The sequence below is a fragment of the Castanea sativa genome, chromosome 8 (genome assembly GCF_040712315.1).
Source record: "Castanea sativa cultivar Marrone di Chiusa Pesio chromosome 8, ASM4071231v1".
Lineage (NCBI taxonomy): Eukaryota > Viridiplantae > Streptophyta > Magnoliopsida > Fagales > Fagaceae > Castanea > Castanea sativa.
In genome coordinates this window covers 45,802,123-45,945,252 of record NC_134020.1, presented here as the reverse complement: position 1 = coordinate 45,945,252, position 143,130 = coordinate 45,802,123, and the positions used below count along the sequence as shown (strand labels likewise).

Genomic DNA, 143,130 nt, shown 5'->3' with positions numbered 1-143,130 from the left:
CACATATTGTTATCCAATAAAGTACGTAGAGAAGTGAAAGAATTTGTGTCTTTGATCATACAAAAAAGAAAGGGTAAACTACGTATTTGGTCCCTATCTTATATACCATATTTCAATTTGATCCCTAACCTTTTAATTGTGTCAATTTGGTCCATAACCTTTCAATACTGTGTCAATTTAATCCCTACAGTTATCTTTTGGATGAAAATTAATAACGTGTCTAATGGCCAAACTAAAAAATTAGCTTCTATTGATGTGACAATAAACTAAAATTTTATTTTGACTATTTGCTATGTAAACAATTTTCACCTAATATATAATGACAAAGACTAAATTGACACGACATTAAAAGGTTAATGACCAAATTGACACAATTGAAAGGTTAAGGACTAAATTGAAATATGGTATAAAGGCTAGGGACTAAATATGTAGTTTACCCAAAAATAAACGGTATTTAATGCCGACAAACTTTGATTTATACTCCTCCAAACAAGAAGAATAATTATTAAAAAAAAAAAAATCATAAAACACAAAGAAGAAGGAGATATCATAAATTAGTTGTTATTCGTAATAATGAACGCTATCCTCAGGGCTTGGGAGCAAGACCAGCCTTAAGAGCTTGAATGGTGGCAACATCTGTCTTGAAGGATTTAGCCAAGACATAGTTGTCAATGCCAGTAGTGAACAAAGTATCGGGTATTAAAACGGTTCCAGCATTTGCACTCCCAAAAGCTGAAATAGCTAGAGCAGGTTCTTGCGGATCAGCATTATACTGGAAGTGCACGAGTCCCTTAGGAAACACAAAGATATCACCTGTTTGTAGTGTCTGAGTAAAGAGCTTGTTGGTTGTATCAACAAACCCGACTAGAAGGGTACCTCGAATCAGGAAAAGGAGCTCAGAAGCACGAGGATGAATGTGGGGTGGGTTAGGGGTGTCAGTTGGGAATTGAAGTACAGCATAAGAAACACTCTGTCCGTTGAGAGCCGGGAACTCGGCCAAACTTATTTTTGAGACTTTGAAGGTAGTGGTAGGGGCAAGGAAACGCATGCTAGTAAACGTAAAGAAACTTGCATCAACTGTGGTGACATTAGCGGGGACTATGAAGTCAGAGAGGATGTCTGGGTCTCCAGCTCTTGCCATTTGGATGATGGCAAATGAAGAAATTAGAAGTGAGAAGAATTTCATGGTGAAAGTTTTAGAGGCCATGGAATTGGAGAACTTGAGGTATAGAGAATGGAAAAGTTAATATTGTACTTTGATGATGGTTATTGTGCTGGAGTGAGGTGCTTATTCATAGTAGAGAAACCAGTATTTATCAGGTGTTTTCGGTATAGAAGCTTAAGGAGAGGGCATTGTGTTTGTAACTACTTCTGCTGGCCTTTTGGATGACAAAAATTCGATGAAAGCTACAAAGTCATTCTTGTTGTGCCTGTAGTCTTTTATGTTTTATTTTTGGCCATGTGATTTGGCTGTCAAAAGAAATCAAGAAAATATTTTTCGATGAATAATAGATCAAATGTATATGATCTGCCATTCGTTAAAGCTAGTTTCTTAATTTAGCATAGATTTTGCTGAAGTTCATGGTGAGGATTAATTGGGCCTGCATTTGAAATTTAAGGAATATTTTCAGTTATAGAACAAGGTCAAGTAGAAATTGGACTCATCGTAGCTTTTTATTTATTTATTTTTATATAAGTACTTAGCATCATAGCAGCTAAAAGATAAACGCATACGATCAATCTAGCTGTTTATTTTTGACGCTCTCCAACATTTCCATGTAATGGAGTTGCTTAAATTTCACCGAATCAACTTCTTAAGTAATGTGTTAAGCCATTTGGTAATGGTAAATTAAGTTAAGTAATGTGTTTGAACTTGGTGAGAAAGTGTAATTAAAGTGTGTGTGTTTAGCAGTTAGTTTGTTTCTCAAAAAAATGAGTCACAACCATATGATAGTGGTATAAAAATTAAAGGGTTAAATACAGTTTTGGTTCCAAAATTCCATTAGCGGTTTTAGTCCTCGAAATTTAAAGTTATAAAATTCCAATTTTGCAACCTAACATATCAAGGTTATGATTGTCATTTGAATCGTTAGATGAACAAGAACTTAATTTTTAGTACCATCAAAGCTCCTAATAATAATAAAATAAAATAAAAACACCTTAGGTGAGAAGATCATCAACCACGCACTGAATCAAGAGATCAAGTCACACCATATTTTTACCTATAATAAGCATTCTTGAAACTAAGATTAATCATAGGTGATTATGACTGATTAATTATAATTGGTTCTAAAAAAAGTAATTACATGTCAAAATCTCATTGGTTAAGCTTAAAGATAGAGTGTACAAAAACGCACAGGATAATTCTAGTGTATAATTATGGTTTTTGGATACTTAGTTTATTACAATCTCATAAAAAGGGATGGTTAATAAATTTTTAAGCCCTACAGGATCCCCTAGCAAAATATAATCATTAAGTGGATAAATATCTTCTTTAAACTCATAATTTTCCCAAAACTAATCAAAAAATCAAGTGGCCTAGAGGTCAAAGTATCGATCATCACTTTGACCCCCAAATAGTATGCCAAGGGCCTTGTAGTTTAATTGACACCCCTCATGCACAAAGTACTTAGGACTCTAAAGGGGGAGGGGGGGAATATTTGAACTGCGGAGTGAGAAGCATATTGTAACTATTTTTTTTTAAACCTTGAATTTTCAAGTAAGAAACTTGCTTTCTTTGATATCTACTTTTATCCTACCATGGAAGAAATATGAGTTGTGATAACTACGAAATTGAGGAGTTGTTATGGAACTCTAAAACTTTGACCTCCTCTCCATAAATAGAGCAGGATACACAACCAACAAGCATCAAGTAGCATCCGAGAAGCACTTAGAGAGAGTTAAGGGTGCAACCTCTCATACTTATAGCTATGATTTGATTTTTGATTTAGTTAATAATTAGTGTTTTTGGAAGTGAAAATTGAGTTTATATCAAAACACAATATGAGTGTGCCTATCATTTGAGTATTAAGTGCAATTTTGTTGTGATTTTTTTTTTATTATCATGTTTAATTTTTAAGGAGAACAAATTTTCTTTAAAAAATTTTAAAAAATAAATTATATGTTATTCTACAATTACAAAATAATTATCTAGTTCCATGCATTGCATGGATATGCGACTAGTTAATATAATTTTATTTGATGACATGGTTAAAGCATAATAAATAATACATGTTGCTAAGACTAGAGTTTTAACTAGTTGATATCACTTTCATGATGAAAATTTTGATTTTAATGAATAGCATGACATGAAATGATCAAACTGATGCATAGGATTTCGCATGATAACATGAATTTATTAGATGGTCAAAATCTGATTTTCGGTGCTTTGAATTATTATATGTTCATAAGAAGAAATCAATTTTTTATTATTATTTGGAATAGGGGAACAGGAAACGACTCAATACTTAGCGGAATGGAATAAGAACTTAAACTCACACCAAATTGATTGCATGATCACATGACTGATTTTTCTTTTTATTTATTTTATATTAGCACAATATGGTTAGATGAATTTGATTATGTATGTCATGAAAAAAGCCATTATTTCCTAGAAGACTCATTTAAGTCGAATGAGATGAATTCTTAAGTGTCCAAATCTTCTATCCTACTCTTCCTGCTCCACTATATACTCCACAAATAAAAACATGCCACATGTCCATCTAATTTATTAAATGCTAAATTTATGCTTTCTATTATTTCTATTACCGAAATATGATGGGTTATTTATTTATTTATTTTAGAAAATTGAAATAATAGAATACCTTCTCATCTCGTAATTTAGCATAGAATACCTTCCTATCTCGTATTTTAGGAAATTGAAATTTAGCATTTAATACCTTCCCATCTCGTAATTTTGATTTTAGATTAGTTGTTTAAGATTATGCTTTTACATAGAATTTTACATATTTAGAATGTGACTAGGAACCAATGCTATCTAATTTTACTTAGGTTGTAACTAGGAGAAAAAGTCTTGTAATTTTTTATTATTTATTATCATGTAAAAGGGATTTATAATGAAATAAATATGTATTTAATTTATTTTTGGTTTTCTTATTTTTATTCCTTAAATAAACAAGCGACTACTCCAAATTGTAAAACTCTCGATCCATACAAGCAATTTTTTTTTTTAATGAATAACTAAAAAGCATGAAGGGAAAATTTTTACTTTCAAAGGAATGCATTGAATAATTTCCCAAAGCTAGCTTGTTCCAAGTTCTTGACTCAGAATGGCCAAAATGTCTCCCTGGCTGTTCTATAATATCTTGCAAGTGGTATTAACCCAGCTCATGCCTATTCCAAAGTCGAAACCCAACTTTTCTTCAGGCGGATCAACCCCATATGGTAATGCACAAGTTTTCCTTATGAGAAAATGATAGATTGTGTGTGGGGTATAAGTGCATGAGAAATGACATTGCCAGTTGCCACCCATCATTAGGATTTTAAGGTGTAATTGGTCACCTAATTCCAAATAGTACATTTCACCATATTAGTCATTAGGATCCTAAAGTCCTCTAATCTAATTTAGGTAGAAGTCCGTCTTAATTCAGAAATATAAGTTGAGAGATTCGATTATGCATAAAAAAGGTATTAAACGTCACACAACGTCCTTTCACATATGGGAAGAGGGGGGTATTAACTATTATGCCATATTGCCATTTAAAGATGTTTTGCAACAATGGTATGAAGTGGGGGAGATCAATTGCCTGTTGTGTAGACATGAAAGGAAACTTTGTTGTACATTTTTTTTGCCAATTCCAAACTGTCGCCTAATGAAATATAACGATTTTCATCCCAAGTCAGCACCCGAGTGTAGACATTTAAGAAAAATCTAACACTACATTGTTTGCAGTTAAATATACTATGATTTTCATCCCAAAATCTTTGCAGGAATTAAATCACGAATGAACTGAATTCAAATTTTAGTTGCATACTAAAAAGAATTTGTGTCTGTGATCATACTAAAAAGAAACGACATTTAATGCCGACAAACTTGATGATTTATACCCCTCCAAACAAGAAGAATAATTATTAAAAAAAAGAATCATAAAACGCAAAGATTGAGGAGGTATCATAAATTAGTTGTTATTCGTAATGAACACTATCCTCAAGGCTTGGGAGCAAGACCAGCTTTAAGAGCTTGAATGGTGGCAACATCCGTCTTGAAGGATTTAGCCAAGACATTGTCATCAATGCCAGTAGTGAACAAAGAGTTGGGAAGCAAAACTTTTCCAGCATTTGCACTCCCAAAAGCTGAAATCGCTAGAGCAATTTCTTGCGTATAAGCATTATACTGGAAGTGCACGAGTCCCTTAGGAAACACAAAGACATCACCCTTTTGAAGTGTTTGAGTAAAGAGCTTGTTGGTTGTGTCAACAAACCCAACTTGAAGGGTACCTCGACTCAGGAAAAGGAGCTCAGAAGCGCGGGGATGAATGTGGGGTGGGTTAGGGGTGCCAGCTGGGAATTGAAGGACAGCATAAGAAACACTGTCCATTGAGAGCTGGGAACTCGGCCAAACTTATTTTGAGACTTTGAAGGTAGTGGTAGGGACAAGGAAACGCATGCCAATAAACGTGAAGAAACTTGCATCAACTGTGGTGACATTAGCGGGGACTATGAAGTCAGAGAGGATGTCTGGGTCTCCAGCTATTGCCATTTGGGTGATGGCAAGTGAAGAAACTAGTAGTGTGAAGAATTTCATGGTGAAAGTTTTAGAGGCCATGGAAGAGAATTTGAGGTATAGAGAATGGAAAAGCTAATATGGTACTTTGATGATGGCTATTGTGCTGGAGTGAGGTGCGTATTCATAGTAGAATGAATGGCCAGTATTTATAAGGTGTTTTCGGTATAGTAGAGGCCGTTCGTTTGTACTCCTTCTGCAGGCCTTTTGGATGACAAAAAATAGGTGAAAGCTACCAAGTCATTCTTGTTGTACCAGTAGTTTTTTATTTTTTATTTTTGGCCCTGTGATTTGGCTGCATGTCAAAAGAAATCAAGAAAAGAAAGCACAGGTATAACCGTTTAAATTTTGCTGTGTAATCTTTTTTTTTTTTTACAGCAATATAATTTTATTTGATGAGATGGGTTAAAGCAGAATAAATATTATATGCTGCCAAGATTAGAGTTTTAACTAGTTGATATGACTTTCATGATGAAAAATCTGATTTTGATGAATTTCATGACATGAAATGATCGAACTGATGCATAGGATTTCACATGATAACATGAATTGATTAGATGGTCAAAATTTGATTTTCAGTGCTTTTAATGATTATATGTTCATAAGTAGAAATCAAAATGGCCATAATACGATTGATTGCATGATCACATGAATGATTTATCTTCTTATTTTATTTTATTTTATATTAGTATGATATGGTTAGATGAATTTGATGATGTATGTCATGAAAAAAGGCCATTATTTCCTAGAAGACTAATTTAGGTTGAGTGAGATGGGTTACTAACACATTTCCATCTTGTAATCTTGATTTTAGATTAATTACTAGTATAAAACTATGCCTTTTCATATAATTTTACGTGTTTAGAATGTAACTAGGAATCAATGCCAAATAATTTTTCTTAGGTTGCAAATAGGAGAAAAATCTTGTAGTTTTAATTTATTTCTCATTTTATTATCAATTTATCATGTAATATGAATTTTTAATGAAAGAAATATATATTTCATTTATTTTTGTAAGTAAAATATTATTGGCCGTGTCATCACCTTGGGACTCAATTGACCCACCCCGGGTTGTAGTTCTCACAGAGAAACAGTAATAACTAAACAAACATGAAGGGGGAAGTTTTTACTACTTTATAGTTTCCCTAATCTAGCTTGTTCCAAGTTCTTGACTCAGAATGGCCAAAATGTCTCCTTGGCTGTTCTAGCTATAATATCCCGTGACTGGTATTAATCCAACTCACACTACTACAATATCGGTCGAAAGTGTGGAATGATTTATCTTTATCTTTTTTTTTTTGTATGGTACTTTATTTTCAGGAAATCAAGTACTAAGTAATTTAAAAAAAAAAAAAATTTTTGTAAATTTTATATTGTTAAGTGGATTATAAATATTTAAGATAACAATTAGTATTTAGAGTATGGACTGTGGAGTGATTTATTTTTATCATTTTTTTTCTTTTTGTATGGTACTTTACCTTCCAGAAATCAAGTACTGGGTATTTTTTTTTTACTTTTTTTTTTTGTAAATTTTTATATTATTAAGTGGATTATAAATATTTAAGATAGTAATTAGTTTTTAGAGTATGGACTGTGAAGTGATTTATTTTTATCTTTTTGTTTTCTTTTTATTTTTGTATGGTACTTTATTTTCAAGAAATCAGGCACTGGGTAAATTTCTTTTCACTTTTTTTAAAAATTTTATATTATTTAGTGGATTATAAATATTTAAGATAGTAATTAATTTTTAGAGTATGGATTGTGTAGTGATTTATCTTTTTTTTTTTGTATGATACTTTACTTTCAAGAAATCAAGTACTGGATAAACTTTTTTTTTTTTCACTTTTTTTCATCTTTTGTAAATTTTATATTATTAAGTGGATTATAAATATTTAAGATAGTAATTAGGTTTTAGAGTGTGGACGGTGGAGTGATTTATCTTTATCTTTTTTTTTTCTTCTTCTTTTTGTATGGTACTTTACTTTCAAAAAATCAAGTATAGGGTAAATTATTATTTTTTTCACTTTTTTTTTATTTTGTAAATTTTATATTATTAAGTGAACTATAAATATTTAAGATAGTAATTAGTATTTAGAGTGTAGACTGTGGAGTGATTTATCTTTATCTTTATCTTTATCTTTTTATTTTTATTTTTGTATGGTACTTTACTTTCAAAAAATAAAGTATTGGGTAATTTTTTTTTCTCTTGTAAATTTTATATAACTAAGTGGATGATAAATACTTAAGATAGTTATTAGTATTTAGAGTTTGGACTGTGGAGTGATTTATCTTTATCTTTTTTTTTTTTATCATTTTCTTTTTGTATGGTACTTTACTTCCATGAAATCAACTACCGGGTAAATTTTTTTTCACTCTTTTTTCTTTTGTAAATTTTATAATGTTAAGTAGATTATAAATATTTTAGATAGAAATTAGTATTTAGAGTGTGGACTATGGAGTGATATATCTTTATCTTTTTTTTTTTTTCTTTTTGTATGTTACTTTATTTTCAAGAAACAAGTATTGGGTAATTTTTTTTCTTTTGTATATTTTATATTATTAAGTGGATTATAAATATTTAAGATAACAATTATTCTTTAGAGTGTGGATCAAACTGTGGAGTAATTTATCTTTATATTTTATCTTTTTCCTTTTGTATGGTACTTTACTTTCAAGAATTTAAGTTTTGGGTAAATCCTATAAAAAAAAGTACTTGGTAAATTTTTTTTGTTCACAATAAAGGGGTATTAGCATCAAGTCATGACAAATATGTTACTGTCAAGAAGCTAGACAATATGGTGAGGGAAGTTGAGAGGGGATTTAAAACCAAAGTGATTGTGATTGGCCAAAAACTGGCCAATCTCAAAAATAACAAAAAAGGGTAAGAAATAACAAAAACTGGCTTTGGAAAAAAAAAATTAAGGTGTTGAAAAAAAAAAAAAAAACCTCTTTAGTGTCTGAGCGAAAGCAGCAACACCAATACCACAAAGGCAAGGACATCATTTTTTGTATCTTCCTCGAGTGTTTTGAGCAAGGACTGAAGAGAGGCATGGCCAGGAAGGATAGGCCATGGAACACAGAGAATAATGCTTTGGCTGAGGACCTCACTAGAGGAGAAGGTGAGGGTTGGGGAAGGGAACAAGAAAGGAGAGAAGAAAAAAAAAAAAAAAGAAGAAGAGAAAAGATGAAGTTGAGGAAGAAGGGTGAGTACTAGTGCATTTCCAAAGTGACAATGTGATCTATTTATAGAAGAGAACGGGCAAGTAAAATAAATGAAAATTTTGGACTGAACCTCACAAATGTTTTTTATAAGTTATTGTTGTGACCAAAATTTTTATTGGTTTTTATGGCCAACCACTAGCATTTTTCTAAATAAGCTAAATGATTAGCATATATTAAGGATGAGTAATGCTATAAACAAAAAAATTTTAATAATATTTTTACACAAAGTTGATGTAACAAATTTTTATTGATTCTCATTTGAGCTCAATACTTATATCATTTTTTTTTACTTACTAATAATCACTTATAATATCAACTATTTGTATAAAAAAAAATTGTTTGTAGCTCTAGCATTTTTTATTAAACATTGATGCCAAGTGCCTCAACAAATCTATTAAATTCATCAAAGCCTTGAGAAGTGAGGATGAATCTTTAGCCTTCTAAACATTTGCTCACTTTTGGGAAGTCCTTTACAAATACCTTTAGCGATTTTATTTTCTCACATATCATCAATTAGAAAATTCTGTAACTTATAATCTAACTAAACATGTGAGACATATTCATGATTTGTTGGTGTGGATAGAAGATCTTCCTCCACATGTTTATCGTGTTAAGCCTAACTAAACTTGCGTTACTTTTTTACTTACCAATATTTTTATACACTATTAGTATGACAACTTCTTATTTTTAAAAAAAACTTTTTTTAAATTACAAATATACTTTAATCCACTTTCAACAAAATTTCAAATAAGCTGCTCACAATCAAAATCTGCCGCTCATTGAGGTATCTTCTTCACAGTATTGTCAGTGTAGTAGCTTTGTTTTGTACAAAGATTGTCTATATATTTCGAGTATTATTTCATTGAAACTTGTTGCATCTCTACTTCATCCCTTTCACGTTTCTGAAAGCATCTTGAATTCTAAATTACTTTCTATTCAATCTCAGCTCTTCTCAGTCTGCACAACTTGCAAAGTCTTCTTTGTTATAATTCCTTGGTTGTAACACAACTGCTCTCATTTTACCTACAAAAAATTTATGTACTCAACTAATCTCTCAAGCCAAAGTTAGTGTTTTCCGGTTGATATTTATGAATACAACTTTTTGACTTTTGTTCCCTTCACTTTGAGTACAAATAGTAATTATAGTTTCTATTGCCACTGCCATGTTATTGAATACCACTATGGCAGCAGCAACATATTGAGATGGTGAGTGTGGTAGTAAAGATGGAGGTAAAAACGTGAAAACAAAAGCGCCGCTCAACAGAATTATTCTTTTTTTTCTTTATTGTTACTAGGCGCACACTCACGCGATATGTGAGAATATAAATATTATGTAATGATGTGTAATATATAAAAAGTAACCATTACTTTAAGTATTGTCTATTTAAAATAATAAAAAAAAAGATTTCTACAAGTATTTTCTTTATCTTTTTATCTCTACAATATATAATTTTATTATTATCATTTTTTTTAAGGTGAACCATATTCTTCTAACTTCTATTGTAGTGTATATTTGCTTTATATACAACTAAACTTTATCAGTTTCAAATTTATTATTCAAATTTCTCATCTCTTAACGAATAAGGAAATTATCATAATAATCAAAACTAATTACAAAATTACAATTTTATCTAAATCAAAATTAAAATGACACTAAAGGAATAAATGATAGGATTTACTCAAAAAATTAGTAGGGATATTCATATTCATGTTTCCAAAAAAAAAAAAAAAAAGTGGGTTCCAGTTAGCTCAACTGGTAAAGTCTCTGATGATTGTATAAGAGATCTGGGGTTCAATCCCCGTAATTGGTATCTTGGTCTGATAATAAAGAGCTATCATCAAGAGCAGACGCTATAGGTTGAAACTCTCTAAAAAAATGTTTCCAAAAAAAACTAAGTATTAACCCAAACTAAAATTCAACCAAAGCTATAAAAATTGAAAGAGAAGATTTTCTGATGGGATATAAAAAAAAAATAAAAAACACAATACCAAAACACATTAAAAAAAAACCGTCAACCTTAATTAGAGTTATAAGAAAGAATAAAAATTCACTAAAAAAAGTAGAGAGAGAGAGAGAGAGAGAGAGTAATCACAGTTTTGTGTGGAAAAAATATGGATTGAATGGAAAAATGAAATCAAATTTATACAAAATAAAATGGGTAGAAGAAAAGTCAAAATATAAAAAAGGGGAAAGAAGTATAATGGTAAAGTAGTGGAGAGATAAAGAGGCAAAAAGGAAAGGGAAAGTTTGGGAGAAAAGTAACAGTAGGTGTGTGAACTAATAGGAAGAAGAAGAAGTTTTTTTTTTTTTTTTTTTTTTTTGAAAAATAGGGGGGAAGAAAAGTTCAAATAGAGAAGAAAATATAAAAAATAAATGAATGACGTGACTGCTGATGTAGCTCAATGGAAGCGTAAGAACAATAAGTGTTACGTTTCAGCTTTTAGTAATATATAGATTTGTTTTGTTAGTATAGACGTAGCATTAAATCTAAAAATATGCAGAATCTTACAATTTACGATCCGATCCTATGATCTATGATTCCACTTACCTCATACAATCCCACTTACCTCCCATGATCCTACGTAGGATCCCGATTTTGACAACCTTAATCGAAACCCAACTTTTCTTCCCGCAAATCAACCCCATATGGCAATGCACTAGTTTTCATTAGGAGAATATGATAGTGTGTGGGGCTATAACTGTTACAAACCCAATTGAGTTTGTTGGTTACTTTGAGGGAACCAAGACCTCCTAACTGATAGATAAACTACTTCGAGAGAGTCTAGACCTCCAAAGTAAATACTCACTTAATAAGAAGATTTTTCAGCTTCCTTTATTAGTCAACATCAAGTCACATAAATAGATGGCTTTACTAGATAAAGTTCACATTTAAATTCAAAAGAAACCTAATCTTTATCAACAACAAGTAGATAAGATTTATTCAAATACTAAGCTAAGAATCTATCCTATTCATGATCTAATCAACTCCTAATAACAAAAATAAAACCTTAAATAATAAAATTAAATAAAAACTAAGCACGTAACAGTAAGTGTATGAAAAATGACATTGCCATCAATCATTAGGATCCTAAGGTGTGATTGGTCATCTCATTCCAAATAGTATGTTAAATTCTATTAGTCATTAGGATCCTGGAGTCCTCTAACCTGATATAGGTTGAGAGATTTTTGCAACAATAATATGAAGTGGGAGAGATCAATTGCCTTTTTTTTTTCTTTTTTTTTTAAATTATAGATATATTCAACCTTTTGGCGTTTGTTCCTGATGATTGTTCTTGTCATCGGATCAAGATACCAATTGATTTTTGGTATAAGAAGGGATTGAATCATAGATCTCTTATTCAATGACAAAAAATTTAACCAATTAATCCAACTGAAACCTACTCAATTGGCTGTTTTGTAGACACCAAAAGGAAATTTTGTTATACATTCATTACAGTATTGATGTGGGCAAATTCTCAACACCCAACTGAAAATTATTGGGTACTCCCTCCTCTCACATGAATGGTGGGTCCCACTAATTAAATTCATGGTAGAACTTACCATTTATGTGAGAGGAAGGAGCACATATTTATGGTTCTTCGGAAGTACCTAATAATTTTCCCCATCTAATAAACTTAAACAGACTCAACCTCCAAACTGTGGCCCAGTTAAATTTAATGATTTTCATCCCAAGTCAGCACTATATTCTCAGGGCTTGGGAGCAAGACCAGCCTTAAGAGCTTGAATGGTGGCGACATCCGTCTTGAAGGATTTAGCCAAGACATTGTTGCCAATGCCAGTAGTGAACAAAGTGTTGGATATTGAAACAGTTCCAGCATTTGCACTCCCAAAAGCAGAAATCGCTAGAGCAGGTACTTGAGGATCAGCATTATACTGGAAGTGCACAAGTCCCTTGGGAAACACAAAGACATCACCCGTTTGTAGTGTCTGAGAAAAGAGCTTGTTGGTTGTATCAACAAACCCAACTTGAAGGGTACCTTGGACCAGGAAAAGGAGCTCAGAAGCGCGAGGATGAGTGTGAGGTGGGTTAGGGGAGCCAGCCGGGAATTGAAGGACAGCATAAGAAACACTGATGGCAAGTGAAGAAATTAGTAGTGTGAAAGATTTCATAGTGAAAGTTTTTGAGGCCATGGAAGAGAGCTTGAGGTATAGAGAAAGAAAAAGTTAATATGATACCTTGATGATGGTTATTGTTGTGGAATGAGGTGCTTCTTCATAATAGAAGGGCCAGTATTTATAGTGTGTTTTACCTATAGATGCTTGGAGAGGCCATTGTGTTTGTACTCCTTCTGCAGGCCTTTTGGATGACAAAAAATAGATGAAAACTACATAGTCATTCTTGTTGTAGGCTTGTAGCTATAGTTTTTTTTTTCCCTGTGATTGGCTGTTAAACACAACTACATAAGCAAGAACGTAAAAAATTCTGCTTATCTTCATAGTTGATATATAACAGCTCAAAAGTATATGCTCTGCCATTCTTTAATGCTAGGTTCTTAATTTAGCATTGATTTTGCTAAGGTTAAATGTGATACGGTTGGGCCTGCATTTGAAATTTGAGGAATATTTTCATCAATAAAACTAGGTCAAGTAGAAATTGTACTTAGCATCAAACCTTTATTTTATATAAGTACTTTGCATCATAGCCGGTGATCATAGGTAAATGTGTGCGTTGAATCTTGTCGTTTATAGTTGGAGTTGCCCAACATTTCCATATAATGAAATTTATTTGATATCATCAAGTTAATTTCTTTAGCTAGATGAGGCACGACCATATGATAGTGGTATAAAATTTAGAGGCGATTCTTAAATTTTATCCCATTAACGATTTTTGCCATTTAAGTTAACTTTGAAGTTTTAAACACCACATTTCGTGATTATCATCTAACAAAGTATAGGTTAAAATGTCATTTGGACCATCTTATGAACAAGAACTTAATTATTAAATATCATCAAAACTCGTATCGATCACAACTTGGGTGCAAAGATCAGAACACTGAATTAATTTTAATTAATTAGGTGGTAAAATTTCATTGATTTGAGCTTAAATATAGAGTGCACAAAAATCCAGAGGATAATTCTAGAGGATAATTATGGTTTTTGGATAATTAGTTAATTATGACATAAAATGGGATGATTAATCAAGAACACGATTGAGGGATCTTGTGCCTGGATCAAATATCCAAGCTCCTGATCTGTCTGTGGGTTCCCAAGCCCACAACAGTTCTAACAAAGGAGACTCATTGTTTCTGGCGGGGCTGAGATACAACCTCTGCCAATACATAGAAGTTTTCTTGATTTTCATGAAAAAGTTGCCTCCGTTTATTAGATTGCTCATGTTCATCAGTTTTAGGACCTGATCGTTTTTGGGGGGTAAAGGGCAACACCTCCTGATTTTCAAGGTTTTGTTTTCGCGGCAATCTCTTCCACTTTGGTGCCGTGTAAGCTTCAGGCTCACTGAATACCTCCTGTGGCTTGTGGTTTTTTCCTTTGTCCACGTGACTGGCATGCTCCTCAGCCTTTCCTTGTGGAATTAATTGGTCGGGTGGACTTTGGAAGACCACTTCAATTGTTTCCGTTTCAAGGTTGGATACGTTTTCCTTATCTGTTTCTGACCCATGATTTCCTCCCTCACATGATTCAAACTGCAATAACTCCTTATCAATTTCCATGATTTTCGCATTAAAATACTCCCCCTGATATTTCGTGTCCTTACTTATTGGGATTGCATTGTCATTATCACCAATAATTGTAGTTGTCACTACCCCCTTCATAACGTTTCCCACTGGTTGCATGGCATTCAATTCTTGTGGCTACGTTTCAGAGATGCTAGCACCGTAAGCTCCGCCTTTTTTCGGTGGTGTTAATTTCCCTCGATGCATGTTACCAAACTAACTCACTATTTTCTTTTAGATTCTTAGTACCCAAGAACCACCATTATAGCGTTATCTTGCTAAGCATTGGTGTAGCCCAAATCTAGGGACTATACTGCTGATCCACTTGAGTCAATGTGTCATTACTCTCTATCCACAGATCGCAATCCTTGTCGAAGTGATTCAAACTACCACACCAGTAACAGATATTAGGGAGGCGTTCATACTTGAAGGAAACCCACCCCTTTGATCCATTATCCAATGAGAAAACTTTGCCTCTACAAAGGGGAAGAGATACGTCCACCCTTACTCGGACTCTCATGACACGCCCCTTATCAACCTCTACATCACTCGAGTTTTTGTTCACCACCCCCACTGCTACACACAGATCTTCAGCCACCTTAAGACTTAGGTAGCAGAAGGGAATGTCATGTACTTGCACCCACAGAGATACTTGGTCAAAGACTAAAACATGTGCAGGGATGCTATAGTCATATCTTTGAATCAGCACCAAGTGTTTATCAAAACTCCATGCTTCACCTTCAAAGATTTTTTCCACTTCCTCCTTGTTGTCAAAAGTAAACAATATGATGTGATTTCTAGCATTACGTACCTTAAAACCGTTAACAGATCTCCAAATGGCATTGAAAGTTCTGATAACTAACTTAGTGTTTAAAGCCCTTTTTGTGAGAAACTTTGCTGTAATGGTATACTCTACCACACCTTTGTCTTCACTTAGTCAAAAATCTCCACCTTCCCTATCATTCAATGATAATTCGCCCCAACGTTTCATAAGGTTCTCCATGACGTAAAGTATAATAACAAAAAAAAAACCTATTTGTGTTTCCCAAACCCCACGAAAGAATCCCAACTAGCCTCCAAGTAACAAGTGTTACTTGAGGAACTATAGCGCCTTACTGGAAGGAACAACAATTCTACTGCCTAAGGGAAGGAGGAGCACCACCTTTTCTTAGCCGCAAAGAAACTATTCAAGATTGAGAATTTGAGTTGAAATAGAATTTTCTCTCCCAAACTTAAAAGAATGAAATGAAGTCATATTTTGGTCTCTTTCTCATATTGGTTATGTTTTCCTCCTTTTTTATGTTAGTCAAAACGGAGGCAAAAAAGCCCACAAGGGTTGCCACTATTGTTGTATGTATCACTAGGTCATGTTGGTCATCGAGTAAATGGGTTAAGAAATTAGAACTAAGTCTCAAGGCAAAAGAGCCCATAGGGCTGCATTATTGTTGTATATCATGTTTGTCATTGGGTAAGTGTATTAAGAAATTAGAACTAATATTTAGCATCAATTTCAACTTTTAGCTTCTAGGTTTTATTTTTTATGTACAACTTTTAAAAATCTCACTTTTTCTCACTTTTTTCAATGTACAAGTATAATTTAACACATTTTCAGTAAAAAATTATCAACAAAAAGTTAGATAAGTTATTCCTAAACTGACACTTAGTCCAGATAAAAGCATTATTAAGAGACCATTTCACTTCCTATTTCGCGCTAGTTTTATGCCTAATGCTTACTTACGTAATCCCCTAAATGCCTATCAACTTGGATTTATTTATTTTTGTTAATTTTAATGAATGTAACAAACTTTGCTTTAACATAAGCATAAACATAAAAATATGTATTTTAAACGTATTAAAGAAATTGGATCATTTGACACATTAATTCCTATGGCAGGCATGAAACGAATGATAATCTAAAGTCAATTCAAAAAATGTATCGACCTATGATTACTATTTATAGATGTGTTACAATCTAAAGTCAATTCTAAATATCTCGATCTATGATAATCTAAAGTCAATTCAAAGACTTTTCTTCTACGATGCATTTGATAATTGTTTTTTACCCCAATGTGGGGTTGGCAAAAACTTTTTGCCCAACTTAGCTTGTCCTTTCATTTTTCCCCCGCAAATTTTTCCCACTATATATATAGGTGAAGGGACAAAGATGGGTTTTGCTCACCCTACTTCAGAAGTGCAATGAAAAGATATCTCCATGCTCTGCTCTAATTGTCTTGATGACTAAAAAGTTATTAATTGTAATTTCCAAATTTGTCTAACCACCGAGCAACATAAATGCATGCACTAGCTTAAATGAAATACTATAGCTTATTGTGCATAAATTAAGACCTTTCCTATTATTTTAGTTCAATTAAAGTACAGCCAACTACCAAGTACTAACATAAATAAATGCCAAAACCCATTTTAGGAGAAATTGCGATTGAATTTTCTAAATTTCAATAATTATGTAGACTCCTTGAAATACAACTGATAAGAAATAACTTATTTTTATTGATTGGGACTCGGGAGAATCTTTTGAATATCCTCATCATACAAAAAATTACAGGGAAACAAAGAGAAAAGAAAAAAACAAATGAAATGAAATAAAACAGAGACAGTTACTTAACACAATTTAAGACAAAACAAACCAAGGCATAAAATCAATATTAGAACTTATATATGACTTTGCATTACGACTAATTTGTGTTAATGGCTCGGCATGATTGCCTTATTTCCCCTTGTGTGCCAGTAAGGACTTCAACTGCTCCCAACTTAACCATGGCCTGACCAAATTTGGATCGAAAATCGGAATAAGAAGCAACTATCCCTTGAACCGTGCTACTAGTTAGTGGGTCCAAAGCTAGCTCTTGATCAATTTGGAGAATCCCTCTATTCATTAAGATTTGCCTGTAGTATGACTTGAAGATGAACGAACTTTGAAAACTCTGGTCAAGATTAACAGTGTTGCTGCCTGCTGAGTTTTGGGGACAGATACGTCTTAGCTGACTGGCTAACCATGGATTCATGGTAGGGTCAGGTTGCCCAGTGTTTTGGAAATTGTAAAGGCGATCTTGGAAGAGGGGACAATGTGCAACTCCAACAGTGTGACCACCTATACATCATGAAACATGGCATATATATTAACAAAAAGCTTGAGTGCTTTTACAGTGCATAAATAAGAACATGTATAATAAGATAAGGAGTAGTAAGATATATATTGTTCTAGTACCAAGAAGATAAACCATGTCTGTAGCACTAAGTCCTTTTCTAGCGAATGCCGCAATGGAGTCATTCACTGATATCCTAGGACTTGGAAGATCAACGTTTTGGGCAAGGGATACCAAGCCATCTCTTCTCCCCGTTTGTACATCGTATCGGTATCCTCTGTTAATCTGCATCATCAAATATTATCAAACTCTATTATATATATATATATATATATATATATATATATATATATATATATATATATATATATATATAATGTTATCCATCTAATTACCACATGTTATTGTCAACACAGTTGCATATCATCACCAGGAACCATTTGATCTACAGGATACAGGCCTTTGTATGTTGAGATTTATGCTTGACATATATCATCTTACTATGATAATGGAGCTAGCTGACAATGATAAAATTATGTTCCTATTAAGTCAATATATTGATGAGAGTATATCTATTCATTACCAAAGCAAAAACGTCCCTGGTAGCCATAGAAATAATATCAGCGCAAGAGACAACTTCTGGGCAGACAGCCTCCACGGCAGCCTTTGCTGCGTCGATAACTTCAAAGCCCCTCACACTTAGATTTGGAGGTGCAGTTTTCTCGGTGTTGTTCCCATCTAGTAGAATCGATGCATCACATCCCTTTTCATGTTAAATACAGTGTTAGCCCATGTTGTGCAAACAAAAAACAAAAACAAATACCCTTAAAAGCTAATAATACTTGTAAACAAAAGAGGAATTTGCAGTGGGAGAATTATTAATTTATATAAGATTTACCTTGTAAACTATATAAATATATACGATATACATTTGCATGAAAGTGTTCAATACTGTACACATTTGTTTAGTTTACAATGTAAATCTTACATAAATAAAATATGCAATGTAAACTAATAATTTTCCTTTGCAATGTTATGATGAAGAGAGCCACAGTAACAAAAATTCTGGCAACATTTTATTTAGGGTTTGTGGTATTTCCTAAGATCTAGAATGCATCAAGCAGCATGAATTCTCACCATTTTTATTTTTTTTTGCTAAATCTAAATTGAGAAGATCTTCTATGACATAGCATAGAATGTAAAGTCATTTAAAATTTTAAATAACACGACACTTTTGACATCTTACAAAATAAACATTATGTACATATCGATCCTAATTGCACAAAAAGAGAGGTAGAATGCCACTAAGGGTGCATTTGTTTCGACAGTAAAGCAATTTCGGAAAATGTTTTCAGCATTTGCGGGTGTTTGGCAACACCGGAAATTTTGGTCAAACGGAAAAGAGGAACCATTGACTGTAAAATACACCCTCCCCACCCGGAAAATATTTTCCATGTCTATTTTACCTTCAAATTGAGTTTTCCGTTGGAAAACAGAGAAAGAGAAGGAGAGGGAGAGAGCAACAACCCACACCAGAAAAGAGAGAGAGAGAGAGAGAGCTAGAGGGAGATCGCCGGTGAAGCCAAGATCACGCCGTCCTCAACCCAAAGGCCCGCCGTCGAGCTCGCGCCGGGCGAGATCGAGGCTCGATCTCGCGCCGTCGAGCTCGCGCAGGGCGAGATCGAGACGCGATCTCGCGCCGTCGAGCTCGCGCAGGGCGAGATCGAGGCGCGATCTCGCGCCGTCGAGCTCGCGCAGGGCGAGATCGAGGCGCGATCTCGCGCCGTCGAGCTCGCGCCGGGCGAGATCGAGGCGCGATCTCGGGCCGTCGAGCTCGCACCGGGCGAGATCAACGTGCGATCTCGCGCCGTCGAGCTCGCGCAGGGCGAGATCGAGGCTCGATCTCGCGCCGTCGAGCTCACGCCGGGCGAGATCGACGCATGTGATCGCGCCGGCGAGATCGGTGACCCACCAATCTCACTCTTCCTCCTTCCTGTCTCACCTCCCTCTCTCAGTTTAATTTGATTTGGCCATGGTGATTTGATTTTTGTTTGTTTAGAAGTTGATGGATTGTAATGTTCTATTATAAAATTTGTTTGGAATGTGAGAAAATGGTTGAGAAAATGTGAGAAATCAGTAAAAAATTTGCATTTTCAGAATATTACCAAACACTTGAAAATATTTTTCAAAGTATTTTTTAAAATGCCACCAAACATCTAAAAATATTTTCCTTTCCTGAAAACATTTTCCGGAATTGCTTTACTGTCAAAACAAATGCACCCTAAGCCACGTAGCTATAGCTGAAAATAATATATTTAATTGGTTTATATGTTAAACAAAATGGAGTACATGCATGTTAACCATTTTGTGGTACCTAGATATAAAAAGTAAAGAAATTAAAAGAGCTCACTTTAACAAAGCAATCGTGGAATTGCATGCGAATGAGAGCTGGCGCAATAGTCGGGTCCTCATTGAATTTTGCCGCGACAACTTGGGTTACAATTGCCTCAACATCTACCAAACATTTTTCCCTGTAAAATCCTACCTGAAGTTGACCATAACAATGGCCTGTGAAGCTCATCAAGATGAACCCAAGGCAAAGTGCAGTAGCAGATGTGCTAGACATTTTCATGATCTTCATTCACTTTGAAGTAGAACTACAAAAAATGTGCATGAAATAAAGGACATCTTTCTTTCCTATTTGTAGGGAAGAAGATATGGACTATGGAGTATGGAGTCCTAACCTACTACAAAAACTTGATGGTTTGCACGACTTGCATTTAGGTGGGGTTTCTTTTTTCAATTACAAGGTGTTCTAGGTTGTGACAAGACATGCACATATAAGGAAATATTCAATTATTGGGTTATTTTATAAAATAGGTGCCGACTTGGTTAATATTTCTATATTGGAATGAGAATCAATAAAATCAAAGAAAATCATGGATGAGTTTAAAGTTCAGATCATCTGACTCCTTAGTAATTTTAGTTTTAGCACGCGTTTTCAGCAGGCACCAAAAATTAATTATTATTAGATCAGGATCAATACAAATTAAGTCCCAAGCTGCAAAATCTGATCAACCACACCAGTAACAAACAATTTCACCTAACATCAACTATGCTAAAAGAAAATTCAGCGACTTAGCAAATCTTCTATTCAACGTGAAGAATCCATGGACATTCTCAAAATGAAGCTACTTATCTCTGATATCAACAATTAATACTTATTTATGTACAGCATTTTCATATTATGCAATCTTCTTTTTATTTCAATCCAAAGATGATATGGATGTGCAGGCCAAGCCAGTTTAACAAAACTAAAAGAGAAAATTTCCCCTTTAAAGTACTTAAAAATTGTAGAAACTCCCTATCCCAACATGCTGGCTTGCAAATAATAGAACAAATTCTCAAAATCCTTCACCATAATACCATATATATGCTTAGACAAACCACAATTGTTACATAAACGGTCTCTATTTTTCATACAACTTGTGATAATTTGACTTCATCTGCCCTGAACTTCTTTAGCGTTTCACTTAGAAATTTAGAAACCGTATCTTTTACTCTTTTCAATGCTGTTCTTTTGGCAGCAGCCGCCCATAGGGGTGTATGTGTATCGAGGTTGATGCTTTTGCCCCATTTGATGATTTCTCAATTGGCTTCATGGGAAAATGACTTAGTTAGAGCTATTAAATTGTTAAAATTATATAGTTAAATGATTAAATTTATCATTTTTTAATAGGTTAAACTTTTAAGCGAATCAGTAATTTAACATAATCTCATACATTGAGAGGGCGTTTGGATAGGCGTTTTCTGCGTTTCTGCGTCTGAGTTTTGCTTCCTTTTTTCTTTTTTTTTTCTTTTTTTTAAACCCAGCCGCAAGATTTGACTATTCAGCTATGAACAGTGCACAAATGCATTGTTCATGGGTCCTACAAATTTCACTTTTTCACAATTTTTTCATTAAAAATGGGTCCCACAGTACTATTCACACATTTAAAAATTATTTTGCTACAGTGTTTTCAGTTTTCAGTTTTCAGTTTCAGCAAAATAAGTTCTATCCAAACGGACTCTGAGTCTCACCTATCAAAAGGGAATTTGAGCTCACACGTGAAAAAAAGTGTTAGAATTATGTGGTTAAATAATTATTTAATATCAATATAAGTTGTGGCCATCAAAAAGTGAGTCTTTAAAAAGTTATACAAAGCAAAATAAATGAAATAAATCAAAAAATAAGCTTAGCCAATAGTACTTGTAGGAATTGGATTTAGAAGCCCAAGCTCAATGAGAATAGTGGTGCTCTGTACCCAACCCAAGCCCTAACAATAGAGTTGTTATGTGAAGAGGTGGGAAGACAATTACAGTTTAGTCGCAAGCTAAGCCTAAGGAAGTATTTCTCAAATACAAAGGAACAAATTAGGTAGTTGATGGAAAGAAAAGTTCTCATCGGTCATTTCCGAGGAGGAGTTCTTATATTGATCTTGCTTAGGGTTTTATCAAGTTATACACTGTTCACATTTCTATTATTTTTTCTCTTTTCTAAAAAACCTCGTTCACTATAGGGCTTCTTTCCTCTTATATATTATCCTTCTTAGAATTCTGGCCTTCCACTTGTACGCCTCAAAGCTCTTTCCTGGATACTTGTCCCATCAAGGCTCTACTGAAGATGGTAGAAAGAACTGCTAGCTGTGAAATCATTGTTTAGAGGTCACTTCTTCATTAAAGCAGCTAATAAGGTTGTTACAGAGTATTCAATGCGGAGGTAGAAGGTATTCCCTCTCAGGAAGTTTCCTCCCACCATACGGATCCTCTCCTACAGCTCCATTCTTCCCAGTCGGACGCTCAGAAAATGTTAAGTCTCTTCTCCATCCTCTTCTCGAGTAGACCAACTCCTTGGGTCAGATATACTTTTATAAATGATTTGATGCGTGACACCCAGCCTTCCCACGGTGCTAATAGGTCAATTCGGAAGATGGAAAAGAAGGATAGCATATATAATAGAGAAGTTTACAACTTTCCTAGGCCAATATTTTAATCTTTCTTTCGGTGATATAATGCCTGTTGTGGCTCTCTTTCATCCACCCGCGAAGGTTGACCACTTTAGAAACTTTCTCAATAAAAATATCTATCTATGGTCATTTGTCGGCCTTGTTTCATAGTCAGCTAGAAAACATTTAAATAATTATTGGGCATAAAATAATGGGCCCAAAAAAGGATTAATAGCCCATTTATTTTTCAACAGTTTCCATAAACACTTATTTGATTTAAATTTCCGTCAATGTCACAATTACTGTTGCAGTTTATGTTACCGTTAGTTGTTTACGTTGCAGTGTTTAATCTCACCTTTTTTTTTTTCTTTTTTTTTTTGTTGCTAACCGTTTAATCTCACTTATTTGACACTGACAGAAATTTCCTATTGAATTATGATGAATATTTTATTTTGTCATCTTTGAACATCTAGAGTTAGCTTTTGCTAATCTCTTTATATTATTTTGCTAAATCTATTCTATAGTAAAGATGGATTTTTTTCTATTACTTGTTGAACATACCTAGGGTTCATTTGAATATCGTTTATTTTGCTGAAAACTGAAAATACTATAACAAAATAATTTTTAAATGTATGAATAGTGTCGTGTGACCTATTTTTAATGAAAGTTTCGATGAAAAAAGAAGTTTGTAGATCCTATGAACAGTACACGAGACTCACTGAGCGTGACTTTCAGCGCTGAAACACGCTTCAAAAAAAAAATAAAGGAAGGAAACGTAAGACGCAAACGCGCAGATAAATCAGCCCAATCCAAACAGTCACTTACTCGGATTTCATTAACCAAATTTGACCATAATTACTAGATGCCTTTGCTTTAATTTTAATTAAAGTTTTCATTGACTTCACTAACATTTTCTCATAGCTTTGCTAGATGAATTGCACTTACGTGATTAAATGTCATTTTAAATTGTTAAAGCATATTACTTTTAATCTCAATCTTACTAAACACGCTGATCCTATTTTTCTATCATTATTAGAACTTAGAAGTGAATCCATGTTTTTCCACACATCCTTTGATATGATCTAACTGTAAATGACATAAATCTCTACATAATACTGCTGGTGAATACTTTATGTCATAACTACACCACCTTTTATCTTATTTCACTTATTAATTATATTATTTTATTGTTCAAGAGAAAGCACAATAATAACAGTTCATAAGGGGCTGTTTGGATTTTGGTGTTTCCATCACTCATTACCCTGTTTCCATCACTCATTACCCTGTTTCCATCACTCATCACTCAAAAATGGTGGGACCCACGAAGAGAAAGCTTGTTTGGATTTGTTTTCAAGTTTTGTTTCCATCACTCAATTCTCTGATTTTTGAGTAATGAGTTAGCAAAACTAAAAAGAACTTTTGGGTGTTTTTGAGTTATAGAAACTGAGTTATGATAGCATTTTTGTAAATACACACATACGAGGGACCCACGGTTAGAGTATTGTCACTTCCAGGCGCTACTTTTCACAATCCCACCAATGGCTCCTTTAAGCACCACAACTCCTTCACAGTTCACACCACAAACTCCAAACCACACAAACAGAAAACACATCCAACCTCATACCTCCTCACGCACACCCTCAGCCTAGCCACACCCACCGAGCCCCACCTCAACCAACCCACCCCGCCCCGAGCTCAAACCGTTCTTCACAACGCCGCCCCTAGCTCAAGCCATTTTTTAATGTTTCAGGTCCCAGAAAACCCAGATTGAACACCAAACAGAAACTAACAAAACCCAATAAAATTAAACTTAGAAATCTAAACATATCAAGTCATACCCATTAGAAATCTAAACATTGGAAGAGATTGGCTCCGCTGAGTCACGATGGATGAGATCAGCGATGCTGTTGCACGTCGGAGAGGATCTTGCGGCACTGGGTGACAATGGCCACAAGGTGGGCGGCGTTGGGTGACGGTGGGTTTCCTTTACAATATTCATCGAGGGGTTTGGGAGAATAACAGGACTGAAGGGGAAAATTAAATGAAATGGCTTTGGTGCTAGTGTGTTACACAGGTATGCTAACTGTGAGCCTGACATGATGCTTAGGTAGTGGATCCCACAAAAAGTAAAAAAAAAAATTAGTTATCAGAAGTTGGAAACAAGTGCCAAATATGTCACCTTAGGAAGTTGGGGTATTTTCAATGATAAGTGATGAGTTATTAAGTGATGAATGATGATATTTTAATGATGAGTGATGAGTAATGAGTAAGCATTTTTTTTTTCATCCAAACGGCCCCTAAATGACCCATTGGCATGAGTTCTGTACTCAGCTTCCTCTCTCAAGATCTTTCTAAGTCAACAAATCAAAGCACGACACATGTTCAAACAACAAAAAACACCGTAGACAAAGACACAGACTCACTGTGGTAGCATAGAAAAAACCCTACCTTGACCCTAAGTACAATCCAAACTCCAATTACCAACCAAAAAGTCAAAAACCATATATTTTTACATTTTAAACAACTTTACACACATTTCCACACACTTTTTCACCCATACAAATTTCAAAAAACTACAAAAATCTCATCTCAAACTAATCTACCAAACACCTCATTAACACTTTTGTTTTTTATAGAAGAACTTTAACACAACTTAAACACATAACAAATGATGATTTAATTACTTTCTTTTTTTTTCTAAGATCCAGTGGTAAACTTGTGTGTGACTAATATTATTCAATCACACTTAATAGATATGCAAATCATGTTCATATCAAAATGTGTGTTCATAGAAGAACCGAGCTTAAGACCCCGTTTGATAACGGTGTTTAAACAACAAAAACTATCGTTTAAACACCACAACACGTATTTTTACACATTTTTTCACTCACATGTATTTTTACAAAACTTATATAACGTTACTAAAAAAAATCTTTTACCAATTTAGCCCAAGTTCAGACAACTAACTATACTGGGACTACTGCCGACACCTTGTCCACATTGCTTTGATGTTTCATTTCATCCTAGTCAAATGACCAACACTAACCTCTAATGTAGCTAACCTACAAAAATACACCGAGGGCATTATTGTCACTTAAACCATCCACCCCTTCTCTGCTCACAGCTCTCTCTGTCCTCATTTCTGAACTCCAAGAAACGAGCAGCAGCAGCAGCAGCACCGCTTCTGCCTAAAAAGAAGGAGAGTAATTTGGTGTAAAAATGATGGGCAAAAAGGTAAAATGGAGCTGGAGCTCAGCCATAATCGGAGCAGCGTCGGCGGCGGCAGCGACGGCGCTGATTTCGGCAAAGCCGAAGGACCCGACTTTCCACGTGATATCAATCAGCCTCACCTCATTCAAGCTCAACCTCCCAGTCCTCGACGTCGAGCTCACCCTCACCGTCCACGTCACCAACCCAAACATCGTGCCCATCCACTACTCCTCCACCACCATGTCCATCTTCTACGACGGCTCCCTGCTCGGCTCCGCCGAGGTCCAAGCCGGCTCCCAGGGTCCGCGGTCTTGCCAGCTGCTCCACCTCCCGGCTCGGCTCGACGGCGTGCAGCTCGCTCACCACGCCGTCAAGTTCGTGGCTGACGTGGCGAGGCGCGTGATGGTGCTGGACGCTGCTGTGGATATCGGTGGTACCGCGAAGGTGTTGTGGTGGCACCACAAGTTCATGATCCGCGTGGACAGTCGGATCACCGTTGATCCTGTTTTTCTTGATGTGATTGATCAGCAAAATACGGCTGAGATGGAAATCTCTCTCACTTGAAAAGGCTGAAACGCACGTTTTGTATTATATAAGAAAAGAATGGAACATGAATGAACAATAATATTTTTTAATGTTTTTGGTGAACTTCATTTTTTTTTTTTTAAATATTTTTTAGAGTACTCGCTTTGTCATTTTAGACTATGATATCAGGGGTTTTGATATTAAATTCTCACACTTTTAAAAGTTTCAAATTAATCTTACACTTTTTAAAATGTTTTAATTCAATCCATACATTTATTTATATTTTCCGAGGCATATGGTAGTCGTTTTCCAACAACCTTGCGCTAATTGGGCCTAGACCCCCAATTAATTTATATTCTAAATTAGGTCTAGCCTACAATTGGCGATCCAAGAAGTAGTTCAAGTGGTGTTTTGATAATAACCTGCTTGGAAACCAAGCTAGCCAAAGATACTATCAGGTAGCCAAGTTACAATTTTTGAAATCTGAGTTGGACTTTCTCATCCCCTAGATTGCGTTCTACCTTCACTCTTTTCTCACATGTTTCCCTCCCCTGGATTAGGTTCTACCCCCTTTTTCTTGACCCTCCCTTCCTTTTTTTATACCCTTGCCTTAGTAGATCTGTCATAATGAGAGAATATCATACATGTACATGGGTCCCTCCACTCATGGAGTTTGGATAGTTTCTTGAATCTTGGTTATTGTTCTTACGTGTAATCGTGTACTAAAGCCTTGCTGTTGAAATATTTTCAAGTAACTTATGCTTGACACCAAATCCTGTGTTCGGCTAGCGAATTCCCCCAAAGGCATTAATTTATGTCCTAAGCTACAGTGGACATTTATTGGAGTGCTCTGCTAAGGTGGGGTCCTTCGCTTAAAACATCTCAATATTCACCTAGTTAGTGTGGGTCTGTCTTGGGCCAACCTAATCCTAGATGGGCCTGAATTGGTCTAGGAATAGGCCAGCCTTTTTGCCCACCTACAAGGTGTTAATGAAAAAAAAAAAAAAAAAGTTCAAACAAAACGATAGTGTGTGATTTCAACAATGTGTCATGCATATTCACTCTCAAGTACTACGTTATCATTTTATTTACATATTTGCTATTTTATTATTCACAATCAGTCTATGAATTAAATTGATACATTTTATAGAGTAAAAAGTTTGGTTTGGAGTTTGGAACCATCCTTTAATTTTAGGTTTTAAAATGTAATTTATCCATCATTCTATATTGTGTTTTGATTTTGCTTATCCTCTTGTTAAATAAATTTTTTTCTTGGACCTATTAAGTTAGTGTCTATATGTATCATGTCATCTATACTACTATTTAAGAGATTTCTTTTGTTTGGGATCCTCATTTTTTTTTGTTCAAAAATGCCCTCACACCTCTATGTTTAAGTAGAGACAAAACTAAATGACAATCTAATAAAAATACAACTCTAACTTTCATTACCTAAAAAAAAGGGTCACTTTTCTATTAATTTTCAAATTATTTTATCCACTTATAAATTATATTCTCAAAATAAAAATTACATATAAAAATTTTATTTATTTATTTATGTTGGTGTTTGAATTGTTTTCTCTCACACTTGTTTGTACTGCCTTTTTTTCATTTTAATGAATGTATTTTCTATGTCCAAAATAAAAATCTCTATGCATGTGGTTTAATTAGATAGAAAAGAAAAACATCTCAAATTGAGATGAATAGAAAATTTATGACACTAAAACCAAAAAAAGCATCATCGCACGCGCTCTAGTCACCTTTTACTGTATTGGCAAAGGAAGCAACTCAAACCTTTATGCATATAATTTGGAGTTAATGTCCTTTTACTGTATTACCAAAACAAAATGTCTTATAAGGAGAGGCAAAATGCTTTAAGGGGGCTTGAACTCTAAAGTGAGGTGGAATCTTGTGTAACAGTTGCATACGACATTCCTTTTACATGAGAATGGATTCCATGCTTAAAATAAGTAAATCATTTGAAGAATGTGGTATTTTATATAATAAAAGTTGCATATAATATCTTTCTCACATGGAGTGCATTCCACACTTATGAGTAGTGTAAACTTAGCCTTCATTACCATAAGGAAGTCCAAATATATACAAGATGACATGGACTAAGAGGATGCATGGGAACTATTTATAGATCAAGATTCTTATACTTCGTTGATTAAAGGCATTATCAGTGATGAAGGGATAGGGGGGAGGGGGAGTGTGAGGAGATGATAGGGGAGATGTCTAATAACAGGTAATTGATAAAGGAAGCAAAGTATTTATGTAGAGCCCCCCTGGCTTAGCCCTTGACCTGCAAACTACATGCAGTTTGGTGTAGGACGAACATTTTGGATGTGAAAATCCGAAAATGTAGCATAGTTGGGACCTAATTTAAGCTAATTAAAGGGGTGAGTTCTTAAATGTATTAAATTCTCCAATTTAATTAAATCTAGGGTCATAAAGGAGTCAAGTTAAAACGAGTATTGAAAGCTTAAGATAGTTCATTTAAATATATATTGTACACTCAACAAATTAGATTACACTTATCAAAAAAAAAAAACAAATTAGATTACATGTACAAGCTTAATTCATTTTCTTGTCAAACAAGTTCAAGTTTATTCACAAGTTACTTATTTATTCAATTACCATTTATAGTAATCATAACTAAAAAAATTTATTTGTTAGAGTTTGGCAAAACCTGATAATCGAATTGCTCATTCATAGGCGTAACTCAGATAGCCAAACTAGCCTATTTATGAATTAATTCCCCATGTAATATAAATACGCGTTACTTGGAAAGGAGTTACAAAAAGAGTTGTAAACCCCCCATTTGGGTCAACCCCATTTAAGTTACAACTTCATATTTATTCACAAGCTACTTTTTTTACTTATTCTTATGCCATACATAGTTAATATCATAACTAAAAAAAATTTACTTGTTAGAGTTTGGCAAAGCCTGACAATTGAATTGCCCAATAATAGGCATAATCCAGCCAGCCAAGCTAACCTATTTAATTGAATTGATTCCCCATGTTACATAAATACGCGTTATTTGAAAATAAGTTACAAAAGGAGGTGTAAACCCGCCTTTGGGTAACTAATGAAACAAACAAAACAAAAAAACAATTCCCTAGCCAGTCGCCACCATTCTCATGCTCTTAGTTATCTTTATCATGTTTTTTCAAACTATAAATGTCATGTGTCTTGGTTAAGCAAGCCAAGCACCACCATGAACACCTATTATTTTGGGTCATGATTCATGAAGGTGTTTAACCCCAAAAAAAAAAAATAATAATAATAATAATAATAAGAAGGTTCCGTATTTTTGTAAATTGTATATATATTTTTTTGGAATAGACAAAAGGCGGCGAGTTGTTGGGCTCCTTGTGTAACAAACACTCCTACTTTTATACCCAGAAAGGATCAAGTTATATGTGCTGAAAAAATGGTGGGATGGCCCCCCACTGCGAGTTTGGTATAGTACAGTAGGAATGTAGCTTTGTAGCCACCTACCATAAGATCCAAATCCTTTACCATCAAATAATAAATTGCAAAACCAAAGAATTTAAAAAATAAAGTTTTCTTTTTTTAAATCTCTTCGAGAGATATAGGGTCCGTCTGAGAACAAACATTTAGTTGAAATTGAAAATTTTTTACTAACAATACTGTAAATAAAGCTAAAAGATAACGACTCATGAATAATATCAAAAAGTAAAATGAGACCTATAAATAGTACCAAATATAAACTGCATAGTAAAAAAAAACTAGTTTTTTAAGCCAATGTCAAACACAACTGTAGAGTTCAATCTCCATCTACAATAAAAACTAATTAATGTTTTGGTCTAATAATAAAGAATAATCATTCGAAACAAACCCCATATATAAGTTGAAATTATCTTTTAAAAAATTATAAAAAATGCATAAAGAAAGGAATTGAAAAGAAAAAAAAAAGGTGTAGGTACTTTATTATTTACAACCTAAGAAACAAAAAGAAGAAAACAAACTATAAAGATAATTCTAAAGTCTTTTTCTTTTCCTTTTTCAGTTCTAAGTATCTCATTTTCCAAGTTTCCTCCAAGTGCACAATTTTAAAGCAACTGTTGGATATGTATAAAGAATTTGTTGACGTTGAAATATAAATACTCTATTGGTTTTATCATTGCTGTGACTAATAATTAATCAGGCGGCAATTTCATTTGATTGGGATCCACCTGTACACTATAATGTCAAAAACATAAGGATTAATTTTTTGTCATTTAAGCAAAGAAAGAGTCACTCCCAAGGGAAAAAAATTGCAATGCAAAATATATAATTATATCAAATTTTGATTCGAATCATTAGCACCAAATAAGTGCAAAAAAATTTTTGTATCACGCGTTAAGAAAACAATGATTTTAGTTACCAAGGAGTGCTGCTCAGGTTCATGATTCAGCTCAAGATTTACATATGTTCTTATTTGTTTGTTTTTTTACAAATTATTTCTCTTGGACTTTGACAAATGAATGCTAATTTGGTGTTTATGGTTTTGATTCTAACAATTAATTATTAGACTTTAGGCTTTGTGAGTTTTGACAACCTATCTAAACACTTAACATCCACTTTGTTGAATATTTTCAGTAGCTGAGAAGCTAATTGAAATAGGTTTGACAATAGCATTTAATCACTACTTTTTCAGCTTCAAAATAAAATAGCTAGAGTCCTCCTAAAGCATATCGACCCAATTATTCTAAATATAAATGAAGATGAAACCTAATTAGGTTTAGATACTTTTTTAAGGCGATAATTTGCTTTAGTTGATTTCAAAATAAAAATTAATTCTAATACAACCCTGGTTATATAGTGGAGAATAGTAAATAATATCCTATTTTGTATAAAATCTGACATACATGTTAAGAATATAGAGAAAATGTAACCCAACAATAAAAATTTTAAAATATTAATTCAACAAAAAAAAAAAAGATATTCCACCAAGAATAACTTGATTTAACCCTTGAATCCATAACATTTTTTTTTAGTATATATAATATATTGTAATCACATATGTCAAGTTTGATGGAGTAAAGTATGTATACAAATCACTATAAAAACATGGAGAAGGAAAGACTTCAGTCTTAGGGAAGGCAGATGTAAAGTGTCTACAATAATGTCAATGTAAAACAATAGATCATGTTCAAATATCATAATTTATAAATAATTTTCCTATAAACATCTTTATTAACATATTTTTAGTTAAACTATTTCCTTCTGATTATTTTACAAAATTAGTTAAATTGAATTTTAAAAAAAAAACAGGTTTACAACAGATATAGAAATAATTATTAAAAAAATATGAAAAAAAATATATAGGAACGGAATTTCATAATCATGATATTGAGTACAAATTTAGAAGAAAAAAAAAACAAAAAAAGTAATAATAAAACCTTTAAGACGGTAGCTCTTCAGTCAACTCCAACGATTTTCTTAAAACTCAATTTCAAACAAATTTTATAACACTTTTTTTTTTTTAATGGTAGATAGATATAGAAATGTTTTAAATTTTTTAGGAGAGTCAATTGCCCCTTAAGGTTCGCCTATATTGAAAATAATATCAATATTTTTTAATTCACCTTATTATTTTAGAGGAAAAAAATACAATTAGAATTATTAAAATAATATTTGTCTTGAAAATATACTAATAGTTTCCAATTTCCAATATTTATATCACTTAGGAAGAAATTACAGACGGAATTCAGGTGCATAAAAAATTTTAAATTTTTTATTTATAAATGTCTTGTTTGAAATATGTTATGAAAAAATTCTGCCTATTTAGAGTGATTAAAACTTCATTTACCAATTCTGTCTTAAATTACATTGTTTTTTAAAAGTCTCCCAAAGAGACAATTAGGGTACTAATCCCTATACCAATCTCCTCACATAAGTCACACTCACACCCAATAAAATAAGAGTCATACTCATACCAACACCACACTTTTATTGTATGGTTTTGAATGTGAGGCTGGTGCCAGTGGTGGGATTGATATTTTCCTTGTTATGTATTTTATATCCAAATAATAAAATAAATAATTAGTGGGATTTAAGATTTTCTAATCCATTATTTTAGATATTCTACATAATAAATATCAATTTTCTCATCCAAGCACAGGGTTGTGGTAAGAATAATTAATTTGGCTATGCCTGCAACTAAAGTCAGACCCATGTTGGGACCAATTGCCCCCTCACCCAACACCCCCATTCTCCCCAATTATTTTTTTCTAATAATAAATAATTTAATTTTGTCTTCCTAAAAAGTCAATTGGGCCAAAGAGGCTAAGGACAAATTAAAAGAAATAAAGAAAAAAAAAATGATTAGCTAGTCTATAACTTATGGCCCTACTTAAATAACAAAATAATAATAATAATAATAATAATAATAACAACTTTTTTACTCAAAAAATTCTTTAAAAATTCATTATCTATGTTTTTTTTTAATGTTTTATGCTGAAAAAATCCTCTAGTAATCAAAATAAGTATTTTCTTAATCAATAGAAAATTAAAAGCAAAACAAGAAATAAGAGATTAAGGATTTTCAAGTAAAATTATTCTTTTATTTCTATAATAATGTAGTTTATACTGTTTATTGCTCTTACATGTATGTTCATGCACGCGTGCATTTTTTTTTTTATCAATATATTATTATTAGTATTTTAAAAAAGTTGATAGAATGGTAATAAATCAAGGTGAAAAACACATATAGTTTTTTTTTTTTTTTTTATCATAGTATCTTTCTTAATTGTGTCAAGGTGGTTCATAAAGATTAAAATATCAATAACCTACCAATTTGTTTATAGAATTATTGTAGTTGTACACTTGTCTTGTTTCAACTATAACTATAAGACAACACAATTTTATTTTACTTTTAATAATTTAATAGGGGGAAGAGGGAATTTGAATACTAGACGTTTTTGTTAGAAACAACAATAAGTGTCAATTAAGCTACAAAGTTTTTGGTCAAGACTTGCATTTTAATTCAAAAATTTTGTCAAAACTACAACAATTAAAAAAAAAAGTAAAACGATTTTCAAAAGGTACTATTTGATTTTGTATATTGAAAGTAAAATTATTGTGAAATTTAGTACATAATCAATTTATAGAATATTTTTGCGAATTTAAAAGAATACAAAATTTCATTTTGATAAATGATTGATTTTGACATATATTGAGAACTATTATTCTGTCTTTTCTTTTGTTTATATTATGGTAGCTTTGAAAGAATATTAGTTTTATTTTTATATTTAGTCTTGAATTAGTATATGTTTCATTCTTGAATTCTAATTTTTATTTATTTATTTATGCTTTGCCCCAATCAAAAATTTCGGTTTCATCTTGCCTGCAACCCTTCATCCTTAGTTTAAGTTTAGGCATTGGTTTTTCAATGTGCAAGTGTTGTCACGGTCACATTTGGGTTCTTTTACAAACTGGTCATCCCCACACCTTTTTTTTTCTTTAGCAAAAATTTAATTTGATGACTAATATGCCACCTAACCAGGGTCATAAATAGCAAGAGACCATGCTATCATCTAATATTGTACACTTGTCAATCAATTTTTTTTTAGAATACTAAGTATAACACACACATACGGTGAGTTAAAAGAGGTTTAAAGTCTGTGCTCTGTATTCAAGAGTTAGGCCATTTTGGATATACAACATTGTAAGTTTCTTTAAGAAACCTTCTCCCTCTCCCCATGTGTGTTATACTTAGTATTCTCAAAAGAAAAACAGTGGGCTAATTTCACATTGAAAAATAAGTGTGAGTTAAAGAAATTTAAAGTCTGTGCTGTATATCTAGGAGTTAAGCCCTTTTGGATGTACATCACTGTAAGTTTATTTAAAAAACCTTCTCCCAACTTGTCAATCAATTGAAACAATGTCAAGTATGTTGAATTATTAGGTATTAAAGTACAGAAAATGTTACTACCAAGTTCAGGGAGTTTAAACTTGGTTTTCAATTCTTTTTCTTTTTATGTTGTGCTATTTGTTTGGACTACTCTTTAATAGTTATGAAAAGGTTTCTATCAGAAATTTACTCCCTTCCCTTTGTTCAAACATGACCTCAAATTCACTATCAAAGGCCAATTATAATTCCTCTTCATAATCCATATTAGCACACCAATTATATATAGAGAGAGAGAGAAGAAAGGGGAGGAATGAGATTATAAAAATAATTATAACTTATCTGCTCAATAATTATAAAATTTATTGCGGAAACTATTATGTATGTCTTCAACTACAATAGAACTTTGACCATCGATCATTTTTAGAACGATAGTCAATTTACAACTATAAATGTTTGTAGATTAAGGAGCAAAAACAGATGTTTAATTCTCCATAAGAAAGTTCCACAAATATACATTTAGATTATACTAAAATAAAATTTAATCTCATTAAAAAAAACCCAAAAAAAAACAAACTACAATTAAACCTTCTAATTTTGAGAGTCAAAATTAATAGAACTTACCAGTAACCAAAGCTGTAAATAACAGTTCCAAGAGAGAAAACCCCTCCTCCTGAAAACGCTCCAAAAAGATAAAGAGAGGTCCTTGTGCATTGTGCATTGTGATGTGAGCTGTATTTAAAACCTACCAAAGCCAATACTCAATGAATAATAGCACCAATCTTCTTTTTTGGTGAAATAGTACTAACCTTCTAACTGAAGCTGACAACTCAAATCCATAAACACACACACACACACACATATATATATATATATATATAGTTGTAAATACTCCATTAACACTGTATTAGTTACTCAATTAATTTCCCACCAAATACATCTCTTTCTCTCTCTCTCTTTCTTTCTCTTTCTCAATTTCACAGAGACTCTCTGTCTTTCTTGTTCAACTCCCCAAAAGCCAAAAACAAAGAAAAAATTGAAAAAAATATATATAGAGATAATGATACTCACGTCCCACATTGTTCGAACCCGTTTGCTTTAGTCCAACTCCAACCCAAATCTCCTTCTGAAAAATCTTCTTTCTTTTCAATCTTTCTGTCTCTCTCAAACCTCTCAGAATCTTTGTATATATATATATTTTTTAGTATATTAAAATTTTTTTTTTCTTGTTTCTCAAAGCAAGAAAGTGTTTTTTTTTTTTTTTTTTTTTTGTAATTAGTGGGTGTTTTTTTATAATTCAAGAAAAAGGTTGTTTTCATTGCCAGCCATGACTGAGGTCCTCAATCCCAACCCTTCGCCAACCCATTTCTCTTCTTCTTCTTCTCCTACAAGAGTTTCTTCTTCGTCTTCTTCCTCTTCTTTTCCTCCTTTATCATTTGCAAAGCAACCTCAGAATGAGGACAACAACAACAACAACAACAACAACGACATTAACATTAACAACAACAACAACTACAACCTTTGTGAATGTGAGTCATTCTCTTCGCATGTAGCAGAGGACGGAGATTCTATAGCGTCGGTGTTTGAGGAAGAAGAAGAAGAAGAAGAGGAAGAGGAAGAAGAGTGTGAGAGTCAGGCAAGAGATCAGCTTTCTTTGTTGGCATTGCTGGTGGCCCTTTTCAGGAAATCGTTGATTGCTTGCAAGAGTGATAGAAGGGAGCTTTGTGCTATGGAGATCGGGTGGCCCACTAATGTGCGCCATGTGGCGCATGTTACCTTTGATAGGTTCAATGGCTTCTTGGGTTTGCCTGTGGAGTTTGAACCTGAGGTCCCCAGAAGGCCTCCCAGTGCAAGGTTCTTTTTTTTATTTTTTTTTGTGAGAATGTGAATGTGGGATTTAATTTTTCATGATTTTGGTGCTATTTTGGTTATTAAATTTGTGAACTTGTTGATTTTTATTCATTTTGTGTCTGTGTGTGTTTTTTTTTTTTTAAGTTTTAATGGTTTATTCAAATTCTTGGTTTTTGAATTTGCTCATGTGCTGTGTACTTTTCTATTCTTTTGTTTTTGGTGGCAATGCAATCTTGAAATTGCGAATTTGGTCTGTCAAACTGGTGGGGTTTTCCATTTTGGGTGTTGTACTTGTTTGTGCTATGCAATTCTTGAGATTTTAAGTTTGTTATTTGTATTGGTTGCTTAGCTGGTTTCTATTCTTGGATGTCCTATTGGTTGTGGCCTATTTTTAGTTACTGGTCTATCCAATTTGTCAAACTGCAGCTTGATTTAATCCAACTTGTAGTTAGAACAAAAAAAAAAAAGAAGAAGTTTTTTTTGGTTTCTTATTGGTTATTGCAATTGCAAAATTGTTGTGTTTGTTTTACATTTAACATTACTTTTGGTGATTTTCGTGGATGATTTATGTAGAAACAATTTTAATTGGATGGATTAAAAAAAGTAAAAACCTAAAAATCATCGTATCAGGAGATTATCAACAGCACCCTCTCGATTATAAAGCAAATGGCGAGACTCCTGATCTCGCATATGATGTGCTATCCCTTCCTAAGGGCGGCTGAGATTAGCTTTAATTGTAACTCAGGTAGATATAAAATTATGTTGGTATAATATCTTTTATTTGAAGTCCTATAATGGAATATTCATCAATTTTGGGATGATTAATTGTTTCTTCCTTTCCTCATTTTAATGAGCTTAGACAATCAGGCCTTTGTTCCTGGCTTATTCATGTACTTATGAATACATACATACAGACATATTCAATCATGTAAAAAAGGTTCTTCCTACTACATACCAGTATCCATATTTCCTGGACCTGCATTTTTGTATCCATTTTACAAGCATCCTACTTGATCAGTATTTTCCATGTATAAACATGTATTTCAGTTTGTTGAAATGTTGGATTCTGAATGATCATTAAGAATGGGATTTAATGGTTATTTGGTTAGATAACATAAATGGAAATAAATTTGGCATCATCTGAGAAGGATTTATTGAAATTCTCTTAAGGTTTAGAACCTACACACCAGCAACATCTGCATCACTTTATATAGTTTAACTTTGTTCCTGGAAGGCTTTAAAGCTTGTTAATTTTTGCACATCTTCTTGTCAGTTTCTACCTAATTGTTTAACTAGAATGATCTTGCCTCTGCTATTCATTTGATTTTTCCTTTATTTTCCCCCTTAAATGTAGTACTACCGTCTTTGGAGTTTCCACGGAATCCATGCAGTTGTCGTATGACTCTCGAGGGAATAGCGTGCCAACAATTCTCTTGCTAATGCAAAAACACTTGTATGCTCTTGGAGGCCTGCAGGTATTTCACCTTGTTCATTCTCTTCTCCTCTGCCTCTTGAACATCATTACTCTAAAAATTCTGAACCAAGAGTAATAGTTTGGAATTGACAGAAAGTTTTGTAGAGTTGAGTGGTTTGACTTGTCTGAGCAGCTTTTTTCTATCTATATATCTTTGCATGTCAAATTATGTTGAGTTAATTGGTATTGGTTTTGGTCTGAAAGTTCTTTGGAGACTATAAATCTTCAAACTGTTGATTTTACACATGTAGGCAGAAGGGGTTTTCAGAATTGCTGCGGATAATGGTCAAGAGGAGTATGTCAGGGACCAATTGAACACAGGAGTGGTACCAGAAGGCATTGATGTACATTGTTTGGCAGGGCTTATCAAGGTATGCTGTTGTTTTATCAAAGCTGATCAAATAAAACATTGCTATCAAGGTACATCATTTTTAGGAATCATGTTTGCTGTATATTTGTTTGTGAAGAGTATGTGAAAGTGAGTTGATCTTAATAAGCATAATCATAAACAAGACTTACACTATTTACAAAATTTTGGAATAACACTATGTCAATGTTCTGCTCCAATACTGCTATCCTTAATCAGTTTCAAGTATACTGTCAAATGTCAAGAAAAATAAAGGATCATATGAGTCAAAAAAATATTGTATTGTGGTTACATGTCTACACAGTGACGCTTGATCTGCTATGGCTGTTTTTGTATGCCACAAGTTGTGTCCTTCCACTTTATGTGTTTGGTTGGTAAAGGCACTCCAATAGAATATGGCAAGAAAACCAGAAGAAGTAAGTGTTAAGATTTCTTCTTCTTCTTTGACCAAAAAAATGTTATATAAAGGGTAAGTTTTTGGACCTTCTAATAATGATTTCTTCTTCTTTGGCATATTACCTAAACAGTTCAAGAGATTGAGGGACCTCTAAATCTGTACATGGTGGAAGAATGGGAGAAAATTTTGATTTTTTCCTCTCTTATTCTTCTGTTTAATAAATTTGCAATTATTGTAAATCTAAGGGATGTTAAAATCAAAGCAAAAATTAGTCAAGTTGCAATTACCGATCACTGTGGAAAAAGTTTGGCCTATTCTAGATTGATTTTATTGGAGAAATAGTCAAGTTGCTACGTGTTCCTATAATTAACGAGTAAGAATGAAGCCCTATAACTAATGATATCAATACATTGACTTGATGAATATTTGATCATTTAGGCTTGGTTTAGGGAACTCCCAACTGGGGTGTTGGATCCTTTATCACCTGAGCAGGTAATGCAATGCCAGACAGAAGAGGATTATGTTGATCTTGTGAGGCGCCTACCCCCAACTGAAGGCGCTCTATTGGATTGGGCCATCAATCTGATGACTGATGTTGTCCAACAGGAACATCTGAACAAGATGGATGCACGCAACATTGCTATGGTTTTTGCACCAAACATGACTCAGGTTAGTTAGAATAGTTTCAACTTCTTGAAGTTCAGAAATTCATGGCATGTTTAGGTTAATTGCAGTCTATATATTTCTTTCTTGCTAAATGATATCATTCGGGCGTCCCTTTATATCAGTCAGTTGTGTTATATAGGACCTAATCTTGAAGCATATTTTGAATTGCATTTAAATGAGCACCTTCATTTTAGAGTTGGTGATGTCTGTATGCTACATGCTGACTAGTAAAATCATGTGCCAAAATGACAACCCCACCCTTTTTTTCTTTTTCATTTTTCAACTCATTATCACCTTTGATTTTCATATTCTTTTTTCTTTTTTTTTTTGTGTGTGTGGGGGGGGGGGGGGGCTAAGTTATAATCTTCCATTTAAACTGAAAATTTTTGATGGCACTACAGATCGCAGATTTATCTATTGATATGCTGGAATGATTTGACTTGTTTTGTTGCAGATGGCAGATCCTTTGACTGCCTTGATGTATGCAGTCCAAGTGATGAACTTCCTCAAGACCCTAATCTTAAAAACACTCCGAGAAAGAAAAGATTCTGCAGTGAAGTTTTACTCTGCTTCCTGTTTAGAGCCTTCTGATGAGAATGGACACCAGAGCCCTTCCCAAGCCTGCTTGGAAGACACTGCCCTAGAAAATGAAGAGCCAGAGCAAGCATTTGTTGCGGAAGAACCTGTTCCAGAAATTTTCTTTGACACTAATGAAAACAATGATCTTGCTAGTGGAGAAGCTGGCAGTCCATTGACATCTTCTGAGAAACTAAATTCTGATGAGGGTGGTTCTTGTGGGACTCTGATTGGAGTTGACACTTACATTAGCAAAATAGAGGCCGGTGAAGTTGATGGTGAAATAGCTGGAATTCAAGGTACTACTGAAAAGAGCAGGACTGGTCAATCAAGTAATTCAAATTTCAAATGGGGGCCAAGTAAAAAATGTGTTCAGCAACCTCTAGTTCCAGAAACAGGGCCAGTTGACAAGACTAAGGGAATCAGCAATCTGAGTCGCATAGATTCAAGGATAGAGCGGATCGAAGCCTGGAGGTGAAGGAAAGCTCAAGAGCAGTTGAGCCCAATTCATTGTATGATACTGTATTTTAAGTGTAAGTTTGTTTGATTTGGAAGTTGAAAAGTTTGTGAATTGTTCGTGTATGTTGTCTCTGCTGCTTGGTGATTTGCTTAACCTGATCTGATTTCATGGATGACCCTTCTGTAGAATCTTGCTAACATTGTTACTGGAGTTCCATTGATGTGATTTCCTGTGTTTGCTTTTCAATCTGTGACCAAACTTTTATTCCTTGTGTGTTTAGGTGCTTACCCCTGGTCTCTTTTTTGGCTTACGTACATGTACGAGTGGGGGGATTTGAACCCAAAATCTCATTGGAAGACAGTCAATGCCATTGATTTGCAAGGCTCTTAATATCGCTTTTTTTTCTTTTTTTTCTTTTTTTAAAATTGGATGCTTGTCAAAACTTGTATATTTTAGAATCACTATATATACCATCAACTTATTTATAATGCGTGTCAAAACTTGTATATGCTAAAATGACTATACCATCAACTTATTTATGGAAGTGCGCCTTTGTGGAGACCAAGAAAGTACCTCAAACATGTAATAAAGATCTTGGCTTTTGTTAAATTTTGTGGGAAAAAGGCATTGTCTAAAAATGTGATATCCAATGAGTTGGGACCACGAAATAGAAACAAAGAAATGAATGCAATCATCAAAAAGCCCATAAAGATAACGAGGAAAGAGAATCACACAACTAAGGAGCTATGTGGTAAACTAAAAATAATAAGAGGTTGTGCTACTCTGCATCGATGGATTGTTTAGATAGGACATTGAAATAGACGGATAGTCGGATACCACTCATCAATTTTCTCACAAGAGGAGGGAAACATGTATAGAGTATCAGCTCGAATATTTCTTGTGCCTCTGGAAGTGAAAATGAGGGCATCACTGATCACTCGTGCAGAAATAATTGGCTGCAGCTCGCTTGAGTTAACTCAATTATAGTTTATCAAAAAAAAAAAAAAAAAAGAATTATAAAATTCTTTTTTTTTTTTTTTTTGGTTATGAGATAAAGTTGTTTTCTAGAAAATTTTAGTGGAAAACAACTCCATCTTCTTCTAAGTTCGACATAGAAAGTTAAGAGATAGTTTTCTTTCAACTTTTTTTTTATACTTACAAATTCAGAAAAATACATAATATTATCTTTACATCAAGTTTTCTATTGAAATAAATGGTGTATAAATTAAGCACCATACATCACGTTTATTACATTATAATTGTTATTTATCATCTTTTCAAGACATTAAACCAAGTCATCTGAAGCAAGTCAAGATATACAAACAAAACCTTGGGATGCCAAGCTCACTCTCAAGCCTGCGGGTCAAATCTAAACTCACGCCTTTGGAGGGGAGTTGGAGGCACCACTGCTTTTGACAAGATTGCAGGCTGCAGATTTAATTACAATGATTTGATCCCTAGTTGATGTCAATGAATGCGACTAGGTAAGTTTTTGCAGCCAAGATTCTTATGAATTGTCTTAGGTACAGAAATTTTCCCACAACTTGATATGATTGGATAACACCAATCACAGTAAATCACATCAACAGCCAAGAAAATTTTGTTTCATTGTTCTAATATAATCGCTATGGATTTTATTAACGTGTGTCGGAAAGACACACAATAGTATATTATTTTTGAAAAAAAAATTTATTGAAAATTGAAAAATTTTTATATATTTTTTAATTTTTAATAAAATATTTTTAAAAATAAATAGTTTAGAACATATATTTACTGAACCCTTTATATAAAGTTGCTTTCAGAGGCGGAAAATGTAGAGATGATGAAAAGGTAACGTGCGATGTGGGTTCAAATTGTATAACCAATCACATCAGTACACCCTGGACTGCATCACAATAAATTTACATGCTATGCTTTGATTACAAGTTCAATAACTCTGCAACTCCAAAATATTTCACAAATGTTAACTGGTCAAATTATTAATGATAAACGATAAAATGATACGTATAAAAACTTATTAACTCAATTGTTATGAAAATTATTGCATTAACATAACTCTTAAAGTTGTGGTCTCCTTGCCCAGTTGCCCATCCCTTGGTCTTGGTGGAGACTAGAGAGCAATATAGCCTTCAGTAACAAGTATACTCCCTTGCTCTCGTGCTTTGTGGATGATTTTGTGGGTCCCATTGTGGGAAACTTTGTTTCCACTATAGAAATTTATATGTTGAATTAAGAGATTATTTAACAAAAAAAGACAAAAATCAAAACATAAAAGATTGCAATCCTTGATGTAGTTTGTGCCACCAACGAAAGGGATTTTTATTTATTTATGGGAAGGCTGCATAATTAATATTGCTCATGAAAGGTTATAGATACATCATATAGAAGAGCTTGTTCAATGGAATAAGGGTTCTCCTCTATCCAAGCAGAAAAATCAACAATGCCTAAAGTAAGCTTTGCTAAAAAGTGGGCTGGCCTATTGCCATGCCTACGAACATGAGACAACTCTATACTCCGAAGATCATGAAGGGAAGACAGAACACTATACACGATAGTAGCAATAGATACAGGGGGAGGGGTTGTTTCCTGTAAAGCATTGATCAAATTCAATGAGTCACTCTCAAGAATAAAGTCATGGATAAGTAAGGGCCTATTTGGTTTAGACATGACTCAATTTTTATAACTCATAACTCTAACTCAAATCTCATCACTCATAACCCAAACTCCACTATCACTCAAAAATTCCAAAATTGTTGTTTGGTTACAAAAACTCAATCACATAACTCAACTTTTAAATCCACTTTTTGCCAAAATGGTGGAACCCACTACACTGACACTACACAGGAGTTATGGTTGCTACCCGCGTCAATTTTCTTTTCCCCTCTTTCATATTCTCCTAAGTCCATCACCACCATCAATGGCAAACTCAGAACCCACCAATGTCAACACCACCAACGGCCACAAAATGGGGAAAAAAAAAATCCAACCATCAGCTACAACCACAAAAAAGAAAAAAAATTCCAATCATCAATACAACTACCAACCACACAAACCCACCTCCATCACAGCCCAAGCTTCAAACCACAACTACAAACACAGAAAACCCAAACACACCAACACAAAATCTTCAGATCGATGATCCAAAATTGCCAACTCAAACCCACAAATACTGAAAACCCAAATCCAAACCTAGGAATCCTTAGATTGAAATCCAAAATCATGAAAATGAGGAGTGGGTTTCTGTTTCTGGGTATATATTTATACGTGGATGAACATGGTGAGTGGGTTTAAAGAAGAAAGAAAGAAAGAAAGACAAAACCAGGAAAAAAAAAAACCTGTTGGTGGTGGAGTAGGTCTTGTGGGGACTAAAAGGACCTAAGTCGGCCCATGAGTCGAGAGTCCAAAGATTCGTCCGAGGACGAATCTCTCCTCGGACAGACCCGCGATGACCCTAGGATTCGCCAAAAAGATTAAGGCAGTGTTCTGGACGAACTGTTGGTTAAAAGGGGGATCTAAATACCCTCTAGACACCACGGGGTGAAAGAAATATCTTAGAAAAAGGCTGTTACTTCCACATTAAAGACCCTGCACCTACCTCCCTGGCCGCATTAATGGGGAAATGACCCCTGAATAGTAAAAGTCAGCCTTCTTGCTATCGTTTGAAGACTTCCAGAGGGTGGTGAATGGGACAGGTGTCTAATAGGGTGATTTGCGTTACACGTGGATAAAGAGGGAAGAAGAAGAAGTATTTAAGGAGGGAAGAGAGTAAAGAAAAAGGGGGTGTGGCTAGACAAATATTAAGAACGGTAACCATTGAAAGAAGAAAGGGAAATAATATATAAATTGTCCTCGGCTTACGTCCGAGGAGGTTCATTTTGTCCTATTTGTCTATTGTTTGTAAATACTGTAACATTCCAGCCTGTTCATCAAGCTTCGAACATCACTAAACTAGATTGTGAACCCACACTCTACAAATTTAATTGTTTAAGGCTCATTGGGCCTGAGCCCACGTGTGTTTTTGGGTCCAGGTGCAATTGTGCACTTACAGGTCTGATGAAGAAGAAGAAAAAAAAATGTTGTTGGTTGTGGAGTGGGTATGAAGAAGAAAGAAAGAAGAAGTAGAGAAAAAGCAAAAAAAAAAAAAAAAAAAAAAGGAAGCCGATGGAACTTAGTAGAAGAAGAAAGAAAGAAAGAAAAAGAATGAATGAATGAAGAAGAAGAAGAAGACAAAAATGTTGGTGGTGGTGGAGTGGGTATAAAGCAGAAAGAAAGAAGTAAAAAAATAAAAATAAAAAAAAAAATAAAAAATAAAAAGGAAGCCGGTGGAACTCAGTAGAAGAAGAAAGAAAGAAAGAAAAGGAAAAAATGAAGAGGACAAAAATGTTGTTGGTGGTAGAGTAGGTATGAAGAAGAAAGAAAGAAGTAGATAAAAGCAACAACAAAAAAAAGAAGAAGAAGAAGAAAAAAACAAAAAAGAAGAAGAAAAGAAGCAGCCGGTGGATTTGACAACACACAAGCCATGGGTCCCATAGAGTCTGAAAATTTACATCCATGCCACTGATTTTCTTATCTCAGTTTTTGAAAATGCCGATTTCTTGTTTTCTATTTCCATCACTCTAACCCAAAATTTATGAGTTTGGAGTGATGGAAACACAATGTGAAAATCAAGCCAAACAAAAAAATTTGTGTGGGTCCCACGTGTTTTGATAACTCAGTTATGAGTTTTGAGTGATATAATCCAAAACTGCTCTAAACCAAACAGGCTCTAAGTCTTTTGCAAACTGAATACTCATCTCCAAAGCTTTGGCTTCCACCTCCACCGCTCCTAGAAGGGCTTTAATTTTTTTACTACAAACTCCAACCACTCTGCCCTCAACATCACGGACCAGTACTCCAATTCAAGCAACTTTTTGTGCTCCAAAAACCGTTCCATCAATGTTTAGTTTGTAATGCTGAGGGGGTGGAAGGGTCCAGTTCACAGCCAAACTTGGTCTATGCACCTCCTCCTTAGTACAGTAGGCTTGGTACTCCTACAGGTAATCAATTGAGCCATGAACCATTGCACTGCCATTCTTAACCTTGCCCCCATTCCTTTGTTCAATTATGTTCTACCATATGGTCAAGGCCACCATAACTACCTTCTTTACCTGGCCCTAATTCCATTGCTCTATCATAATAATAACCCACAGCAAGTCCAAAAAGGATGAGAAAGGCCAAGCACAGTTTCTAGGGAAGAGCTTCGAGATAGCCCAAATTTCTTGGGCACGGCAGCAGCTCTAGAACAGGTGACCCGAGGAATCCTCATGAGCTTGGCAGCTATCACACCCACTGTCCTCTATTACTTTCCTTCTCTTCAAGTTTTCCTTGGTGGGCAGAATTTCCTTGCATGCACGCTAGACAAAATGTTTCACTTTGTAAGGAATGTTGATACTCCAAAGGTATTTCTAAAACTTTCTCATATTGTTGTTATCCAAGGCTGATGCAACCCCACTTCCTGAAGACAATTCCATAGCCAGCTTATATGCACTCCTGACATTAAATCTACCATTTGCCGTGACAGCCCAAATTTGCTTATCATCAGGTAGTTGAGAGCTTAAAGCAATACCACCGATAAGATTTGCTTCTTGAAGGAGGAAAATTCTATGGATTAACTCCATTTTCCATTCCCTAGTTTCAGGATCAATAAGCTCCTCAACTCGAGCATCAAATTGTAGGAGGGAGGGTAGGGAGATCACCTTGTACCGAGAAGGGAAGGGAATCTAGCTATCTTGCCAGATGTGTATACTCTTTCCATTACCCACCTGCCACCTCAAACCCCTCCTAACAATGTCTTAAGCTGCCATTATACTCTGCCAAACATAGGATGATTTGCACCCCACAGAAGCATGGACAAATTCATAGTTGGGGAAATATTTTGCCTTAAAGACCTTAAATAGTAAAGAGTTTTTGCCCATTTGTAACCACCATCCTTGTTTGGCCAATAAGGCTAGATTAAATGGCTTGAGCTGTTTAAAACCCTTCCCCCTGTTAGGAATACTATAAGCATATAGATAATAATTGTTGTATTGAGATTTAGTTAGTTAGTTAGTTAGTTACAATTCCAAGCATGTTAATCACATTTAGTACATGTTGGAATTATTAATACACATGGGGAATAATAGAACCAATGTTAATCACATTTAGCACATGTTGGAATTATTAATGCACATGGGGAATAATAGTTACAATAGGATAAGGTCATGTGGGCCAATGAGATTAGAGCTAGTCTCCTATAAATACATGATTGTAATCCAATATGAGATATCAATTGAAGAATAAACCAATTTCTTAATGCATTAATGCATCTCTCTCTCTCTCTCTCTCTCTCTCTCTCTTAATCTCTAATTCTCTATAGAGGGTGACTACCTCGAATTAAGTCAATTTCCCTACAATGCCCATCAATACCCCTATAATTCATACCCATCCCCATTAGGTTCCTAACCCTTCCCCCCTTGGGCTTTTGGAGTGCATAATTTTTCCCAACTGGTCTAAGCCATCTTCCTCTCATTTTTACATTGACCCCACCAGAAATTCCTAATCAATCTTGTCATCTAGTCACAAAGCGTGTCAGGAATCTTGAAACAGCTCATGGAATATGTTAGGATCGCCTGGGCTACTGCTTTTATCAAAATTTCCTTCTTTGCTTTGACAATAGCTTTTCCTTCCATCCCATTAATTTCTTGGCCAACTTCTTGATTTCTTTGAATGTATTCCTTATTCTTGCCCACCAAAGAAGGCAGCCCGAGGTACTTTTCATGCTCCTTGATCACCTGTGCACCGAATCTGGCTTGAATTTCATTTTTGATTTCTGCTTTTGTGTTGGGGCTAAAGAACAAGGAGGTTTTGGCCTTATTCAATTGCTACCCTGAAGCCAGCTCATTCACCTTTAGTATACGCTGTAGTGCACTACATTCCTCCATCGATGCTTTGCAAAAAATGATCCTATCGTCCGCAAAGAAAAGATGAGAAATACTAGGGCCCCTTCTACGCACAAAGATACCCTTCACAACACCCTCAGACACAGCGTTTTTAATCAAAGCCGAAAGGCCCTCAGCACACAACAAGAAGAGATAGGGGGAGAGTGGATCACCTTGGCGTAACCCCCTTGTAGGAACTATCTACCCCCTTGGCTTACTGTTAATCTGCACTAAATAGGTGACCAAGGAAACACACTGCATCATCAAATTCCTCCACCTCTGATGGAAACCCAGTTTCTCCATCATCCTATCAAGGCAAGCCCACTCCACCATGTCGTAAGCCTTGCTCATATCGAGCTTGACCGCCATCTCACCGATGGATTCTGTTTTTCTCTAGTTAATGTGATACATACATTCAAATGCTACTAAGACATTGTCAGTAATCAATCTACCATTAACAAATGCGCTTTGTGAGTCACTAATGATAGAGGGTAAGATTTTCTTCAATCTATTAGCCAGCGTTTTTTAAGCCAGTTTGTAGATTACGTTACAAAGACTTATCGGTCTATATTCTGAGACTCTCTTAGGATTACTATTTTTTGGGACTAAGACAATGTAAGTAGCATTGAAGTTTGGGGGTATAATGCCAGAATTAAGGAAATATAACACAAATTTAGTAACCACATTGCCCACAATTAGCCAGAAATATTGGAAAAAGAGGCGAGGCATACCATCGGGTCTTGGAGCTTTCAGAGGGTACATTTGCTTCAAGGATTGGAACACTTCTCCAGGTAGAAATTCTCTGAGCAAGCGAGAGTTCATATCTTGGGAAACTTTCAATTGAACAACCTCAATGATTTCCGAGAAGTCCTCAGGGTTTGATGATGTGAAAAGCTCGGTGTAGTAATCCACAAAACATTTCTCAATTTCGCTATCTTCCTCTTGCCAAACATCATTTGGGTCAAAAACACCTTCAATGGAGTTCTTCAGGAATCGGGCAGAAGCCTTAGAGTGAAAGAATCTTGTATTTTAGTCACCCTCACGAAACCAATTAAGCCTTGCTCTCTGTCTCCACATCGCATCCTCCCTTTCTAACTAGCAATTCAGCTTTATTCTGGTATCCCTCAAGTCTTTAATGATGCTCGTTGAAGTAGGTTGCAGCTCTAACCACTCCAACCTTTTCTAGAAGTGCGAAATTTGCTTACCCACATGTCCATACTCCGATGCGTTCCATACCTCCAATTGGTCTCTGCACAAATCCATGCAGGCAATGATTAGGAACGCCGACCCACCATTCTGACCTTCGTTCCAAGCATCAACAACCACTTTCTCACATCTATGATCTTGCAACCACATAGACTCAAACCTGAAAACCCTTTTATGTTTCTTTCTCTTGTTCGTTGTAGAGAACTTTAGCAAAAGGGGGGTGTGGTCTAATGTGAAAGAGGATTTGTGAAATAGCTTGACTGAAGGGAATAAGAGGGCCCAGTCGCTAAGGCCCTATCAAGCCTTTCCCTTATTTGAAATCCATCCTTCCTTGGGTAAATCCAAGTATACTTCGACCCAATCAAATTAATTTCTCTAAGCCCATAAGAGTCCACAGTATTCTTAAATCTCAACATTTGTGTGTTGGACCTCCTTGCTTCTCCCTCCTTTTCCAAAGCACACATTATTTTGTTGAAGACGCCTATGACCAGCCACGGCAAGTCAGATCCATTGCTTAGGGACGACAAAAGGCGCCAAGAATCACCCCTTAAGGAGGTGTCCAAGTTGCCATAAAAGCCGGTGAGATGCCACTACCCTATATTATCACCCCCCCCCCTCCACAATTGCTTCAATATGGGACAAGGAAGGGCTCTGAACTAAAACCTTTATGTCAGCCCTCCAAAAAAGTGTCAAAGCCCCGCTAAGGCCATTACTTGGAACCACAAAACTATCTTTAAATTCACACCGATTTCGCACCACCGCCATTTACTCCTCATCTGATTTTGTTTCCATTAAGAAATCAAAATTGGGTTTCTCTATCTTATTCATCTTCTTCAAGGCGTTTATTGTCTGGGGGTTCCCAAGCCCCCGACAATTCTAGCTTAATAGACTCATTGGACCCAGTGGGGTTGCTTAGCAACCTCCGCCAATCCTAAATGTGTGGCAAAGAGAACACTTAACTTCTTGGTCTCTTTTGCAACTTTCAACCTTTTTCCCCCCTTAATCCCATGTTCTTCCAACTTGTTGGGCTCCTCCAATTTTCATTTAGACCCCACATCCTCCTGTATAAAAACCCAATGACTTTCCTGCATGGGTCTAGTGCTTTGTCTGGTCCAATTGTATTTATTTTTTGCGTGATGGGCTAGTATTGGGCCCAATTGTATTTATTTTTTTCCCAACTCCCCTTTGGCCTTTTTACCTCTCCCCTGCTTCCCTTCTTTAATTTTTCCACTTGGGTCAGCCCGGCCCATTACAAACTCTCCCTCCATATCTCTATAAAGACCTAACGTGTTCTCCTTGGGCTTCCCCTCCATCCCCGAGATCAACGCCTCCTCCTTCCTTATTTCCACGCACAAACCCTAAGCCTCCCTAGCCTCCTCCTTGCTTTTTTCCACAAATAAACCTTGAGCCTCCCTAGTTTCATTTATCTCTCCTGTAGAGTCTGAGATAGGATGCTCCACATTTATTGCGTTGTCAATCTCCTCGATAATAGCCTCAAAATCTGGGATAGGGTGTGCTGATTTTTGCATCCTTATGACCATGGAATCTTCCGGATTTGTGGTTGGTAATAGCTAGCCACACACCATTCCAGCCTCCACCTCTACTTCATTCTTTTCTGACCGCCCTCTGTCCATTTTCCCCTCCACCAACTTCATGGCCGACGAGCCTCAGTCTGACCCTGGTGCTTTTACAGAGAGGGGTTTGGTCCTCTCATCATATCCCTTAACTTTAATCGTTTGCTTTTTTAGTGGACTGAACTGTGATGCTCTCAACCACTCCCTGAACTGTTGGTTATCCACCGACAAAGTACCCTTGCTTTTCAGCCACATCTCGCACTCTTTATCACTGTGGGTTAGCAGTCCACACCAATAGCACATATTAGGTAGTCTTTCATACTAAAAGGTAATCCAACCTATAGAATCCTCGTCAAACACGATCCTTATACCCCGACACAGAGGCTGGGTTACATTAATGGTTGTTTGGGCCCTCATGAAGCAACCTACCTTCATCTCTGATAGGTCTTGTGGTTTAATCACTGGTCCAATCGTCCTATCTGCAATGCCGTTTCCGGGTTCATAAACTTGAACGAAAGGTCATGAATTTGCACCCAAAAGGTGCAGAATTTAAACTCTAGTTCTGAGTTAGGTTTATTACCGTCAAACCGTTGTAGAATGACTAGGTGTTGATCATATAACCATGGTTCACCAAGCAACACTTTCTCAGCATCCACCTCCAGTCCAAATGTAAATAGCATTACGTTTAGGGGTGTCTACGGGTCAGGTTGGGTCGAGTTTGTGCCCAACCCGGACTCGACCCGAAAGTATCGGGTGGGGAAGATTTCAACCTGCAATCAACCCAAATAAAGTTTCAGATCAACCGGGTTGGGTTGTATCGGTTTTTGGGTGTGAATCGGTCGATTTCGGGTTTGCCGATTCGCCGATTTTTGGCCGGATCTTGTCAGATCTAGTTGGATCTAATGAGAGTCAGGCAAGATTTCTTCGGATCTATGAAAATTTGGCCAAGTTGGAGTCAGGCTTACCAGAGTTTTGGCCGAGTTTGAGTAGATCTGGGTTGGATTCACCGGATTTTAGTAAGGAAGAGACAAGATCTTGACTAGATTTGAGCTAATCTGAGTGAAGAAAGCCCAAACGTTGCCGAATCGAAAGTTGAGAAGAGCCAGATCGTCACTGGATCTAGGTGATTTTCGTTGTTCTTTGAGTTTTTGTCGGGCGGGTCGGGTGGCTCGGGTGGCTCGGGTTTTTGAGGATGAAACCCACCACTCGACCCGCCGGAGTCGAGTTCTAACGGTTGAGACTCGTCACCGACCCGTCGGAGATGGTAGCCTAGCCATGACAGGTCGGTTCCGGCGGGTCTTCAGTTTGTATGGACACCCCTAATTACGTTATTCCCTATGTTCATCACTTCAAAGCTCTCTTTAGTGTGCCACAGAGGGCGAAAGTACGTACTATTGCCTCCATATTCAACGTCCTCTTCATAAAAAAATTTGCTACCAACACATGGCTTGTTGACGCGTGAGACTTGGTTAATATAACCCTCTTGCCTTCTTTTGCAGACAAGGATAACAGATCACATCTACGGGTTAACTCCTCCATACTCAAACCTCTGAACTACCACACACAGGAAAGGAGCAAGAAACTAAACCCTACTAGTAACCAAGTTACACGAGGGACGACGATATTCTCCAAGAGAAAGGAACCACACTACTACCATCTAGCGCTCAGGACTCCACAGACCCCTGTGCCCTAGGCAGAGAACTTTGTTAACGAAAGGGGTATTATTGTTGTCATTATTATATTTTGAGATCACCAATTTAAGCTAGAGTCAATATCATAATATTTTTATTACAAATTGAGGTGCCAACCCACCATAATTTAAAATAAATAATGTTACACCTAAATCCATCATAACTCAAAAACTCAAAAAAGGACTGTCAAAAAAAAAATCAAAAAAGGTTGTTGAGAAAATATTTTGAGATTTTTTTTTTCATAAGCTTTCTCTAAGTGAAAATATTTAGGTACTCTTTTAAATGCTCAAACAAATCTAAAGCACAATTTTAACATAAAGTAGTCGATGTCCCATACGACGAGAACAATATAAATTAATTTTAAAATATTTTATAAAAAAACTATACTTTTTCTATATGAAATTTATCTTTATGGTTGTGTGTAATACTTATTATTAATATTGATGCCTCTACCAGAGCTCACAGCCATTAATTATCTTCCATCTTGGATTAAAACTTGTCAATAACATATGCTAAATATCCCTCTAAGATGATATCTCTTATACGTATTTCAATTGCAAAATTAATAGCCTGGATTTGCTATTTTTGTTTCCTCCGAATCTAAATTGCTCTCCCTTTGCAGCTCAATGTTGCAATAAGTGACCCGTTATCATCTCGAATCAAAATTCTTGCTCCAACTTTGCTCTTTAAAAATCACTCCATCAACGTTTATCTTGAAGGACAATTCTTAAGAAGGTTGATATTTATGCTTGATTGGACAAATGTGTAGAGACAAATAATCATATTACCCAATCCATTAAATCTGACTATTGCAATTGTAAATTGAACTTAGTTTTTGAATGACAATTCTTAAGAAGGTTGTTAGTTATGTTTGATTGGACAAATGTGTAGAGACAAATAATCATATTACCTAATTCATTGTAACTCTTGCAATTATACATTGAACTTAGTTCTTATGCAAAAAAAACAAAAACAAAAACAAAAATGATATCCATTGAATCTATCTAAAACATTTAAAGTAATAAAAGCATATTAAAGATTTATGTTGTTTGGCTAATTTAAAACATCAGCCCATTGTTTGGAATATAGTGGGAAGAAGTTAATGTAGAAGGCTATATGTACACCACTCTAATAAAGCGTTACATGGTAGAACCTCATACTTTTGAATATGAGGTTTCTGATTATATATATTGATTGATCAACTGATTAGTCCATATTATGCCTTAACAATATGTTTGCAAAGGCTAAAAGCCTTGTAACTCAATTAGTATCTCTTGGTGTTTCTAATGGAGATATTCAAGGCATAAATTTCCTCATCTGTTGTTGTAACTATTGAATTTTATATATATATATATATATATATATATATATATATATATTTGGTAAGAGAAAAAGAAAAGGAAGATGAGATCTTGAAAAGAGAGAAGAAAAATGTATTTTCATGTTTGGTTAAAAAAAAATGAGAAATATTTATATTTAGAGAAAATAATAATAATAATTTAGAGAAAAAGAGAGGTTAACACAATATGAATTTTTCTTATTATTATTATTTTCTTTGAATATAAAATTTGATAATAATGGTAATTATTAATAGTCATTTTATTATGATTGTATTTGTATATAGAATTAGGATATTCTACTATTTAATAAAAATATGGTGTGTCAAGATTCTAACGGAGAGGTAAACATTGAATGAAATTTCAATTAAATTAAAAATATATTTGAATAATGATATGTAAATCAAGAGGTCTTGAAAGCTTATGTGACACAATATTAAAAGGTTTTACAGATATCAAACGTCTTTGGTTATATAGAGATATGTGTGTGTGTGTGTGTGTTTAAATATAAATTTAATCATTAGGTAGTTATTAATAGGTAGTTATTAATAGGTAATTATGTTAATAATTAATAGTATTTTATTTTAGCTGTGACAAGATTTTAATGAAGAATTCAAACTCAATTAAAAATTATATATTATAATATTATAATAATTACGTGTAAAATCGTAAATCAATTTGTAATTGTAGTAGTAATTGATAGCCTTTTCTTTTAATTGTGGCTAGATTTTAATTATATAATATAATTTAAACTTAATTAATAATAATAATAATAATAACAACAACAACAACGTGTAAAATCGTACAACTTCAAAAACTTGTGTGGCAAAATATTATAAGATCAACTAAAAATAAAAAGTATTTAGTTTTATATATAATACAATAACACATTATTTTCAATAACCAAAAAAAAAAAAAATCATTAGGGTGGAGAGTTTTTTTTTTTTTTACATACTTTCCCTTGCTTCCCCTTTCTTTTTCCCCCTAACCAATGTCATATCTTAAGGTCCTCCACTTAATAGATTAAACCTTTATGAAGTGCAAAAAAAAAAAGAGAGTATATGGCCCCTATTTAGTTGCAACTTGATGACATTTGTTACTGTGAGACATTTGTTACTGTGAGTGATGAAAAAAACATAATAGGTTTCATGTGTGACAAATGATTCACTCGTTATAATCAAATATGTCATCAAATTGTGGCAAAAAAATTTCATTCGTAGAAGAATTGGGGGAAAAAATTATATACAAAACTCATAAATAGTAGGTAACATCTGTAAACTTATTTTATTTAGAATTTTTTTTTAGAGTAATAGTTTACATTCAATTGTAACCACCAAATCTTGACCAATCTCCAAAACCACCCATTCTAGCTCCATTTTTTTTTTTTTTTTTTTTTGGGTAAGCAATCCGTGTTGCATACATCCAAAATCAACCCCCCAAATTAATAGCACCATCTCTTGATCTCTTCAACCCATCCTAATCTCGTGCTTCCTTCTCGCACTCTCTCTCTCTCAAGCTCAACCATCAAGAACTCCTCACTTTTTTTTTCTCTCTTAGTCTCTCAAATATCCTACAAATAACCAAGGAGCCAAAAAAGCCATGGCTGCCTGTGGAAGCCTCCAACACATCTTTGAGAAGCCATTGCCTGAAAACCCAACACTTCTTGAATCCCTATCATGGAACCAGATTCCCAATATTGAGGAGTCACCATCCTTCACTGAGATTTTTGGTGAACTCCATTTCAAAGAGAATCCTGAACCATCCAGCTTCCCAAGCCCTCCCACATCATCATCATCATCGTCATCATCATCATCATCTATCGAAAAGCTTGATACCAATGATGAGAAAGAAGAGAACAAGAGGACCCCATCATGGGATTCCAATTCAGACACCACGACCCCAGGAAACAAGTATACTAGTAGCCACAAAAGCAGTGACAGCTTTTCATCAATGAACTTTGATAGCCTGCAGTTGTGCACTGAAGGTCTTGGCTTTGAAAGCTCCGATGATGTTGAAGAGTTTAGGAATGAGAGAAATCAAGAGTGTCAAGTTGAGCAAGAAGAGAAAGTTGGAGGCTTGATGACAAAGCAGCATCATTTGGCATGCAATAAAAATCATGGTGGTGAATTTAGGAGGTCAAGGACAAGTAGTGGTGGAGCATTCCCACCACCTATTTCTTGTATAGGCAAGAGTGGGAAGCCTTGGGTTTTCTTTAAGTCCTATAGACAAGATGGTAGGTTTGTTCTCAAGGAAATGAGGATTCCCACCCAGGAGTTTTTGCATGCATTTAGAGAAGACGGTCGCCTCAAGTTGAACTTTGTTCAGCCAAATGATGAGATTCTAGAAGAAGAAGAGGAAGAGGAGGAGGAAGATGAAGAAAATGACAATGATGATGATGATGATGAAAAAGATGGGAAGGAAAACGAGGATGTGTAAGCAATGGAGGAAAAAAAGGAGATAAGATAAGGCAGGATGAGCTTGAAGTCAGCACAAGCAGATATGAAAGTCTCAGGCAATTTCGTATTTGCAGGTTGGAGTTTGCTGATTTCAACTCTTAATTAGTCTTGTAGATGCCAGTTAGAATTTTTAATTCTGCTAATAATTAGAGAAAAGAAAAACATGAACCCAGCTTTGCATTTGAGAGGGCAATTTTCCTTTCTTCTGCTTCTTCTTCTTCCTTTTTTTTTTTTTTTTTTTTTTTTTTTTTTGTTTCAGTGAAATTATCAGTCATCCAAGGTAAAAAAATTAAAAAAGAAAAAAAAAATCATTTCCTCTGTCTATCTGAATTTCCCTGCTGAAGGTGTTTTTAAAACCAAAAGATGGTTTCTACTTTCTGCAAATTTAATTTCAGGTTATACAAAATAAATTCTAGGTGTTTTTCTATGAATTAATTGCAGAAAACTATCCTAAATTATAGGCGCTTACACTTTGCATATCAAACTATAAAAAGTTATAATCACCATCTCAGTTAGAACAAATTTTTGCCAAGTGTCTTGTAACGACATAGCCGGCTTTGTTTACGAGAGCCAGTCTATTTCAAGCAATATTAGCCGCATTATTTATGGCCAAAAATTTCAAGCAATATTAGCCCATTAGACATAGCTATATATGGCCAAAAAATAAAAATAAAAACCGCGTTTGTTTATTTTTTGAGATAGTTACAATATACTGCTAACCCCACAACTCAAATCTAAAGTAAAGCTAAAGAGCTTAAAATGCTAATCTATTATATCAAATCATAGTGCATTTTATTTGTAATTTGTTTAACTAAAAAGGTACATGTCAATATATCTAGACCGTACCAAACCAAGAAGGCATTAAAGGAAAGGGCAACCTTATGTATTTTTTTTCAAATCCGTGTCTCACAGATCACCATAATCCAATACTTCCATATACTGCCATATATACTTGGGCAAATGGCCGAATGGTATTTGGATTTCTTGACTGTGTCTCGTGTACCATAATAGCACATGTTGCATTAACCTTAATTAGTGTTGTATATAAAACAAAAACCATTAAAGAGGGTTTTTGCATCCAGGTTTAAATGAGTAAATGATTGATTTCCTTTATCACATCCAGGCTCCAGCATCCAAGGCATATGAAGCCAGGAACCATTAATTTATGGGGGACAGCAATGGAGCCAAGTCTCATTAAATCTTAAGAATTTGGTTGGTAAGAGGAAAGGAAAGAAAATGCGAGGTTGAAAAAAAAATGAAAAAGAAGAAGAGACCAATATTTTTGGTTAGAAATGTTCGGCAGGAACTATGAAGGTTAGAAAAATGGACAGAAAATTTCTGTCATATACTTCCTACCGATGAGATGAGATATCCCATAAACCTCGTGGACTAATGGAGTGATAGATGACACGTCCTTTAGATCCATTAAAACCCACCACCAAGATATTCCGGAAAGGACTATTACATCTTTGTATTGAATTGTTTTAAATAAAATAGAGGAATAAAATTGTCAAATCATCTATGTAAGGTATTCTAACTCTCTCAAACAAACAAAAAATCTATGTAAGATATTCTCTTAATTTCCTTTAATTTTGGAATATAAAAAAGGGTGGACCTAGATATAAATTAATATCTCTTTCTTTTTTCCCTTTCACTTTTCTACTCTACCAAAAACAAACATGAGAATATATCTTTTTTTTCCCTTGAATGTATCATTTTTTTTCCTTCACCGTTTTTATCCTTGCACTTTTCTATCCAATCAAATGCTCTATAAGTGTTGCGCCAGAAGTCTTGTAGCATACACCTTTTAGTGTATCCACAAAAATATCAAGGGCTTAAATCTCCCCTCCCTCGTTATTATCAAATTGTCAAAAATAAATTGCTCTACATGTTATATATAAAAACAATTGCCTATATAATAAGGATGTTTTATGAAGCCTAAATAAATACTAAATTTATTTGAGATGCAAATAGAGAAGCAAAAATGCACAACAGAACAAAATTAACGAAAGGGACAGTGAGAAGCAATAGTAGATCAGCAAAATTTGGGAATTTCTGGGTAGTGACAACATCATACTCAGTTGTAGCCAAAAAAAAAAAAAACATCATGCTCAGTTTTCAAAAGCTTACACAAGATCTATGACCTGGATAAGAAGGCCCAAGATGCTCACAGAAGGCCTATTAAGACACCAGTGAAGAACAAATATTGAAGTTCACCTTCAAGCCAAAAAAAATACAATGAAAGTTTAACTTGAGACTTCCCACGCCTTCCCCTGCAAGCTGGGAATTAAGGTCGGTAGCAACACTTTATGTATATGACTCAGGATGTTGATTGAAAAAGAAAAAAGAAAAAGGGGGAAGAAGACGCAGCGAAAACCTATAATTAAATCAATACCAATGACCAGGGTGATGTTCAAATTATGAAAGTGACACCCAAATTAAAGATGAATAAGGAGGAACAAAAAACATCAGCTATGTCCCAAACCCATGGGGAGCCTACCTATGATCATGACACGAATGATATTGCCAATTTCAAGGTTTTTTTTTTTTTTTTTTTCACAATGTAACATTCTGGAACAAATGAATAGTACCTATAGAGTCAAGTAGTCAACTAACAGTGAATATAGTTCAAACCTGAATTTTACACCACAAAATGAGCATATATTAAATTGAGACTCACCAAAGTCTCAAATATAATCTGTGGGTAAATCGTTATTGATACACCTTTGGATTCATCTAATTGATGGTTAGTTTCAGAAAAATGATACGTTAAACAACCAATTATGATTATAGCCGGTAAAAATCTAGAGACAGAGAGCATCAAAATAAAATAACTCCTTTAATGATTGAAGTTCATGGCCCCAGTCCCTTTTTATGGCCAAGAACAGATTCAAGCAAAGCTTATCATAAATAGGAGGCATCACTCTAAGGATGCTCTTTATAAAAGATAAAACAAAGTCTTCTTGAGATGCTTTGGGTACATCAAAGAGAGATCTGATGTGAACTACATAACTTTTTCCACCAGACGTGGCAAGACAGGTCCCAATTTATTGGAAGATTTCATTTCCTGACAAGTGCCAATTCTTTGGAAGATTATAAAATCTATAGCTTTCTTGATTTTACTTTTTAGAGCTATATGTACTATTTGTATTTCAAAGAAGCCCTACATGTCGCTGATAGAATGAGAAACTCTATGGCTCTGCTGCTATGAAACAGCTCGCCCATCACTTGAGCATGATTGCAACTATAGGCTTTGTTCCCACAAGGTGTGGCCAAACTCAACCATCAAAACAAGGAAGAAATAAATAAATAAAAAGCTATAGGTCAGGTGTATCTGCTAGGTTGAATGCACCATTGTAGCCAAAATTTACACTCTGTAACACACTAACGACTCTTTCAGGCTACTGTTCTTGATTTCATACATTGATAAATTATTTTGTTGAAAGAGTTGAACAATATAATCAGAGTTCAAATAAAAATGAATTTATGAACTTCAAGAATGAACTGGACTGGAAAACCATTCCCTAGGCCTTGCCTTTAGGTTGCAAAAATGGATATGGTTTAAGTTACATCTTTGTCAGAAACACCAAGAAATGTTAGTTGAGTTACAAGGCTCTTGGCAGATATGGTTTAAGTTAAATTCACATCTTTTTCCTTCTCTTTTTAATTTTATTTTATAAATTTTATCATATCTAATCAATATATAAACACAAAGTCAACAAAAGTTGCATATCGTAACTGACCAGAGTGCTAATAGGATACTGGAGAAAATGACTATTCTTTAAATATCATGAGGGCAAAAGGCTAGGATTACAATGTCAAACCACGTGAGAGGAAACTTGGGCTTAGGTGGTCCAAAAACAGTTTGATCAATAATAGAGTCAATTTTCCCAAGTGAGCATCCTCTAGTTATTAAAATTTAAATGTAAGATGCAGTACATAGCAATGTGACATGATAATGGTATTAATCACCAATAAGGAAAACAAAAATTACAAAGCCAGAATAACAATGTTCAATAAACCATATTTCAGATGTGAAGTTCAACCAGATATTGTTGCTCACTTTGATTTATTTTATCATTGAAGTGATCTAGCTGTTCTGCTCTCCAACACCCCCCCCCCACCCCCCCCCCCCACCACCCCCACCCTATCCCCGTCCTCCACTTCCTTCATCCACCCCCAAATCATAATGCTTGAAAATAATACACAGCTGTGAAAGCTATTAAAGCAATTTTATTAATTACCTCACAAACAAGACACTAACAGGATGATCTCACACTGTCGGGCTGTTTCCGTCTAAAGTCAGAAGCACTTTGTATAATTCTGGACGTCGATCGCGAAATACTCCCCAGCCTTTTCTCTTGGACTTGATCTTATCCAGATCAAATTCTGCAAGCAGCAAAGCCTCCTCTTTATCATCAGCAGCTGAAATAATTTCTCCAGTAGGTCCTGTGATCAGTATAGATTCACATATATTTGTATTAGCTACATATCCATGGACACGGCCCAATAACTTGAAGGTAATCTCAACTTTGCTAATATCATCAGACAAATAAATGGAATACCTGCTATAAAAGAGTTTCCGTAGAATGTAATCTCACTTTTTCCATGCTCTGTCTCAATTATCTCCTTTCCTATGCGATTTGAAGCTACTAGAGGTACCTGAATTCATCCAAAATAGATTAAATCCCTTGTGCGGTTGCATTTCAATAACAAACACCATATTTATCAATTGTGATCTGCACAATCACCAAAATCCCTCAACATAAATCATCAAAAATACAACAACAACAAAAAATAGATTATTTACTCAACAAAAGACACATTTGCTTTGAAATGCATAATCTGTCCTTACGTATTGTTTTATGGTCATTTTTAGATTATTTAATCTCTAACAAGGCAGGTACTGGAATGAGGACCAGAAAAATAGACCAACCTAGAACCAACTACAGTAATTCTAAAGTTGATATTCTACTAGTCTAAAAAACTTACTAAATTTGCCCCAGCATGCCCTTGCATTACCCGCTTCCAGTGATCACGAGAATCAAGACCCTGATCCTGAGGTTCAGAACCAATAGCAGTAGGATAAAACAATATCTCTGCACCTTGAAGAACCATAGCTCGGGCTGCCTCTGGAAACCACTGATCCCAACAAATTGCTGAAATTTATAGGCAAAAGTAACTTTAGTTTTCCCCTATCCTGAATTCTGTCACAGATGAATTATTAGAACAAAAGAATTTGCTATATTGTTTGCTATTAGCATGGTTAAATAGCAAATCTGAAGCCTAAAGTGAACAAAATAAAGGTGTCTTTGCATGGCCCCATAAATTTTAAAAAAAAAAATGCCCAAAATAATTAAAAACAGAACTTTAAAAATTAGAGCATCTAAACTTCTTACCAATTCCAATCGTTGCAAACTTAGTCTGAAAAACCTGTTTACCAAAAGCATCAGGATTATTGTAAGTTGCACTGCTACCACAATCACCAACAGAATAGAAACTACCCAAGAATTAGATATAAGTTTAGATTATACTCCCCCCCATCCCTAATTAATACTCCACATTTCCCTTTACAAGTGGTACTATTACTTAGAAACAAAGGGAATACTAAGCACCCACCTTAAAGCCAGTGTCTCCTGGATTGAAATAGAATTTTTCTTGGTAGCCTGCAGGAAAAAATTATTATATATTAGCATAAAAAAATACTTCTATAAGATTCGATGTAGGGAATAATCCTGCATCTCACATGCCTGGTCCATCTGGGATATGGGACTTTCTATAAAGTCCAAGATCTGTTCCATCAGCGTCAACTACGGCTACTGAATTATAATGGGCATTGTTAGCCTCTTCAAAGAAGCTAACTGGTATCACCATGCCCAACTCTTTTGCAAGTTTCTGCATCCTGCACAGCATCACATAAAGGTACAGAATAAGTTTTACTGCACAATATGTGTATGAAGTTGAGATCATAGGACATTTACATGGTGCCAGGACAATATGTGAGCATGCAGCTAGCCAAGCAAATAATAGAGGGTTTCTGCTACTTTACCTCAGAATTGTTGGATGACCCTTATAAGGCTTAGCTCGCTGAAAGTAATCCTCTCTTTGTGCCTGACAGAAGTAGTAACCCTCAAAAAGTTCCTGAAAAAAGATCCAGGAGGCCAAAGCTTATACACTATCCACAGAGAGAATTATAACTTAGTTGAAGTAATAGTGTCAAACACAATCAATTATGACTTATCTAGTTTAACTTACCATCTGCATGGCATGTATTTATTTGCAAACAATACTTTACTTGCAACACCATCCATAATTTCTTTGTTTATATTAAGCATCAAATATTACCCTTTTACAGGTAAGAGCTATAGATGCCAAAAGAACGCTTTATTGTAACAAGTCTCAAAACTTGTAATAGCCATTGCCTCGATTATGGCTAATTCAAGGTAGACATGGCCTCAGAAAACAAGAGAGACAGAGACAGAGACAGAGACAGAGATGACTAAGCCATGTAGTCTCAAAACTGTGTCTGTCTAAAATTCCATTGTGGATAAGAATTTTACCTATCAAAAGAATATTCCTGTCGACTCAAGTATTGGACATTTGGACTCCTACTTGCATAAGACATGTAGCAAGTGGAGTTGGGAACCATTTTATGCAGACAGTGTAACTGAATACCAGGAAAGGATTGGGTATGCAAGGGTATTTGTGGAAGGTGATGTTGACTAAGAATTTCAGGAGGTTGGAATTGAATATCCATGGAGGCCTCTGATATTTTCTCATTGTAAGTCATTTTGGTCACTTGTCGAATGCTTGTATATTGAAGAATACAAAAGATGTGAGTACCAAATGTTCCTAAGGCTAATGATAGGATGAATAACCGTGGAAACTATATGGGTAGAAGCACAGTGCTAGAAAAAGATGCTATCAATACACCGAGTCCAAGTCTAAAAGCATTAGAAAGAATGAAGTGAGAAAAGAGAAAACGAAAGAAAATGCTTTTGCAGTTATAGATCCTGGAAGGTGTGGAAAAGTGGACAACTTGTAAGTCCTAACAGCAAGAATGGGGGTCTGTCTTCACTCACTATCCAGTAAATTATTGAAGCCACTCCTTCAGGTCATCAACCAAGTAATGGTGATAGAGGGAAAAAGAAAATAATAGAAATGGGAGAAATCTCAATGAGGGGATGCTCTCCTTGACCTGACCCTTTGCAATTATTATTATTATTATTATTATTATTATTATTATTATTATTATTATTATTATTATTTTTATAGGTAATAGAAGTTTTATTGAAATAAAAAAAAGTAAATCGTGTTTACGATGATGAACATTGTATACTTGAGAAGAAAAAAAATAAAGATGATACAAGAACCCTTTGCAATGATTATCCTAGTTTGGAATATAAGTGGACTGAATGACTCTATCAAGAAGAGGGAATTAGAGCAATGTTATGGAGAAGAAAGGTCTCCAGTTTATGCTTTGCATGGTAGAAGGTTGAAACAAAAGAGAGGAGGAGATACAGCAAGAATTAAGGACACAATGCTGCAGGATGGGATTTCAAAAAATCAATTATAATTAGCCATGGGCAGTTTGCCTATGATTTACTTGGGTATGCCAGGATCTTTGTACAAAACAGCCTTTATTTGGAATCCGATCCTTGAGAGGATGGAGAAGAAGCTTTCAGGCTGGAAGCGGCTTTATTTGTCAAGGGGTGGTAGACTTACCTTGCTGAAGAGTACTCTTTCAAGCCTTCCGATTTATTACCTTTCCCTTTTTACTATCTCTAAAGCGGTGGCGACTAGATTGGAACGCATTCAAAGGAACTTGTTGTGGAATTCATCAATCGAGTGTTTCAAATATCCTTTGGTGGCCTGGGATAAGGTTTGTTTACCGCGTGAGTTGGGTGGTTTAGGAGTTCGGAAGTTGGCGCCTTTTAATCAGGCTCTATTAGGAAATGGCTTTGGAGGTTTGGCCATGAAACCTCACATCTGTAGCGTAGGGTCATTGCCATGAAATATGGGGAGGGAAAAGGGGGTTGGTGCACTCGAGCTTGCAGTAGGGCTCATGGTTGTGGGTTATGGCGAAGTGACACTTTCGCTAAGCATTTCTCTTTTGTGGTGGGGGATGGTTCTCGCATCCTTTTTTGGCATGATAAGTGGACTGGGGATGTTCCTCTTAAAATTCTTTATCCTCAGTTATTTTTGTGTTTTGCTAATAAGGAGGCTTGTATTTCTGATGTGTTAAATCCTCCAGTGGGTGAGTGATAATGACAGAGTGTGGAGTTTAAGATTTCGTAGGGAATTCAATGATTGGGAAATGGCGGCTTCCTACTCCCTTCTTCATTTCATCCAAACTCATATTCCTAGGGGTGGAGGGTGTGACAGGCTTTGTTGGGATCCTAATGGCAGTGGGAAGTTTAATATTTGGTCCTTTTATCATTAGATTCGAAATGCAGCTCCTTCCACTTTCCCTTGGAAAGGAATTTGGAAAGTTAAGGTTCCTAAGAGGGTGGCTTTTTTCATGTGGACAACAGCCCATGGTCAGATCCTAACTTTAGATAATCTTATACTTCGTGGTCGCCCTTTGGCGAATCGTTGTTGTTTATGCTGTTGCAATGCGGAATCTGTGGATCACCTATTACTTTTTTGTCCGATAGCTCATTCTTTGTGGATGTATATGCTTCGGTTGTTTGGGATTGATTGGGTCATGCCAGGTTCAGTTGTGGACTTGTTATTTTGTTGGTATCATTGGCTTGGAAAGCATAGCTCTGATATTTGGGACTTGGTTCCAAGCTACTTAATGTGGATTATTTGGACTGAACGGAATCAACGGTCTTTTGAGGATAAGGGGAAAACTGTGGTTCAGTTATTAGAGTTGTGCCAGCAAACCCTCTTTGATTGGTCTCGTTGTTGAGGTTTCTCGGTTCGTTCTACCCTTTTGGATTTTCTTACATCTATTAGAATAGATTAGGGGCTGCTTTTGTCTTTTTGTTCCTTTTTCCTTTGTTCACTACTGTGAACTCTTTGTGTTTCTCTTGCTATTATTTTATTAATAATATTCTCTTCTTACTTATGCAAAAAAATTATTATTATAATTAGCCATTCTTCTAGAAGAATTTGGGTGTTTTGGAATTGCAATAGTGTGTCAGTGCAAGCTATTTCACAATCTGAACAGGCTGTTAATTGTATTGTAAGATAAGGCATGGTGATCATAATTGGCTTTGCTCTTTTATTTATGCCTCTAATAAAGGTATTGACTAGAGACAGCTTTGGAAATTTCTGGTTTCTTTTAAGCAGCAGTATGAAGGCAATCCATGGCTACTTATAGGGGAATTTAATGTAGTGAGGAGTACTGCAGAAAATCTCGGTGGTGAAAGTCTTTCAAGTTATGACTATGAGTTTGGGGAGTGCCAATACAACATTGAAGTAATGGATCATAGTTTCATTGGGAACTTCTTTACTTGGAGCAATAAGAGAAATGAGGTCTCTGCATACCATCAGAAATAGAGTTCTGTGTAGTATGTGGGGTATTTCATATTCTGTAGTAAGGAATTCTTCCTTGAACTAGTTGTGATGTTGTATTCAGATAGTTTGCAGTGATGTGGAGATAGTGAGCTGATTTTGTTTGCTCTGTGTTCACACGTGCATATTCATTGTACTTGTTTCAGTATTGGAATAAAATCGTCCATTCATCCAAAAAAAACCAAATATTGATATTATACATGCACGCCTAATGGTTTTTGAACCACGACCTCACCCTCCACCTTGTTCATACAAGAGTAGGAGGGTGCCATTTGAACTAGAGCTCATTGGCATTAAATATGAATAATATTTGACACTTATCTGAAAATTAACATTTCTTAGCTGCTCACATTTAAAAAATAAAATAAGCCAATGAGCACTAGCCCAAATGGCACTTCCTCTTACTACAGTAACGGGATGGTAGGTGAGTTTGTGGGTTCATAACTCGCTAAGTGTGTAACCTGCCAATCAAAAATATATATCTTTAAGCATATATTTTCAATTCTCTTTCAAAGTAGAAGACAATTTTAAGCATCTATAATTAAATTTGATTCAATGTCATTCATCATATGAAAAATACAAATTAATAAATGAGATAATAGATTATTTGACAATCACATCAAAAGTTGGTAAGATGACAGTGTAACAAAGTTGTACCGATCTCAGTAAAGCATGGCAGGCAGACCCCAGTCCAACTCAATCCAAGAAATGTTCTCCAATATCATAATGTGTCTCACTATGTATCAGATACTTACCAGCAGTAACCAACAGACAAAGAGATATCACCCAAGACATAATTTTACAGAATTAATGCATTATAATTGTATATCAATGTGTGGGACATGATCAATACAAACTCATCTTATGTTCTCATGAACAATTTATATTGCAAACATGTTTAGAAGTTGCCTTTGTAGTTAGGCACTATAGAAGACCCTCGGCCTCATATATAACGTTAAGCAGTGGTTGGTTAGCATGAAGAAGGATTTTATCCAGGATCACTGTGCCTCACCCGTAAGGCTTCACCGCCATACTAGGTGGTATCCTTAGGCACTATGCAAGACCTATACAGTCCAAGAAGTTGCATTTGGCAAAAGTTAATTAGGCCCATAGCTTTAAGATGTTTAAACCAAGAGTACTTAAAATGGCATTTGCACTATATCAATATCTCTCCCAGACAGCTTTTTCACAACCTCAAGTCGGTTTAGAATGCTGATAGATGATCAGTTCAGATGCTTGGAATCTACACCAAAACTTTATTTGGCATCAGTAAAACTGATTTAGACTCCATTAAGCCATACATATATTACAATTCCAGTAAGAATAAATTTGAGTGTCTTAATAGTCTTTTACACAGGCTCCAAGGTCCTCTAGTGTCAATAACATGCATACTTTCCAATTTGTCATTACAAATTTTAATGGTTGGAAAAGGGAGAAGACATTTTGTAGTTGAACAGAAATATATATTTTGAAGAAGCATAAAGTAGTCATAAGAACAAAGAAACAGAAATTATGGAGTACTTCAGAAGATGTATCAAATACATACTTTCTAAAAAGTAATATTTCTAAAGGAGACATATGCTACAAAAGTTGATATCAAAAGTTCCAACTATACATACCTGTATAAGTATAATGTTTGCACCCTTTGCATGAGCAGCTCTAACCAGCCTGCATAAAAAGGCCAAACAAACATAAAGCTTCATGACTTGTAAAATATCATATGTATAAAGTTTCTAAGCACCAACCAAGCTCTCAATTTGGTAGGCATGAAAACAGATGCATAACATTGATCAGATTACTAAAAACCATTGCAAAAACAAAATCTTGACGACACAAACCAAGCATTCAAGCCTGTGTCCAAACGTTTACTCGATTCATAGTTTCTTGGCCCTTTGTTTACATTGGAAGTTCCAATCTCATGATGAAGGGGATTTGGTGATTTATACAACACCCCTTCATGACAAAATAATAAAATCTAAGCATTCTCTAACTTGAAAAATACCCAAGTCGACTTTTGTTCAAAATCACAATAAGCTTGCAAAAATTTTTAAAAATTCAAGTTAGAGTAGTAAAAAATACGCAAAGAATTAACGAAAATCAAAGTCTAACACTTTTTCAAGGGACATCCCAAATATCAAAAGTAAACAAACATAAACATTTATATGTACCAATCCAACATACGAGGTAAGAACAATTTACAAAAGTGAAAAAATAAAAGGACCCAAGTGGCTTGTCAGCTATAGATTACATGAAATTCAGACCCACAGGTTACAAAAGCTTTAACTCAGTAAGAACAAGTTCAAGAACTGTTCCTAAATTAGCAGCAACAACACACGTATAACCAATTGATTGAGAAAGTAAAGAGCAAGATTAAGAATGAGAGAAGGTTTGTAAGAACTAGATTATGAAAGAGAAGAGAAGAGACATCGTAGATTAAAAACGCGGCTATAGGTAACACCCCAACCTTTCGGCAGTGGCGACATTAGTAGAGACATCGTCGGTGCAAGAAAACTGCAGAGCTGAGACTACTACTTTTCTCCCCTTTTCCATTCTCACTCTTTCTTTCGTTTAGTCACGCGGAGGACAATTGAGCGCACCGAGTGCGACTATTTAAGTGATGCAGTCTTCTTCTTTTCTTTTTCTGTTTTTTCTTTTGATGGGAATGAATATGATACGCAGTCTTCATTTTAAAATAATAAATGTCATGTGCGGTCCATTGCATCCAGCTATAAATGGAAACAAATTGGATGGTTCACAATTGCAGGTTTGGAGCATATTATTTTCCTTTATTCCATTTTTTTTTTCCTTTGATATTTTTTTTTTTAAAGAAAATTTCAATTTATGTCATCTGTTTCTGTTGATAGCTCTTTATTATCAGACCAAAATACGCATTAGTTTTTAATATAAACGAAGGTTGAACTCCAGATATCTTATTCAACTATCAGATAATTTACCAATTAAACTAATTGTAACCTACAATCATATATTATTAGCCCAACTATATTGACAATTCTCAACAAAAAGAAAACTATAATGACAAAAAAAACATATTGTTAATGGTAAGTTTTGAGGGGCTATAATGTAATAAATTATATAAATAAATAAATAAGGGATAATTACAGTAAACCCACATGTGGTATACGGGATAATTACAGTAAACTCACATGTGGTATGGCCCGTTTTCACTTTGCCTACCTGTGATTTAATCATTTACACTTTAACCACCTGAACTTCAATCTGTTACCCACTTCTGTTAAAATTAGGGGTAAAAATGTATTTTATCTTCATTTTTATGTCTCTCTCCTCTAAAAACAAAAAATAACAACAACAAAAAAAAACTCAAACAAACAAGATCAAAGAGAAGGGTTTTGTAGCTTGGATTCAAGAACACACTTGCTTTTGGTATGAACAATCTTGACCCAATCAATCCAAATAAAATTTTCATATTTGCACAAATTCTAAAAATCATTTACAAAAATCCTACACTTGAAAGTGCTCTACTCTAATTTCAAAAAAATCATTTCAAACAATTTCAGTTATTTACAAAATCATACACGGTTTCACCTTAGTTCTCTCTCAAATCTCAAACCAAAACCAAAGCAAACCACTCTTCAAAACCCAAACCCACCACACCTAGCAACACAAACACAGACCCACTACACCCACAGCAAAGAAAATAAGATAGCAGAGAGAGAGAGGCGGATCGAAGTCATAGTCGGAGTCCAACTTAACGCAAAGGAACCCATAGCCAAAGCTAGAACTTGCACTGCTGCAATATTCGTTTGTCATTGCTCCATTCACCGCCACCATTGCTTCGTTCAATGCTGCTATGTTGGTCCAATTCATTCGTCTTCCTCAACTAGCCGCTCACGCTCACCCAAGCTCTCTATTCGATTAGCCATCTTTGTTCCTTCTCGCCGACCCATCTCTCTCCCAGTCACCCTCTTGCCAAGCCATCTTGCCCACAACGCAATCTTCGAACTCAATGGAGAGGAACGAAATTGAAATTTTCACTGCAGCCACTGACTACAATGGCGTCGTTTTTGGTTAATAGTAAATTGTGGGTGATGCCGTGAGTTGGTTGGGTTTGAAGAGAGGGAGAAGTCAGAGAGATAGAGATGATGACAATGTTGTTTTTGGTTGATGGTGGATTGTGGGTGATGTCGTGAGTGGGTTGGGTTTGAAGAGAGGGAGAAGTTAGAGAGATAGAGATGAAGAGGGAGAAAAAATAATAAATAAATGAAGGAGTTGGGTCTGGAAGCTATTGGATTTTTTTATTTATATTTGATTTGTATTCCTTCAATTTATTCTTTAGAAGTTCTTCAGCAATCAAAAACCCTAACTTTTTTATTCTTGTTATATTTGTTTTTACCTAAAAATGTGTTTTTCTAACGGCAAACGAAGAGGTGGGTTACGAAAGGCTAACGAAACTAACCTTAGGTGGGCAAAGTGTAAATGATTGAACCACAGGTAGGTAAAGTGAAAATGGACCATACCACCGGTGGGTTTACTATAATTATCCCAATAAAGAATTTATGTATTGAAAAAACTTGTAATTCCATAACAACTAGTAAAGCCTTTTGCTGTTGAACAATATATTTTAGATTTTAATTTGATTTACACCAAAATTCGATTGGTGTCTTAATCTAATAATAAAGAGTAATAATTATGAAGCAAAAATCGTAGATTGATATTTAATCATATATATTTGATGGAATTTTGTTAATTGCCTTCTACTATAATTTTTAGAAACCCTAACACGGTATTTCAATTTCTTTTTATACAAATTTTCTTTTATAGGTATCATCCCAATTTTATTGAATGTTATTTCCTTGAACTTTTAAGTACACATATATAGGAGAAGGGGATGAGATAATGGAATACACTCACACGCCAACACCTAAACTGCATGTGGCAATTAGTGTCGTGAAATAAGTGATAAACCCCTTTTTAATATCACACCTTACCGATGTGGGATGACTCGACAACACTAGGTGTCTTTTTTTATTTGATAAACACACACACACACACATAGGGGAAGAAGGATGAGATAAGGAAAAGAAAATAAAATAAGGGAATACACTCACACGCCAACAACAAAACTGCATGTGACAGTTGGTGAAAATATAATGAATTTGGTTTTATTTACCCTGTCAATTACATATTGTTGATCATCAATATCATTTTGAAATGCTCAAATATAGTCTTATTTAAAAAGTCAATGAACACAAGTCCTATATATAGTCTTTCTCTTTTTTCTTACCTTTCACATGTCCTCTAATTTGTCTCAAATTAAGTAAATATACCTTTCTTTTTATTTGAAATGAACAAAGAAGAGTAATTGATGGGTCGAGTCATATTATCCATAAGTGCACCGTTGACACATCATCTATTGGAAGAGAAGAGATGAGGGATAGCATCAGCACCAACCAATACAACTAAGCAGAGAGCCGACAACGGAACAAAGATGTAAGAGTAGTGATTAACTACTTTTATAAATGAAGTTAACATTGTCACATGATTTTGATAAGGGCAATCTTCTCAAATAATAAAAGTAAGAAAAGATAAGGGCTGATTAGCCATGAAAACTCTACTCAGTGTAACCAAAATAACTTCCTGTCCACAGAAGGATCAATTTTGTGCAAGCTATATTTGCTATGTATAGTCTTTTCGAGGTTGGTACTTTGCTTCTATTCAAGGAACACAAACAAATTACTAATTAACGAATAACTAGTATTCAGTTCTCATGCTGAAGTTGATTAATTAACGAAACAAAATTTTGCTGAAGCTTGTATTTCATTCTCATCTGCTAATAACAATGATAACCATCACCTGCCATCCCATGTCATAGAATTGACAATATTAAAACAATTGCACTGTGAAAAAAAAACTTTGAATAGTGCCTCCACATTGTAAATATTCTCCGAAATGGGGTCACCATGAACCCATGCCAAACTCAAGAATTATAAAAGCACATAAAAGGCAGTTATAATCTGATGCAACAAATACAGAGAGGGAGCACAGTGAAGTTGATGTATCTTTATTAGACTCCTGCCAAAGATCCAGTAGTGTAAAGAAAACTACTAATCATCTTTTTTAACTGTTCATGTCAAAGCACAGTAACCTCAGTCCTGGACTTCTGGCTTCTTTGCAGTACCTTTAAGGTACCATCCAAGAGAAGCGAGAACTGTGATAGTACCAGCTAGAACTGCATAGTTCCGGTGCTTGTCAGTGGATACTTTTTCAGTTGACGCTCCAGATGCTGAGGATGAGCTGGTTGGTTTGGCATCTGTGGCCGATCCTCCTGAGCTTGTGGCAGGTTTTTCTTCTGGTTTAGGGCCCTGAGAACATCAACTCATTAAGCATTACATTTTTCCAGGGATAACTACATAAGGATATCAAGCAAACTAAGTTCCCATAGAGAGAATGGAATATCTAATTTGTACCACATTCCTAAAGGCTTCGGCATGAAACTTGAGCTGATATGGAAGTTGAAAAAGAAAAAAAAAAAAAAAATAGAGCTAACTCAATAGCCCAATTCAATATGTGACAATAAAAAATGCCATTTTTTTTTTTTTTTTGCTGGATGAGACCATCAAAATTAATTTTAACTGCAATGGATACGTAATATATTAAGCTGACACGGTTCCATCTAGTCTATGGAGTTCAGTCAAGTTTTGACTTTCAAGGTCCTAGTCAATTAACCAAAGTACTGAACATAGGCAAACCAAACAAATCAACCGAGTTTTGGAACAGTAGCTCAAAAAGTAACTAATACATAGCAAACTAAGAAACTATTTAACCATTTAAGAGAGAGTAAAGACAGTTTAAAACACAACTGCATACACTGTGAACCCCTGTTTGATAATCATCTCTACTTTTTTTTAAACAAGCCACATCAAGCAAGATCCTAAGTATCAAATATGACTATATAAGCTTAAGTTGAAAAGCAAGATCTTTAATATAATCACACAGTGCATAAATTCACCAAAGTCTAAACACACAGATGCAGACAGACAAGGTATACTTGTTCATACCTTCCGCGCAAGCTTCTCCAATTTCTCTTGCTCAACTTTCTGCATTATTACGAAAAGATTTGTCAAGACACAGACACAAAAGCACTACAGACATGATAAAAAAGCAGATACTCTGTTGTAAATTGTGATCGGAAGATATAATCAGATCACTCATTATGGCAAACATATATATATAGAGAGAGAGAGAGAGAGAGAGAGATTTTTATCCAAAGTCAGATATAACTGTGCTAGAGAAGTTTAACAGAAATCCCAGACTTTGTAAATTACCAATATCAACCATCCTCTCTAATTTAATACTGGGACCTCTGATTTAGTCATAATTTCTACTCAAACCCCTTGCTTAATCAATGCTCAAAGGAACAACACAACTCCCACCAAACAAACTTCACATCAATCTCATTATCTCTTTTCAATGACAAGGCATTCCTCTCCGCCAAAAGGATGTTTTCAAGATCTTTAAGTAAAGAACAATTAGATTATCATCCGTTAATCAACGGGGGAGGAAACCCAGTAAACCTAGTGCTAACAATTCACAGAAAAATTTATGTCTACTTGGGCTTGATAATGATTTTCTAGATAATTGGCACCCGCTCCCCACTTCATTCTTTTCCTCCCATTGTTTCTCTGTCCACACATGCACAGTAACAAGCACACATGTTGTAACATAGATAAAACTTAGATACTCAAAAAAATCTTATGGTGGTGATAATTATAAACAGAAAATCCAACAACTAATATAATAATAAACCTAGCATTGTTTAGAAAATCAAGATCTATTACACTTCTCCATCTGGACTTCACCACCATTTTGACGTACTATGATTTTAAATTTGTAAAAAGTATAAGTTTAATCTTCAAAAAAAGTGTTCTCAATTCATTTTACTAATTATATAAATCCTAACAACTTCCAACTGGTGTTTCCATGTGTAAATCAGATTTTTCAGCAATATTTTTCGGTTTTTTTCCCCTGCTCATTTACAAATCCATATCCCATAGTACAGGGGAATGAACTTAGTTCTCAATCAATTTCTCAAATTTAGTTTAGGGCTACTATATAAATATCCTAACAGTTCCTGTCCTCTTCAAGGCAAGTATCTTGAAAACTATCCTGTTCATACCTAAATTTACTATCATAATCAACACAAGCAAGAGAAAATAAAAGAGATTTTATAAATGAATAAGTTGTGTTATTACACATGCACATTAAAAATAATAATAATACTAATTAATATAGCATTTGCATAGTAAATATAGAACACTAGTTCCAAAAATGAAGAGTCAGTACACAATCAAACTATAATCCAAAACCATATCATTTGGCCAAATTGATTAACTAACTTTCAATACCCATTGCAAGGATTATCATGGATCTCTGCTAAAGTAGTAAGGCATTAAACTGACCATTGTAGTCTCACTCTCACCACCTCAGCTCACAGAAAAAGGGGGAAAACATAAATTAGTTTTTTTTTAACTGTTATATATTCCAAATGGCGCCTTGCCCCAACCAACTGACCACATTAGTTTCAGCTGGAATACTCAACCATACTCAACACGAATCACTTTTTTTCAATAAATACCAAAACCCAGTTCTTGGATTTAAAATGGCCAAATAAAACAATATTCCAATAAACAAGATATAACAAGAGGAAGGCAAGATAATAGAGTACATCAATATATGATAAAATGAGAAAAATAGGTTCAAACTAAGGAAGGAAATTACATAAACATATACATAATTCCCTCTACATCTTGATAACATCCTTGTCTCGCAGCATGCGACGATGAAAAGGTTCCAAAAATAAAATATGGGGCTTCCTAGATTACCTTAATGTAAACATTTTCAGCAGCTTTTTCCTCCTCGCTAAGCATTTTGCCACTGCTGGAAAACCTTCGAGACACAAATCTTGTAGCTACCCTTGTCGCCATTGAAATTGGAATATTTTCCCTGTAAATGAGATAATGGATGATAACTTAATACAATAAACCCAACACAACTTTACTCGCACGATCAAATCATAAAACTAAATCAGAATCTTGTGAACATTACTGTATAAATGTGCTTAGACTGCACGTTTAAATTTTATGACTCGTTGATAATTTCCTCGTATATTTGGTACATCCCACAGTAGATGGTCATTAACAAACAGAAAGATCCGCCTACCTAAATGCAACCCATGATTCATTGTCACCTCACTCTCCACCTTACTCTTAAAAGGGGAAGCAGTGCCATTTGAAATAAAACCCATTGGGCCATTGTCAAAATCACTTCTTAATTCAAATGGGTCGATTAGCGAACTTCGCTGTCGTATATAGCATTATGATTACAAGTTCACAACCACATTCAATATAAGAAATGCAACCTTTTACTGTTATACCAATAAGTTCCTTATTCATTTCACAGGACACATTCCATTGAATCACACACAGACATATAGATACCCATTTCCATGGAATATGATTGTTCAAAGAATCTTTAGACATTTCATGTGCATCAAAGTAATTTTTTTCCCAACGGTTAAAAAAAAAAAAACCCTAACAATTAATTTCATAAAAATTACAACACCGGTCACTTCACAATCAAATTGCGAAAAACCTGAACATATACAAGTCCATCTAAGTATATATATACAATGGAAGAGACTAGAAATACTAATTATGAATCGGATAGTCAATAGAATTTCCAGCTAAAGATGTATATAAGGAAATAACTGTGAAAACAAAAATTAGGACCAAACCAATTACATAATAGGGAAAAAATATTGCACAAAATGTGAAAGAGAGAGATCTGAGAGAAAAAGAGAGGGAGAGAGAGAGAAATGGCTCACCAAGCAATTCGCAGAATGATAAAAAGAGTGAGAGTATGAGAGGTGTAGGTGTTTAGAAGAGTGTGGTTTCGGTTTTTGTGGTTTTAATTTTATACCTGAGAGTTGGCTGGAAGTTATTCGCCGTCCGATTTAAGATAAGAATTGATTCCTTGGAAGTTCGAGTCTAATTTGCATTTTACTATTTTAGCCTAATTTTTATGCATAACAAATTTTAAAATAAAACTAAAAATAGAATAAAATAAAACCATTTTGTAGCCCTTTTGCTTTTCTTTTTTTCTTTTTTTTTTTTCTTTTTTTTTTTAAGAGTTTCAACTTATGGCGTATCACAGATCTCTTATTTAATCGACAGAGGCTCCAGTGGGTATATCATAACAAAAATTTTAATAAGTCATCTACCATTAAGTTGAAGATTTAGCATACTAAACCACAAACCGTATGTTAATATCTTAAGATTATGTCTTCTGGTCAGTCACTGTCCACAAACCCACCTTTACATCAATTTTCTCCTTCTGTTCACATTTCTCCACTCACCTCACCTACCATGAGTCCTACTTCTAACCCTCACAATCATCCAACACAATCTGTGCCTTTATCTTCCTCTGGTCAATCCCTTTCCTCCTTACCTATACCTACTGTTCCTCTTTCTGCCACTTCACAGTCCCCATAACCACAGCCTTCTGCATCACAACCTGTCCATCTCTCCATTCCACCTGTCCTTTCACCATCATCTGTACCTGATCCCTCTACCATAATACCACATGTGACTTCTATAGTTCAGGTTCCTTTAACTACTAATTCCCATCCTATGGTGACAAGATCTAAGAATGGTATTTCTAAGCCAAAAGCTATGCTTGCTAAGACTACCTCTAAAGCTGCATTTGGTTTAACTAAGGTTGCCAAGCCTAATTACACTATCACTGAACCACCCTCCTTTAAAGTTGCTGTTCAACACCCTCAGTGGTGTAAGGCAATGAATAAGGAGTTTGCTACCCTTCAAAGATAGGGTACATGGTCTCTAGTGCCCCATTCTCCAGCAAAAAATGTGGTTGGTTGCAAGTGGGTGTTTAAACTCAAGCATAACAGCGATGGCAATATTAGCAGATACAAGGCTAGATTCGTTGCAAAAGGATTTCACCAACAGTATGGTATTGATTTTGAGGAGACTTTCAGTCCAGTCATCAAGCCTTCAACAATTAGAATGATTCTCTCTCTTGCTATTCAATTTAATTGGCCCTTGAGACAACTAGATGTAAGTAATGCTTTTCACACGCCCTGATCTGAGTTTCTCAGTCCACCAAGTGTGTCAATTTATCGCCAATCCTACTGATACTCACTTGATTGCAGCTAAGCGAATTCTCAAATGTCTCAATGTTACACTTCATTTTGGGACTTTCCTTCAACCTGGCCCTCTTTCCCTTTCAGCCTTTTCTGATTCGGATTGGGCTGGTGATCCTTTTGACAGGCGCTCCACCATTGGCTATTTAGTGTACCTTGGCTACAATCGTATCACCTGGAGTGCCAAGAAGCAAGACACCGTTTCACGCTCTTCCACAGAATCTGAGTATCGCGCCTTAGCCACAACAGCAGTTGAATTATCTTGGCTTCGCCAAGTCCTAAAAGATCTTGGTGTATTTCTTCCCACTCCCCTAAACCTATGGTGTGATAATGCCATCGCCCTCATTATTGCCTCTAACCCTGTTTTCCATGCTCGCACTAAATATGTGGAGGTGGACTACCACTTTGTTAGGGAGCGTGTCTTGCGCAGGGATTTGCAAGTCAAATATGTTGCTACTAGGGATCAATTAGCCAACATATTCACCAAGAGCCTTTCTACTGCTCGTTTTGGCTTCCTTCGATCCAAAATCATGGTGTCTGTTGACCCCATGGTTTTGAGGGGGGATGTTAAAGGAAGTAAGGAAGTAACTTAGATTGCACGAGATGAAGACGATGAGTAACAGCTAGTTTATCAACGGTCATTTGTCAAAGGCCAAAACAATGTCGTTCTACTTAAGTGAAGTATGTTTAATGAAGTAGTGAAACGATGGCATTTAATGAAGCTTGCTTGAATGAAGTGGTGAAAAGGTGACGTTTTACGTTAATCAAGACTGTGTCGTTTTGGACTCTGGGTTTCTTCTTTATTCAGACTCTTCTCAGTAGTGTTTTGTTTTGTTACTCAGTTATGGTATGGCTTTAGAGCTGTTCCTCAAGCTCTCAACTGTCAGTCCGGGAATTACGATAGTTGGTTATAGGAGTAGTTATGAGTCTGTTAGAATAGAACCTTCTAGAAGGTTTTAGATTAATCTATTTTGGTGTATATATAGTGTGTTGTAATGTATTACTCTGAGCTTGCTTAATCAATTCATTTCAATACAGAAATTTTCTCTCTCTCTCTCTCTCTCTCTCTCTCACACACACACTTTTCTTTCATTTTCTATTCTTTAAGATTCTGCCATTGTTAACCACCTTAAGCTCAAAATCTCACACCAATTACGTCCGACACAAGTACAGCAACCATTTAGCCTCTCCCGTGCTTTCCAATCCAAGATAGAAGTATTAGCGGTTATAATAGAAAAGTAAAATCATCAGTTGTTTTGGAATCAACCATAACATAACCAAAAAAAAAAAAACACTTATAAAGAATAAAGAAAGTATGCATCATGACTACATAAAGTTGTAATTAGAAAACTTGAAATCCCAAAAATGAACAACAAATTTGAACAAGATTTACATGTGCAATACATGATGGGGTGGTGGTAAAAATACCTAGATACAAGGCTAATACCGTGGGATGTGACTCCTTAACCTTAGGATGCATGATGAAATTTGCACAAAATAAGTAATTTGTTATTATTATTAACAAGTAAAGTGGATATTTCTTATTAGGTAGCATGGATATGAATGTATAAAGTGTATAAAGCACAACAAACACATAGAAAGATCCAAACGAAAACCACACAACCCAAATACAAACAAAAATAGAAAGAGTTGAGAAAAATAAATGTAGAAAATTTTATTGAGGGACATACTAATCACTTGTATAAATGGGTGTGCCATGACAAACGTGAAGCTGCAATGAATATATTATTATATTGATCTAATTTCAATTATTTTACAATCTATTGTAATAAAAAATATTAAACAATTATCTATTACAATAAAGATACTGTTGCAATAATTTGACCCAAATTATTTTTGTCAATTCCTTGCAATCTATTGCAATAAAATTCATGAAATAATAGCCTATTGCTACAAGATATTCAAATAGTAAATTGTTTATTGCAACAACAAATATATTATTACATCAAAATTGTCATTACAATATTTAAGGTTTATTGCAACAAATTTTTTTTTAACACAAACCTTTTACCTCAAATTTTATTGAAACACTTTGTATAAACTATTACAAATGACTCTGATGTTATTGCAACGTTTTTTTTATTGTAATAAATATTTTTTGTTATAGTGTATTATTTTACTCTTTCTTATCTCAAAGTTGTTACCACCAAAGCTTGAAAATGTGTACTTCTACAAAAAAAAAAATATATATATATATATATATATATATATATTATTACATAAACAAAATAAAACAACAACAATAATAATTATTACAAAAAACAAAAAAAAAACAAAAAGTTTACCTGTTCATTCATTTCTCAGTCTTTCGTTAGTCTCTTCAATCTTTGCTTGCTCTGTTTCTCTTTCTCTCGCTCTCGCTCTAGCAATCGCAATCGCGCTCTCCCTCTCTCTGCTCTCTCTCTAAAATTTTCTCTCTAACATGTATGAGAGGTGGGAACATTTGAATGTATTTATAGACTAGCTGGCCAATAGGAAAGCGTGGAGTTGTGAAGGTTTGATGACTAGGATTATTTAGTTTATGTTTATTTAGTTTTTCAATTGACAATACATAGTTCATTTAATGATTAATTAGGGGGGAAATGTTTGGAGAGTTTGTTATGTAATGTTTTAGTGGGGGGAAATGTTAGAGATTGTTATATGATATATTGTTTGCAAAGTTTGCTATTCTAGTTAGGTAAAGAATTAACCTGCAAAGCATCCTTGGATGGATAAACATCACAGATCTGCCATTCAAAGGGTGAGATCCTTGATTCGAAGAGTCATGTTCTTGTCCACCATATGGTACTGCAGAAGTGCAGATCCATATAGTATACACTATGGTCTATATCGATTCTTTTGGTGAATACATTGGTGCACACCTAAACAAACAAACAAAACATGCATAGTTTGTAAAAAAATTTATAGAAAATTTACATAGAAATTAATCAAGAAAGAGTATAGTATGCATGCACACCTATACTTTTTTTTATAATTACATACTATACTTTTTTATAATTACATATTATTATACTAGGAATATATCCTGAAAAGATGATAGCCATAGCAAGCACAATAATGCTCCCATCACAGTATTGAACTCTACCTATCACTACACCAAAATAAGTCTATTACATCAAGTGTTAATACAACAAAATTAGTATAGTGATATTAGACATAATATCACATCTAAAACTTAAAAGTCATTGCAATTGTAACTAGTAAATTATTACATTAACAATAATTATCTGCAATAATTTATAATTTTCAATTACAATAGAGGCTTCAATACTAAATTGAACTAGTTATAGGCCTGTGCGTTGCACGGTTTTATGAAAAAACTTATAAAATATATGTATAAATAATTATATATTTTAATAATAATTATAACAAAATAAGTACTAATTTGTTAGCGACTTGAAGTATTGTTAAAAATAATATTTTTTTACATTCGAAAAATCTTTGAATACCTATTTGTACACTATGTTTTTAGAGTATCCTCGTTCTTCTTCATCATTGTTTTTTATTAAAATCTTTATTATAATTGACCACTTTTAAGAGATAGAACTATTCAGAGAGTAATAACCTTTAATTTGTTCTAAACATAAATTCATATAATACAAAATTTATTTGAAAACAAAAAGTAAATGAATAGTTTGAATTGTAAGAAAGACACTACGTGTAAATGAAAAAAAAAATTTGCAGAGCTCTACACATAGATTACACACATTTCTTAGGATGCTTGAAATCTTTTATGACAAACCTGGAAAACAAAATCAAGAAAAAAATTAAACTGAGTTAAAAAAAAATTGAACCATATAGATTGTAAAATTGCATATGAGTCTATGACCATTTAATACCAGGCTTTAAAATAAATTTTTTTTTTTTATATACAGAGCTATCATTTCCACTTTGATTTTACTACTTTAGTCAAATAAGTTCCATAATCGCAAGGGAAAAAAAAAACCTATTTTATAACGATGGCCCAAGAGTAAAAATAATCAATGCATAAAAACGATTGATACTGGAAGAATGACAACTATAATTCTAAAAAAAGTGATGACTTTTTAAAGATTTTGAAAATTCGGGGATTAAATTTCCAAAATTTTGCAATTTAAAACCAAAAAAATAAAAAGATTAATGAAGAATTTGTTGGGAATAGAAAATTATACTAATAATTAGCAAAAAAAAATTAATTAATGTTGCAAACAGATACATAATTCTATCACACTTTACATAAATAAATGTTGATATTCAAAATAAAAATAAAAAGTAAAAAGGGACCAACATGAATAAATCATACTCGACAAAATATATTTCATTTTGTTTGATAAATTATATAAAATAAATCCCATTAACTTAGTTTTATTGCATTTAAATGATCTAGAAAAATAATGAAGCATATACTTTTGAGCCTAATCACATCTAGCAAAATAATAAAGTATTCAAAATATTGAAAGGCAATTTAAGTTCATATATACTTGCATGAGACACGTACCTATCCATAGTAGCAATGGAAGCCTCATCTTGAGATGAAGAATCAATGTAACGCTAACAAAAGCTACCTAAAAAGTTAAAGATTCAATAAAGATAAAAGAAAAAATTATCAAGTATAAATAATTATCTCACTAAAATAAGGGGTATGATTTCTTTCTAAAACTAAATTAAATTGATAATTCCAAATTGAATTTTAAATTGACAATTATTTTTTTAAAAATGTACTAAACAATTGATAAATCTAAAATTAATACAATCTTGATAATATTGTAAATTAAAATTAAAATTGATAATTCAAGAATACACGTGTAGAACATCTTGATAATTTGATGTAATATAAAAATCAAATAAGAAAATTGTTAAAATTAATCTATTAGTTCTAACCATATTTAATTATTAATTCTAAGACCCTAAGCATATAAATTAGATCAAAGCTAAGAAAATTAGTTTAAACAAAAGGCAACCAATACACAAAAGCTAATCAATTTAATAAAAAAAAAAAACAAAAACAAAGGAGCCTTCAAAAACTTGACAATGTTTTGAATTCATTAATTAAAATCACATGAAGACAAAAAACCAATAGTAACACCAAAGAAAATAATAATAATAATAATAATAATAATAATAATAATAATATAAAAAGATTGTACACCTGCATTGTTATGGGATTTAAGCATTCACATATTAAAGTAAGCGTCACTCCTAAAAGGATATGAAAGGTTATATATATTGGTAGAGTTCCATTTGAAATACAATCCATTTAAATCTTATTGCAATTAAAAATATCTAATCAATGTGTTTGTTTTTATCCCATAAAAATTGGAATTAAAGAAAGGTCATATAAATAGAATGAAGAAAAAAAATGATTCAACATAACGTAGAATATATAAAAAAAAAATTTTAAAAAGAGAGAAAGAGAACGTGGTTGATAGCTATAAGTAATTCTGATAGATTTGTATTTTGGGATAGATAGAGATTATCAAATTAACGAAGATATATACTGTTTCTTGGGATAGATTTATAGTAGAATTAAAAATTTGAAAATTTAGTAAATTAAATTTTTGTATGTTAAATATTATCCCTTAATTTAAGAAATATATCCTAACAAATAAAAAATAATGTTAATCTAATTTTATTTAATGATAAGAATGAATTAGAGTCCTAGTAGTATACTATTCCTTTTTAGTTATGTAAAAATCTAAAAATTTAATAATTTTTTTGCAATTTAGTGAAACTAGCACGTTGCACAGTTTTAAGTTAAAACTTGTAGAATATATATAATTATTATAACCAAATAAGTAATTTTTATAACGAAAGGAATAAATTGCATTGGTATAACAACTATCAAATATAAAATGATAGCATCTTAATACAAAATTATCTTATAAGATACCAATTGTGCTATAATATCATTTGTAGTTACATGTATTAAACTATTCGCATATGTGATTTGTAGTATTGTTAACAATAATATTAATGATTAAAATCTTTAGACAAAGTAACATTAAAATTGGCCACTTTTTAAAGATAGAACTATTCGAGGAATAAAACCTTTGTTTTAATAAATAAAAAAATTGCAAAGTTCTACATCTAGATTACAAACCTTTCTTAGGATGCTTGAAATCTTTTTTGACAAACCTGAAGAAAAAAAAATCAAGAAGAAAATTAAATAGAGTTAAAAAAAACAAAGTACCATATAGATTGCAAAATTGTATGTAAATTTAATAGTCTATGATTGGAATTTACTACGACAACTTACATATATATCGGACAACAAAATAATTAAATTGGATCAAACCATTAACATATGAATTAGATCAAACATAAGGAAATTACTCCCTCAAAAAAAGAAAAACATAAGGAAATTAGCTTAAACAAAAGGCAACAAATACATAAAATGTATTTAATTGATTATAATAATAAAAAAATAGAGTAAAAAATACATACCTACATGATTGTGGGTAGAAAAATGGAAGCCTAAATAATAAAACTGTACAATAAGTTGGAGAATGAAAAACTACACCAACTAACGGTGTGTGTATATATATATATATATATACATACTCCACCTAGAAAAGGAGTCCAAGTAAAAATCAAATACTCTAAACTCCTTGAAGTTACCTAATCAAGAAGTTTAGGTTACTTACATATTAGTTTTTTTTTTTTTAAAATACTTTATAAAAAACGGTACGCAATTCTTTGATATTATATGAAATCTTATATGTATATAGAAGAAAACCATTGTGACTGTTATTTGATTAACATTTGGCTTGGTTGAAGTTAAAGTGTGCGGTAATGAAAATAGGGTTGGTGAATATGGAGTTCCAAGATTTGGAAACACACCTGAAGCGGATCATAGATTTCACTGGTAGCCAAGTCAGGATGTCGTACATAACCTCGTTCGGGAGATGCTGGGACATCATAGGTGGTTCTGCACTATTTGTATTACAAACTCAAAGAGATTGAAGGGTTTGAGTTTCAGAATTCTGATCTGAGATTAGGTAGGGAATGCCAAATATATCTATCTTTACGTGAAGCTCTACAATTTTTTGTCTTCGCGTTACTGACTCTCCATTTTGTTTTAGGAGAATGCGAAAGGGACTCTGCAACTTGAGCTAGGATTGAGCAAGTTTATCAATATCCAAGTTCATTCTTTGAGCCAATAATTCACGATATACAACTTTTTATTTCTTTATTTTATTTTAAGAGATAAACTACTTAATGATAAAAATGAATGAATTAGAGTCTTGGTAGTATATTATTCATTTTTATTTGTTTAAAAATCTAAAAATTTAATAAAATCTCTGCAATTTAGTGAAGCTACATGGCGTAACCACAACGTCTAAGCCCAAGTTTTATTATATATAATATGATTTAGAAAGTTTTTTGCAATAACTTAAATTGAAGAAATCAAAATTTTTATTCAATAAGTTAGATTGAAGAAACCGTTGTAATAACTTGATACCAATTATTTTGCAATATATTGCAATAGAAATTTCAAGGAGATAGCTTATCGTAACAAATATAACATTGCAATAATAAAAATATCAATTATTTTATAATCTATTGCAATGACAAACATGAAGCTGCAATGAATATATTATTATAATGATCTGATTTCAATTATTTTACAATCTATTGTAATAAAAAAAATATGAAACAATTATCTATTACAATAAAGATACCGTTGCAATAATTTAACCCAAATTATTTTTGTTAATTCTTTGCAATCTATTACAATAATTTACCCTACATGTCCAAAATCTCCTGCATATACAACTAACCCATCCACATTTAAAATCATTGGATGATCTCCAAAGTCAAAGAGTAAGTGACTGGTTTGTTGGGTAATTGTTGGGGATTGTAAAGATTCCATTGATTTTGTGATGAACAAGCGCATAGTCCCTAATATACTAAATTCTCATTTCGAGGATATTAAGGTCATTGTATAGGATAGTGGACTCAAACTGTTCACCGTTTTAGACAATTGAATCGGTGTGCTGACCATATGGCATGTCTTAGACGTCACTTGCAGTGTAAGAAAATGAAATTCCTCTAAAAGTTCTAGAGACACACATGGGAGCCACAATTTTGTCTACCAAGAGGTACAAGACATAAATTTGTGCTTTCTTCTTTTTCTTCTCTATTTTTTTTAGTCTTACAAATTAATTAGTTCCATTGTTCCAGATTATATAAAAATAAAAATAAAAACCAAAGGCCATGCTGGCCAAACCTTTTATTTCAGCCAATATTGGCTGAAATTCCAAAGGTTGTGTTTCAATCGTATCAGATTTATAAAAATAAAATAAAAAATCTTGTGGGATGTGCATACAATTGCATCCAAGCTGCACCCTGCGTCCCAGTTGCGTCCGACACAAGTACGGCAACCATTTAGCCTCTCCCGTGCTTTCCAGTCCAAGATACAAGTACTAGTGGTTATAACAGAAAAGTAGAATCATTAGTTGTTTTGAAATCAACTGTAACATTAAAAAAAAAAAAAAAAAACTTATAAAGAATAAAGAAAGTATGCATCATGACTACATAAAGTTGTAATTAAAATACTTGGAATCCCAAAAATGAACAACAAATTTGAACAAGATTTACATATGCAATACGTGATGGGGTGGTGGTAAAAAATACCTGGCCACAAGGCTAATACCGCAGAATATGACTCATTAACCTTAGGATGCATGATGAAACCTGCACAAAATAAGTAATTTGTTATTATTATTAACAAGTGGGTATTTCTTGTTAGGCAGCATAGATATGAATGTATAAAGTGTATAAAGCACAATAAACACATAGAAAGATCCAAACGAAAACCACACAGCTCAAATACAAACAAAAATAGAAAGAGTTGAGGAAAATAAATGTAGAAAATTTTATTGAGGGACATACTAATCACTTGTATAAATGGGTGTGCATGATAGGCTTGAGCAAACCTTGTAATCCAACATGGATGTAGTGCAAATAAATCTTGCAAATATTTATTAGGAATGTAAAATTCAATAGTTTAAACATGATGGCTAATTCAGTCTCATAGATAGTGGGAAAAATATAACAAATCACAGTGGGCATTATCATTTCGGGCAGTCAATTAATCTTCCTCAATAGGCACCTCTGGAACATCAAACCTAAACTAGAATTTATCTATTCATGGAATTTAATGGAGAGATGAAAACTTTTTATTTTTTTATTTAAATAAGTCTAATGGAGAAAGGATTTTTTATTTTTTTTTATAGAAAAAAGACCGATCAAATTTTATCAAATCAATTGGGAAAATAAGCAAGTACAAAACTAGCAATTTCTGAAGACTATAAAGGAGAAGAGAACTTTGCTCTCATAGCTAAAGCATGAGCAACAACATTACCCTAATGGAGAATTGAAAACTTAAACCAACCAAATCAATTCCATAATTGATTATTGCCTCAATGCACCGTTAGAGCAGTGAATCAACACATGGCAAATTAGAAGGCAAATTATATATGGATCAAGCACATGTTGCAGTGCGGCATGGCGAGCCTATTAGTAGAATGTGAGGAATATACCTTTAATTAAAAAAAAAAAAATCAAGAGTATACTTGTTTCCTAAGTTCATAAACTAAAAAGCCCCAATCACATTATAGTTGCCCACATTTTCTTAGCTCCCAAACAGATTATTAACATATAACTGAAATTTAAAGATAAAAACTAACTAAATGATGTTTGAACAGTTAATTAGAAACATTTTATGGAGAGGTCATATTTCTAAAATCCTAACAATAAACAAAAACACACACACACGAACAAATTCAATTCGATATGAAAGAAAGGGGTTTTGGACCTATGAATAGAGATGCAGATCACTGGAGATTACTCGAAATTGCAACGTCAAGTTCTTAATGGATTGAGGGAAAGTGGCAAATTTCACGGTGAGAGGATGGAGAGAGAGAGAGAGATGGATTTGAGGGAGAGAAGAAGTTATTTTAGATCTCAAGTTATTTTTTTTTAGAACCTTAATGGATTGGTTTTTAGCATCGAGAAACCAATCTTTATTTTCACTTTTGATTTAGTTAGATTTATGTAATTTATGTAATTGATTGTATCACTTATATAGTTTACTTACTTAGTTATCTCTTTTTTTATTCCCAATAAATCTTTATTACTTATAAAAGAAATATGTGTGCGTGTTTACAACTATTCAAATGCAAGAGCAATGTATAGTATAGTATAAGAGTATACTATACTATACTATACTATACTATACTATACTCCAATTACGCAAGGAGTATACTATACAAATGTATACAAACAAAGGTTGTTAGCAGTATTGAAGTCAATTTTTTTTAAGGGCGGTTGATGCTAGAGTTTAAACAAAAATGAAAATCCACTTTTATATTTCATTATGAAATTAATTATTCAATTAAACTAAAAGATAAAACTCACTATCTAAAAAATAAAATAAAATAAAACTCACACATGGTCTTAACATTTTATTCATATAAAGGTTGAACTATTGTTATTTCTTAAGATGAAATAACAATACTAAATGAAGCTCACATATAAAATTTCCCAAAATCCAATGGTCAAAGAATGACTCCGTCCCTGGTCGTTAGACTTAGCTAAGCTAGCTAGGAGCTTAGTTACATAATCAACTAATTAGATTGAGAAGAAGGTTATCATTCCTGGACTTTCTTAGTCTGAGCTGAAGCAGCAAACCAATGAAAGGAATGCAGAAAAGTGGAAAAAGATGGAAAAGGAAAAATAGAGGGAAAAAATTAGAGGAACAAAAAAAGGAGAGACAAGAATGATACTCAAGAAAGGTATTCCTTTAATGCTTTTGGGCATATAACGGATGCATGATTATGTATATGTGAGAGAGATGGAGTGAACTGAGTTTTGCTTACACGTGGATTCGTTAATTCACTTATCAATGACACCTTTTTGATATGTGGCATTTTATTAGCCCTCCATTCTTCTTAAAAGCCCACGTCAGTACTTCAAAATTTTTTTTTTTGGCGAAAACACCAATTTGGTGCCTACGTTTTGGGGTCATGGTTAATTTGGTCCCTGCTATTTTCAAGTCACAATCAATTTGATCATTATCGTTAGATGACTAACGGAATTTGCTTAGGTGGCAAACAAAATGTACACGTGGCATAAATTAAATTAAAATATAAATAATCCTTCTATGTCAACCCTTCCACCTCACCTTTTACTACTATTAAAAATCCCACATGAGTCTCACATGACCCACTTATAATCAACACCATCCTCACTAGTAAACAACTCAGACCCGATTGAATTCAAAATCCCCAAAATGAAATTTCGAACCCGAACCCAAGATGAAATCCTTCATCTCTTATTGCCTAATCCCCACGATCAAAACTGAATCTCTTCTCACCGATTCCACTCTCTTCTCGCAGACTCTGGTTATTGTAGACCAAAACCATTGATGAACAACTCCGTAACTCACCCATATCCATACCTTGATTTCTATGCTCTTTAAAGAGCCAGTTATCTATGAAGGGACAAATCAAAATTTGAGGAACACAACTACTGCCTATTGGGTAATGGTGATGTCTTAATTTCTTGAAGTTTTAAAATTTCTGCCACATTAGTTTGAAATTTTTGACGCAAATGTGGTGTACTTTTAGTGTTTAGGATTTCTCAATGGAAAATGTTGGAGAAGCGAGGAATTCAAATAAAGCCTTCCCCTTGGACCTCCTATCTGAATGGTGTTTACCCTCTCTCTCTCTAACTCTCTTGTGTGTTTGACACATTTTTAGGAGAAATTATAAGGTCCTCATGGTGGACAAGTAACGTGGTCTACTATTCCACTAAAAGACTTTCACCTCTTTGAAATTGTTGAATTAGAAATTTTTTTAAAACGAAAACTGATTACTGACTCAACAATTTTAAATAAGTGAGAGTCTTTAGGTAGAATGGTGGACAAGTGACGTGGTCCACCTAAGAACTGTATAATTTCTCCAAGTTTACACCATAGATGAATTTCTATTACCAATGTTTTAATAAGTTTAAATTATAATTTTAATTTGCAATCAATTTGGTCCTTACCGTTATATCCTTAAGTCAGCTTACAAATATGTTAGGAAAGCATCATTTATTTTCTATACTATCATCAAATCATCAGGTTAAAAACAAAAAACACACACACACATAAATTTGACAAGAGTCAAGAGATAAAGGTTATATGTGTGTGTGTGTGTGTGTGTGTGTGTGGAGGGGGGGGGGGGGTTTAATATCGGTGGTTAAAAAAAAAAAAAAAAAAAACACTAAAGTTGCCACCTAATCCAACCCGTTGCTTTAATAGTTGAACTTACTCAATCCGTTTAAAAATTAATATCATATCTTTATGGGTTGGTACGGGCGAAAAAAGTTGGACGATTTGAGCGAATTGAGTAGGTTGATGCACATGCCTAAAAAATATTCATCTATTTAAATCATGTGATTTTGACTTCAACTTGATCATAAAAAATAAGTCCATAGCTACAAATTATCCAGGTGTCAAATTGTGGATGATAAATAATAAAATAATGGACTTAGTTGAGAATTTATAAAAACTTGTCAATTCAGAAAAATGTAGTGAAAATTGTTGTGTCTATAAGGTTACAATAAATGCAACTAGAGACAGTGGACCATATTTGACCCGGCTCGATACACTGTGAAGAGCCCAAAAGTCCAAGAGAACAAGACCCAAAAATTTCACAAATTGCCATATTTCCGTAACAAGAACATAAACCCATCCATAACAAGTTTTGGATAAACCTGTTGTCCAAACAATCAACAACTGTATCGCGTGTAAATGACCGTAGGAGATAGTAGCCCTAATAAGCTTCGCTTCTCAAACCCTAGTATTTCTTTCCTTGCTCTAGGCTTTTTCAAAACCCTAGCAAGCTCTGAGCCTCACACTTTCTTCTTCACCAAACGGTAGCCTCTGCTCCACTCTGACCCTCGAGCAACATGGTAAGCTCACACAAATCTTCTTCAAGTCCTTCCTTTCGTTACTATCTCATTGCATTTGTTTGGTTCCTAAGAAAGTTTGAGGAAAAACAATAGAAAATATTGGAACTTCCGAGAAGTGAATATGTCGAGATTTTGTTGCATTTTGCTTTCTGGGTTTTGCTTTTCTTCTTTAGTCTTGCTAGATCTGATATTAGTGAACTTAAATTGAAATCCAGAGTCTGTGTTCTGTTTTCTTTTTGTAATTATTTCTCAAGTGCCAAACACAGATTTATCTATTGTGATATTTAATGAAGCTGAATAGTCTTATTAGGCTCTGTCTCAATTTCAAGATTGAAAGTATTGGGCATTTTAATTTTTTTTGCACCAATTTATTTGTATAGATTCCAAACAGGGGATAATAGATGTAATATTTGGTGCAGAGTTACTATGATTTTTATGCTATGAAGATTTATTTTTTTATTTTTTGTTATTCTAATAGGCACCGAAGAAGGAAAAGGCTCCTCCTCCGTCCTCGAAGCCAGCCAAATCCGGTGGAGGAAAGCAGAAGAAGAAGGTTTGATAATGTTTTTGGATTCAGAATTTGCATTTTTCAATTTCAAACTTTGTATGGTGGTTCAAATTATAGATTGTAGGAATAGGTAATGTGGGTTTGGCTTTTAATACTAATACTATTTGGTGATGTATACAGAAATGGAGTAAGGGAAAGCAAAAGGAGAAGGTGAACAACATGGTTATGTTTGATCAGGGAACCTATGACAAGCTCCTTGTGGAAGCTCCAAAGTACAAGCTTATCACACCTTCCATCTTGTCCGACAGATTGAGGGTATAGTCTGAACTTGACTCTTCTTTCTGTATGAGTTTCTTCATATTTTATGTGGTTACACACTTAATGTTATGTGAATGAGAAATGATTGTGTAGTTGGTCTTGAAAGAGAAGTTACTTGGATTACAATAATTGTCATTGACATTTTCCAATCGCAAATTATTACTTGGAGGACAAAAATCATTGCTTCTTAAGATGACCCACACTTTTACTGGTTGAACTCTTAGGACATGTTTGATGGGAACCCGACGTGGGTATACTATATAGAGAACCCATATCACTTCCAAGTGTCTGCTTGCTCCTAGTTCCTCGCTGAACAAATCATGTTCCTCCTCTATGATATAATATGTTTTGACAACTTGGTATTAGTCTAATATAACGGACATCCTTTCACCTTCATTATTAGTAATGGGATCATTCTTGTTTACCCTAAAAAGTGCTCATAAAATAAAGAAAGAAAATGGAAGTCATAAGAATATTTTATTGATGCCTAGTTGAGTACAAGATGAATAAGATGAGTACATAGAGCATCAAAATGTACATTTATTTGTTTTTGAAAGTTGTCTGTCTTTTTCCCTAATGTCTGGCTGTCACTTAGATTTGTTTTGACCAACACCAACACATTTGCTGGTTTGAAATTTAACTTAATACACAGTGAATTATATTTTATCATTAATACTACTCTCTGTTAATGCTGAACTCAATTTGTAACTAAGGGCTGGCATAGAGGGCATAGCTATTAGTAAAATATATATAGAACAAAGAAACTTAATTATAGCACGACCAGTCACATTTCAAAGAATTTATTGGCTATCGCCTTATTGGACATTTTTCTTGGGCAATATTATGGTCATCACTCTTGTAACAATTTACATAAAGATGTATTTTATCTGTTGATTAATACTTGCGAATTGTGTGTCCCTCTACTCTTTATCCAAGAAGTTCTTTTGTTTGATTGAATATCTTTTGGCATGCTAATGAAGTTGTTTTCCTTTTCTTGACCACTATCAGATCAATGGATCATTGGCACGCCGTGCAATTAAGGATCTGATGGCAAGAGGTTCCATTAGGCTGGTAGCTGCTCATGCAAGCCAGCAGATCTACACCAGGTCCACCAATACTTGAACATGAAGAGTGAGCGACATACCAGTTTTCTGTGTTCAAGGAACTAGTGTCTCTTATTATGTTCTGGTAGCTACATTTTGCTCGTTTTGTGCCTCTATGAACACAGAATTTTTGTTTATGATTAAAATCCGTACTGCACCATTAGTCATGTTAAGTAGTTTAAGTTATTGTAGGGTCCTTTTGTGGGGAAAGTATTGATGAGTTTGGCCTGGTATTTGTTATTACCTTATACTGATTTAAATATCAGTTATGATTTAATTTTTCGTGATTTGGGATTTTGCTTTCACTTGAACATTTAGAGCAGTGGTTTGAACTTGGAATCAATTGTTATCTTGGCAAGCTAATTTAATGTGTGTTTGTATATTGCTTATTTTGCTGAAAATTGAAAATTTATTGTTGAAAACATTAAAAAAAAAAAATTTATGGGTTATTGTTTACTCTGAATGTACTGTACATTTCTCTTAATGCAATTGAACCATGAACAGAGGCTCTGGTAAAAAAAAAAAAAAGGCAAAAACGCTAGACATGAGCAAAACGCTAGTCAAACAGGGCTTTAGAACTAACACAACAAACATAGATTAATTAGCTTTTTTCATATATATATATATATATATATATATATTTTTTTTTTTTTCTTCTATTCTACTCTATCTAAAATCATGGCTAAAATGCAAAACTGATTCTTTAATATTTTTCAGATTTTATTTCAGTTCTCTAAGTTTTAAATTTATTCAATTAAGGTTTTTTTGTTAACTTTTATTAAAATGTTTTGAAAGAAATTTAGAAAATATTTTTCAATCATTAATTGAATTTTTTTAATTTAAAAAATTTGAAGAAAAATTTATAACAAAAATTGACCACAACATATAACAAAAATTGATGAAAAAGCCTTAATTGAATAAACTTGAAAGTTAGAGGAATAAAATGAATAAAAACAAAGTTAGAATATTGAAATGAAATCTGAAGAAATTTAGAAGGTTAATTTTGTATTTTACCCTAAAATCATAATCTCAATTACTTCCGTAACTGATGTGTCTTTTTTGACTGGCTTAGAACTAATAAGATTTGGTTATTATTATTATAATATTTATCTCAAGTCCATGCCATGGTGAAATCTTCTCTCTAAGATCCCATAAATACATTTATAATGCTGCTTTGCATCTCTAGTTTATCAGGATAATCGTTTTGCACATAATACAAATCAATTTGATCTCATTTTCCCCGTGACAACCAGCCCCCCGCTCTGGCTCCATTGCCATTGGAGGATTCATGAGTCATGAGTTGGTGTCTTGGGAATTTTGCTAGAGTTGTCTTGAGAGGGCGGGCCAATAATGTATTTTAGAGCCTCGGCTCTGCACAGCGATGCATAGATGGTGCATACTCTATTTGTTAGATACCAACATGAGCTTAAACCGCAGTGCAGTTGGTTTCAAGCCCAGATTTGAAGATTTTTTTGAAGAAATTTGGGTCTCTTTTGGGTGGTTTCCCCCACTGTATAACCAAGGATAAAGCGGTCACTATGGAACGTGTGACATGAGGAAACTAGTGGATAATTTTATTTTGATTACTAAACCAAAAGAATTTTTGGTCCTAGGTCTTTTAGACCAAGTATCAGTTCCAAGTTTGTGTGGTTGCTGTAACAAAAAGTCTACTACTAACCAATATGATGAATTAAATGAAGATTGATCAAATACGATAGTACAAACAACACAAATAGTCAATAAAAAAACCAATAATAATAGACCAATAGTGCAATTCAGAGTAAAATTTTAAGTTAAATTTCAAAGTGAAAGCTATTACAACCTTCGACGACATATTTGGTTCTCATTAATACAGATTCATATGAAATTTGATATAATCTTTAATTGTTTTATAAAATTCTCTTCTATTGTGAATGATATGTTACATACCTAATTTATTATAATTAGATCATAATAGAAAAATAGAGACATATTATAGAATTGCAAGAAATTCAAAATCTCAATATTTTCTATAATTATTTTTTGATTGATTAATCATGCATGAGTCTAAGGATGATAATGAATTCCGCTACCCAAAAGAAGTGACGGGATGAGAATTGGTTTTGCTTTCCCCATCCTGCTCTAAATGTATGTATATAAAAATTAATATTTTTTTTAATTATTAATATATAGAGCTTATTTTATTTATATATATATATATCCTATTTATAATTTATAATTATTTGTGCATATTCCATTTCACCAAAAACCTCTCTCTCTCTGTTTCTTTCACACACATTTCTATTTAATCTTTGAAATTATTAATGTTGAAATCATTTCATTAGAGATGACAAAATACCTCAAATGATGTTTTTCTTACCCTAAAGAGGGACCATGACACCCCCTTATATGACCTTTTTGTTGCCATCTTGATGTTCCTAAGTGCCTTATTCATTATCCATACAAGAGCAATGCTATGAATATCATATTTCCCAAGGTATTGAACTCACAAGTTGTAATAAGTGGGAACATAGATCCACTACTAGTATTTTTTCATTTGCTAGAAAATCAATGCATAAGAGATTATGAAATTATTTGTTCTATTTATATAAATTTTAAGGGGAAAATTTGTATTTTAAAATAATTAGAAGAGTGTCATTTTGTGAAATTTTAAAAAAGATTAGTATAATTTTTTTTGGAAAAAAAAATGAGTATAATTAAACATTTTTAAGAAAAGCTTAAATCCCTTTAAAGGTTGGCTCAAGTGTCTATGAGGGTGTTTAGTAGAGTAGTTTGAGATAAAATTTTTGTAATTTTTTAAAATTCGTATAGGTGATATGAAGTATTGTTTAAAATATGAAAATGTGAGTTTGAGTTGGTTAAACAAACGGGCCTATAAACTACAAAATGCTAAAAAATGACAAAATTTTCTTAAATATTCCCAAATTAGTCAATTAAGTCATAATTTTTTTAAAAAAAAAATGAAGTTTTTTTTTTGAGAAGATCAAAGTAAATTACAGATTTTGTATTTCTGACGTGGCAAGTTATTCCGTCCCTGAATTTTTTGCATTAATGACGTGGCACAACGCCACTGGTCCTTCCTATGTGGTGCTCTACGGTCAGGTCAGCGACTCAGCGACTCTGGTAAGTGCTAACGTACGCAGCAGCAGCACCAAACGGCCACTCCATCTGATCTATCAACATTTACACTGCACTCCTCTCTACATCGCTCCGTTTGTTTCCCGAGAAAAATACAAAAAAGAAAAGAAGGCGCAGGGCATGGCGGTGAGAGCGACGGTGTCGCGGTTCCCGATAGATCCGGGGGCGCAGGACGGGTCGGGTCTGCCGTGGGGCGTGACGGTGACGCCATTCGCGGAGAAGGACGAGAACGGTCAGGGCCCCGAGTACGGATCGGAGGGAGACCTATTGCCGAGGTGCGAGAACTGCTGGGGCTACTTCAACACCTACTGCGAGCTCGAGCAATGGTCGTGGACTTGCTCCCTCTGTGGAACCCTCAATGGCCTCTCTTCCAAGGCCATCGCTCGCTACTCTCGCCCCGATTCTTGCCCCGAGATGATGTCCTCCTTCGTCGATCTCGAGCTCCCTGGCGAGTCACTCACTCACTCCCTCCCTCCTTCACTCGCTCACTGACTCAGCCTTTGCTTAGCGATTAACAATTTGGTTTTCGTTTCCGTTTTTTTTTTGTTTTTGTTTGCAGAAGAAGAAAATGAAGAAGAAGCCACGCAAGCTCGTCCTGTCTATGTTGCAGCGGTGGATTTGTCATGTATGATCACAATGCTTTTTGACTTAAATTTAATTTTTTTTTTCATGTTCTTGATTTAATGGGTGAATACTGGGTTAAATGTTTGGTTTAGGACTAAGGAATTTAAAAATGTGATGATTTGATAAAAAAGTTAGCGCTTGAACTAATTTTCTTAAACTGCTTAGCGCATAGGGGTGATATGCCCCTGGATTACCCGACAACTGGTTCTGGCAAGGGGGCTCAATTTTGATCACTTGCTAAATGCACGCGGCTTTCTATACTATAAGTAGCATTTGTTATCACTTGTTGAACTAGAATATATTTACTTGGCACTATGTCTGAGAATTCATATGTAATTATGGGATGATGGATACTAGCCTGTTTCTCCCATTTGCCTTATGGGGTTATAGAACTTCTATCCGTGCATCGACTGGGGCAACCCCTTACTCTTTTGTTTATGGTAGTGAAGCGGCACTTCCCATTGAGGTGGGGGTACAATCTTTGAGAGGGCTAGCGGAAACCAAGGTCCTAGAGGAAGATTGGATGGGGCAACCAACAGGTTAGTGGGCAATCCTGAAAGGATGCCCACTAGAAGCCACAAATGGTTGGTGAAGCCTTAGGGACAAAAGGGAGAAATCCCATTAAATCAATCCACTTTCCACCCATATTTTCTATTGTGTTTATACTAGTAACAAATTTATCCATGGATCATTTTTAGATTACAAGCTGTTGACATGGTGAGTGGTTATTGATAGGTAAAAAAGTGACGAAAGTGGTGGGTTCAGATGATAACCAGTAAAAATTTACCGTTTCAACAGTACCTTCAGTGACTCTTACATGGGTTTTGAAGCATCTAGCTCAAGTTGGAGGCTTTCACATTATGTGTATTTGTATGTTATAGTAGCTTATGATTAGTTTGTATAGGCATGTCAAGCTAAGATTAAGCTATATGTGCTCAATGCTTTTGGTGAGGAAGAAAGATTTAATTATAATCATTATACTACTTAGCAACAACTGACAATGGTTGCTTTCGAATTTTATGTTGTTCCAATATGTAAGGTCTATGAGTGCTTATAAAGGATGGAATAATAAAGCATCTATACTAATCTGATTGATCTATGATTAGATGAAAGTTTTCATAGAGCAAAGAGCGTTCACGTTAGTGGTAATAGTAGGCCCAGCCTTGGTTAAGAGATGCCTGGAGAAGGGGGGGAGCTTTTCTCTCTTTGACAAGACATTACATATCCAGGCATGTGTGTTGCACCTACTTTTGGTGTCTTTAGGTTTTAGTTTTCTTTAGGGCATTGATGTATTCATGTTGCCATATGTCTATTATTTATGAATAAACTTGGGAGTTCCCAAAATTTTGTCTTTGATTATGAAGGTATGATTTTCTAAACGAAGTGGATGTAAATTTACTTGACATTGTTGTGGATTGTCAAAACAAAACTCAGTATAGTTATATAATGGTAATTTTTCTAGATGCAGGTGATATCAATTGAAATATACTTTGACTAGGTCTTCTTGTAAAATTGTCATCTGCATATCTTCTTTGCCCTCTCTTTCAATGCTAACACATAAAGCCAAACACCAAGTCATCGAACAACATACCACCAAGTTATAATGAATTTGTCACTGTGGTACATGGAATGGATGTTGGAATACCATGCTTTAAAACAAATTAAAAAAAAGGAATACCATATACCCAGTAATTATCCTCCTAATGTGGTATGTGGAGATGGGACTTTTCATATTTCAAAAAACTCTGATGATTTCTTTTAATCTGATAAAGAAAATCAGCATTACATTGTCTACAAAATGCATAGTATCTTTCTTTACTGATAACCCCATTAGATAGGAGTTCAACATTTGCGTACAGTACGAAGTGTTATTAACTTTCTATATACACTTATTAAAAAAAACTCTTTCTATATGCATCAGGCTCTTGTTTTACCTCTTGTGTTTTGGATTGTGAAACCTCTGTTTGGTCACAAAGTTTTACTAATTCTGAGCTGAGAATAGCTTAGATCTAACATAACATATCAAAGAGGCACCAATTTACTAGTCATACATGTAACTGATGTAAGAACTGATGAGAAAAAGAAAATCCAACAAACAAGAGACTATATAGCAAAAGATAGCCTGAACTTTTGACGTTGGAACTAAAAGAGAATAAATTTCTTGGCTAAGAGATCCAAAAAATGTTCCAGATCTGAAATTGTTATACTTGATGGCGAAGGACTGTTGCAAAAAGCACTAACGGTTTATAATACTAGGCCTACAGCAGCCCAAAATTCTTCTTAATTTTTATTTATTTCAGTAAATGGCCTTTTAAAACTATAGAAACATAACAATAATTTAAAAGGCTAACATGAAGCATAAGAGAATAAATGCAAACTTAAATATGACATTTATTGCTAGACTTGATACTAGTGTAAATTCAAATGGGACTAATGGGCCAACTTGGCCTTGGGGGTGCTTATTTCTTATTCAATTCCTGTGTCATCATGGGATAGGGTTGGCAATTGTAAAATTCTGTGAACTGTATTGTTTGTTCAAAATTTTTTGTATAAAGGATTTTTTCTTGTTGTTGTTGTCCTCTTGCTACATCTGTCCCCATCAAATTTTTGCATTACTAGACCTGAATAAACAATTTTTTCCTTAAGAAAACATAGCTGTAATTCCTTCAGTGATGCATTATTTTGAGTTTTTTTTTTTTTTTGAAACTGCTTTGCACCTAGGTTTTTGCTTGTAATGCTTTTATTGTTCTTCTGGAAGATGACTTCTCATTTAATTTTCTGACTTTTCCTTTTAACGCAATTGTAATTCCTTTAGTGATTTGTCATTTAAGGGTATTTTATTTCTTGATAAACCTCCTTTGGCATCTAAGTTTATGCTTGCCATGCTTTTATTGTTCTTCTTGAAGATGACTTATCATTTAATTCTCCTGAAATTTGACTGCAGCTTCGGACGAGTTCTTGGAACTTACTAAAAGTGCGCTGTTGGCAGCCTTGGAAGGTTAATAATTGCTAGTTTAAAAGAATTTTTTGCAATCTTTTACCAATAAAAATATTATTTGATTCCCACTTATAAATGAATATATATTATTTGATTCTTTTCCTGTTTGAGCACTGTTCTTGGAAGGTTGAATTTTCTACTTTGTTTTGTATATCAGCTCTTGGACCTGGTTCATTATTTGGGCTTGCTACCTTCAGCCACAAACTAGGGTTGTATGATGTTCAGGGGCCTATACCAGTTGTAAAGAATGTTATAATTCCACCCGATGTGGAGGGAACCCTGCCAATTGAGCTTGAGGATGTCATGCCTTTGCTACAATTCCTGGCTCCGGTAGGTTTGTTATGGGGTTTTGTCACTCATTTTTCTGGTGTTTGTGTATGTGCACCTTTTTTTTTTTTGAAGGATAAAATCAGGTGATTGAGTAATTATGTACACTGTTGAGGACCCAAAATCATGTATATGGTATTTTGGTTATGCTCTTAAATCAGTAACTTTGGTACAGGTTGAAACTTGTAAGGACCGTATTGCATCTGCTCTTGAAACGCTTAGACCTACAACTTCATGGGAGAGAACCACAGCAGCAGGTCAAGGGATGGATGGTATTTTGATGGGTGGGCGAGGTTTTGGGGTGGCAATGGAAGCCCTTTTCAATTATCTTGGATCAGAATATGGAAGCACTTTTGCGTTAGGTATCTGTGATAATATTCAAAGCTCATCTAATTCTACTTTTTCTCAGATTTTATTTAATTTGAGGGTTGAGGCCTTGTTTAAGCACATGAGCACTTTCAAAGGTCATCATATATGTTGTCTCCATTGAACATAATTGCAGCTAGAGTCTTTGCCTTTTTATCCGGCCCTCCGGATTATGGAGCTGGGCAGCTGGATACAAGACGGTACGGTGAGCAATATGCTAGTAAAGGAGAGGATGCAGACCGTGCTTTACTTCCCGAGCAGACACCTTTCTACAAAGATCTGGTCATATGTTTTAACTTTTGTTTATAATTTCTCCCCTATAATTTTGGAGATGTAAGCATTGACATATATGTTACAGGCAGCTGTTGCTGTTCAAGCAGGTGTTTGTGTGGACATATTTGCCGTCACGAATGAGTATACAGATTTGGCATCCTTGAAGTTTCTTAGTATTGATAGTGGTGGCTCGATATTTTTTTATTCAAATACTGATGATTCCACTCTTCCTCAAGACATGTGAGTTTCCAATGCAACAGAAATCAATGTTAGGTTATGAGTTTAGAATGGCATTACATGTTCAGCCTCTTTAGAAAGGACAGTTTGATAATACTAAAATGCAGGAACAATGCACTAAATGGATTACATTCTTATCCCCCCCCCCAACAAAAAAAAAAGCACTAAATGGATTACATAAACTTCTAGAGTACATTTCCAATATACATGTTTTATTGGTAAATTAATTATAGTAACTTTATTTCTTCATTTTCATAAGAGAATTATATGATAACATTGATAGGATGCTCGTTTTCATAATTCAATTTTTAATTGATAGAGCACGCTAGCACAGTGACATAAATGACCCATATTTAAGTATTTCCATTTCCATGATAGCATTGTAACATGTTCATTTTGCAGGTATCGAATGCTAAGTCGACCATATGCATTTGGCTGTATTCTACGATTGAGGACATCTTCTGAATTCAAACCTGGCAACTCTGTAAGTTTGTCACATTTTTAAAAAATTATAATTACACTTGGACAATTTTCTGAGTGTATTTCTCTTTATATATTTTTTGCAGTATGGCCATTTCTTCCCAGATCCACAGTATGAAAATGTTCAGCACATTATTTGTTGTGATTCTTATGCCACATATGCTTATGACTTTGAGTTTGCCAATAATGTTGGATTTTCAAGGTACATAAATATGTCTTTGATTTCCATCATAGCTCTTACATTTCTGTCTAAAACATAACTGATACTTGACGATTATGCTATAATCATATTGATCAATTGAAATCTCTCTCATTGTGAAAGTTCAATACTCCCCATCCAGTTGAAGTATGTCAGTTCCAGTAGATATAATTGTGCTGTTAATTCTTGTTTAATATAACATATGCGCACACATCAACTTGTATACACATATGCATGTATATAATCCCAAGTCTTCTACCATCAAGAACTCTTAACTCTAAAATTTTGAGCCGCTGCTCACCACTTAAAATAAGTTGTGGGCATCAATATCTAGCTAAGCATTGCTTTCTTACATCATCTTTCTAGATATAATCTTGAAAATGCCTAATATAATGTAATCCAGCACATCCAATTCCTTAAATTAACTTAATTTGGATTATCAAAAAAATTAAATTAACTAAACTTCAGAGAAAAAAAAAGAATCATGATTAAATAGTTTGGATTTTTTAAAATTTTTTATTAATCTCCCTAAAATCTAAACCTTAAATCCCATAGCCATTTGTTCAGAATCTGCCTCTTTTCTTTAGAAGTTTTTAATACATGGTGAAGACAGTTTTTTGTTCTGATTTTAAAACTGCCCCTTAATGTTTGAGCAGATCTAAAAGTTTTTTAGGATGGTGAAAGAATGCTCTATGCCTCTATTAATGTATGCCTCTGGATCATATAGAACAGTGACAAATTGGAAGACATGTCACTGTGAAGATGAAAAAATTTAGATTTGTAATGCAAATTTGCATATGGTGTTTTCAGGAAATCTTAAAAATTATTTTCTTTTTTGAGGGGGGTGTTGAGTGATCAGAATGTCCCTCTTGAGCTGTAACTGCCACTTGGTTGGAACTCGGAATTTGCAAAAAGTTTGGAGAAAGTAGGCACTAAAATAGGAATAGTATGATAGTATCCCTATACAGATAATAAAATTTTAGGCAATTCTCTCTCTCTCTCTCCTCCCCCCCCCCCCCTTCCAACTTTAATTCCTATAGTTTATTGTTTGGGTTTAATAAAGATGAAAGAAACTTATAAAAAAAAGGTTTATTGTTTGGGTTCAATTTTGTTATTTTGTGAATGTATGGGATCAGACCCAGTTCTTTGATTCATAGACACCCAAAGATAATAGGGTCCCAAATAAGATCACTTGCTTAGTGCATGGGACAACGGTAGCTAAATTTTTTTCTTGATGCAAGAGTTCTAATCCTGGCTCTACCTTTATTCTTTTGCAGGCATGGATCAGAATTGCCCACACTACAAATTGCATTTCAATATACAGTTGTTGTGCCCCCTGCAGAACTTTCAAATTCAGAATCAGGATCTGCAACTAGGTATTATTAATCCTACAGAACAGCTGTTGATAAGTTGGCAGAAATGCATTTCTTCTTGTATCAGATGACTAGACCTAGCATAAAACATATCTACCAGTGCATAGCAATTATAATTAATGCAGTGCTAATTAGATAATCTACACAATTTCTTAGGTTGGGGTTTACTATTTGTAAGCCCTGTATTTGGTCGTGATCCATGTTTTTACCATTAGCTGAACCTCAATGGTGTTCTTTCAAACCTTGTAGAATAAACTTTTATGCAGGAGCTTCTTTTCTGATCATGTACTCTTTGAATCTTGTTATCATATATAATCATTCTACATGAGTCATTCTTGTCCCTCTTTCTGTTTACTTACTTTCTGGTACACTACCATATTGAAATTGCTGGGTAGCTTCAGTATCTTCCTCTCATACTTCATTGCTTTCCTTGTATTAGCCAATATTGATGATCGCATATTATGCTGAAGAAATTGCATAGAAGCATGAACAGGATATTTTTGAAATTGAGGGAAAACTGCAATTCTTAATGGGATTCTCTACTGTTGGATTGTTAAACTGTCTATTAGTTTATGAATTTCAGTCTTGTGTAGTCACCACATCATGTCTTCCTCTTTTTCTCATAGTTATTTATCTTGTGAATTTTGTGCACTACGTTTTCTTCCAAAATCTTGATTAACAAGATTGATGAGATGAATGTTAATGCAGAGCCAAGCATTCCCTTAAACGGCGACTAAGGATTCGAACTTTGCAATTTGGAGCTGCTCAAAATGTTAACGAACTTTATGACAGTGTTGACCCTGAAGTAGTTCTATCATTACTTGTTCACAAGGTAATTTTATTTAAGCCCTTCCCCTTCTGATGTCAATTCAAACTTCTTCTATCATTCTTCTTCATATTCTGTTGTATCACTCCATTACAATTTCAAGAACTATTGTTCCTTGTTGGTTGCTTTGTTAATTTTTTTTTTTTTTTTCTAGTACTTAAACGCACTCAAGACTTGAGTTGTGTAAGATATTTAGAGAGTTTTTTACAAGAGTGAGTTGTTCATAAAATTTTACTAGCTTTATACAGGTTATGGAATACAATATAGTTTTGCATTAAAAAAAAGAACAAGCTTCTACCATTTCATGGTTACATACTACCATAGTTCTCTTGGCCCACAGGTTATAAATTTAATCTTTTCCATCTCTTTCTTTGCCCTTTCTTTTCTAATGCTCAACTATTACAAGAAGTATGAAGTAGAAACCTTGGTGATGGGATATATTGGTTTTAAGGTACCTCTATTTTTTTGGTTGTCCTTGTCTGTGGTCTCCTTTATGAATATTCAAGGCTCTTTTTTTTTTTGGCTAAGATCCTAGGAGAACTAAGTAACTTTAATATGTCATGAATGTGTTCCTGGTTTTTTTGAAAATGAAATGATGTTATAAAGAAGTTACACTAGCAGCTTTAATCTTGCAGTACCTCATTGCACTTTTTTAAAAAGAAAATAAAACTATTACTTGTAAAGAAACAAATGCACTCTAAGGGTCCGTTTGGATGTAGCTGAAACTGAAAACTGAAAAACACTGTAGCAAAATAATTTTTTAATGAATAAAAAACACTGTTCACGCTTAAAATAACTGTTCATAGGCCTAAAATCACTGTTCATGGCCAATGAACAGTACGCAATGCGCGTCCTAGTGAAAAAAAAAAAGAAAAAAAAAGGGAAGGGGCTGAAACGCAGATGCTGGGCGTTTCAGCCCCTCCCAAACGCACAATAAGGAGGACTATGCAGGTCGGATGCCCTAAGACTCTTTGCAGAATTACATAACCTGAGCTCTAACAAAATTCATAAAGCTTATAAAGACATCCATTAAATGATTATTTTTTTGCTAAAGAGATCCAATGAAATAATGATCTTACAAATTGTGATTTAATCCTTACAATAGAAACTCCGTAGTCTTCAAAAGTCCTATTCCTCTTCCTCCAACTATGCCACATTAAACATCCAGGAACCACATTTCATACTTTATTTCTGAAAGATTCCAGTCTTCACTGCCAACCTTGCAGCATACCTTTCACTGTCTTAGGCATCACCCAATTTACACTTAAAGCTAGAAATATGAAGTTCCATGACTCCATTGTCACTGGACAATGAAGCAGCAAGTTGTCAACAGTTTCCTCACTATTTACACATAAGACAGCAATTTTCCAGCATCATTCCCGTTTTCACTAACTTATCTATAATAATGACTTCTAGTCACATACTTTAGCTAAATTATGTTGGAAAGGAAGAATTCTAGTCACATACTTTTTATTGTGATACATTAAAAATAGGCATGCATAAATGTTTGGGAAGGACGTATCTTTATTAGCTTGGACAACGTAGCTCCATTAGATTACAATTTATTGAGGTTGGTGGTTTATAACTACCAAGATCCTGATCCTCTTTCTTGCTTTTATTGCAATCAGGGCCAGTCAAGGGAAGGTTGAAATTCTAACTGTAGCTTAATTAGTAGATACATGTGTTTCAGATGTCTTCCTGTATAAGCGTTAGTTTTTAGTGTAATACCATCTTATCTAAGGGTGCAACAACAGGCATTATAATTCTGTATTTGGCACAGAGAAATAGAATGATGCATCCCAGGACAAGGCTCAAATGCCATAGAAAAATTTCTTTCCAACTCTAGAGAGGACCTTTATATATTTTGCCAAACCTTGCATGGCGTACTTACCTCTCTACTTGCCAACTCACTATTGCTTAACAAAATTGGGATGTGCTTTTAATGGAAGGAGCGAGCATCTTTTCCACTACTGGAACTAGTATGTTTACCTGATGCAATAAAATCATTGTCTGATTGGTGTCAATAGGCACATAAAGAGCCTATTTGATTCAATGAGCATTTTGGTTGAATTTCTTGTAGTTGGTTCAAATGTGATCTATCTTGCTGTCACGGAACTGTGGATAATTAATCTAAGTCTCATTGTGCCAAGTAAAATTAAGAAACAAGTGGAAAGAAATTTAAAATTCTCTACATCAGATGTAGTTGGTGTAGCATGGCTACTGGTTAAGTCTGGCCTATTTTCCTTGTACCATTAATTCTAGTATGTAAACCACCCTTTAATCTGTTTGTTATACCAGCATTTTATTAATAGTTAGAGTATTAAATGTTCACCTTTTTTGTATTTCTCTTTTTGATTTCCACTACTCCCTCTTTTTACTCTATATTCTCAGTTATTGTTCATTATCCATATATTTTTTTTGCTCTATAGGTTATATTGGCCTCTTTGGAGCAAGGGGTTCGCGAGGGCAGGATGTTGCTTAATGATTGGCTAGTAATCCTCACAGCTCAGTATAATGATGCTTACAAACTTGTTCAGTACAAGAATGGAAGTTCAGTAACTGGTCAGGTTGATGTTGCATTCTCACAATGCCCACAGCTGCAGCCCTTACCTCGCTTAGTTTTTGCTTTGCTTCGAAATCCTCTTCTCCGCTTCCATGAAGAAGGCGTTCACCCTGATTACAGGATCTACTTGCAATGCCTTTTCAGGTAAGGGGTGCTCATGTTGATATTGGACCAACTTATTTGTGAGTATTTGAACAATTAGTTAGTATTTACGTTGGGAAGATAAAATGTTTAGTGCCACTTTTCCGGTCTTTGTTGTCCACTTACGTTTCATTATCATATCATTGTGTTGTGACTGTTATTATATACGTTCAAGCTTTTATATTTGTGCCACATTTTATACTTCTGGTGGATGTTGCAATATCCATCTTTTAGGATTAATTGTATCAATTATCTTTGTTGAGAAGTTAATTTTGAAATTTATTTTTCCAAAATTTGTGTTGCAGTGCATTGGAACCAAGTTCCCTTCACCGTGCCGTGTATCCAGTGCTGATGTCATATTCTACTCCAGATAAACAAGCATATCCACGCCACTCATTGAGTCGTGCTGCACTGATTACCAGTGGTAGTCCGATATTTTTCCTTGATGCATTTACAACTCTTGTTGTGTTTTATTCTTCAACAGCAGACCCTGCACTTCCTTACCCTCCACCTCATGACTGTAAGTGTATTCTATTTGTTGCTTCTGTAAAAAAGGTGATAGCTGCTCGAAGTTAAGTGAGTTTTGGTTCACTTAAAAAAAAAAAAATACTAAATGACTTACAGGTTTGTTGCGGACTAGCATTAACAAGTTAAAGCAAGACAGATGTATCACCCCCAAACTCATATTTATCAGGGGAGGGCAAGATGATGCCACAGTTTTTGAGAACTATCTTATTGAGGAACAGGATGTTGATGGAAGTGGCCTCACAAGTGTCATGGGTTTTGTCTCCTTCCTAGAAGATATTTCACGGGGTGTCTTGGAATACTTGAAGTAGAAGACAAGTTCAGAGTCCCAATCACAAATTACAAATGCCAGAAAAGGTATAACTTATACAGTCATCATGGGTGCTATGATCGGAGAAGGAACTATTAATTTAGAGTTGGACCACTGCTAGTTCAAACTGTCTTTGGGGTTATTAAGATTTTATGTTAATCCTGGAGGCTAGTGGTGGTGGTTTTCATGCACTCTTTTTACCTGTTTGAAGCTCTCCAATGCAAATTTATAGCAGATCAGAGCTGTACATACCGGTATTTTTTTTGTAAAACAAAATCGAAGCACGGAGAGTTGTCAGTGTTAATTCAAAAACATGAATATAGTTGAATCAAACTGTGCTGAGATGAGTTTAATCCAGCATTAATAATCCAATCATATAGAGATAAAGTTCTCGATAGATGGATAGCCATAGTGTTAAGATAGAAGTAGATGCATCCTGCATATGGACCATATTATAGAAATTGTAGATGGATAAAGATATTGAAAGAACTGAAAACTGAGATGGAAGTGAAACGAAAAGAAAGCTTATTTGACCAAAAGATGACAGTGAAAAAGAATTTAAAAAAGAAGAAAGAAAAAAGGATGAGGTAATGGTGATAAACTGGTTACAAGACAATCTGGTCAGAACAATAGACCACCCTAAAGTTACTGATGAACATTTTGGCTGCCATAATTTATAACAATGGACCTCCTATGGTTCAAATCTGTAAGAGTTCATCTTCTAGCTCACTTCTGAGAGGAGCATCTGCCCTCAATTTAACTCTTATGGTCTATTTGGATGGAGAGGGGAAGGAGGGAGAGTGAAGGGGAGTAGAGTAGTATTGGCTAAAAATAAGCTAATTTTGTGCTAAATCTACTTTACTCTATTCTACTCTCCCTCCTTCCCTCTCAATCCAAACGAACCATTAATGCCAGATGAAAGTTGTTGATAAGGTTCTATTGTTCCTTACATATTTATAAAGTTCTTTTCAGTATCATCGGCCTTGGTGTCCCGGCAAACAAGTTCTGATGCTTTCCCCTCCCCCATCAACGTGTAAGGAGCAATGCTGGAGGGAACCCAACAAATCATTCTCAATGCGTTCATACAATTTTCTGCAGAAATCATTCTTTGTTTCTGAACTTCATCCTCTGCATATTGATCAAAAGATTGAAAACGCTCCTCTATTATGATCGTTAGCTTCTCAACGTTTGTCTCAAGCTGCCGCTGCTGATCCTCAAACAAGCTCTGCTTTATTTCTTTTTCCTTCTGTCATTTCATCTTTTAAAATAAGTCAACCCCAAACATGCAATATGCAAATACGTTGGAACATGAAAGAACCCTCCTGGACCATTACAGTCTGTAGAGTCCATTTGTAACACAAGTAACACAACTGAAATCTTTCAAGTGTCAGTTGTCTTTCTTCAATGTAACGTATCCTTTCCTGTACGGATTGTTTAAGCATAGTTTCGAGCTTTAAAGAATGGGTATGAACTTTGTATCGGTTGTAGCAATGAAGGTACGGCAATGAGTTAGTATTTACATGCATAATAATCTTCTTCTCTTATGGTCTTCTAAGTATGGCCGACAACTACTATGAGAGTAGAGACCATCCGTAGTAGAATGGTGCTTACCAGTGGTGCCACCGCGGATCCAACAAAATCCTTCTCGACAGATACACCTTAACAATGCATCCTCCATCTTTATCAAGCACAAAGCCGACTGAGCCTACAGGCCATTTAGGCCACCACCTAAGGCCCCCCTTGGAGGAGGGCCCCCACTAGTAATAAAACATTATATTATATTTCTTCCTCGTTTGAAAACTAAAAAAAAATTAAGGACCACCTAAATTATTTAAGGCCCACTAATTGAAAGCTGAGAGAATATAAGCTCTTTCAAGCCATTAAATAAAAAAGTTAATGACATGAAGGTCTAATCAAATCGTTTTTTTAAAAACAAATCCTAGTATCCTACTAATCAAACTTTTGTACCACAATTTCATTAAGAAAACCCATATTTATTTCTTTACATATATATATATATATATATATATATATATATATATAGAGAGAGAGAGAGAGAGAGAGAGAGAGAGAGAGAGAGATAAGTAACAAAAGGCAGAAAGCACTCACTCTCGCTCTGTTTGTTTCAGCAATGAGATTTTCTAGAAAATGAGTTATTTTCTAAAAAACATTTTCTATAAAACTATCTCATTTTCTAATGTTTGGTAGAAACTTTAAATGAGTTGAAAAACAACCTTATAACTTCCCTTATTTAGTTTGCTGTGAGATAGAGTTGTTTTCTAAAAAAATTTAATGGAAAACAATCTCCAAAAATAAGCCATACTTTTTATGTTGACTAAAGATAATTTTCCTTTGACTCATCTTTTTTTATGCTACCAAACACTGGAAAACAAGGAAAACTATCTGTAAGTGCACAATTGCACCTGGCCCCAAGAACAGTTACGGGCTCAGGCCCAACGAGCCTTAAACAATGTGATTTGTAGAGTGTGGGCTTGAAACCCAGGTTAGAAGTGTTTGAGGACTAAATAGCAAGCCAAAGATTATAAACCCTTAAAAACAACAAAGAATGCTATAAGTCAATCTACTCGGACGTAAGCCGAGAACTGTTCTTATATAATTTCTCTCTCTTTTTCTCTTTCCTTTAGGTTACAAAGAGGGGGATCCCTTTTTCTGTCTTAGATTGCTCTTTAAATACTACTCTTTTGAATACTTTGTACACGTATTGCTTTACCTCCCCTTTAGCCTAGATATTTCTTTTCTCAGTGCCTTTGAATAGTAACCAGAAGTTTCTCTTCCACTGTTCAGGTGTCACTTCCCCATAAATGCGGCCAGGGTGGTAGGTGCAGGGTCTTTAATGTGGAGGTGGCAGCCTTTATCTTTGACATTTCTTCAACACCAGTGCTTCTGGGGCATTCTAGGGTTTACCCCTTTTAACCATTGGCCTTAACCGTGTCATCCCCTAATCTTTATCACGAAATCCTGAGTTATTCGGTGTCCATCCGAGGGTAAGTTCACCCTCGGCTAGATCCTCGGACCCTCGGCGTATGGGCCGACCCATAGTACCAACAAATTCTAAACCCAGTAGCAGGTCGGCCTTCCTTAACACGGCCCAAAAGGCCCACATTCTCATTAGGATCTTTTTGCCCCCCACACTATCTTTACACAAGGTTTTCCATTGAAACAAACGGAGCGTCCATCTTGATTCTAAAAAAATACTTCTTTTTAGTTGGCTAACTCATTAATCGGTGTAGGTAGTAGACTTACTAAGTTTCACATTTTTTTAGTTTTTCTAGTGCACACTGCTAATGTTTCACCCATATACTTGCTTTTCTTTTTTTCACTTTCTCTGTTGTGGTGCCTAGGCCCAAAATGATTGATGGATTTTGAGGCTAGAAGCCTAATTTACTTATTTAAGGTGGGTGAAGAGTTTCCTACAATGTGATAACTTTTTGAGACTAACCTATCGACCCAATTGAAGGAGTCTCACACTTAATTCATGTTATACTACCCTATGTTGGTTTCCCAAGAAGACTCAAACTTCGAATTGAGCTTCTACTTTTTTCTCGTTTCTCTTTCCTTTTCTCTCGTATATCTCTCTCCCTCCCCAAAATTTTCAACTTCCCTTCTTGCTACCTCCTTTCCTGTTTATAGACTTCCCTTAGTGGGGTCGTCATGATAAGTGGGTGAGTTTCCAAGTTGGTGGGTCCCTTTGGGAATTATTCTTAACCAGATGGGACCCACTTTTCTCGATTGACATGACTTTCTTGAAATTTGTTCCTGTCGCCAATCAATGCTCGGCAAACGATTTCCCCCAAGGCACTAACATTCTTCTCTGTTTAGTTATCGACTTGACTTGGGACCCTGAATTTATATTGGACTCCAACCTAATGTGGGCCCGACCTAGCTTTGGGCCCTAAACTTTTATACAGAAGGAAGCTAATGGATTGGGCCCATACTAATGGCCCTTACATTTGTCTTAGGGTGCGTTTGTTTCGACAGTAAAGCAATTTCGGAAAATGTTTTCAGGAAAGTAAAATATTTTTAGATGTTTGGTGGCATTTTAAAAAATACTTTGGAAAATATTTTCAGGTGTTTGGTTGTGATCTTGAAAATATTATAGAAAATACATTTTTTACTTAATGCTCACATTTTCTCAGTTTCCAAACAAATATATAACATCATTTCTCAGTAGAATCACAAAAGAAACAAAACCCAAAATAAAAAAATCATAAAATCCGAGAGAGAAGCGGCGCGATCGCGAAGGAGGAGGCGCGATCAAGATCGCGAAGGCAGCGCGATCGCGAAGGCTGGGGTGCGACGGCGCGATCGCGAAGGCTGGGGTGCGTCGGCGCGATCGCGATGCTGGGGTGCGCTATCGCGATCGGTGCTGGGGTGCGACTGCGCAAGATCACAGTGCCAGGGTGCAACGGCGCGATCTGGGTTATGACGCGATCTCACGGTGGGTCATGGCGCGATCTCGCGCCGTTGGTGGGCTGGTCTTTGGTGCGACGATCGGGGGCGACCGGTGCTGGGGGTGAAGCTCGGACGGTGGGTGAAGCTCGGACTGGCTTGAGGCAGGGAGTGGAGCTTGACTGGAGTGACTAACAATGCGAGAAGCCGAGAGGGAAAATGAGGACTGAAACCAATTGAAGGTAAAATACAAATGGAAAATATTTTCCGGGTGGGAGGCAGTATTTTACAGTCAAATGTTACTAATTTTTCGTTTGACCAAAATTTCAGGTGTTGCCAAACACCCGCAAACGCGTAAAACAATTTCCTGAAAACGTTTACCGTCGAAACAAACGCAGCCTTAGACTCTTTACTCTTTTCATTGTCTTTACTCTTTTTTAGAAAACTATGGAATCCACTTGAAGCGTGTAGCCAAATCCTACGCTTATTTTATTTAAAAGTAAAAAAAAAAAAATGAAATGTTAGTGGAAATTGAATACAAAAACTTAATTAGTAATTTTGCTTCTAAAAAAGTAAGAAAAATAAATTTTAATTGAAAAAAATATATATCAAAAATTAAATTTATAATCAAATATAATAAAATACCCGTTTTAAAATTTTCTCCTAGGACCCCCATATTCAGCGGCTTGTGACAAATTCGGGCAAGGCTATTAGGTGTCTCTGATTCATCCTTGTAGTCCTTGGTCCAAAGTTCCCACATCAGAAATGAAGGAGAGTGTACTTCAGATGAGCAACCACAACAGAATCGTAGACCGCAAGCACATTCAAACCTCCCTTAATTCTTCGTGGTCCTCAAGGCGTATAGCATTTCCACAATGTGGAACACTGGGACACCACTTAACCCTTTTATTATCCTCAATATAGGATTCAATAAGAATACGATCAAACTTCTCTGCTAGACTCGGATCTCTTGCATTCACTAGGCTCCTGATTTTGGATTCATCACAAATAGCATCGCAACTTGAGTTCCATGCACCAAATGCGTTTTGCTTTGTCCTTCGTTTATCTTCACAATAAAATAGTCAGTCTAACAATAATTGCAAAAGTATTGGCCACAATCCGTGATTGTCACATTGCTTGAAAATACTTGTTCCATGCAAATAATGCTGTAATCTTAGTGGTGTATTTGGATTGCAAGATTTGGGTATACAGATTTAGATTTAAGTGATTAAAATCCAAATATCTTGTTTAGATAATTTACAAATGGTCAAGAATTTGAATTTGATAAATTCACTAAGGATTTTAAACCTTAAAATCATTGAATTTGAAATAACTTCTAAACCTATAGAAATTAGAAATTTATAAGACATATTTCAATATTTGTAAATTTAGAATTAAGGCATTTCAAATCCATCTCTTTTAAATTCAAGTCCAAATCAAAATCCAAATTCAAGATTTGTCATTCTCATACTGATTGTAAGAGTGAAGAATCTTTATGCACCAAGAAATAGGTATTATAACATGGATAAAGCACCTATTTAGTAGAAAACAAAAACCCCAAAAGAAAAACCAAAAATATTAATTATTACAGATAAAGATATAATACGGACAGAGGTAATTTGTTTGAAAGATTTTATATTATAATATTCCATTCGTTTTATGAAGGCGGTTTCCGAGATTAGGAAGGACTCTATTAGGATTACTGATAAAGAAGGATATATGATGCCAAAAATATTATAAAAAAAAAAAAAAGAAGAAGAAGAAAATCTTGCATTGGAAAAAAAAATACTTATACAAACTTATATTCCAATTTTCCAAAAAGAAAAAGAAACTTAGACTTCAAGAAAGACGGTTAAAATTTATTCTATCTTCTCCGAAACTAAGTCAGAGAAAATGATTAAAAATCGAAGTTTACAAGAAATTAACCCATGCCACTTCCAACGTAACTTTCTGTATATATGTACAAGTCCAAAACACGTCTCTCTCACAAAAACCTTGAATTAGAGTACTACTACTACTCTTTCCTCTCAAGTTTCTTTCTTTTGTTGTCAATGACTTCCACCACCGAAACCTACTGCGCCTTTGCTCTCTACGAGGCCAGCCCAACACTCTCTCTACCAATCTCTAACATTGGCATCATCGAATTGCGCATAACACAGCGCAACCAAATACAATCCAACTCAACCCAAGTTCCAGCAACGTTGTCATTGAAGACATAGTAAGCCCAACGTTCCATGCTTGTCTCGAAATTCCTCTCCTCGTCATGGCGTTACCGTCTTTTTGGGAACTTTACGTGTCCCATGAGTTGAGCGGGTTGAACCTTGATCATAACTACTTGGAGTACTTGAAGGAGCAGATTGAGACTAATGTGTTTGGTGAGCTTGAGCGCAGTGGGTTCTGGGGAGGGTTTGAAATTGTGGCTGAGGTTGGTGTTTTCAAAGTTGAAGTGATTGACAGTGACGAGGTAGATAGGATTGCATGCAAGGTTTCCCAGATGAATGGTACAACTGCTGATTCTTCAAAGGGTCTTGCAACTCAGGAATTGATTGAAATAGATTGTGAAATCAAATAATCACTCACTATAAGTGATGTCTTTTTTAATCTTAATTTGATCGATGTTCTTAGATCTATATTTGTTGGCATTAATTGAACAATGTTTTTGCACTAGTGTAGCAATTATTTCCTTAATTGATTGGTTCTTTCTTCTTCTTCTTCTTCTTTTTTTTTAATCTTATTTTCTGTTTTCAAGATTGATTTTATGGTTACAATTGATTTAATATTTAATTTTCATTAATGGTGGGAAATGTGAGCATGAAGAAACCAATAAATCCGAAGGTATAGTGATTTTTTTACTGCTTTTGTGGGCTTGTATCTGTTCATTGCGGATTTTAGCTTTGTACTTTACTGATTTTTACTGCAAACTAAGAAAGGAACAGTTACTACTGTATACTAATAACAAAAATAGTAAAATTTGGTATGGAAATTTGGTAGTGTAGGCATATTGTGGCTTGCATTTGGGGTGGCTAATTTGTTTTAGGGAGTGTTTGATATCAGATGCAAATTCAAAATTATTGCTTCTGTTCTGATATAGATAGCCCCACTGCCCCACTATTTCTTTAGTGCTGCCGCCGCAGATATAAACTTTAATCTCCAAATTAAAGAATTACAACAACAACAAAAAAAAAAAACTAACTAACTAACTAGTATAATCGTAGTGTATGAACTACCAGTTTATGCATTTTCAATAAAATCTGAATTTCTCCTCTCAAAAATCTTCATCGGTGAAAGTACAAAAATTGTGTTATTTTTGGAACCAAGATAAGATTTTTGTAAATTTTTTTTGGTAATAAGTTCAAGTTTATTATATTTAGTATAGGAAGTAAATGTTGTGGGCTGAATTTTGAGTCCAGATTCCAAAATGGTGTTTAGTGTCTCTCCACTTGTCCTCTTTGGTTGAGTATACCATGTTGGGCCTTTAACTTACCTAATTGGCAAAAAGAGTCTACTCTCCACTAAATATGTGGCCCACCAGGGCTTTCTAAGGAATCCTTATTATTTTCCAGATTTTTCTTTTGTTGAAAAATAAAAGAAATATAAAGACAAGAAAATGGAAACTGTTGAAAACTAAGAAGCTTGCTAGTTGGATTTTACCATAATGTCAGCCTTTTGATAAATTGGGCCTTTAGCAGCTATTTACTTTGGCATTCAATTACCGCAGTAGCTTCCAATCAAAATATACTATTTCTTTTTTCTTTTTTTTCTTTTTTGGGTCAACCATGGATAATGCACTAAAACTAGGAATTAACCAATTTGTTACAGTACATATCAGCTTTATCATAAACTATGATTCTTTCCACCACAGGCGGTGGATTCACAAAAACAACAAAAGAAGATAAACAACTTGCTCCCAATTTGGTCAATACATCAGCGCATTGGTTGGCTTCCCGATAAGCATGGATTATTTGTTTGTTGGCTATCGCCCTCAACATGTTCCTGCAATCTGTTAACAAAGGTTCCATTCACAAATTAGCAATGTTATTTTTCATGAGCAACACTATGCTTAAGGTATCAAGTTCAACAATAAGATTATTCAGACCCATCTCCTTAGCTAATATCAAGCCATCTCTTAAGGCCCACAGTTCTGCCATGCAGCTGTTGGTGTATCCAAAAGACCTGGCATAGCCTTTCATCCACTCCCCTTCATGGTTCTTGATCACACATCCTCCTCTTGCCCTTCCAAGGTTCTCTAGAGCTGATCCGCCTGAGTTTAGCTTTGCCCAGCCCTCTGGTGGTTTCTCCTAACCTACTGGGACAATATTTTTGGCTTTGTGTAGCTTGGCATTCATGCCAATAGAGTAAAACTCTGCACTTTCTTTAATACATCTTTTGAAGTTCATTTGATCCACCTTACCTATCCTGAACATGAAATTATTCATGTGCAACCAAATTTGCCACACCCCCATGGGGAATAAAATCTTCCAAGGTATGCCCATGAAGTTGGATTTGATATCTTTCTTGCAATTGATCTCAAGCTATTCTCCAAGAGGTTATTTAAACGAATCCCTCAGACAATGAGGGTATTGCAACTCCTGCCAAAATTTTTGGACTATTTCACAGCCCTTTAGAAGGTGATCGATGGATTCATTACTCCTGTGGCATAAACTACAAGTGGGATCAAGATTTAAACCCCTTGAACCCAGTACTTCTCCGATGGGAGCACTGTTATGCAGACATAGCCATAGAAAGAATTGTATCTTGGGGAAGGTTTCAACTTTCCATACCCATGCTACCGACACAGTATCTAGGTTCAAAGGGTTTAAACCCCTTGCCAACAAATAAGCTGATTTCAAAGAGAAAAACCCATTCTTGGAGTATGCCCATTGAAGAGAATCTTTTGCATCTCAGTTGTAAGAAAAAAGGGCTTACTTTTATGGCATTAAGAATGTGATCTGGTATCTCAAACGATAGGCTTTGTGCTCTCCAATCATGGTTGTAGTCAAAGCATTGTTTAACTATTAGCTGCTCCTCTTCACGGGTCAGGGGACCTTCAATGAGATTGCGTAGGGTGCCCATAGGTAACCAAAAGTCATTCCAGACCTTGATTGACTCCCCATTCTTCACAAACCACTTCAAACCCTTGCAATAGACTAGACCTCCCTTCTTGCAAGCAGTCCATACACTTGAACATGGTAGTTTTCTTCCTTTCTCTGTCATTCTTCTTGGGGAAAGGTACTTTGCCAGTAACATTTTTGCCCAAGGGGCCTCCTGCTCACTAGCCATCCTCCAGCAGAGTTTAGCTAGAATGGCAAGATTCATGTACTTCATGTTGTGCAAACCCAGCCCTCCTAGTTCTTTTGGTAGTGTTATTGTACTCCATTTGACCATGTGCATCTTTCTCTTCTCTTCTGTTGAGCCCCATTAGAAATCTCTTATAATCTTATCAACTTGATCACAAACTTTGACAAGAAGAGCCTGGCACTGCATGTAATATTCTGCCACAGGTGCCGCAGATGTTTTGGCAAGCACAAGTTTTCCAGCTTTCAATGAAAGCTTTGTTTTTCAACTAGCAAGTTTATTATGAATCTTGTCAACCACAAAATTATAGGCATTGCCTGTTCTGCCTTGATGAATGATGGGGAATCCTAGGTATTTATCTAGATTATTGATTGCATTCATTCCCAATTTTCTACATATATATCTCTTCCTTCTTCTTGTAACATTAGAAGAAAAGAGAATCTTGGATTTATTCAGATTGACTTTCTGGCCAGTAAGGTTACAAAAGTTATCAAGAACTTCAATAATAGCTTCACAATTCTTGTTGTATGCCTTAGCAAAAAGCATCAAATCATCAGCAAAAATACATGAAAAAAGCTTGGCCCATTTCTAGAAACCCTCATTTTGTCCCACCTTCTTTCTTCACACATGCTAGTGATTTGGGCTCCTAAGAATTCCATGCACAGTAGGAACAGATAGGGTGATATGGGGTCACCTTGTCTGATTCCTCTCGAAGGTTGAAATGAATCCAATTTACTTCCATTGAGTAACAAGGCTGTGGTTGTTGTAGAAACACAACTCATGATCAGCTTTGTTATATTCTCAGGGAAGCTAAAGTGCTCAAGGTCCATTTTGATGAAACTCCCCTCCAGACGATCATAGGCATTTTCAAGGTCAATTTTCACTACCATATATCCAATCTTGCCCTTCCTCTTCTTAAGAGAATAAATTAACTCTTGCGCAATTATAACATTATCAGTACCCTTTCTCCCTTCAAGAAAGGCTGTTTGCATTGGGGAAATCAGAGATGGCAGGAGAGGACGAAGTCTTAGAACAATAATCTTCAATATGGTCTTATAGACCGTGTTACATAAACTTATAGGTCTGTACTGGCTGACAGTTTTAGGGCTAAGTTGCTTGGGAATGGGAGCAATCAGAGTTTGATTGAGGTAATCTGGGATTTTTTGACTTGTAAATACTTCTTTCTCCTCCTTCTTCACTGATTCTCCAACCACAAGCCAAAATCTCTAGAAAAAACCAGCATGTAACCCATCAACACCTGAGGCTTTATAGGGTTTCATTGACTTAAGGGCATTCCAAATTTCTCCATCTGAAGGAATATGGGCCAAGCTTCTAGCTTCTTCCTAATTTAGCTTCGCACACCAGTCTGAGTTCCATTGTGGGGTAATAGGGCAGAAGTATTGTTCAGTCTTATAGAGTTTCTTGTAACTTGAACTGAAAATTTCCTTCACTTCCTCAATATTATGACACCAAACACCATCATTATTCTGTATGCAAGTAGTCCTATTCTTGCTCCTCCGGTTAAGGGCTGACATATGAAAATATGAAGTATTTCTCTCCCCCAAAATAATTCAGTTAGTCCTAGATTTTGTGACCCAAATCTTTTCCTCCATTTGAAGTATAAGATTGTATTTCTCAGTTTGCTGCTCTTGAAGGTTTAGTAAGAAATTGTTGGGGCAGGCAGCTAAAGCTCTTTGAGTGCCTAGCAATCTTGCCATGATTTGCTTTTTCCTTATAAATACATTCCCAAATACTTCTCTGTTCCATCTTTGGGCTTTTGTAGTGAAGTTTGAGATAACACCAGCTAGATTTATATCCTGCCGTGACCAAGCATCTCTACTAATAGCTGAGAATTCATTGTGGCTCAACCAAATAGTCTGAAACCTGAATGGTCTGTCAGTAGTAGTGCCCATATTGGGATTTGGGTTTAATAGTAGGGGCAAATGGTTTGAATTGACTCTAGCCAAATGTGTGTCATTAGCCTCTGAATAAAAGGCTTTCCATTCTGGATTGCCCAACATCTGACCAATCTGCATTAAATTAAGTCTCTAATATCTCTCTTGTTTGACCATGTGAACTTTGGTCCTGAGAAACCTAGATCCAATATTTGGTAGTCATCCATACACTCTTTGATTGCTCTCACCCTTCTTTGACAGATCGGGTTCCCACCAAACTTTTCCTCCTCTGAGAGGACAAATATACTATTTCACCTATTATCTTCAGACCAACTGACTTTACATTACTATATATATATATAGTATGTAGTTGCAAAGAATATGTACAGGTATCAAAAGGAAAGAATCACTTGTACTTCAGCAATAACAATATAAAGTAGATGACCACTTATATATAAAAATCTTATATATTGTTACTCTAGTTTTACTACCTCCCTTTTTATTTTATAACAGAAATATGAAAGTAAGATTATATTTGAATTATTTTTTTCTAGTAAACATCTATCGCATCATATTATTTCTAACACTGAATGCATATTTCTCTCTTTTGTTCATTGTCTCTCAATATTGCACCGTTTCTATCTGTATCATACAATGCTTCTTGAAATATTTATTTATAGAAGAAAAAGGTACTTAATTTCTACTCTTGCCTACCCTAGAGAATTAGGGTGTGTGTCTTACAAGCCGCTCATATGTAATAGAGAGATATATAATTATACACAACATTCTAGTATCTTCTTTTTTTCTCTACAACTTCTTTTTACAAACCAGATCTAAGTTCCACTTTATTTTAGAGTAGATTTCAAAATGCAAGTATTTTTTTTAGTGAAATTCTAATTTTAAGAAATTAAAATCATATTAATGGTAAAATTTATTGATAACCTAGTTTGAATAATCTAATCTCAAAACCCAATTCTAGGAGCATCCCCGATAGACTAGGAAAAACCCAAAATTCATTTCATATTATATACTGAACCCTTAAAATCAAACTCCAACAATCTTAGAAAAATTGTTTGGATGAATTACAGATTACAGTGACTCTTTTGGTATGGAGAGCACTATAGCTTCCCTAAACATACTTTTGGGATTAAAAAAAATATTTGGTGTACTCTCTCACACCAATAAAAAAAAAATCATTATATTTCTCACACACTCGACTCTCTTTATCATGGAAAAAAAAAATAATTAAAATAAAAGATAAAGTATTTGTTAAAAAGTATATTTAAAAAAGTACACGTGTGATGTGATGTATAAAATCGGAGATTTTTGGACCCGCCAGATTAGCCTGGTTGATCGGGTTGATGGGTGTGGAAAATACTGTGCACCTTGCTCATGAAATGCCAAAGCCCATTTCCGAATTAATTTCCTTTTCTTTTGGGCCATTCTCCACTGACATCAGGTTAAAAAAAACGAACGTATCTCAAATGATGTGAGCTTCTGGGTATAGAGTCTCATCAGTGATGAATGAAGCATTGCTTTGCAGCAAAGTGATTAATCAACAAATAGAAATAGTAATAACTCCTCGTCCTCGATTGCCTCTTTCTTCTCCACACTTCACCTAGACACACTCACAGTCACAGACACAGACACAGACACAGTTGCCCTTTTACTAGACACTAATGGCAGCTTTAAGAGGAATATCCCACGACCTATACACCCATATCTCACATCCCAACCCTCAACTATTCTTCTTCAGAGGATTCTCTTCTAAGCTTTTCGTCAAAGGTATGCACCACCCCTCTCTCTCTCTCTCTCTGTGTAACTAAGGTTTTTCTTTTTGAGCGTTATATACCTCCATTTGATACTGAGAAAACGTGGGGAATGAGAATCATAGCATTTTACACCTGATTGACAACATTATGAAACCATTTACTGCTTAGCTAACTAAACTATTCACTAGTTGTTATCATTACTTTGCAATTTATTCTTAAATTACAAAAAAAAAATAGTGATTTACAAAACAAAAAAAGGAAGGGTTTCTCAGCCTTTCCAAAGAGGTTGGACATTGGTGGGATGGCAAGTGCCTTCCACCAAAAGGGTCGGGTTGCGGGTTTGAGTTTGGGAATCAGTCTTTCCAAACAAAAAAAGAATTGGGTAAGGCTGCAAAAGTGGGAGCTTTGTACAGTTGTTGAAATTTACTATAATGCTAGTAACTTTTGCCATTGCCTCTGTGTATATTATTAGCCTCTTCATTTGACTTTTCCGAGGGTGTATGGGATTGCTTCCTATAAAGAGGCATCAGTGGCCTCTTCTCTTGAACAGTTGGGGATAGAGGAATGGAGAAGCTGGAATGTTTATTTTATTCGGAGACCTAATGATTAGGAAATGGGTGGTGTGGATGGATTTCTCCGTACCTTGGGTTCAAATCTACCTCCCATTGAGAATGGAGATCGTATGAGGTGGAAGTTGACAAAGAATGAGGATTTTAATATCCGATCATTTTACAATAAGTTGAGGAGTCCCTTGCCCATTATTTTTTCTTGGAAAGGTGTTTGGAAGATTAAGGTTCCTCGGCGTGTTTTGTTCTTTGTGTGGACTGCTGTATGGGATAGGATCCTTACAGGTGACAATTTTGGAGGTAGAAGGATGGATTTTGTTGACTGGTGCATCATGTGTCGTTGCAATGGAGAGACGGTGGATCATTTGTTACTTCATTGTGGTAAGGCTTATCGGTTGTGGAGTTTGGTGTTTAGATCTCTTGAGTCTTGTCAAGATCGGTTGCAGATACTCTTTTTGGTTGGTGGAATTGGCCTGAAAAGCATTCATCTAGTATTTGGAATTTAGCTCCATTGTGCTTAATGTGGTGCATTTGGAGGGAGTGAAACAGGAGGACTTTTGAGGACATGGATAGCTCGGATGACCAGCTATTGGCTTCTTTTAGTGGCTCTCTGTTTGACTGGGCTAGGGCTTGGGGACTCACTTTTAGTGATTCTCTCCCTACTTTCCTTAGCTCGCTCTTGTATAATTAGTATCTTTTCTTTTCTTTTTTCCTTCTTCGCTTTCATTTCCCTTTGTATTTTTCTCTCTGCCCTATGTTTTTTTGCATAAGGTAGTGTTCTTGAATATATATCATTTTTACTTATCAAAAAAAAAATATACTGGTAATTATGCTTTATATCTAGCTTTTAGGGTATTAGGTTTTGGAAAATTATGTAGGACTAAATTGAAAAGAAATCTTTTCAGTCCTCTTTCCAATTATGCGTGCGCATGTTATTGTATAAAACAGGAACTGGTACAATTGAACTGAAAATCCTGTTCCATTGCATTAGGATTGAGTTCTGACCAGTTGTAAAGTGGAAGTCATAAATTTTCAATTTTTTAACCATACATTTATAGATTTTAAGTCATCAAAAGAGAAGGGTAGAGGTTAGAAAGATGAGCAATTATCATTTATGACCCTCAAGTCAACAAAGGGTTTCTATTGTGTTATGTTCCTAATAGAGATCGACAATTTTTTCATGTTTTACTTGTATATGATAAGATTTGAAGACTTCAAAACCACACTCTTTATTCATGGGAAAGTTATTTGGTGGTTGTACTACAGACCCTTGTTCTTGCATTTGCTGAGGATGTACTATACTTCATCTTATTACCTGCCTGATGAAAATATGACTGAAATTTTATGCTTGAGGTTCATAACGGTTAAACCTCAATCAGAATTAAGCTTTATTGCAATGCTTCAGGAATTATATTTTCCAGATAGGCACAAGGATATTGTTGAGTCCAAAATTTTGATACATAGTTTAACAACCTACTGCAACCCCTTTTATCAGATTCTCATTATAAACATCTATTAATCTGTAGAAGGATGGCTGCTGAGTGTGTATCCGCTTAGGGCCATTTTTAACTTATTTCTAAGCTGGATACAGGGTATAATTTGTTTAGTTGTCTACACTGTACTATATACCCATTGTCAAAGCAGGGTTTTGCAGCTTTTGCTTATCAAAGTTTAATTTCATCTGATAACTTTTTTCTGTCCCCTTTGAGCTTAATTCTGATACATAAAGAAACTATGCTATTGCAATATTTAAATTGGGAATAGCAGATGAACTTTGCTATGATATTTCGATGGAATATCTTGAATGTCATACATGACACACTTTTACACATGTATGTGTAATGTATCTAGAATATTTAGGCCATACAATATTACTCTTGAGTAAACAATATTACAGCATGTTCTTCACTCTTGGAGCTATATCCTTTGACACACCCAGCTTTACAACTCTTTTGCTATTCATACCTTATGAATTTGTTGCATGTATGCTTCTAATTTTTTTCTTTTTTGGTTTTGAATTTGTTGCAGATATATCTTTCTCCACCACAGAAGAGACATTAGCTGAAGCCTTTTCAAAATTTGGTGAAGTTACTGAAGGTAACTACTGTTACTGCCAACCCTAGCATCAATGTATTTTTCCATATCAATAATCTTTTGTCATCCAGCTCTTCTCCTTTTCCAGCTAAAATAATAAGGGATAAAGTCAGAAACAGATCAAAAGGTTACGGGTATGTGAGTTTTGCTAAAGAGGATGAAGCCAAGAGGGCCTTGACAGACATGAATGGGAAGGCAAGATTACATGATCTCCTCCTCCTCCTCTGTTTTTTTTCCCCAGTTCATTTAATAATGTGAACAGTGATAATGTTTGCAGTTTCTAGATGGACGTGCCATTTTTGTAGACCCTGCAAGGCCAAGTAGACATTTTGATTCTGTTATGCGAGTAGCGAGAGGACCCCCAGAGCCAGCAGGTGATAGCTGATATTAACTTTCAAGTCTTCTTGATATACATGCAATAATGTTGGAAAGACTAGCGCATGAATGGTCAGATATTTTATGTGTAGCTTGTTTAATTCTATTGCTTTCGTAAGCTTTTGATCACTCCTTGCCTGTGGAACTTCTGGACATCACTTTTAGAACCAATTCTTTCCATTGAGTCCATAGCATTTGATGGTAATTTATCCTTTTCAATGGGATTTAACTATTTATACAAATTGCTGCAAAGCATTTAACTAATTATGGAGTCTTGACAAAACCATTGAACTTAAAGAGATGAATGATGTTGTTACATATTTTCCCCCTATTTGGCATTGGCATAGCAGAGATTGTGTACATATGAGAATGGTGGAAGTCCATCTAGTGAGTTTGGCATATAAATGGTTGCCACTTGCCAGAGAGTTGTGTCCAAGACCACAGCTAAGGGAGCACAAGGGTGAAAGATGAGTACATCAAGAGATGTCAGTCTTGACCCTTTTTCTTAAATCAATCTAACTATTGATATAGGAAAAACAATGTCGTAGCCATGCCATGGAGATGGAGGGCAAGGGTGTGTGGTCAGCGAAGGAGGTGAAAAAGAAGCTAAAAGAGGACCGTTGTCAAAGACAAGCATGTCGTGAGAGGTTTGACCCCTTTTATTGTAAGCCTTAGGATATTAATAGGGAGGTGATGGAATGTTTCATAATTAAATTCATGGTAAGATTTATCATTCATGCGAGAAGTAAAAACATTACTAATGTTGGGATCTTTTTTAGCTCTTATGCGGGTTAGAAAATACATATTCCAGATATTTTGGTAAGAAATAATCTTCTAGTAATGAAAACACCATCAAACAACTGAATGGCGATAAGGAATATTTCATTTCTAACTCTATTCTCGCTTGCTGGCTATAACCATGTCTAAACTCTAAAGGGTAAGATTCCTATAAAAAAATATGCAAAGATGTTTGTCTTACTTGGGAGTAAAACCATTTTTATGTGGAAGTGGCCTGGACGACTTGGGAGCTGGCATCTGAATTGGATAATATACTCATGCCAAAAATATTATGATAATCCTCCCTAAAAATAAAAATGATATTATGATAGTCCTTTCATAAAGGCAATCACATGTGGGTTGGTACAGAGGCAGATGTTAGGTAATATAGCTAGTCAGATAATTAAGTAAACTTTCTAATTGTTTAGCTAGTTCGTGTAGTTAAGAGATAAGAGGTTCAAACACCGCCAACACCAGAAACTAATATGCGTCTTAATCTGATAAAAAATAGCACTCATCATAAAGTAGACTCCATATGTTGAAATTCTATTTAATCTTTTTTTTTTTTTCTAACCTTCACAAAGCCAAGGAGACAAAATGTGTGTAAAATAAGTACTAAAATGGATGAGCGAAGCCCATTTTTGCTTATTTATTAGAGAGAGGCCTGTTGTTTGGTTTTTTTTTTTTCATCACTCATTACTCTTCACTCAATTTTCGTCACTCATCACTTAAAATACCCTAATTTCCTATACCTACCTGTTTGGCACACTTCACTCAGCTTCTCATCACTCAATTTTTTTACTTTTTTGTAAGATCCAAGGATTGACTTGGTGTAGCTTTTACTTTTCTTTTCTTTTTTCCTTCCACCCCCAATACCCAAGCTCACCAAACCCAGTGAAAAAAAAAAAAAAAAAAATACCTAGAAACACAATGTGAAAAGGAAAGAAAAGATGAAAAAAAAAAAAGATGAAAAAGACTAGACCAAACCCAACGGGAAAGGGAAAAGAAAAAAAGAAGAAGAAAGACCAGTGTGAAAGGAAAAAGAAAAAAAGAAGAAGAAGAAGACCACTCAAACTCACCAAACCCGGTGAAAAAAAAAAAAAAAACCAGAAACACAATGTGAAAATGAAAGAAAAGAAGAAGAAAAAAAAGATGAAGAAGACCAGACCAAACCAAGCGTGAAAGGAAAAAGAAGAAGAAGAAGACCAGTGTGAAAGGAAAAAGAAAAAATGAAGAAGAAGAAGACCACACACACCGAACCCAGTGAAAAAAAAAATCAAAAGTTGCGGCTGGGTGAGTCCCTCAATGTGTGTATATTTACAAAAATGTCATCATAACTCTGTTTTCATAACTTGAAAACACCTAAAATGTGTTTTCAATTTTCATAACTCATCACTCAAAAATCAGAGAATTAAGTGATAGAAACAATGCCAAACACACCCCTCAGCCATGAGTTATGAGAGATGGAAACAAAGTTATGAGGGATAGAAACTGAAAATCCAAACACCCCTATCAGCTTACAATTGAGTCCCCCTGTCACAAAAAAGAGCTATGTGCATCTCGCCTTCGAGGAATAGGAATAGCGTTTGGCAAAGAGAAAAAGGTGTATGAAAAGTTTGCACTTTGTTCCTTTTAATAAATCTAATAAATAGGGATTTAAATCTTGTGTTTGAAATGCGTAATTCAGATGCTAAACAACTTTTTATTGGCTATAAAAATAAAAAAAAATAAAAACTTTGATAGTACATATATATATATATATATATATATATATATATATATATATATATATATTTTGATACTTGATAGTGTAATTGGGGGAGGGGATTTAGAACTTGAGTCTATTATTAAAGGAAAAATCGGTTAACTATTGATATGGGACATTACAAAGGATTTCATTATCATTGGTTTATAATATAAGTGTCAATTCAGGTTAGCGTGTCATGTTTGTGTCATGTCGAGTATTTGCGATGCCAAGTGTTAATCAGGGTGGTCATAGGACCACCTTGAATTTTTTTTTTTTAAATATAACTTAAAAAAAATTTGAGTTTTTAATTAATATGGGTCTTTTGACCACTCTAGAAAAAAAAACTTGACCACCCTAAAAAAAACACTTGAACTCCCTTAATAAGAATTGAGCCCATTAAAAATAAAATTCAACCCCACCAAAAATTTTGTCCATTGAATGCTGAAAAAAAATTCCAAGAAATGTTATTTTCATAATATTTTCGTATCAAATCCTAAATAACAAGTTGTTACTGATGAATGGAAAATAATTTCAGTGGTAAGTTCAAATTAGAACCAGTAAAAACTTACAATCTATGTTTTGTTGTGAAAGTATTGTAAAAATGCTGTGAACATAACACTTCTAAAAAATTGCTCAAACAAACATATTAGCCTAAAATCTCAAATCAAACATTTAATTGTGATTTTTTAAATTGTGTTTCAACTGACATATTTTAAAATTGCTATTTTTTTTATATAAAAAATGCACACTTTTCAAATAGCTAGTCGGTTAGTATTTGCTTTAGTCTTTAGCCGAATTTGTTGGATTTACATTATATATTTTTTCAAAAAGATAATGTATTTTGTTTATATTAGTACTCATTTAGGCAATATGTTAGTAATTGAATAGGAGATTAGTAGCTTAATAATTGCTTGTTTGTGTATATTAAAAAAGATGTAGTTGATAATATTAATAGTGAAATTATCATATCACAACAATTTAAAAATATGAAAACTTGTGAAAGAAAATTTTAAAACTTTATGTATTTGAATATGTTTTTATTTTGTGATGTTAATATATTCAAGTTTTATTATTAATAAATTTTTTAAAATTATGTGTTTTTAATGACTACCTTGAAAAAACTTTTTGGAGCCGCCACTGGTGTTGAGATAAAGGTATTCGACTAAATGACTCAACTTGAACTTGACTCATTTAATAATTGTGTCATGATTCTTCACCCCTAGCACGAATTGCTAATGAAACGGGTTGACACGAAACTTCTCCTTTGACACGCTTAATAAACAAGTCGTGTTGGGTTGATATGAATGTGACTTGACTCATTTCAACCTACATAACATTAAACATGTTTGATTGACACAAATTCAATCCACTTAAACCGCTTAAAAAAAAAACATGATTTATATTGTTATTGTTACAAATTTAATACAAACTCATAATAAAAGAAAAAACATGTTGCTTAAGTTTAAAAAAAAAAAAATTTTATAGGAAGATTTAGAGATTTAAAGTTTGTAAATTTTAAATGGAAAAAAGAAAAATTAAAAGAAAATCTTTCCTAATCATTTGTCATTGACAAGAAAATTACACTTGTTTTTTTATAAGTAGAACATATCGTAAGAAATGAGTTTGAATTGAGCTTTTTATTTTTTTATAACTAAGAATTAAGGTGGTAAAGACTAAATAACGATCATTTTGAAGCAAATACCAAAAAATTAAAAATTTTGTTGCATCTAAAAAATAAAAACCATTAACTAGGCCATGACTTATTATAAATGACCCATTATCCTAAATTCCTATTATTATTTAATATTGAAACTTATATATGTTTGGAAGAGTATTCCAACAATATCCCTCTATATTAATATATTTTACCGTTGAAAGCATACCCGGCCTGATAATTACTGCTCACAAAACCCAATTTCTACAATGAGAGACCTTCAATTTTTGGTCAAAATTGTAAAATAATATAAGGGAGCCCCAATTTGGCAAAAAATAAAAGTTAATAAATCTTCTGCATAATTAATAATCATTACAAAATCCCCTTCACAAAAATTGGGGACCCCCCAAAATTTACATAAAACTCTCTCTTTGTGTTGGGCTCATAAGGTAATTACTGTTAGTCTAGGGATTCTTATCCGTAAATAATAAAAAAATAAAAAATAAAAAAGCAATAATTATTTTTTATTACATACTAAAAGCAAAAAATAATTGGATCTTGCAGTTTTTCCGAGTTTTCGCTGTTCAAACTTTAACATTCAAAAAAGTCTCCGCAGGTAGCTTCTCCGGTACACACTCTCTCTCTCTAAAACTCTCACTTTCTCTCTCTAGAATTTGCCTTTTCTGTGATAAAAATCTTACCTTTTGTCTTTTTCCTTTTTTTGTTTTTGTTTTTTTTTTTATGTGTTTGATATGTTGGGGTGTGATTGTCATGGTGGCAACATAATGTGACTCTTTTTTTTGTTGAAATTGAATGCAGATTGAGCTTAGTTTTGTTATTTAAGAGATGGGTTTTTCGCATTTCAACTGGGGTTTCCAAAGTTTGGAGCTTTTTTTAGTTTTTAATTTGTAGGGTGTGGTATGGTTTGGTTTGGTGTGCTATTGCATGAGTTTTTTGAGATACATGAATTTTTAGCTCCTCAAGTGTGAGGAACTTTGGACTTGAACTTGATTGGATTTGTACCTGTTATGATTCTAATTTTTGTGTGTGTCAGTGTGTGTTTATGGAGATATAGTTTGTTTACTCTTTTGGGTAGGTTAATTTTGTTTATCTAGCTCGATAATAATAAAAAAACGATTGGGGGGAAATTATATTGGCATTATATTACTGTTTCTTACTGGTAACCTGGTAGTTAGTAGGGATTTGTATTCTATATGGATCTTCTGAAGGGGTCCTGTTTTCCAAAAAATATGTCATTTGGCCATGTCAATGATTTCCTTAAATGGAAAGGCTTATGGAACCCACAAATTTATAACCAATTTTTAGATGTTTGCAGAAGAAAATGTCTATTCATTCTGGTTTTAAAAATGGTATAATAAGATGTTTTCATCAAGGAGCTCGAAATCCTTATTATATGAAAAAACATGTTTACTGTTACATTTATAATTCTGGTTATGGTAGAGAGGGACATTGCACGTTTATTTATTGCTCTCTCACATTTTGAAGGAACTTGCTGGATATGAAAACTTTGCAACTTTTTTTTTAATATACACAAATGAGTGAAATTATTTATAAACTTTCTTAAGGAGTGTCAATCTATGATCTGATGATATGGTGGAAGAATATAATGTTCTGAACGGATAACCCTTTGTCGGTATCAAGTTAAAAAAAAAAGTTCATGCGTGTAGATTTAATATGAGTAATTGGGTGAATTTGGTAAATGATTGTTATTGTGTTTTGGTGGGACATATATTTGACTTGGATATTCTAGGGTTTTGAATTTTAGATTGGTTCTTATAATCAAGGGAAGGATTTGGCTTAATTGGGTTATGGTAGACAATTGAATATTTCTTGTATGTTATATAGTCCTAGGATAACAGTTTGGTATCATATACTTCATGTATGCTATTTGAGATGGTCCGTAGTTGCCTTAAATAATGAAATTAATTTATAGTGGATTTATATTGCTTCTCTGCTTTATCAAGAATGTACTGTGTAGTCTGTAAACGAAGATGGCACACTATTTTTTATTGACTCTCCTGTGTCTTATGATTAGTAGTCTAAGTATTGGGTTATGTTACTTCTCACGAGATATTGTAAGAATTTAATTTTTTTTTTAATAAATTTTTAATTATTGATACTGTATGTACTGGTTATGTAAAACATGTCTATAATGTCCATATCAAATACCTGATCTCAACTTATATGTCTAAATTTATTGCAGGAAGGTGCACAAAATTGGTACGTTTATTTGGAACTGTATTATTTTCTACAATTGGACCATTTTTGTGGCTTTTCTCCTTTTTGTTTGAGCTCTATCATTCCTTTCATACCTGAATGACTCTTAAGCATAACCCTGGAAACTTCTTTTGAGTATGGTGTGTCACCTTGGATTAACGTGAAGCATTATAATTGTCTCCATATTTAATTCAAGTATCCTTAATTTATTATTATTATTTTTTGGTTACATTTTGTGCTTCTTTGCTATTCTTAAATTTTATGGGGTTATGTGCACCCTTTGGGATGAAGATAGTGAAAGCCTCTTTTTTTTGCTTTGGCCTATATGTTTTTTTACAGCAGCCTAATTCTGATTCAAGAAATTCATGATTTGAAAATTTGCACCACCTTCATGATCATTATAAGTATCATTCAGAAATCTCTTTTACCGGTCTTGTTAGTACTGCTACTAATGTTATCATTATCCCATTGGTAAAAGTCTTTCACATTGCAACCCCCTTGAGTCTTTATCTCATCACGTGGGTTCAGTTGAAATTCATACCCTGTTGACCAAAAACACTGAAAATCATACTCTGCAACTCCTTTTGGCCTTTCATTTTGTTTCCTCCTTTCGGCATGTGTATACTTCTTCCCATAAATTCTTCTGGCCTCTGTGCCTTCTTCACAGTTGCCTTGCCAGCGTGTTTAATTAGATACATAAGATGCCACGGACAAGGGCAAATGCTAAGCCAGTTGAAGTGGAAAAGCCAAGTGAACCTGAAAAGCCAGTTGAGTCTGATGAGAAAGTTGATCTTGATGAGGACAATGATCCCGAGGAGGTGATGGAAGAAGAGGTTGAGTATGAAGAAGTAGAGGAAGAAGAGGAAGTTGAAGAAATAGAAGAAGAGGTGGAAGAAGTAGAGGAGGAAGAAGAAGAGGAGGAGGAGGAGGTGGAAGAAGTAGAAGAAGAGGATACCGATAATGCCAATGGAGCTGATGATGAGATGAAGGTTGAAGATGAGGACGAGAAAAAAAAACATGCTGAACTTCTTGCCCTTCCTCCACATGGTTCTGAAGTGTACATAGGTGGCATTCCCCATGATGCTTCAGAGGAGGACTTGGAGCTTTTTTGTGGATCTATAGGGGAAGTTACAGAGGTTAGCTCCATTTCTATAGAAAGCAATCTTGTAAGTTCCTTTTGTGAAGATTTATATCAATGCCACTATGGTCTGTGACAACAGGTTCGGATTATGAAGGGCAAAGATTCTGGTGAGAACAAGGGCTTTGCATTTGTGACCTTTAGAAGTGCAGAATTAGCTTCTAAAGCCATTGATGAGCTGAATAGTACTGAATTCAAGGTAACAAAACCTTTTGTGCATCATTTCTTATTGCCTTTTTCCCCACATAAGCTGAGGACTTATTGGCAAGTTGAAAATTGAATTTGATTTAAAATTATTATTGTTAGCTTAAAGATTAATATAAGTACTCCTTAGAGCTTTTTAAAGGTTTCTATTATTATTATTATTATGGCCATTTGCTGTTATTTATGTATGCTGCAATTGTTGAATGCTTTTGTGTAAACTCTCTCCAGGGGAAAAAAATAAAATGTTCAACATCTCAAGCAAAGCACCGTTTGTTCATTGGTAATGTTCCTAGAAGCTGGGGAGAGCAGGATCTAAGGAAGGTTGTCATGGAAGTTGGGCCTGGAGTTACTGCTGTGGAACTTGTTAAGGTCAGTATGAACTAGTTATATGTCTTTAGGGTAGTTATTATTGATAGTTGAGATCATTTATTTCATTTTTGTTTATTTTCAGAATTCCCAGTGCCTTTAAAAAATTTATATATTACCACAGCCAGTGGTTTTGTTCTTTTCTGCCATATACAAGTGTCTTGTACTCAATTTATTAAACTCTTGGTCACAGGATGCAAAGAATCCAAGCAATAACCGGGGCTTTGCTTTTGTTGACTACCATAACCATGCATGTGCTGAATATTCAAGGCAGAAGATGATGAATCCCAAATTTAAGCTAGGTGATAATGCCCCAACTGTGAGCTGGGCTGACCCTAAAAATGCTGATTCTTCTGCTGCTTCACAGGTCTTGTAACTTTTTTCCTTCGTTTATATAAAAGTCATAGCTTCCTGTCCATACTTGAGGACCAACTATTTCAGTTAAAGTAACTGGAACCGAGCCAGATTTTTTTTTTGGGTGGGAGGCATGCCTCCCCCCCACCCTCTGCCATTGGGAACATCAATGCCATTGTCAATGCTTGACATTGGTGACGGGTGCAAGCTTCAAAAATATTTTTTCTTCTTCCTTTTCTTTTTTGTTGAATGAAGTTGTTGAGGATTTAATCAAATGATTTTAGGGGATGTAATTGTGGCTTAATGTAATCCTTGAAACATTTATGAAAGAGGCTCTAGGAATGGTTGAAGCAGTAGAATTTGAATAATTTTTTTATTTTTATTAAAGATGTTTCTCTAAGCTTGGTGGTGAAGCCTAAGGTTTAGGCAGATTCTAGATGGTGAAGCCTGGGATTTCTCCTGTTCTTCTTTGTTTTCTGCTATCTCCGATTTCTGCCAATAATGTCCTATATCAGTTCTATAAGTATCCATCTTAGTGGGCACATGGAAAACAAAAATGTTAGAAGAGGATATTGGTAAATAATATTAAGTTATGTAGTTCATTAGATCTGTAGGAGTTGCATGTAATGAGATTGCCGCTTCTAAAAATTCACTATTGGAAAAAGTACAAGGAGATAGTACCGATAAATTAGAATAATAAATCAGCTGGCTCTTCCCCCCCTGATAATAGCCCTGAGGAGGAACTTGACAGGTGACTTTTTAGGGGATAACATACGCTTATTGTATTGTATGACCTATGATCTGTGCCTGGTTCACATGACTATCTTTTAGTAGTTGTTCAAATATTTCAGACTTTTGTCTTCTTTGTTCTAAACTAGTTTTCAGGATCTGGTGGTAGTTGAATTTCATTGCAGTCTATTGTTGGGGTATTGCTCTTGAAGAACTTAAGCTTGTATTGTACAGGTGAAGGCAGTATATGTGAAGAATTTACCGAAGAATGTTACCCAAGACCAGCTAAAGAAGCTATTTGAACATCATGGGAAAATCACAAAAGTGGTTCTGCCACCCGCAAAATCTGGACAGGAAAAAAGTAGAATAGGTTTTGTACATTTTGGGGAGAGGTCAAGTGCCATGAAGGCGCTGAAGAATACAGAAAAATATGAACTTGATGGTGATCATTCATTTGTTTCTTAATGCATTTTACTTTTTTCAAACAAAATTAAATTAGTCATTCACATTGCATGCTTTGTTCTGATTTTCAGGCCAAGTTTTGGAGTGTTCTCTTGCAAAACCACAGGCAGATCAAAAGTCTGGAGGATCAAATTCACAGAAGGCAGGACTGCTTCCAAGTTATCCACCTCGTGTTGGTTATGGTTTGGTTGGTGGTCCCTATGGTGCTCTTGGTGCAGGATATGGTGGTGCAGGATATGGTGCCACAGGCTTTGCACAGGTGAGTACTGTTTAAATGCGCCACTCTACTCATTTGTGCATGTTCTTTCTTATAAAGCGAATATTTATGTACATAATATCAGTTCTGAGCCTTGTTCAGTAACTGTCATGATTTAAGTGTTTTACATGAATATTTATTGTTGCTTTTGTACATTACTTTTAGGTCATAGCCTGATAAAATATGTTGGTAGTTCTGATTCAAAAGTTGCAGTCTGTTTTATTGATTTTATTTAAATTTGCCTCTCTTTGTGAGGTGGATGTAAACTCTTAGGGTGAACATGCTAAAAATTCGGATGCTTTCATACAATCCTAATGTGCTCAGTTGTGATAAATTAAAAAAAAAAAAAAAAAGCTTGAACTTTCCATTTTTTTTTATATAGGTAATAAAACTTTTATTGAAAAAATGAACATTGTGTTCACGATGATGAACACTTTGGACATGGAGAAAATACAAGAAGCTCAAGAGCTAAAGCTAACAGCTAACAGATTGTAGAAAGCAGAAATTAAAATACATTGTGTAAGACCCCAAATACGAGCCCACTGAAATAAAATACCAAAAAGAAGATGTTTTAAAAGATCTAAGGATCTCTTTTGTGAAGCGCTCTCTCAGAAGTTTCCACGCTCACCCCCTCAAGCAAAGAGATTTCAAGATACCAGCTGATTAAGTTAAAGTGAACAGCCCCAAGCAAATCTTCTAGAGTACCCTTTGTTTCTATCGATGCATGCTTGTTTTCTTGCGTTGGCTTCAAGCCTTAGTAGGGTCTCAGAGTGCCTTGGACAACTTTATATATGAAATGAATACACAAATACTCTGAAGTTCTTTACTATTATCATCTAAAAAAAAGTGTGATAACTGCCAATGACCTTCAGCTGGATGGCACGTTCTTCCTCCTACAATAATGGGATCAAGGGGGAGGCGTGGATCAAGTTCCACTGGGTGAATATATAACTTTGCAATTAAAAAAAGAGTAAGTGAAGTGAATGAATCATCATGAAAATGTTTTTGATATGGTCAAGAAGGGCCAAGACACAGATTGGGAAAGCTTGTAATATCTACCTTTTGTTTTTGATAGGTAAGAAAAATATTTAAAGACACTACAATACAATATGCAGGAAAATCTTGTAATATCTACTTTAGAAAATGAGGGCTTTTTTTGTTTGGTCTATGTAAAAGATATTTATAGCAACTCCTATATACCTTCTCCAAATGAGGTTCTTCATGTTATTATAAAAAAGTATAGGGACTTTATATATATAGAGAGGGGACCTCTTAGAAAGGAAACAGAAGACTAGGATAAGAAAAGAGAGAGAGAGAGAGAGAGAGAGAGAGAGAGAGAGAGAGAGAATGAAGGAAGAAGTTTCTGTTTTTTACTTATCAAAAATAAAAGAAGTTTCTGTTTTTGACTTGCATTCTGATTAATAGAACTGGTTAAGGAATTTGTTGGCACACATATTATAAATGTATATCTCTTTACTTCGTCTCCCCACCGTATTCATGCTGTGTTGTTTCCTGAATCGAATGGCCATATCTGTGCATCCAAGGATAAGAAGTAGGAATGGGAAAAAATGGGAGGGTGACGATGCAATGCAGTCTTCCAAGATGATTGGTGGTGGGTATGAGGAAAAGAAAAGGATTTTAGAGAGAATAGTATGTAAGAAACAATGGTGGCTAATAAGGTCTTCTGATTGTTAATGAACTCTAGTTTAAATGCTGCCTTCTTTACTTGTAAAAGTATGGTGGAGAATTACATTGTGGGCTCAACACTTGCTGGGTGCATGTGTAACTTAACATTAGAAAAGTCTTCAAAGAACCTCACTATCTTTTTTCCCCCTTGCTTTTTGGTAATTATTTCTCTCATTATCATGAGAGTTGAAGATAGCAAATAATTAGACTAGAAGAAATAAGATGATGGTTTGGGAAATGAAGCAAAGATAAGAAGAGCACGTGGGAATAGAGAGGCAAAGAGCAATGTGTCTAATAACCACCATCATGACGGATCTCTCTTATGCGCCCAAAACACCTTTTTGTAGGCTAGAACCAAGGAACTTCAAGAAAATGTTCCAATGAATATAGTAAATACTTAAAATTTGTATTTCATTAAAAAAATTCACAAAAATATCTAGTAGCTCATCAATACGCTCCTCATATATTTACATTGATAAATTTAAAGTAAAGTGATGCAATTTCTGCTCTAGGGCTCTTAAGCTGCATTTCGAAAGCGTGTTCTAGCCAGGCCCCTTTGGTTGAATCCCAAGAGACTTGTTACTTGACATAGCGGCAATTGAGAAAGTTTGGGGTGATAGTTGAACACACCCCCCCCCCCCACCCCCCCCTCTCTCTCTCTTCCAATCCCACCCAAAAAAGAGTCAAGTAGATAACAATTTGGAGTTTTCATAGGAATTACACTCTGCCTATTTATACAAGGCCTGTAATTGAGAAAATGTGCTGGTGTCTTACATTTGGTCATTTTAAAGTTGAGAAGTAAGCCTGCTTAACCGCTTCTCCTATGCTACTTATACACGCATTTATTTATGTATACATGTATTATATATCCTTTATGTTGTTAGAGTTCTCTTTGGGGCTGGGTGGGGGGTTTCATTCCTCTTTATTTTTTTTGGTGTTGGCATCACAATACGTTGTGAGATAGTTGTCTTTGGGCCACACACTCTCCCACACACATAACAAGTATATGTACTTTATGTTGTTGGAGTTCTCTTAGAGGCTGGGTGAGGGGTTTCATTCATTTGTGTATGTGTGTGTGTGTGTGTGTTGGGGAGGGGTTCTCTTTGTTTGGGATGAACTCACAAAGACTCGACCCAAGGACTTCCCTTGTAGTGTGGTGTCTTTAGGATGGAAATTTCTATCATATATATAATATGAAATAAAAAAATGAAATCACTTGTTATTGGTCTTTAAACAGTGCTATTAGCCTATTACATATTATATATGTGCTTTGCTGTTGAGTACCACTGCAATAAATTTTGCTCATCTTGTTTACATTTTACACTTGTAATTGACAAATCTAGATTTTTGCTGATACTTGGACATGTTTTGCAGCCCATGATGTATGGGAGGGGACCAACTCCTTCTGGTTTGGCAATGATGCCAATGCTTTTGCCTGATGGACGGATCGGATATGTTCTGTAAGCACTTCCATGCTATAGTCAGACTTATTCTTACAGATAGTACATTATTAATTATGCATCTGCAATTTTTTTTCATGTAAATTCCTTCTCTCTTGTCCAATTTTAACAGCTTTAGTATCCATTGCGATTCACTGCTTGGGCAAGTAATCGACTTATTTAGTGATGCAGATCTAAGAAGCCTAAGAAAGCCCAATGGGCCTTTGGTTTATTAGATTTGGTTATCTAGTTATTATGAGTTTCATTATAACTGTTTTTTACACACACACACACACACCCACAAACGCACATGCTTGGACAGCTCACCCGCACACACGAATTTATCGATTGGTTGGTAAATGAGTAAATGACATTTGATTGATATGAAATCTGATACACACACATGCAATGGTAAATAACATCTAATTGATATGAAATTTGGGGGTCCACACACACAAATGCATGCATGTGTGAGCACAAACAAACACGAATTTATTGATTGGATGGTAAATGGCATGTGATTGATATGAAATTTGAGGTGCATGTTAAGCATGAGGAGATTATATAATTTGATAGTGGGATTGTCACAGTATAAATCCCATATATGATTTCTACATTCTACTTATCAAAAAGAATATAAATAGAAATCCAATATAAGAAGTTATTGACTAGTGTATTATTAATAAAGGACTATACCAGGTAAAACTTGACTGTGACCCACTTGGAAATTTTTGTTTATGTATTTTTCTCTAATTTACAGTTTTATAGAGAGATCAACGTTTTTGGTCTCTTTAGAAGGTCATGTGACTAGGGTTTTGATTTCTAATTAGATGAATTCCCAAGATTAAAATGATGCGTAATTAAGTGCTTGGATTGTCCCTTTCCTCTCCTCTTGGGACTAAATGGGGGTTAGGATTGTAGCATTACAATGAGCCTCATATGAGAGTTTTTTTTTTTTGGTGGGGTAAGTTATACACACACCCATTGAGTCTTGAAGCTACAATCTCACCCTCCACCTAAAACTTATAAGGGGAGGGGAGGGGAGGGGGTTCTAGTGGAGGTAGAACTCATTGGCCTTGTATAAAGGTATCTTAAAACTCCTCTACGCAGATTCTGGTGTCATTACATCAGAAATTTGGACTGGGAGTCTTTCTTCAATCCATTGGACCCATAAACTAATGCTCTATGAGTCTCAACTTCAGGTCTTTTGCTTTTGATATGATCTTCCTCTTAATGCCTAGTACTTGCATAGCATGTTGTGAAGACCCACTAGGCCAGTTGGTCACTTTATTCTTTCTGATGCTTTTTATAAGAAGCCTATATCTACTTTGCATGAACTGAGGCAATTTTTGGAGCCATTTCTCCTCCAGGATTAGGTCTGTTTATTTTCTCATGAAAAATGTTAGGCTATTTGGATCTTGGAAACCACATAAAGAATAGGAAACAATAATATTTCTTTGATTAGCTCATTTGACGAATTTGACAAATTTCCTCTCCTTTCCCCTCCCTTCTACAATCCAAAAGGATACTAGTTTTCCAATCAAACTTTTAAGTGCACTGTATGATTGATTTGCTACCAAACAGAGACTGGTGACGTGAATTTTAGGGGCTACAGCTGTTTATGGCCCACAATAAGGTTTATTGAACCTCCACTTTCATGGTCTTTTTAGTTCCATATGTTAGCAAAATAAATGGTTGGTTGGTATCAAATAGCATAAATTACAAATTTATTGGCTGACACGCCTTTAAGTGAGTCGATAATTGATATTTCAAGTGTACTTGTAATTCTCAAGACTTGGATATAAATGGAGAAATATGAATTACTTTATGTGACATCCTAATTGTTGTACCTGGAGATTGATGGTCCATTTTCTTCTTATCCTTGCAGGCAACAGCCAGGAACACAGCCACATACTCCACCTTCACATCCAAGAGGAGGTGGCAGGGGTGGGGGTGGGGGTGGGGGTGGGGGTGGTGGGGGTGGGAGTGGCAGCAAGAGTAGTGGCAGTTCAAGTAGGGGAAGGCACAGTAATGATGGTGGTCATGGGCGCAGGTATCGCCCATATTAGTTGCAGGTTAACTGCTAAGAATTATACATCAGAAAGTGTGTGTTAATGTCAAACCTTAAGATCATTCAATATCTGAATTTAACAGTGTCATCTTCTTCATTGAAGCGTGTAGTGGTATTATTGTACTTTGTCAGTGATTATTACACTTGACATTTGTTAGTTTTGTTAAGCTGTTTTATTCTGTTTTAATTTTGATTTATAAGCCTTCAGCCTTCAGTACTTTCTGCTTATATATATATATATATAATTTTTTTTTCTCTTGGATTCTGTCTTCCTCCACAAGGATAGCACATACCAATGCCCATTTTATTAGCATACGTAGTTTGCCAATATCAGTTTGGCTTAGGGCATGTTAAGGGTAAATTATAGACTTGTTAACCTTGTTTACAGTTCAACCACAGAACAATAGCGTAACAAGGGCAAAAGCTTTTGTCCAGTGTACCAGAGCAATTGACATGTGACCATTTTTGGATAGGTGTCATTTGTTTCCTATTTAATGCTCCAATTTACTGGACACAAGTTAAACCCTAATAACAATACAATCTAAAGTACGGATAATACAATGGGTCCATGGGGGCTTGGACATGTCTTTTGTCAATTCTCCTATCAACTTTTCAATTGTAGTATTTTTTTTTGCTCATCAAGGCAATCCTCAAATTCCCCAGCCAACAGCTTCTAGCACGATTCTGCTAACAGTCCATTTCTTAGAACAGGACTACTGCAGCTTGTGCAGCATTCTTGACAGCATCCATTGATGCAGTTCTTTTCTTAGCGAGGGCTTCCGACATACAGACCTCATATATTTCCTTAGAGCTCTTATGCCTTTTTCCTAATTTAAAATGGACGACCTGATAGGGAGAATTCCTTATTGTTGCATCTTGGATCCCTTTAGCTCTGACTTATAATCCAAGTTTAATTATTGTAGCAATTTCCAAGTCCCAGAATTCCTATTAAAGATTGGCACAGTTGGTAAGAGACTTGTTGGAGAATTTGAACTTTACCTTTTCCTGGGGGTAGACTACAGAATTTGAACTTCACCTCTTACATGAGGATAGAAAAAACTCAAACATAGGGCTCATCCCAATAATGGCTAGGGGATTAATATATCTCCTGTATAGTATTGTTAATTGAAAAGCATTACATAATCTTTGAAGGAGGATCAGCGGGATATCATACCTCTGAAAAGGCATAGAGCCACCATAGAATTATCATTTGAAAGAAGAGAATACAAGGGTGGAAATATTCACGTTCAAAAGCTGTACTTTGATATGTCCAATATTTTTTGAAAGGAGGATATGTCCACTTGAAGTCTAACATGAAGGCACTTTAAGATATTAACGAAGCTAAATGAAATAGTTAGATACAATTCAGCTAAAAGAAAGAAAGAAAGAAATGGTTCAATACAGTCTTCCTACTACAACTATTAAGTATTAACTAAAAAGATTAAAGTACAATTAATCTTTGCCTCTGAAAAATCAACTAGTAACAAGAAAAATCAATGTTTTCGCTCAGGCATGACCAGTGCCATCCTGGTTGTCTTCGTTTTCTACCCTTTCACCACCACCATTATCATGTGATAGCTCTTCCAATTTCCTTTTCTTTTTCTCTTCTTTTTCCTTTGCTGCTCCAGCCTTCTTTCCTGCGTTTTTCTGCCTAAACTCTGCAAGGGAACCGAGAAAAATGATAAATGTTGGCCACATCGTGAAACCTCCCTAATATATCCAGCTACCACTGCTTAACTTGAATGAAAAATTTCAACCTCTAAAGCAATTTTTTTGGGGGTATATCTGTGATTTTCCAATCATTCTATAGATTTGAACGATCATCAATGCCTTACTTAGGTCGCAGCTTTTTGTCAACAGATATATTGCCAATAGTTTTGAAGCAACCAGACAATTAAGCTTGCTATACAAACAGATTAGAGATATAAACATTAAATACTAAATAATAAAAGTTTGGTCCTAGAAGTCCTCATTGCGCCAAGATGCCAATTGGTTATTTCCTTTCTGCAGCAAAAGATTACACTCTCTTTGCACCAAGACTTGGATAAATTACATAATTTCTCTATAGTTTGGGGTGATTTCAAATTAAATTCTTTACATTAATATTTAAAAAAAAAATTAAAACAATGATATTTTAAATCCTTTCAATTTGCGCCCCCAATAAGTCTCTATTAACTAAAAGTAAAAGATATTCACATAAGTTGTGACTAAAACAGTAAAACCTATCTAAACACAAAAAAATCCTATAGCATGATCCATTCCACATGACAATCAAGCAGAAACAAGACGATATTGAGCCAGTGAACAAAGGGGATAATACATAAGTCTCTACCTTAGACTTGCAACTCCTGGTGTATTTACAAAGAAATTTTGGGCACACAATTGATTGTAAGCAAACTGAACTTACCTCAAAAACACCTCCACAGCTCAATCTATCTACTTCCTCAAGCAGCACTCTACCTCAAGCTGTACTCTACTATGATACAGCAAAGTGCAGACGAATATACTAGGGACTCTAAAAATAATTCTCCTCTATAATCAGGAAAAGAAACCATTTTACTTCAAGTTAGACAACAAAATTCTTATTGTAATGCTTAACCAGATGCTAATTAGACAACACTTGAAAGGGATACTAGTCAACCTTTGGTCTCAAAACAGGATGTCCATCCATACCTAGTTCAATCTCCCATTAACGGATTAATCACTGAGAAGATTTAAATGAGCTCTGCACCCCATACTTGACAGTCGGCAGCAATTTTCATATTGAGCTATTAGCTCCATCCAAATCTCCAAAATTACTTTGTAAAGAGCCTTTTTGATACTAGAAAAACACATAGGTGAGCATGGTCTTTCTGAAGTGGAGTTAGGTGAGAGGGCTGGGTTGAGATCCCAAATTCAGAATCTTCTCTCTTTGGAAGAGATTTCGTGGAGACAGAAATCGAGGATGCTTTGTATTAAGGAAGGAGATAATAATACCAAATTTTTCCACAAGATGGCCAATTCTCGGAGAAGGTATAACCATATTAGTATGTTGGAAGTGAATGGGGTTACCTATGAAGACGAATCCGAGATGGCCGACCAAGCTGTACAGTTTTATAAAAATTTGTACAAGGAGACTGAGGAGTGGAGGCCTTTCGTGGAAGGATTGGAGTTTGTTCAGATAGAGGGGTTGGAGAGGGACTGGCTTGAACGGAGGTTTGAAAAGGAAGAGGTCCTTCGAGTTGTCAAAGAGATGGAAGGAGATAAAGCTCCAGGTCCTGATGGTTTCTCTCTGGCTTTTTATCACCAGTGTTGGGGAACTGTGGAAAGAGATGTCCTAGCTGTGTTTGAAGAGTTTTATCAACACAGTAAGTTTGAAAAATCTCTAAATGCAACGTTCCTAGCCTTAATCCCTAAGAAGAATGGTGCTTCCAATATTCGAGATTTTAGACCTATTAGTTTGGTGGGGAGTGTCTACAAGATTTTGGCCAAGGTGCTGGCAAATCGCATGAAAGAGGTTTTGGATCAGTTGATATCTGAGTCTCAGAACAGTTTTGTGGGTGGTAGACAGATTCTTGATTCAGTTCTCATTGCTAATGAGTGTGTAGATAGTAGGGTGAAAAGTAAGATTCCGGGGGTTATCTGCAAATTAGATATTGAGAAGGCGTATGATCATGTAAATTGGGAGACTCTTCTTGATTTGTTGAGGAGAATGGGATTTGGGGTGAGGTGGTGTAGGTGGATCCGCACTTGCATATCTACAGCCCAATTCTCGGTGTTGTTTAATGGGACCCCGGCTGATTTTTTTGGGAGTTCGAGGGGGTTGAGACAAGGGGACCCGCTGTCGCCCATGTTGTTTTTGGTTTTGATGGAGGTTCTCAGTAAGATGCTGCAAAGAGCTGAAGGGGCTGGTTTAATTCGAGGTTTTAGGGCTCACGGTAGACGAGGGGGAGGGGTTTGTGTATCGCATCTATTGTTTGCGGATGACACGATTCTGTTTTGCGATGCTGATGAGGAGCAGATTCTTTATATTCGGATGCTTCTTCTTTGTTTTCAGGCAGTGACAGGTCTTAAGGTTAATGTGCTGAAAAGTGAGATGGTTCCTATTGGGGAGGTTCCTAATATCCATATCTTAGCAGAGCTTTTGGGATGCCGGATTGGATCTTTGCCTATGACCTATCTTGGTATGCCTTTGGGGGCGTCCTTCAAGTCCCCTATTGTTTGGAATCCTATCTTGGAGAATTTTGAGCGTAAGTTGGCCGGTTGGAAGAAGTTGTATCTGTCAAAAGGTGGAAGACTAACGTTGCTTAAAAGCACTTTGTCTAGTCTTCCCACTTATTATCTGTCTCTTTTTACCATCCCTACGCATGTGGCCAATAAAATTGAGAGGTTGCAAAGGGATTTCTTGTGGGGGGAATCCAAGCTTCATTTGGTGGGAGGGGATAAGGTGTGTGCACCTTTGAAAAATGGTGGGTTAGGGGTAAGGAAATTAACTACCTTTAATAAAGCTTTACTAGGGAAGTGGTTATGGAGGTTTGGGATTGAGGAGACAAGGCTTTGGAGAAGAGTCATAGCCCTTAAGTTTGGGGAAGATTGGGGGGGATGGAAGTCCAAGCTAGGTAGAGGGGCGCATGGGTGTGGCTTGTGGAGAAGTATCCGAATGGGATGGGAGGATTTCAGCAAGAATACTTACTTTGAGGTAGGGGTGGGGGATAGAGTGAAGCTTTGGACTGACCATTGGTGTGGGGAGTCTCCTCTTCAGTTGTCTTTTCCGAGCGTGTATGGGATTGCATCCAATAAAGAGGCATCGGTGGCCTCTTCTCTTGAACGGTTGGGGATTGAGGAGCGGAGAAGCTGGAATGTTCGTTTTATTCGGAGTCCTAATGATTGGGAGATGCGTGAAGTGGATGATTTTCTTCAAACATTGGGCTCCAATCTTCCTCACACCGAAAATGTAGATCGTATGCGATGGAAGTTGACAAAGAACGGGGTCTTTGATATTCGTTCGTTTTACAATAAGTTGAGAAGCTCCACGCCTATTATCTTCCCTTGGAAAGGGGTTTGGAAGGTTAAGGCTCCTCGGCGTGTCTCTTTCTTTGTGTGGACTGCTGTTTGGGATAGGATCCTTACAGGGGATAATTTGAGGGGAAGAGGGTTGGATTTTGTCGATTGGTGTATCATGTGCCGCTGTAATGGGGAGACGGTGGATCATTTGTTATTACATTGTGGAAAGGTTTCTAGACTGTGGAGTTTGGTTCTTAGATCTTTTGGGTTTTCCTGGGTCTTGCCTAGATCGATTGCGGATACTCTATTCAGTTGGTGGAATTGGCTTGGAAAGCATTCGTCTAGCATTTGGAATTTAGCTCCTTTATGCTTGATGTGGTGTCTCTGGAGGGAACGCAATAGGAGGACGTTTGAGGACATGGAAAGCTCAGACGACCAGCTTTTGGCCTCTCTTAGTGGCACTCTGTTTGATTGGTCTAGGGCTTGGGGACTCACCTCTAGTGAATCCCTCCCTACGTTTCTTAGTTCTCTTATGTGTTCTTAGTTTATTCTCCTCTTTTTTCTTTTTTCTTTTTCTCTTCCCTGTGTACTTATCTCTCTGCCTTATGTCTTTTGCATAAGGTAGTGTTTTTTTGAATGCACATATTTTTACCTATCAAAAAAAAAAAAACACATAGGTGAAGTTTGGACTGCCCTTATCTGTTGTTATGAGAGTTGCCTTCTTTTGAGTGAGTATCACATGCATTTTCTCCAAACTGACTTAACACTTTCCCCTAGGATCAGAAGTGACTATGCACTTGGTATTGACCATATCCCTCATAGATGGGGAAAAATGCATCTAGCATTCTAGCTCACAATATAAGCAAGACAAACCTTGATAAAATTCAACCAGATATCAGCCTAAGCAGATAACAAAAGCTCTTTGGGTGTCTTCACATTGCAAAACTTCTTGATAGGAGAGAGAATTATTGGGAAAAGATGCATATTCTTCAAAGATTTCATATTATCTTTGAAGAAGAGAAACTTCACTTAATTTATAAAGGTTCAATCACAATGCCGAACACATTACTCCCCATTGAAGTTGGATCCTATCATGTTTTGTGATCATCTTCCAAGGTTATATGATTGTGTTGAACTGATATAAAGGTTTATTTTAATTTAAAGCACTACAGATTTTCTGACAGTGGGATTAATTTTAGAATTTGAACAAAAGCAGGAACTCCTAGAAATATAGAATGTTAACAACACTGCACTTCTCAATTCCATCCAGGCT

At 34.8% G+C, this 143,130-nt stretch overlaps 13 protein-coding genes and 2 pseudogenes across 22 annotated transcripts in view; 6 read left to right on the top strand and 9 right to left on the bottom strand.

Annotated features, from left to right (window-relative positions):
* Positions 1-586: 586 nt before the first annotated feature.
* LOC142605625 (germin-like protein 9-3) lies at positions 587-1,207 on the bottom strand. The gene has a single exon (XM_075777051.1). The coding sequence runs from the start codon at positions 1,205-1,207 to the stop codon at positions 587-589; it is 621 nt and encodes a 206-aa protein (XP_075633166.1).
* A 3,960-nt stretch (positions 1,208-5,167) lies between these two features.
* Positions 5,168-5,785, bottom strand: LOC142605699 (germin-like protein 9-3; annotated as a pseudogene).
* Positions 5,786-12,674: 6,889 nt separating this feature from the next.
* On the bottom strand, positions 12,675-13,118 carry LOC142606422 (germin-like protein 9-3). The gene has a single exon (XM_075777775.1). It carries the CDS (start codon positions 13,116-13,118, stop codon positions 12,675-12,677), a length of 444 nt encoding a protein of 147 aa, XP_075633890.1.
* Positions 13,119-14,960: 1,842 nt separating this feature from the next.
* Positions 14,961-15,502, bottom strand: LOC142606421 (uncharacterized protein At4g02000-like). The gene is made up of 2 exons (XM_075777774.1): positions 15,471-15,502; positions 14,961-15,354 (listed from the first exon to the last, which is right to left on the bottom strand). Exons 1-2 carry the CDS (start codon positions 15,500-15,502, stop codon positions 14,961-14,963), a joined length of 426 nt encoding a protein of 141 aa, XP_075633889.1.
* A 1,648-nt stretch (positions 15,503-17,150) lies between these two features.
* On the bottom strand, positions 17,151-20,404 carry LOC142605701 (peroxidase 60-like). The gene is made up of 4 exons (XM_075777135.1): positions 20,174-20,404; positions 18,347-18,526; positions 17,886-18,048; positions 17,151-17,768 (listed from the first exon to the last, which is right to left on the bottom strand). The coding sequence occupies exons 1-4, from the start codon at positions 20,402-20,404 to the stop codon at positions 17,353-17,355; spliced, it is 990 nt and encodes a 329-aa protein (XP_075633250.1). The 3' UTR covers positions 17,151-17,352.
* Positions 20,405-25,542: 5,138 nt separating this feature from the next.
* LOC142607019 (uncharacterized) lies at positions 25,543-26,593 on the top strand. Its single transcript, XM_075778422.1, has one exon. The coding sequence runs from the start codon at positions 25,968-25,970 to the stop codon at positions 26,520-26,522; it is 555 nt and encodes a 184-aa protein (XP_075634537.1). The 5' UTR covers positions 25,543-25,967; the 3' UTR covers positions 26,523-26,593.
* An 8,517-nt stretch (positions 26,594-35,110) lies between these two features.
* Positions 35,111-40,547, top strand: LOC142608461 (rho GTPase-activating protein 1). 2 transcript variants are annotated; one of them, XR_012839499.1, is made up of 6 exons: positions 35,122-36,198; positions 37,550-37,670; positions 37,921-38,040; positions 38,872-39,102; positions 39,554-40,208; positions 40,416-40,547. XR_012839499.1 is itself a non-coding variant. In XM_075780242.1 (5 exons), the coding sequence occupies exons 1-5, from the start codon at positions 35,672-35,674 to the stop codon at positions 40,151-40,153; spliced, it is 1,599 nt and encodes a 532-aa protein (XP_075636357.1). In that variant the 5' UTR covers positions 35,111-35,671; the 3' UTR covers positions 40,154-40,381. The 2 variants fall into 2 exon arrangements, 1 of the variants encoding a protein (XP_075636357.1); XM_075780242.1 differs by lacking the exon at positions 40,416-40,547 and having other exon boundaries at positions 35,111-36,198; positions 39,554-40,381.
* Positions 40,548-59,514: 18,967 nt separating this feature from the next.
* On the bottom strand, positions 59,515-67,579 carry LOC142605693 (N-carbamoylputrescine amidase). Its single transcript, XM_075777121.1, has 9 exons — positions 67,342-67,579; positions 66,497-66,545; positions 61,405-61,496; positions 61,106-61,257; positions 60,975-61,021; positions 60,755-60,788; positions 60,348-60,514; positions 59,921-60,017; positions 59,515-59,804 (listed from the first exon to the last, which is right to left on the bottom strand). The coding sequence occupies exons 1-9, from the start codon at positions 67,425-67,427 to the stop codon at positions 59,629-59,631; spliced, it is 900 nt and encodes a 299-aa protein (XP_075633236.1). The 5' UTR covers positions 67,428-67,579; the 3' UTR covers positions 59,515-59,628.
* A 3,061-nt stretch (positions 67,580-70,640) lies between these two features.
* Positions 70,641-74,896, bottom strand: LOC142607785 (uncharacterized protein At2g27730, mitochondrial). The gene is made up of 4 exons (XM_075779414.1): positions 74,740-74,896; positions 73,739-73,859; positions 71,915-71,953; positions 70,641-71,218 (listed from the first exon to the last, which is right to left on the bottom strand). Exons 2-4 carry the CDS (start codon positions 73,838-73,840, stop codon positions 71,003-71,005), a joined length of 357 nt encoding a protein of 118 aa, XP_075635529.1. The 5' UTR covers positions 73,841-73,859; positions 74,740-74,896; the 3' UTR covers positions 70,641-71,002.
* A 13,989-nt stretch (positions 74,897-88,885) lies between these two features.
* Positions 88,886-91,253, top strand: LOC142605692 (small ribosomal subunit protein eS25-like). Of its 2 annotated transcripts, XR_012839104.1 has the most exons (5): positions 88,886-89,037; positions 89,516-89,590; positions 89,726-89,860; positions 90,872-91,154; positions 91,188-91,253. XR_012839104.1 is itself a non-coding variant. In XM_075777120.1 (4 exons), exons 1-4 carry the CDS (start codon positions 89,035-89,037, stop codon positions 90,983-90,985), a joined length of 327 nt encoding a protein of 108 aa, XP_075633235.1. In that variant the 5' UTR covers positions 88,886-89,034; the 3' UTR covers positions 90,986-91,253. The 2 variants fall into 2 exon arrangements, 1 of the variants encoding a protein (XP_075633235.1); XM_075777120.1 differs by having other exon boundaries at positions 90,872-91,253.
* A 2,863-nt stretch (positions 91,254-94,116) lies between these two features.
* On the top strand, positions 94,117-105,718 carry LOC142607387 (protein transport protein SEC23 D). The gene is made up of 14 exons (XM_075778847.1): positions 94,117-94,552; positions 94,664-94,729; positions 97,673-97,726; positions 97,884-98,056; positions 98,229-98,415; positions 98,556-98,701; positions 98,778-98,932; positions 99,332-99,413; positions 99,496-99,611; positions 100,886-100,984; positions 101,690-101,813; positions 104,237-104,514; positions 104,817-105,031; positions 105,136-105,718. The coding sequence occupies exons 1-14, from the start codon at positions 94,225-94,227 to the stop codon at positions 105,345-105,347; spliced, it is 2,235 nt and encodes a 744-aa protein (XP_075634962.1). The 5' UTR covers positions 94,117-94,224; the 3' UTR covers positions 105,348-105,718.
* Positions 105,719-106,252: 534 nt separating this feature from the next.
* Positions 106,253-107,024, bottom strand: LOC142606420 (putative E3 ubiquitin-protein ligase ARI2; annotated as a pseudogene).
* An 11,404-nt stretch (positions 107,025-118,428) lies between these two features.
* Positions 118,429-122,027, top strand: LOC142606826 (small RNA-binding protein 11, chloroplastic-like). The gene is made up of 4 exons (XM_075778178.1): positions 118,429-118,731; positions 121,313-121,381; positions 121,467-121,573; positions 121,656-122,027. Exons 1-4 carry the CDS (start codon positions 118,626-118,628, stop codon positions 121,761-121,763), a joined length of 390 nt encoding a protein of 129 aa, XP_075634293.1. The 5' UTR covers positions 118,429-118,625; the 3' UTR covers positions 121,764-122,027.
* A 4,316-nt stretch (positions 122,028-126,343) lies between these two features.
* LOC142607510 (heterogeneous nuclear ribonucleoprotein Q-like) lies at positions 126,344-137,088 on the top strand. Of its 8 annotated transcripts, XM_075779041.1 has the most exons (11): positions 126,344-126,380; positions 126,496-126,559; positions 128,156-128,172; positions 128,862-129,305; positions 129,390-129,506; positions 129,740-129,880; positions 130,071-130,244; positions 131,195-131,402; positions 131,494-131,681; positions 134,739-134,824; positions 136,692-137,088. In XM_075779041.1, the coding sequence occupies exons 4-11, from the start codon at positions 128,871-128,873 to the stop codon at positions 136,870-136,872; spliced, it is 1,530 nt and encodes a 509-aa protein (XP_075635156.1). In that variant the 5' UTR covers positions 126,344-126,380; positions 126,496-126,559; positions 128,156-128,172; positions 128,862-128,870; the 3' UTR covers positions 136,873-137,088. The 8 variants fall into 8 exon arrangements, with proteins under 8 accessions (XP_075635156.1, XP_075635155.1, XP_075635149.1 ...); XM_075779040.1 differs by lacking the exon at positions 126,344-126,380 and having other exon boundaries at positions 126,406-126,547; XM_075779034.1 differs by lacking the exon at positions 126,344-126,380 and having other exon boundaries at positions 126,481-126,559; positions 128,837-129,305.
* Positions 137,089-138,175: 1,087 nt separating this feature from the next.
* LOC142605483 (DNA polymerase II subunit B4) overlaps positions 138,176-143,130 on the bottom strand; it is a 6,066-nt gene continuing 1,111 nt past the window's right edge. The window contains exon 3 of the mRNA XM_075776878.1: positions 138,176-138,532. Coding sequence (XP_075632993.1) covers positions 138,381-138,532 — 152 coding nt within the window. The 3' untranslated portion in view covers positions 138,176-138,380. The remainder of the gene's footprint in view (positions 138,533-143,130) is intronic.

Coding starts and splice junctions, on each gene's coding strand:
- LOC142605625 (XM_075777051.1), bottom strand. CDS start 1,207: ATGGCCTCTAAAACTTTCACCATGAAATTCTTCTCACTTCTAATTTCT.
- LOC142606422 (XM_075777775.1), bottom strand. CDS start 13,118: ATGGCCTCAAAAACTTTCACTATGAAATCTTTCACACTACTAATTTCT.
- LOC142606421 (XM_075777774.1), bottom strand. CDS start 15,502: ATGCCATTTGGAGATCTGTTAACGGTTTTAAG. Junction 15,355..15,470: donor GATCTGTTAACGGTTTTAAG/GTACGTAATGCT, acceptor GCTGATTCAAAG/ATATGACTATAGCATCCCTG.
- LOC142605701 (XM_075777135.1), bottom strand. CDS start 20,404: ATGAAGATCATGAAAATGTCTAGCACATCTGCTACTGCACTTTGCCTT. Junction 18,527..20,173: donor TCCACGATTGCTTTGTTAAA/GTGAGCTCTTTT, acceptor TAACATGAAAAG/GGATGTGATGCATCGATTCT. Junction 17,769..17,885: donor AGACATGGTTTATCTTCTTG/GTACTAGAACAA, acceptor CATGATGTATAG/GTGGTCACACTGTTGGAGTT.
- LOC142607019 (XM_075778422.1), top strand. CDS start 25,968: ATGATGGGCAAAAAGGTAAAATGGAGCTGGAGCTCAGCCATAATCGGA.
- LOC142608461 (XM_075780242.1), top strand. CDS start 35,672: ATGACTGAGGTCCTCAATCCCAACCCTTCGCCAACCCATTTCTCTTCT. Junction 36,199..37,549: donor AGAAGGCCTCCCAGTGCAAG/GTTCTTTTTTTT, acceptor CCTTAAATGTAG/TACTACCGTCTTTGGAGTTT. Junction 39,103..39,553: donor TTGCACCAAACATGACTCAG/GTTAGTTAGAAT, acceptor GTTTTGTTGCAG/ATGGCAGATCCTTTGACTGC.
- LOC142605693 (XM_075777121.1), bottom strand. CDS start 67,427: ATGGAAAAGGGGAGAAAAGTAGTAGTCTCAGCTCTGCAGTTTTCTTGC. Junction 60,515..60,754: donor GTTTGCAACGATTGGAATTG/GTAAGAAGTTTA, acceptor TATAAATTTCAG/CAATTTGTTGGGATCAGTGG. Junction 59,805..59,920: donor CGGAAACTCTTTTATAGCAG/GTATTCCATTTA, acceptor TACTGATCACAG/GACCTACTGGAGAAATTATT.
- LOC142607785 (XM_075779414.1), bottom strand. CDS start 73,840: ATGGCGACAAGGGTAGCTACAAGATTTGTGTCTCGAAGGTTTTCCAGC. Junction 71,954..73,738: donor CTGAAAATGTTTACATTAAG/GTAATCTAGGAA, acceptor GTAATAATGCAG/AAAGTTGAGCAAGAGAAATT. Junction 71,219..71,914: donor TGGAGAAGCTTGCGCGGAAG/GTATGAACAAGT, acceptor TGATGTTCTCAG/GGCCCTAAACCAGAAGAAAA.
- LOC142605692 (XM_075777120.1), top strand. Junction 89,591..89,725: donor GAGGAAAGCAGAAGAAGAAG/GTTTGATAATGT, acceptor TGATGTATACAG/AAATGGAGTAAGGGAAAGCA. Junction 89,861..90,871: donor TCTTGTCCGACAGATTGAGG/GTATAGTCTGAA, acceptor GACCACTATCAG/ATCAATGGATCATTGGCACG.
- LOC142607387 (XM_075778847.1), top strand. CDS start 94,225: ATGGCGGTGAGAGCGACGGTGTCGCGGTTCCCGATAGATCCGGGGGCG. Junction 94,553..94,663: donor CGTCGATCTCGAGCTCCCTG/GCGAGTCACTCA, acceptor TTTTGTTTGCAG/AAGAAGAAAATGAAGAAGAA. Junction 94,730..97,672: donor TGCAGCGGTGGATTTGTCAT/GTATGATCACAA, acceptor ATTTGACTGCAG/CTTCGGACGAGTTCTTGGAA.
- LOC142606826 (XM_075778178.1), top strand. CDS start 118,626: ATGGCAGCTTTAAGAGGAATATCCCACGACCTATACACCCATATCTCA. Junction 118,732..121,312: donor TTCTAAGCTTTTCGTCAAAG/GTATGCACCACC, acceptor AATTTGTTGCAG/ATATATCTTTCTCCACCACA. Junction 121,574..121,655: donor TGACAGACATGAATGGGAAG/GCAAGATTACAT, acceptor TAATGTTTGCAG/TTTCTAGATGGACGTGCCAT.
- LOC142607510 (XM_075779041.1), top strand. CDS start 128,871: ATGCCACGGACAAGGGCAAATGCTAAGCCAGTTGAAGTGGAAAAGCCA. Junction 129,306..129,389: donor CTATAGGGGAAGTTACAGAG/GTTAGCTCCATT, acceptor CTGTGACAACAG/GTTCGGATTATGAAGGGCAA. Junction 129,507..129,739: donor TGAATAGTACTGAATTCAAG/GTAACAAAACCT, acceptor AACTCTCTCCAG/GGGAAAAAAATAAAATGTTC.